Source organism: Myodes glareolus, chromosome 12 (assembly GCF_982192425.1).
Source record: "Myodes glareolus chromosome 12, mMyoGla1.1, whole genome shotgun sequence".
NCBI lineage: Eukaryota > Metazoa > Chordata > Mammalia > Rodentia > Cricetidae > Myodes > Myodes glareolus.
The window spans coordinates 61,611,153-61,755,331 of record NC_142037.1 but is presented as its reverse complement, the minus strand read 5'-3'; positions in this window follow the sequence as shown (position 1 = coordinate 61,755,331).

Here is a 144,179-nt window from a genome sequence, read left to right as displayed (position 1 = left end):
GAATTGCTTTCACGCCCTCCATTCCGTCTTCTCATCCCTTTCCCATGCTCCCTCCTCTCCATACCCCAAATCATCCCCTGTTTATGTTCCTATTATTTTACCTCAGATTCCACGTATGGGAGAAAACCTGACACTTGTCTGTGAGAATATATCATTGCAGTTCACACAATGATTTCCAGGTCTATCCATCTTTGTGAAAATGACGCAATGCTGTTTTTTTTCTTATGGCTGAATATACCTCTCGCTTTCTATATTTACACGATATATACATATGAGTGTATGTGCATGTGTGTGTGTGCGAATATGTGTGTGTGTGTGTGTATTTAGTGAACATCTAGGCTAATTCCATATGTCTATTGTAAGCAGATATTTCTTTACTAAGTTGACTGTTCTTTGGTGTCTTCACCATTTTTCTTTTCATTTGTCCCTTTTCTCTTTAAAAATTTTTCTTTTTATTGTTTTAAATTTCATTTTACATTCCAACTACAGCTCTCTCTCCCATCCCTCCTCCTGTCTTTCTTGCCCTCATGTTACATCTCCCAATCCCCCCTCCCAGCCCACACACCTCCATTCCTCTCATAAGGAGTTAACAAGGCCTGGCACATTCAGTTAAGGCAGGACTAAGCCCCTCCCCCATGCATTAAGTCTGAGCATGGTATCCCACTATAGGGAATGGTCTTCAAAAAGCTTACTCAGGCACCAGGGCTAGATCTTGATCTCACAGCAGAGGCCCCTCAGATAGACCAAGATATACAAGTGTCTCCCACATGCAGAGGGCCTAGTTCTGTCCCATGGAGGCTCCACAGCAGTTGGTCTAGAGTTCATGAGTTCCCACAAGCTCGGTTCCACTGCTTCTGTAGATTTTTCCATCATGATCTTGACTTCCCTTGCTCATATATTCCCTCCTCCCTCTCTTCAACCGATTTCTCAGAGCTTGGCTGGATGCCTGGTTGTGGTTCTCTGCATCTGTTTCCATCAGCTACTGGATGAAGGTTTTATGACAACAGTTGGTTTATTCACCAATCTGATTACAGGGCAAGGCCAGTCCAGGCATCCTCTCCACTATTGCTAGGAGTCTTTGCTGGAGTCATCCTTGTGGATTTCTGGGAATTTCCCTAGCACCAGGTTTCTTCCTAACCCCATAATGGTTCACTCTATCAAGATATCTCTTTCATTGCTCTCCTACTCCGTCCCTCCCTCAACTCATTTATTATGTTCCCTCTTGAAAATCAGTATGGTGGTTTCTCAGAAAATTGGGAATCAATCTACCTCAAGACCTAGTGATGCCTAGTGGGCATATACCCAAAAGATGCTCAATCATACCACAAGGACACTTGCTCAACAGTGTTCATAGCAGCATTATTCATAAAAGCCAGAACCTGGAAGCAACCTAGATGTCCCTCAACCAAAGAATAGATAAAGAAATTGTGGTACATTTACACAATGTAGAAAACAATGAAATCATGAAATTTGCATGCAAATAGATGGAACTAGAAAAATAACATCCTGAATGAGGTAACCCAGACTCACAAAGGTAAACACAGTATGTGCTCACTCATAAGTGGATACGGAAAAGTTTTTGCACCCCACAAACCTCTCAGTTGATGCAATAATCCAAATCAGACCAAATCAAACCAGGGTGCAAGTGTTTGTTCTCTGGAGGGATGCAGTTTAAATACCCGGTGGGAATGGTCTTGAGCATCTCTGAGGAAGGCTCATCATTTGGTGGGCTTTCTCGGGGGTGGAGTCTGGACTGAAGCAATTCCCAGGTGAGGAAGCTTGGAATGGGACTTTCCACACAAATATTCCAGATTTTTGGATATATGAATACCAGAGGCTGAAGTGAAGCTTTAACCCAAACACTCCTGACTCTTCGGGTATAGGGGTGCCAGGGGCTGGGGTGAAGCCTTAACCCAAAGAGATACTAGATGTAAAACAAAGGATAGCATAAGGGAACAGAACAGGATGGTCAACATTTTTATCTTCACTTGAAGGAAATCCATAGCTAAATGTCTTCTGTGCTCGCTTTTTTTTTTTTTTTTTTGATACAAAGTCTCATGTACTTCACGCTGGCCTCAATTTTGCTATGTAGTTTGCGGGAGAATTGTCTGTATTCTGTCAATCATGTTTTAAATAAATGCTAATTGGCCAGGCAGGAGGTGTGGGTGGGAAAACCAGACAGGAAATGGAAATGATGCAAGGAGAGCAGGAGAATTCTGGGGAGGAGGAAGTTGATTCCTCCCACTCCTGCCCAGATCACCGAAGCAGCAGGATGTGAGCTGCCCCACTGAAAAAGGTACTGAGCCACATGGCTAACATAGATCAGAAAAATGGGTTAATCAAGATGTGAGAGTTAGCCAATAAGAAGCCTGACCTAATAGACCAATCAGCATTATAACTTATAAAGATCTCTTGTGTGATTTTACTTTGGGACTAAACAGCTGTGGGAACTGGGCAGGACAGAAAGCCAATAAACAAGCAGGCCCGGCCCACTCATGTTACAATAATTGATGACTATCTGAATTTATTATCCTCCTGCTATTATTTCCTGAGCACTGGGAACACTCAGGTGATCTACCACCCCTGAGTTACATAGTGTTGGGGGTTGAGCCCAGGCACTCATATGTATTAAGGAAACACACTACCTGTAGAGTTGTACACTCATTCTGAATGTACCCCTTTTTGCATATGAATGTTAGTTTGCGTGTTCTTTTTTGTGTGGTCACATGGGTGTGTGGGGGTGGAGGCACATATATGTTTGCATGTATACAGAGGCCCAAGGTTGACAATGTGTGTCTTCCTTGATCAACACTGACTTAATTAATATATTGAGACTAAGTTTCTTTCTAAACTCAGAGCTTGGTATTACAGTGAGTCCAGCTGGCCAGAACTTTCAGGGGTTCTCTGTTTCTGTATGCTGCACAGTGGGACTACAGGTGGGCTACAATGGCCGTTCAGCTTTTACATGGGGTCTAGGGATTTCCATTGTGGTCTTAAAAGCTTTTTTAACAAGTGCATTACCCACTGAGCAGTCTTACCAGCCACCCTAGCCTCCCATTTTTTAAATCTTCACGTGTGTTTTCAAGACTTTTCTCCATTTCTTATAAGTTTTGTTAGTGTAAACTTTCTGGAATTTAATTTCTCCATATATAAGTTGAGTATGACAGCAGGTAAGCAGACTCAGATTTTTGTGCAGATCATATAAAACTTGGTGGAATATACTAGAAAGTATGATGCAGGTATTTGTCTTTAATTTTCTTTTAAGAACTACCTTGGGAAAAGGGAAATAGTTAAGATAGTGTGGGTAAACTGAGATGGGGAGTAGAAAGGAGGTGAAGGGGAGGATGGGAACATAAGGGCTTCAAATGGCCCAGTCAGAGAGGGAGCAATGAAGGAGATATTTTGATAGACAGAGCCATTATGGGGTTAGAGAGAAACCAGGTGCGATGGAAATTCGCCGGAATCCACAAGTATGACCCTAGCTAAGACTTCAAGCAATAGTGGAGAGGGTGCCTGAGCTGGCCTTCTCCTGTAATCAGATTAGTGAATACCCTAATTGTCATCATAGAACCTACACTCAGTAACTGATGGAAGCAGTTGCAATGATCCATAGCCAAGCACTGGGCTGAGCTCCTGGAACCTTGGTGAAGAGAGGGAGGAGGGATCATATGAGCAAAAGGGGTTCAAGATCATAATTGGAAAATCCACAGAGACAGTTGACCTGAACTAGTGAGGACTCATGGACTCTGGACTGACAGCTGGGGATCCTGCATGAGAGAGAACTAAGCTTTTTGAATGTGGTTGAGTTATTTGGCTTGATCTGTTGTAGGGTCCTTTGGCAGTGGGACCAGAACTTATCCTGGGTACATGCACTGGCTTTCTGGAGTCCATTCTGTATGGTGGTATACCTTATTCAGCTTTGATACAGGGGGAGAGGCTTAGTCGTCCCTCAACCTCCTATGTCAGACTTTGTTGACTCCCAAGGGAGGCCTTATCCCCTCTGAGGAGTGAACGGCAGTGGGAAGAGAGGTGGGGGAGGGGGAGGAAGGAGGGAGCAAGGAGGAACTGGGGCTACTAAGTAAAATAAAAAAATTTAAATAAGAAAAGAACTATCCTAAAATATGTTGTGCATAATTTAATGTTTTGTATTCTTTCTTTTGTGGCCAATAAAAAAAGAGGTTTTGTATAAATAAACTGAAAGAAAAAAACCATATGATCATTTCATTGGATGCTGAAAAAGCATTTGACAAAATTCAACACCCATTTATGATAAAGGTGTTGGAGAGACTGGGGATACAAGGATTATACCTAAATATAATAAAAGCAATATACAGCAAGCTGACAGCAAACATCAAATTGAATGGAGAGAAACTCAAAGCCTTTCCACTAAAATCAGGAACACGACAAGGCTGTCCACTCTCTCCATACCTCTTCAATATAGTGCTTGAAGTTCTAGCAATAGCAATAAGACAACATAAGGAGATCAAGGGGATTCAAATTGGAAAGGATGAAGTTAAACTTTCGTTATTTGCTGACGATAGGATAGTGTACATAAGTGACCCCAAAAACTCTACCAAAGAACTCCTATAGCTGATAAACACCGTTAGTAATGTGGCAGGATACAAGATCAACTCCAAAAAATCAGTGGCCCTCCTATACACAAAGGATAAAGAAGCAGAGAGGGAAATCAGAGAAACATCACCTTTCACGATAGCCACAAATAGCATAAAATATCTTGGGGTTACTCTAACCAAGGAAGTGAAAGACCTATTTGACAAGAACTTTAAGTCTTTGAAGAAAGAAATTGAGGAGGATACCAGAAAATGGAAAGACCTCCCCTGCTCTTGGATTGGGAGAATCAACATAGTAAAAATGGCAATTCTACCAAAAGCAATCTATAGATTCAATGCAATCCCCATCAAAATCCCATCAAACTTCTTCACAGACCTTGAGAGAACAATAATCAAGTTTATATGGCAAAACAAAAAACCCAGAATAGCCAAAACAATCTTATACAATAAAGGAACTTCTGGAGGCATTACCATCACTGGCTTCAAACTCTATTACAGAGCTACAGTATTGAAAACAGCTTGGTATTGGCATAACAACAGAGAAGTCGACCTATGGAATCGAATAGAAGACCCGGACACTAACCCACAAACCTATGAACACCTAATTTTCGACAAGGGAGCTAAAGGTATACAATGGAAGAAGGAAAGCATCTTTAATAAATGGTGCTGGCATAACTGGATGTCAACCTGTAGAAGAATGAAAGTAGATCCATATCTATCACCATGCACAAAAATCAAGTCCAAATGGATTAAAGACATCAACATTAATCTGTCCACTTTGAACCTGATAGAAAAGAAAGTGGGAAGTAGTCTACAAGATATAGGCACAGGAGGCCACTTCCTAAGTAGGACCCCAGTAGCACAGACAATAAGAGAAACAATGAATAAATGGGACCTACTGAAAGCTTTTACTGAGAAGCTTCTGTAAAGCAAAGGACACTGTCAGTAAGACAAAAAGGCTGCCTTCTGACTGGGAGAAGATCTTCACCAACCCCTCATCAGACAAAGGTCTGATCTCCAAAATATACAAAGAACTCAAGAAACTAGACACTAAAACTCTAATTAACCCAATTAAAAAATGGGGTACTGAACTGAACAGAGAATTCACAACAGATGAACTTCGAATGGCCAGAAGACACTTAAGGTCATGCTCAACCTCCTTAGTGATCAGGGAAATGCAAATCAAAACCACTTTGAGATACCATCTTACACCTGTCAGAATAGTCAAACTCAAAAACACCAATGGGAGCCTATGCTGGAGAGGATGTGGAGTGAGGGGAACACTCATCCATTGTTGGTGGGAATGCAAACTTGTGCAGCCACTGTGGAAATCAGTGTGGCGATTTCTCAGGAAACTGGGAGTCAACTTCCCTCAGGACCCAACAATTCCACTCTTGGGAATATACCCAAGAGATGCCCTATCATACTACAAAAGCATTTGTTCAACTATGTTCATAGTTGCACTATTTGTAATAGCCAGAACATGGAAACAACCTAGGTGCCCCTCAATAGAAGAATGGTTAAAGAAGGTGTGGAACATATATACATTAGAGTTTTACTCAGCGGTAAAAAACAATGACATCTTGAATTTTGCATACAAATGGATGGAAATAGAAAACGCTTTACTGAGTGAGGTAACCCAGACCCAAAAAGAGGAATATGGTATGTACTCACTCATAAGTGGATTCTAGCCATAGTTAAAGGTCTTTGAGTCTATAATTTGTTATCCTAGAGAAGCTAAATAAGAAGGTGAACCTGAAGAAAATCATATAGTTATCTTCCTGGATAGTGGAACTAGGCAAGATTGCCAGGCAAACTCGGGTGCATGGGGGGTAGGGGGGTGGAAGTAAGGGAAGACGGTCAGGGAGAGGGAAGAGGGGGAGGATTGGGGATGGCTTGGGGGAATGGGAGGGGGAGAGGGAGGAAGGGTGGTTGTGGGAGCAGGGAGGTTTATATCTCAGCTAAGGGAGCCATTTTAGGGTTTGCAAGAGACTTGATTCTGGAGGGGTTCCCCGTAAAAATTAAATAAGAAAATAAAAAAATTAAAAAAAAAGAAAGAAAACGCTTTACTGAGTCAGGTAAGCCAGACCCAAAAAGAGGAATATGGTATGTATTCACTCATAAGTGGATTCTAGCCATAATTAAAGGTCTTTGAGCCTATTATTCGTGATCCTAGAGAAGCTGGATAGAAGGGTGACCCTGAAGTAAATTCAGGTAGTTTTCCTCCTGGAGATTGGAAATAGACAAGAGTCCCAGATCCTTCATCTGGCGATGGATGGAGATGGAGACGGAGACCCACACTGGAACACTGGACTTAACTCCCTACGTCCAAACGAGAAGCAGAAGGAAAGAGAACGTGAGCAAGGAAGGCAAGATCAGAGGGAACCTTCATCCGACGATGGATGGCAATACAGACGGAGACCCACACTGGAGCACCGGACTGAGTCCCCAAAGGTCCAAATGAGGAGCAGAAGGAGGAAGAACATGAAAAAGGAAATCAGGACCACGAGGGGTGCGATCACCCACTGATACAAGGGGACGATCTAATGAGAGTTCACCAAGGGCAGTTGTCTGGGACTGAGCGAACACGTGATCCAGCCAGATTCTCTGAATGAGGCCGGATTCTCTGAATGTGGCTGGCTCGGAGTCTTTCTGAAAAGCCATTGACAATGACACTGGGACTTGTTTCCTCTGCATAAACTGGATTTTTGGGATCCAGTCTGTTTGGATGCTCACCTTCCTGGACCTGGAGGGAGGGGGGAGGAGCTTGAACTGCCCACAGGTTGGGAGACCCTGACTGCTCTTGGGGATGGAGAGGAAGGAGGGGCGGAAATGGAGACTTTTGTATTTTAATAAACTTTGAGAAAAAAAAAGAGGTTTTGACTAGATCATTATAATTCTAGTCACCCATGTGGGTCCTGCATTGGAGATTAAGTTTTTCTATTTGTATTGTTCCCACAGTATTGAAAGCACACCATTAATTGCAAGTACGAACTCTAGTCTCATGCTTGGGAGGCCAGTGTCTTAATCACTGGTCCATCACTGTTGGATCATCACAGTGGGTCCATCACCAGTCCCTCTCCACAACCTCATAAATATATTTTAAAATTAAATCTGACTCTTCAATCTAATTCTTCATAAAGTTGAAATCAATTGGATTTATCAAAATGGCCTATGTTTTCTAATGACAAATTAAGAACAACCCTTTAGAGCTTGCATTTAGGTAAAGGTACCATTTCCACATCACCCCTTAAGTTGACCCAGACTCTAGCTGCTCACCTTCCTTTCTGTTTTTCTGTCTGCCCTTGGGTTTGTTTGAACATCTTTGGCAAAACCTTACAAGACCATACAGACGCTCATTCCCTACTTACAAAACTTTAGCTACTGAAAAATATATGATGTCTTATCACAAATAAATCAGTGTGCAGGGCAGTTCACAAGAGAATTACTTAAATGGTATTTTTCCTTAGATCATTAAAATATCAAGATTTATAAACAATTCAAAAACATATATATTAGTGAAGTGTGAGACCCGAGCTAAAGTTGTCCAGTGTTAAGAAAAAATGCAAAAACATCGTATTTTATTTTTTAACATGCATAAATTGTTTTATGGAACCAAACCATATATATGCAGATATATGACAGAATTGAGTACGACCTGAATTTATATCTGAGTCTCTAACTGATTTATCTGGCTCAGAGTTCCATTATTCTTTGGGGAAGGTATTCCTCTTGCGTGAAGAGTTGACTATTGCTCATCAAGTGGTCCAGATCTTGACCTTGTTTTATCTTTGTCACTCTTAATCCTCCCTTTTGTATGGTGTGTTTTGTAACCTTTAGAGTAAATTCTTAACACACCAGCTACGCCTCTTTCCTTTTCCTAGGCAGAGCGTTGCTGCTCTCGGCCATTTGTCGCCATTATAACCTTCTAATGTCGCTTGCTAGGATCTCTTCCTCCTCCATTTGCACATCAATACTAGGATAGCAGTTTTAATAACTTTACATACAATGCCTTTTTTTTAAATGAAGGTTTTTAGGGGTTCCACATAACCCTCCAGCTATTTCTTTTCACTCTTCTTTCAATCTTCTTCCCTCTGTTTGCGACCTAACTGCTTTGTTCATAATTCGTCACCACAAATTTGCACAAGTCAGGTGCCTTCACTTTCCACTACACTCATGGTCCTTCAGGCTCCAGTTTCAAATTCCTCTGGCATTTTTTGTAGTTCTGTAGTCATCTATGCCTTCACATATACTATAACTCGACTGTTTTCATGGCTCCCTGAATGCCCAAGGATTACATGAGAACATGTAATTACATGAGAACAAGGATCACTTTTAACTTGCAGCCTGCTTAATGGGTCATTGACAACAATATGTGAGTGGGAACACTCTCTCCTCTCACCAGAGTCAGAAGGAGCTGGATTTCAGAACCATTCTCGTCTTGCACTGGCTTGCTGGCCTCTTCATATGTGATGCACAGAGAAGTACTGAGATTTAGTAACATTCCATCCATACATGTGAGGGCTTTGCTTGTCGTCTTAGCAGAAGCAGTCCAGGCTTGCCACTTCTGCCTAGAGCTACCTCTTCTCTTTCATGTTTTTCATGGAAACAATTTCAAGGTTAACTAGACTAGTATCCATGTCCATTGCTGCTTCCTGTCTATTGCTGGGTCAAGTATAATTGATACTGGACACTGGGGTATTAGAGTACAGAAACAATAAAAATGAGATTAAGCCATTTATTTTGAACAATGGGGGAAAAGTTTTAGTGGGTAGGCGGCTTGGTTTGAGAGCTGAGGGGGACTGTGATTGAGGAGGTGATTGGATGGCTCTACCCCATCGAAAGAGTTACAAGCTCATTTGGATCTATTTTGCGAGGTGAGATAAACAAAAGTTTAGTAATTATTCAGTAGTCACTACCGTAGTCAATAAGGAACTATTAGTTACAGATGGCATTATTATCTTGAATAGCTGTCTAACATTGGCTGAAGGACTTTCAGGGTTTAATTTAGGAATGTCGGGTCCCTCCTGTTGCTAGCATCATCAGCTTGTACAGTCACCCCGGTTTTGTGACTTGGCCTGAGCTTTATGAAAAGGCTGAAAGACTGAAGGAGCTGACGTTGGTAAGAAAGCATGAGGAACAGGTGGAGGAAACACAGAAGAGCAAGAGCCCAGCATGACCACATTATAGCCCTAGACAATCTTCTCAAAGAGCAGTGTATCTCCTTATCTACGTCAGAGCGACGTGTCTGCACACAGGATTGAAGAGCATCTGATGAAGGGTTAGGATAGCAAAGGAGAAAGACACAGTCTAAAGCAGAGATGCCAAGCTCTTTATGCTATGCCTAGTCCTCCATTGAGTAGCTGCATGTACTAGGAACGACCAACTTTCAGATCACAGATGTATGCAAGGGGGAACCCAGTGTGTCACTAAGAAGTGTGACCTCAAAATTAGGGATTTTTTTCCCCTTTGGACAGGGCCTTACTGTGTAGCTCTGGCTTCAGGATCCCAAGGGCTGGGATTCTAGTTGTGTTCGTTATTTGCTAGGACAAAATATACTTGCCAAAAACAATGTAAAAAAATGGATTCTGCCTGGCGTGGTGGCACATACCTTTAATTCCAGTACTCGGGGTGGGGGGGGGCAGGGGCAGGTGGACCTCTGTGAGTTTGAGGCCAGCCTAGTTTACATAGGGCATTCCACAGGACAGCTAGGGCTGTTACCCTACAGAAACTTTGTCTTGAAAAATCAAAATACAAAACAGAAAAACAGAACAAAACTCTAGGAAGGATGAGCTTATTTAGGCTTACATTTCCGGATACAGTCCAGTGTGGTGCGGGGAGTCAGGGCACAGAAGATGAAAACAGTTGGTATCATTGTGTCTGCAGGTAGAGTGTAGGGAGTCATAAAAGCTAGTGCCCAGGTGGATGTATTTGGTATTCTTATTTAGTGAGGGACTCTAGCCTGGGGGATGACATTGCTCCCATTTACAGTGGCTCTTTCTACAACAGTTAACGCAATCTAGCTAGCCCATGTGGCCATGCAGGAGTGACGTTTTATGGAGATTCTAACTCCCATCAAATTCGCATGTATGACTAACTGCCACACCGGTTAGTGCACGCCACGGTCTGGTGGAAGTACTGAATTTTAAGCTTACTACGATCTGGCAAAGTTGGATCGTTTTGTTAGGTTTTCCTTTTGCTATCAGTGGCCGCTCTTCTTCCTCAGTTGTGTGGTTATCTCAAACCCTGGTGGTCTTGGCTTGGTTTAGTGGCCTCCTGGTCTGGTGTTTTCTGAGCTGATGAAGCACACTTTTCATGAGATGCAGGTTAAAGGCCTGGTGTTTGATGTGGGTCCCCTGTGGTAGCTCCTACCCGTTCTATTGTTCCTTGCGTCTTGACCAGCTTTCCTGGAGCTCATTATTTTGCTAACTTTTAGCTTAAGTCTTATCAAGTAGTTTAAGTTTTTAAAGCGAAATTATGTCCTTTACAGGAAAATGAATAGAGCTGGCGATCATCATCTTAGGCAGAATAAGTCAGACTCTGATATCGATCACATTTCTTTTCATATATGGAATCCAGATATTAAACAAAGGGAGACCTGGAAGCAGGAGGGAGGCTGTTTGGGAAGAGGAAGGGAGATGGCAGGAGAGGTGGACAAGAAAGGAGACATATGAACATACCAAAGTGTCAGGATGAAACCCATTAAGTTTCATATGAATATATGATAATAAAATTTTAAATATTCGAATTAAATATAAATATTTAATACAATTAAAAATGAACAACTAAAAGTATCTCTGAAGGACTTGGTTCAAAATGTCTCTAGTGGGGTTGGGGAGATGACTTGGTGGTTAAGGACACACGCTGCTCAAACCTAAGGGACTGAGTTAGAATTCCTGCAATTCTCTCTCTCACACACACAAAAAACTGGTTATGAATGACAGTGTCTGTAACCCAGTACTTTGGGGATGCAGACAGAAGGATACCTGGGGCTTGCTAGCTGTGTACCTAGCTCTAAGTTCAGCTTAAGGAAATGAGGAAGGTGACAAAGTAGGACACTTGATGTCCTCGGACTTCCACAATTGTGACTCTACACATATATACATATACCGCATATACACACACCAAAAATGCATTCAGCAGTCTTGAGAAACAATCTCATGTCATTGACCCCATGATGAAAACACAAAAGCAGAAATGGTCACTGTATGATTTTCAGATAAACACAATAGTTCATAAATTAATAGGCAACATCCTTAGAATAAGAAAAAAAAGACAAATTTATTTTGGGGGAGGGTAGAACACATGTATCTATAATTATGCTGGGTAGTATAGTCAATTATTAAATGCTAGAAACTTTGTAGCAGCAGTGGTTTCCCCAAATCAGTGTGGTGAAACCAAGCACTATTAATTATATGCAGCTAGTTCACTGGGAGAAATGTCCAATTTAGACACATTTGGCTTTACTCAGAGAAAGAAAACACAATGAAAGAGAAAACCTGCTTTAATATACTCATAGGCCACGACTGCTTCAGTGAGCAGGTGAGGAGGAGAAGCAATTCTTTATTTCCAAATTATAAAGTACGATCAAATTTGAAGCTGTGAAAATATTGAACTTTTGCTAGGGAAAAAAAATAAATGATTTGAAGCCCTGGTGATCACACAGAGAATCTCGACAATTTGACAGCTATGAATTTATCTCACTTGTGAATGAATAACCTTTGTAAGTCACTGGGGACTTCAATATTCCCAACACATTTCCCTGGAAACACTTCAAACAGCGCAGTTCATTTCTGTCCTTACCAAATAGCCCCTTTTTGTTCGCCTCTACTTCGCTGGCTTTTGTGGTTTGAGAAGGGACATGAAAGTTTGAAAATTAAGATGGTTACAGCTTGCCAGTGGGCTCCACTCCTGCTTGAATGAAGCAAGATTAACTCTTTGATTATTTTAGGGATTAAACAGCTTCTATTTACATCTGAAATAGGAAAACTTCATCAATATTGTTTACAAAACTTCAGCTCTGTCCCTGGGCTAATGTTCAATATAATTTTGTATTTAAGAGGGCACATTTGACCTGGGGTGTGTGTGGCAAATGAGAATCACATCTGCTTAAGTTGAGTTTATGGAGTTCTTAGAGCCTTCCTTAAAGGCAGGTAGTTTCTTTTTTTCTTTTTGGTTCTTCGAGACGGAGTTTCTCTGTAGCTTTGGAGTTTGTCCTGGGACTAGATCTTGTAGACCAGGATGACCTCAGTCTCACAGAGATCCGCCTGCCTCTGCCTCCCAAGTGCTGGGATTAAAGGCGTGCACCACCACCACCCTGCAAACCAGGGAGTTTCTTAAAGCAGGGTCCTGCACATCAAGTCCAATGTCATAGCTTTTCTAGGTGCTGTCCTGCATGTGTTTTGCATGTTCAGCTTTGTGATGAGTTCTGTTTATTAGAATGGCAGAGTCTTGTTTCTTGGCTCTGAGAGTTGATTAGTTTCCTCTTTTCAGGTTGAACCTCACAGACATACTATGAGTCTTGCTGGTGGAGGGTCAGTCTTGCCATTGAGTACAAAGGATGTAACTTAAGATATGCAAGGTTTCCTGTCTTCTGAGATCATATTGAGCTATCCTATCATCACTAAAAATCTGGCAAAGTCCTGAACCATTTCTGCCGCATTTGCTTCTTCTTCCGACCTTCTGCCACCACAGGTGAGAAGATATAGACAACCTCGCTTACCTCCAAAACTAAATCAGTGTACCTGACTCCTGTTGTAGTTCCCACCCTGTTTCAACGACATGTTCGATGCACAAGCATGCTTAATGGCAACCTGCTGTCTACATTATCTACCCTTGAAAGAGGTCATAGAAAAGGACATCAGGTCAAACTAGGTTGAGGAGGCATCTGAGGATGCAGAGTCTGTCAGTGAGCCACAGGTGAGCATCACTGTTGAGTCTTCCTGGGAACCAGGGGCTGGTTGTGATCCAGAACAGGTAGATAGTAAGGCAGTAGCAACCGTGTCTCACTAATGCTGTCTTCTGCTTGTGTGTTAATTTCTCTTTCTCCACCCTTCTCTTCTCTTGTCCCTCCCTTCTTCTCATATTGTTTTTGTTTTCTGTATTTGCACATGTTCCATCAAATCTCTCTCTTAGTATCTTGTTCAATTCACTGTACACGTGTTCAGCAGAGCTATGCTAAACTGTAGCAAACCATGCTAGGGGATCATGCTAGGCTCACAGTGCTGAGCCGATCCGCATCCTTAAGGAAGAGAGCTGTAGTTGAAAACATTTTATGCCATCCTACAAAGAAAGAAGGTTTACCACAACAGCTTATAGGTCTTTGTTTCCAGAGTGAAAGAACGTGTTTTGCAAATTAATTGTTCCAAGTTCTCCAAATGCAAAATGCTGTGTTGGCAACTTTTATTCACATCCATGTTTAAAGTTTGATGTCTCAGATGCTTTTCCTGGTTTTCCAGGTCTTACCAGTTGCCAACATTTGCCAATTCCAGTTCTTTCTTCAAAATGTCACCTGTTGCCTCTTCTGTCCCCAATTCTCCATTCTCTTTGAGCTTCTTACTATCTCCCCTTTTTCTTCTATTACAGAAACCTTTTACTTTTAATTATGCCACCGACGTCCAGCTCCTCTTACAGCCACTACATCATTCATATCCCTGACAAGCTGATCATAAAACACTCTTTCAATCTGTCGTTTGCTACCAGAAGGCCTCAGTGACTACACAGCCTACTGGAAGCCAAATGGCGCAACCTGAAAGTACAGGGTCTTGACTACTGCAGCACTTTTGGCCCCCAGCTCTGACTATGCATTCCATTGGCACTGCATCCCGTGAACCCCTGCCCTAACAGAGACCTTTTCTGATGGCGTGCTTTCCCTTAAGTCCATCTTGCTGGCCTGGTTTGTGCTGCCTGTGTGAGTCATATCCATCATTCAAGTCCTGCTTGCTTTATGGAATCCTCCAGGTTCAGTCTAGCCCAACTGACAGTTTATTTCTATGAATTACGATATTTCTTCATGTTTCATTCATTAAAAAGTCCTCCAATTAGCCTCATTGCCTCAATTAGATTATATATTTCATGAGGCAGAGACCACTTTTCTACACACCCTTGTTCTGACAAGTACCTCCACTTAAATGTTGTAAGGAGGCTGCTAGTTAGTTCCCAGCTGCTTAGCTCTGAAATAATCACACAGAAACGGTATTAATTAAATCACTGCTTGACCCATTAGCTCTAGCTTCTTATTGGCTAGCTCTTACATATTAATTTAACCCATCTCCATTAATCTGTGTATCGCCACATGGCAGTGGCTTACAGGGTAAAGTTCTCAGGCGGGGCTACATGACTTGTCCTTGACTCTGACTCCTTTTTTTTCTCCAAGCATTCAGTTTAGTTTTCCTCGCCTACCTATGTTCTGCCCTATCAAGAGGCTAAGGCAGTTTCTTTATTAACATATGGTATTCACAGCATACAGAGGGGAATCACGCATCACTTTTATATACACACAGTGGTGGTCCTAAAATAACCAAGGATTGGGACAAAAAAAAAATCTCTGATGACTTTTTGCTAGAATGTTGAGCATATATTACCTTGCTAAACCTTTGTTGATGTCCTATTTATTGATTGATTGATTGATTTTGTTTTTTTCAAGACAGGGTTTCTCTGTGTAGCTTTGGAACCTGTCCTGGAACTTGCCTTATGGACCAGGCTGGCCTCCAACTCACAGAGGTTCCCCTGCCTCTGCCTCCTGAGTGCTGGGATTAAAGGAATACGCCACCAACACCGGTTGATGTTCCACTTTAATGAGTACTTCTCATGATAGTTAAGATACTAAAATGTAATTTATAGACCTCTAAAGTAGGAAGGACTTGTTTTGGATTGACGCTAATGTCTCGGTTCTCAGGTTGCAGTTGGCAAGTCAGATGGCAGGTCGACTGTGAGAGAATTTACTAATTCCTAATTTCTTCTCATCTATATTGTAGAGCAGGAGAGCAGAGCAGGATTTCTCAGCAGAGGAAAACATCCTGGGACTTCTGGGGCACGTGAGTTAACTGCTAACACAAAGTAGCCTGTTGCCAAAAGAAATGCAGCCTAGTATCAAGGAGCTACTCCTTGCCTTGAAGAGTGAACTGCTTGCTGTGTAAGTTCCTACTGGCTTGGATTTACTGGTGGTGGTGGTAGCAATGCATTCTTTTCATTTTCGTCAGTATTCTCTAGTAAGTTCTCCAGGAATCTCTCTCTCTCTCTCTCTCTCTCTCTCTCTCTCTCTCTCTCTCTCTCTCCTATAGAAATTTAAAAAAAAATATAGTTGGGGGAAATGAAAACATGACTTTTTTTTCAAAATGCTTACCTAAATTTGCTAGTTTATTCAGTAAGGTGAAGACATGATATCAATGATACAATGCAGTTGTATAGTTCCTTATTCTCATAGAGAAAATAAAACAAAGTACTTTGCAAAGGCTGGAAAACATGAGAAAAAAAGACATGGGAACCAGGAATTCTGGGCTGAGGTGCTGGTATAGTGGAATAAGCATGGCTGCCTTATGGATGTTCTTGGTACACAGTTCAGTAAGGTAGGGCTGTTTTATTTATGTTTGTTGTTACCTTGTTTAAGATGATACACGTGGATACATGGGTGTTTTGGAAAACCTCTCTGCTCACAGCATCATATCAATTCTGTCAGGTTTTTGCTTTCCTTTTGGCTACTTCATGGTTCTCGCTTTCTTTTTGACACAGGCCACTTCGGTGAGATGCTTATTTTAAGGTGTCTTTGGTTTCATCACTTTTACTTGTGTTCGAGTATATTTCCTTGAGGTGTTTGTTTTTACATCTCTTTGATTTCCTGAACTTGAATTGTACTGAAGATTTAAGATTTATCTAAATTTGTGTGTTTTCAAAATTCTGTAGTTGTGAAAATTCCAATCTTAATTAGACAGAGAAAAAAGCTCAGTTATTTAGTAGGTGCCTCAGAAAAGAAAAGAAATGAAAGAGAAAGAGGAAAGAGAAAGAGGCAGCATCTTTTACTCAAGAAAAAACCCCACAGGAACAAAATAAACCATCTTTAAAAATCTACTTAGACCTACATAACTCAGAATCTTTTTTTTTTATTAATTTATAAAAGTTTCCACTTCCGCCCCTCCTCCCAATACCCTCCCATTCCCCCCACTCCCTCTCCTCCTCCCTCTTTAGCCCTAAGAACAGTCAGGGTTTCCTGCCCTGTGGGAAGTTCAAGTTCCTCCCCCCTCCCTCCAGGTCTAGGAAGGTGAGCATCCAAACTGACTAGGGTCCCAAAAATCCAGAACATGCAGAGGAAACAAGTCCCAGTGCCATTGTCAATGGCTTCTCAGACAGTCCCTGTGCCAGCCACATTCAGAGAATCCGGCCACATTCAGAGAATCTGGTTTGATCACCTGCTCGTTCAGACCCAGTCCAACTGGCCTTGGTGAGTTCTCATTAGATCAGTCCCCTTGTATCAGTGGGTGAACGCACTCCTCACAGTCCCGCCTTTCTTGTTCATATTCTCCCTCCTTCTGCTCCTCATTTGGACCTTGGGGACTCAGTCCAGTGCTCCAATGTGGGTCTCCGTCTCATTCTCCATTCATCATCGGGTGTAGGTTCCCTCTGATCCTGCCTTCCTTGCTCACATTCTCCCTCCTTCTGCTTCTCCTTTGGACCTAGGGAGTTAAGTCCAGTGTTCCAATGTGGGTCTCTGTCTCTATCTTCATCCATCGCCAGATGAAGGTTCTATGGTGATATGCAAAATATTTATCAGTATGGTTATGGGCCAAGGCCAGTTCAGGTACCCTCTCCTCTGCTGTCCAGGGAACAATCTGGGGATCTCTCTTTGGACCTGGGAACCCCTCTAGAATCAAGTCTCTTGTAAACCCTAAAATGGCTCCCTTAGTTGAGATATATACTTCCCTGCTCCCATATCCATCCTTCCTCCCTCCTCCCATCCCCACCCTTCCTCACTCCCCCCATCCCAATCCCCCAAGCTTTCCCCAATCCTCCCCTACTCTCTTATCTCTATAGCTTTGTTTTCAAAGCACAAAGTAAAGAAGATTGCAACCATTTGGCATGGACATCACTGCTAAAGTTTCAGAAAAAAATACACAGCATTTGCTACACCACTTTTAATTAATTAATTATTTTTTTTGCACTTGGAAGGTGAACAGTTTTAATGAAAATTCGATGGTAGAGAGAAGATTTGGCATTAATCCAAGATTTAAAGATGCAGGTTCCTATTCTTTTTGCCAAAAGTGTTTAGGACTGATTCCAGCTCCTTCCTTCAGCCAAACACCTATATTTTAAATGTTTCAGTATTTTCAGTGTTTCAGAGGAAGCATGAAATTGTTACCTTGATAGCCCACTGCATTTAACTGAAGTCTTTACAGTCCTCAAACAGGCTCCTGTAATAGGAGAGGGGGGGGGGAGAGGAGAGAAGGGGGGGAGAGAAGAGGGGAAGGGGGGAAGAGCAAGAAGGAGGGAGGGAGGAAGGGAGAGAGTCTTCCCCTTTATAATTTGGGAGGAGATAGAACATCCACATTCACAGCTGTTCGAGTTCATCCTTTGGTCCACAAGCCAGAAATCAATCGACTGGAAGTAATCAACACAATGATGGAGGAACTGGTTCACCAATTCCTAATCTATGAGGAGAATTTCAAGAATGACTCTGTGGTGGCTGGTGGTGGAGCCATCGAGATGGAGCTCTCCAAATATCTGCGGGATTACTCAAGGACCATTCCAGGGAAACAGTAGCTGTTGATTGGGGCATATGCCAAGGCCCTGGAAATTATTCCATGACAGCTATGTGACAACGCTGGCTTTGATGCCACGAACATCCTTAACAAGCTGCGAGCTCGGCATGCACAGGGGGGCATGTGGTATGGAGTAGACGTCAACAATGAGGACATCGCCGACAACTTCCAGGCCTTTGTGTGGGAGCCGGCCATGGTGCGCATCAACGCCCTGACAGCAGCTTCTGAGGCTGCATGCCTTGTTGTATCCGTGGATGAGACTATCAAGAACCCCCGCTCCACTGTGGATGCTCCCCCACCGGCTGGCCGTGGTTGAGGCCAAGGACCAAGGACGCCTCCATTGAGAGGCAGTTTGCATACCTCCCTGGGAGGTGAATTCATAGTGAGGAAATGGTTGATTAGTCCGCTGTATTCTCACTGGAGGTTATTTAAATAAAACTTAAGATTATTTGGTCAAAAAAAAAAGTTTTGGGCCTTTTGTGGGTATTACAAACTTTACCTTAAACAAGATAAAAAGGAAGACTCTTCCAACCTCCTTCCATAGCAATATATTCAATGTTTAGCTAAGGTAAATGAATTAAGTCAAGCATTTTAGTGAAATATGTGAAGCACAAAATAGGCCATAAAAACCAAACATTTTGTGATATAACGTATAAACCTGACAACCTTTTCTCCTAAATTTTCAACTTCTGAATCTTTGGGTGCATCTTACTCTTTCATTAATCTCAGGGAAGTTTAAGTTCCCCAGCTATAAAAGAAACATCTTGGAGAGTGTTAAGAGCATAACGGTTAGCATCCAATTGGTTTTTTAAAAAGAGATGACTTTAAAAAGCTTAAGTCTTGTGCCCTATCACGTGGTCTTGCATTGTGTCAATGATTTCTGCAGTGGTCATTGGAATTGGGTAAGAATATATCAAATTTTATTTTCAGGAATGATTAGTCCCCTTTTGCTTTGAGGACTATGAAGTAATAGTTTTTTGTGATGTTAGCTCATGTTTAATGACTCTTCGATTGTAGGATTGAATGTGAATCTCTGGACTACATAAAATATAAATAAACAGCAAATGCCTCCCATGGATGTCCATGACAGAGGACACCAATGTTGTGAGTCTACACTACAAAATTATTTATATTTTATAAAATCTTATGGGAGAACTGTAAAAATTGTTCATTTTCTTAGATATGTCTTCTATAAATTTACTAACAGCTTTAAGATGCTTATCATACAATTTTATTTCCTTGAAGTGTAAATTTCAAGAGTCACTGATGCACTCATGGAATTGTCCCACCACCATCACTGCCTTTTTTGTAGTCAAAAGAAACCCTACATCCTTAGTGCCTACTCCTATCCTCCCTCCCCTCCCAGCCCCATGGTCGCAGCACAATCCAATTGACACTCTTTCATTGTGGACTCAGGTATTCTGGCTATTTTACATGATGAAATTAGATCATGTAACTTTTGATTGTGACTAACTAATTTACTGTTATATTTTCAAGGTTAATCTATGCTTGTCAAAATTTTATTCCTTTTTATGATGTAAAGATTCTAATTGCTTTATCATTTGGTGGATATTTGGGTTCTTCTTACTTTTTGGTTTGCATAATAGCATGAATTTTTGTGTAAAGGGGTCTTATTAATCTTTATATGCATGGTGTAGGAGGTCCTTCTGTATTTGTGTTGCTTTCATTGGTTAAAGAAAGAAACTGCAGAAACTGCTTTGGCCTTTTGATAGAGCAGAACTTATATAGGTGGAGTAGACAAAACTGGATGCTGGGAAGAAGGGCAGTGTGGCAGACGCCATGGTTCTCCTGCCCAAGATGGACGCTGGTTAGACTCATGCCGGTAAGCCACAGTCAAGTGGTGATACATATTAATGGAGATGGGTTAAACTAATATGTGAGAGTTAGCCAATAAGAGGCTAGAAATAATGGGCCAGGCAATGATTTAATTAATACAATTTCTGTGTGGTTATTTTTGAGGTTAAACTAGCCAGGTGGCAGGATGCATTCTGCTCCTCCTCCATACTACATATGCATAGATTTTAATATGCATAGTTGGACATACAACTAAGAGTCATATTTTTGGGTCATAAGCAACTCCATGTTGGGTAATTTGAGAAGCTGTTAAGTTGCTTTTCTGATTGCCTATGTTGTGTTCAGTCTTGCTGACAACATATCAGAGCTCCAGTTCTTACATATCCTCATCAGGTTTTGTCTCTGTCTGATGTGAGATTCCCTCTGTATGCTGTGAATATGTTTTATTACCATTGGTTAAAAAAGAAGCTGCTTTGGGCCTATGACAGTGCAGAATAGAGCAAGGAGGGAATTCCAAGTAGAGATAGAGGAGAAAAGAAGACAAAGTCACAGAGACACCATGCAGCTGCTGAAGAAGAAAGATGCCTGCCCCAGAACCTTACTGATAAACCACGAGCCTCGTGGTAAAATACAAAATAATAGGAGTGGGCTAATTTAAGATATAAGAGTTAGTTAGTAAGAAGCTTAAGATATTGGCCAAGCAGTGTTGTAATTAGTATAGTATCTGTGTTATTATTTTGGTTTGGATGGCCAGGAAATAAACAAGCAGCCTCAGTTTATATCTGTCTGTACCTAAGTTGTTTGTGTTTGTGGAGAAAACAGTCCCACATTGTATTTGTTAATTGTACATTTAACAAAGAAAGAGTGGCTTTCCATTTCTCTGCTTCTGAGATTACTGAACATTTCTTCACTGTTTTATTCCATATGTATAGTGAGTTTATATGATTTTCTCATCGTATCTTCTTTTTTTAACACATGTCTCACAATGGCCTTTAAAAACATATAAAGGAAGAGTTCTCTTTGGGATGTTTTGGAATCTGTAGAGGTCTGGTGAAAGCAGGATTTTGCAAAAACAAGCATGTCAGGAGGGCTATGATCCAAGGTCATTCTTGCTGGCTATACATGAAGTCACTGGAACCAAAGGGAGAACACATTTATTGTTCTTTTGACAATTTTTGTATACATTTATTTTATTTTATTATTTGTATGAATATTTTGTCTGCATGTATGCAAGTACAGTACATGTATGCTTGGCACCCACAGAGGTCACAAGAAGGGGGCATATCTCCTGGAAGGGAGTTATGGATGTATGCCTGGCACCCACAGAGGTCACAAGAGGGGTCATATCTCCTGGAACTGCAGTTACAGATGGTTTGTGCTGTCAGGTAAGGGCTGAGAGTAGAGCTGGGTCCTCTGAAAGAGCAACAAGTGCTCTTAACTACTGAGTCATCTTTCCATGCTCACATGCTCTTCTTAAAATGAAGATGTTTATGGCACAGATGAACTGAATTCTATTTTGGAAAGATGTACTTAGATTTCTAAAGCAAAAAAAAAATGATAGCAACAGCAGTGACGAACTCAACAAAATCAGTGTAATCTGAGGAAGGTGACTCATGCCTATGGGACATTGGCATGCTTCATCCCAACTTCCAAAGCATCCCTTGGGCCAAGAATCTGTGTGTTGCTGTACCTACCCCTCAAGGACTTAAATGAATGAAAAGCAAATACATTAGAGTATATTTGGGAAAGAATACATTTGTAAACAAGCATGTAGGTATATATGGTGATGATAGTGTTATTTCAAAAAGCCCATGCCCTAGATTTCTTTTGTTTTGTGTATTACCATATCAGCAAAAAGCTATCCTTAAAATTGAAGAGCTTTTCAAACCCCTTGAGTTTATATTTATCTTTCTTTTCAATACAATTATGTGATATCATTTGTGTTTTTTTAGTGGAAACAGTTATACTGAATTTAATTCCTATCTTCAAGACATTTAGACTAGACTAGCCGGGCAAGTCAAGCAGACCTGAGATGATACTAGTAACTGACTTTTATCAAGTGCTTACCATGTTGAAATCACATTAAAAATATTTTCCATCTGTTGCTCATTTATTTCTTATTGAAGTTCATAATGTAGATATTATTGAGCTCCCTTCACCCCTAAGGCAACAATGACACAGAAAAGTAACATAACTGTCCAAGGAAAGATAGTTATTTATTCATAGGGTCAGGAATTCCACTAACGGGTCTACTGCCCACGGGTAGCCACCAAACTATACTATTTGCTTTTTCTTATTACCTTAAATCCATAATAAAACTGAATATTGATAAAATACCAGTAATTATTTTCTTGTGTTCATTGTAGCTTAGGCTAAGTTTAATATGTTTATACTTTTATTAACTTTTAAGTAATATCATTGTATACAACTATAGTCTAGTATATCTTGAAATAGGTGTCCCTAAACACTCATGGGCTTATAAAATTAGCTTTTCCAAATTTAAAAACAGTAGATTGGGAAAAAAGTAGTGGAGTACTTATGGGCTAAGATGAAGAAGGGAGTGGAGAGTTGAGATGACGGGTGAGATGAACCTACGTGGAATGGACGTGAAAAAGACATGGACACCTCCTGTTTTACAGCACAATTAGAGATATTTAATTTAAAAAGGGGAAAGATACCCTGTGTGGCTAGATAATGCTTTTCCTAGAAGCCAAAGGTGAGGTGCCTTTGTGTGAGTTGCTGCTTAGGGAGGCAGCAGGCGACTCCCAAACAGTATGGGCCCTTACTACTCTTGTGACTATCAACCAGAACTCTTGTGACTATCAACCAGAACTCTTGCGACTATCAACAAGAACTCTTGCTGGAGACCTCACACGCCTTGGTTGTAGAACAGAAGCCAAGCCTGAACTGAGCGGGACAGTTTTCATAGTCCCAAAAGGTGCTACCCAGGCTTCTGGAGGTGAAAAGCACTGGGGTGGTCTTAGCCAGATGTAAACCCAACCCACTGCACCACCAACCTGCCTGGCAAGATGAGCTCATTTATGTAACAGTGCACACCTGTTATACAGATAGCCATCTGCTCCTGATTGGACTGGAAGTCTGTTCTATAGGAGGGAGTCTGTGTCTGATATTGTAAACCTGGTCAAAACCACATGGATGGAGAAATCACTAGGCCCTAGGGAGTGCCAACTCCTATTGTTTGCTAAATTGATATAGCACTGAACTCTTTCTAAGTATTTATGCTTGTGTCCCCATATACAAATGCTATTCTCAACCTTAATGAGGAAAACCTCTTTCAGAGAACAATGGTGAAGGCAGAGACTCAGGACTGCTCAAAGAGCTGAGCATAAGCAATGACTGAATGCTCTTCCATAGATGAAACATCTTTACTACCTCTTCGATGACTCGAAGGTCCTTGATGACGAGATGGGAAGAATTAGAGCCAGAAGAGGGGGTAAGGGTGGCAGGCTGCCATTTTCCGGGTATGACTCAGTCATTGCAGTCAGGGACTGCAGCTGGGTTTACTTGCACTGAGCCTACACAGACTCATCTTATTCACAGTTTGTTCTAGATGGGGGGTGGTCTCTGCTGAGCTTTTGGCTGCTGATAGATTGGCAGAAGGGAAGAGTAGTTGTCTTTCAACTGCATATGCGCTGGTGAGCTCACCAGGCTCCAGTCGATAGTTCCAAACCCATGCTAGCACAGGTAGAGCCAGTGGGTGAAACACAAAACAGCAAAAATACCTGAATGTAGGAACAGTATTTGTGGGAAGGGTTGAGGTTTTGGAGGAGGGATTAGAGAAGGTGGGGAATGAAAATAATAAGAATGACTATATATATGACATTCTCAAAAAATAAATTAAATTCATAAAAAGAAAATGAAAAGAAAAACATTCCGTGCATTCTATTGGCATCTGTTATTACGTTGCCTGTCAGTTCATGCACCTCTTCCTCTTCTCCCCGTCTCTCCAAGCCAGCTAATAGAGCATTTTGTGTTTCTGAACACTTAAATTCAATTTGTTAGATGTCACTGAGGAAAAATAAAATGGAGAGGACATCAGTTAATAATGTGCTTTTACATTCCGTCATCCCATGCATGGCTCCATGTCTTGCCATGTTGACCTAATTTGCCATGACAGGAACATGGCCTCGGTTTCAGAGCATTCCAACTGTAGCAATTGCTGAACCTTGGTGGGAATTTCTGTCCCTCGGCAAATTGAAGCAGACTGCATTTCCCAGGACCATTTGAGATGGGTATCTGTGAGGAAGAGGTAGGGTGTGATGGAAGGTTGAGAAGTGGGTCTTTTATATCACAAATATACTGAAACATGATTATGACTGTTCAGATAGTTTTGAAGAGAAAAAAACATAAAAAGCATATTTGATAAACAGTTTCTAACTTTATAACCTTGGACAAATTGTTTTCTTGTTTCTTCAACCATATAATGAAGATGATGATAATAATAACAATAACATCTCTAGGAAATTTCATAGTTTAGTCTGTATAATGCTACCTGTTTGTATATTTCCAGGGCCAGCCATTTGGAATTGAACAACCAATTGGTTAAAAATATATATTTTTACTTGCACAAATATATGTAGATATTATTGCAAACACTCATACAAATAGATTGCATATATACATATACGTACACCTATACATACACACAGGTATACATATGTATATGCAATAAAAACTAGCAAAAAATGAAAGCATAAATTTGAAGGAGAGAGGGAAAGGGTTTACAGGAGAGTTTAGAGGGAGGGAAGAAAGGATGAAATGAAATTGTATTATCCCAAGTGGAAAAAATTAACAAGCAAGAGGACTTATGTCATAACACAGACTATGAAAAATGTGTATTCTTAAACAGTTTTTTAAAAAAAAATATTAGGTACTAAAAGACTTGAACTAAATGAGCATAGTGATAGTAACCTATTTCACAGAACTGATTCATCATGTAGGATATGAGTATAAAGACAATTTTGTTGTTAATAAAAGCTAAAATTAAAAAAACCTTCAGAGTTTGTCAGACATTTGGGTGACTATTCACTTCTAAGTAAGCATTTAGAAAAACACACAGCATTTCAAAATTAGTACTTGCAATTATTGTAATTTTTCACATTTTTAAATAGCTGCTCTTCATATGAGTGAATAATTTATTTTTATCTGCTGCAAAATTAAAACATATGGATCACATTATATCTCTATGATAGCCTATGTCTTGGTTGTGTTAGAGCTGAGGTCTATAATTCATATGTATGGCCTGGCCTTTACCAGCCAATGGTAGTGCGGTTTCATCAGTATTAATAGCATAGGCACCCACCTATTCATGGCAAGACCTGAGTTCATTTCTCCCAGGGTCCGCATCAGAATACATTTTCCTCTTTGAATGTTTGAGCTTCTTCATTATGAGTTCCTGTGGAGGAGGCTGTGTTCCAGGACACGTCAGGATATTGACAGCTACTTCAGCTTTGCTGCCTGGAACTCTGAGTCAAAACTGTACTGGGGAGTAGCAATGTGAGCAAACATCCCTGCTCCAACTCTAGGTTATCTCATTGCTCGGGCCCTGAACCACTGGATCTGGAATCACATCCTTGGTCCTTCTCTCACTAAATTTCCCCGAGGACAGTGTCTCTGGCAAAACCTTGCCATCACTGAGCAGCTGTTTTCTATTTCACTCCCCACTCCTAAATGAAATGACTTTCAGCATTTGACCTTTTTACTTTCCGAAGCTTACTGTTCAGGAGGGTGAATACTGATCCTGTCAAGATGGGAGCATTTGGATCTGTGCTAAGTCTTCATATTTCTGTAGAAGGAATTGGTTGCCCAAATGGACAACACCTGTATGTGTAGTGGTAGTGGTGATGGGACTGTCTATGAATAATATTTTATATTAATTATATAATTAATAATGGGAGAGAAGTGAGCCTAGAAACTTGAGCAGTATATAGTGTATGTAGTAATAATGGTGGGCTGTGTCCCGCTGCCCAGCTAGTGTAGTAGAGAGGAGCAGGCTGTGTCCCGCCTGGCTCTCAGCTGTCCAGCTAGCTTAACCCCCAAAATAACCACACAGAAATTGTATTAATTTATTTACTGTCTGGCCCATTATTTCTACCCTCTTATTGGCTAACTCTCACATATTAGTTTAGCCCATTTCCATTAATGTGTATCACCACTTGACTGTGGCTTACCGACATGAGTTTAGTCAGCGTCCACCTTGGGCAGGAGAATCATGGCGTCTACCACACTTCCTTTCTTCCCAGCATTCTGTTCTGTCTACTCCGCCCACCTAAGGGCTGCCCTATCAAAAGGCCAAGGCACTCTCTTTATTAAACCAATGAAAGCAACAGAAACACAGAAGGACCTCCTACACCAAGTGTAAGTCTTCATGTGTTTGGTTTCAGGGTGTCTTTTCCACTCTTAAAAATTATTAAAGATCCTAGAGAATTTATTATGCTGGTTATTGATATTTTTAAATAGAATTTAAGGTGAAAACATTTCCAAAATGTTTAGTCATGAATTCCTTTAAAATATCAATATAGTTGATTGCAGAGAAATAAAGGATAGATGAATGGTTATCAAAGTCTGTGATGATGGTTAATGGGTATTGGAGTGCAGCTAGATGGTAGGAGGAACTCTTAATATTTTATGGCACAGTTTGACAATCATAGTTTTGAAAATTTAATCATTATATTTCAAATTATGTAACAGAGAAGAGTTTGAATGTTCCCAACATAAAGAAATGGTAAATATTTGAGGCAATGGATAGTCCAGTAACACTGATAAATCACTATATACTGGACACATGAATCAGAGTAATCATGCTTTGCTTTATAAATGTGCACAATTGTTGCATGCCAATTAAAAATAAGAATAAACTCTTTGGACATAATGCATTTCCATATCAAACTCCAATATGTCCTCAGACCAAAGAAAATGATTAGAAATGACATTGCTTAAGCTCCCTACAGCCAGTGTCTTCAGGCATTATGCATCATGTGTGCTTCTAGGAGAATGAGAGCAAGAAATAAAGAACACACTAGCATGATGAGAATGCCTTTGGTCTTGCAGATATCCTGAAAGCTTACTGCCCACCAAGGTTGCATCTTCTTGATGTGGCAAAAACGTTGGCATGAGGAGAGATCTTGGGTTTTATGAGGAAGAAAACCAGCCTTACTGGATGCTAAGGCTCATGTGTTTAAATTCTTGACTTACCTCTGAGGGGTTTGGTTTTGGGAGCTGGCGAAGATTTGGGGACGTGGGTTTTACCAAGAAGAACTTTGAAGGTTAAACCCACGTTTGTTTCCAGCTCGTGCTGCCTGCTTCCTGGTCTTTCACAGTGACCTGTAGCCACGGACCCACTATTGAGAATGGAGCCACTCTGCTCACCAGGCTTGCTCTGCTGCCACGAACCGGCTCAGGGGAGCCACTCAGACCATGGGAGAACAAGGGTGAAGGCTGCAGGAGAAATCAGGAATCGGCGCAGGAATGACAGTCAGACACACTCTGAGTGAATGTGCTGCTGCAATTTTACTTCAGCCAGGCGAAAGCTTTTATACCATTACAATTCAGAAACTTGGCAAAGGCATACATCAGCAAATAAAACAAAAGGAATCAATGTTTCTATTTAACAAGAACAGCAAATTTATGTGTCCATAGTCTATTCTAAATGTCAGTTGTGGTTATTGCTCAAGGACATGTTGAAACTCGTCCCACACCACTGACCTCAACTCTCCTCCCTACCTGATTCTCCATGGTTTCTCCTGATAAGAGCAACACCTTTATTACCAAGGAATTGTCCTAATGATGACCCCCAATTCCCAGAACTGGCTACTTCCTTAAAGGCTATAATAAATGGTGGGGCAGAGCTCAAAAATGTCCTCAGCAGTCTTGTTCATATCAGCAACTTTTTTGGAATAGTCTGATCTGTTGACAAGATGCAAGAATCACACAGAACAGAAAAACAAAGAAAAGACAGCCATATCAGTGCCAAGGGCAGCGAATTCGAGTCAGTGCAAATGGCGACTCAGGTGGCATCATGACCACAACTGATTGCCAAGGGACAGCCTGGGGCGACAGCTCCATGGAGCATAAACCCCAATCCTACAGCAACAGTCTTTCCGGTCAGCATTTCTGCTACACTGGCGTGACAGCCGTGGATGTAGCACTCTGCCATGACTCATGGAAATGTCTCTGAAACCATAAGCAAGGATAAATCATCTTCTCCCTTGAGCTGCTTCTGTCAAGTAGTCTGTCTCTCTTACTGATGAGAATGGTTGCTAAAGACCAACCTTGGTGACTGTAGGAAGAAACAGGGACAATAATCGCTGAGAGGCAGGGGATGAAATCATTCCATTCATTTCTGGACTGCCATGATGGTTTGGAGTTGGCTATATCTTTACATGTCCCTTACACTAAAAGTGCAGCACACTTAGGTGAGGAAGGCTGCTGTTTGGCCACCTAAAGTTGTATCTTCTACCGAGCTTCTTAGCTCTCACAGGGGCTGATGAGATGGGGCCTGGTCAGCAATCCTATCTTAGTTTCCTCTCTTGGTGCTCTGGTAAAATCCTTGATGAAAAACAGGGGGGAAAGGACTGAGTTGGTTTACAGTTGCAGTTTATGGTCCATTATTGGAGGGGAGTCAAGGTGGCAGGAATTTGAAGCACCTTGTTGCATCCACAGTCAAGATGTGAGATAAATGCACACTACTGCTCAGTCAGCCGAGCTTTTCCATTCGGTCTAGGGCAAGCGCAGGAAGCTGGCACTATTCACATTTAGGGATGATCTTCCTACCTCAATAAACCCAGTTCAGAAAATGCTTCCTAAGTGTGTCTGCAGGGCAGTCAAATCCAGGCCTTTCCATGTTAAGACTCCCTCCCCAGGTTATTTTAGATTGTTTGGTGTTGTCCATTAAGAGTAGTCGTTACCAAAGGCAATGGCATCTCTTAAGCAAGTCACCAGAAAAAATGACCTGAGGGGAGAGGAGGCCCAACAGCTCCCGTACAGACCTGGATGCAGCTGGAGGGCAGGAACAAGACCTAAAATAAATGTGGATAAGCAGACTGGCAGAAACTAATAGATCGTATCACTAAATGTAATTCTTTTCCTCATTTGATGCTAACCTTTTGGGACCTTCTGAAATGAGATGAGGTAGTTGTGGGATATAGGCATTTGGGTATGCTGTTATGTTCCCACAATCCCAATACTCTCCTACAAGGCTAAGCAGCATCATGAATGAGAACAGCATGTACTCTACAGTTTGAATTTCCTATGGGCCAGTTACATGGTATGTGTGCCATCTGAATCATATGTAAGATGCTCCTGTAACAACATAGTGAGTCCTCTGTTTCTGCCGAGATCTTGACTGGTAGTGTATGAGGGACTTCATGTTGCCCAGTGTTCCCAAGAGAAACAAAAACTCTATTATGGAACTTTGTGAGAACTCTGAAATTATTTCTGAGCCAATTGTGCTGTTTGATTCTTGGCTCTGTTTATCTATCTATATTTGATTCTAGGTTTGTATGTCAAAGGACATCAAAACAGAGTAGGTAAAATCTGACTAGCTATTGGGAATTTGTCAGTATTGGCTCAATTTTCCTCCCCCCTTCGTCTGTCCCTGCCTCTCTTTATACCTTCCTTTCCAGATAGGACTTTCTACCTCATGAACTATGTACCAACAGTTTTCTGTAGATTGCTAAGGACAGGAAAGGGCTCTCTGAGGGTTAATCTCCTAGATTTCTCCCTCTAAATTTCTACAAGCCAAAGTAGAATCCGCTAGGGTTTTTTCTTGTTTTTAGATGACAATTCAGTGACTATAAGACTCAAAGGTCAGGCCCAATGCACAGTGGAGAGCTGATGAAAACAGCTCTTCAGTTAAGTCTGGAGAAAGTCAGGGGTGTGGAGAAGTAGTTTGTAAGAAGAGGTTTTTGGCTAGGAACTTCTCAATAGCTTACGGTCAGTTAAAGGCAATGGAATCTCCCCAGGAGGATTCTGAGTCTGATTTGGCTCACAGCAGAGAAAGCATCAAATCAAGTTCATCATCCCTTAAATAAAGAGTAAGCATTAGATCTCAAGCTAATATTATAACTGAGACTGTGTAAAAGCTATCTTGAATATTACATGAAGATGGCTGTCAAGATAACTGAGCCTTCAGTAACACGTCAAGGATTTTCTCATTGACAGGATGAAACACTGGGACCCAAGGCAGCTGCTGGTGTGATAATGGTGCTTTGCATGTAGTGTGGAGCGATTTGCTAAATGTATTCTGCCTTGCATTTTATTTCATAAAGGGTTTCTTGTTTCTCACAGGATGTACAGTTTTTAAAAAAAGTCAAAATATAGAACTTTAGCGTCTACAACCTGTGTGTGAAAACACTGGGTACCTAAAATATAGATCTCATCTTTGGAGATGAGTTTACTGAAAATAATTTAGTCACTCACCCCATTCCCTCAGGATTGCTTTACTACAGTTATTGAGAAGCATGCATTAAGCCTTGGGCTTCATTTCACATCTCCAATATCAATCCAAAGCATTTGCTTTCATGAAATTTTGATCTGAGCTCACTGCAGATTTGAGACAAGATTTCCAATCACTGCATTGCAGGCCTCGTACGTCCCTCACTCTTCACATCCTAGTTTCTACAGTTCTACGATTGTTCAGTCCCAACACAAATGGCAGTTTCTCAGAAGCTTGGTCAGGTCCCCCGAGACCCAGCTCATCACTGCTCTGCATCTCTAAGCACAGAACATCCTAAGTTTAGCAACTACCGTTGTTCCCTTCCTTTTGTAATGAAGGGATATCTGATGGAAGCTTCTTTAAATCAATTTTCTTACTTTATAAAAGTAAATTCTTTTACAAGCACTAGTTCTTGGGCTTAGTCAGGATTTTTTGAATAAATAGATTTGGTATGTAATTCTCTGTTTGTGTTTGTTTTTAAGACAGGGTATCAATATAGAGCCCCAGTTGACTTGGAACTTATGATCCTCCTGCCTCAGCATCCTGCTTGAAAGGTAGTTTAAAGCAAACAACAAACAAAGCAAACAACAAACAAATGAACAAACAAAACTTTAAATACTCCTAGATACCTGTTCTGTGATGAGAAGATAATCTAAAACAATTACAGATGGATTCCAAATGTTTAGCATACTACAGATAAAAAGAAAGATATTCACTTTTTTTCACTAAAAAGAAAAAGTCCTTTGCATCATATATATATATGTATATATATATATATACATATATATATAAATATATAATTTCTCCAAACAACTCAGGGTGTTGCCAAGACTCAGGGTTGCTCTCTACAAACTGATTTATTTAAAAAAAATTCCTTTACTCCATGGAAAATGTTCAATGAAAATACAATGGATTTGAAACAAACTGTTCATTCAAAAGGAACTGGTTTTGACTTACACTTACTTCCACTAGGTTGGAGGGACTTGAAACTTGTTAATGATAATAATACAGTTGAAAAAACTCCTACTAGCAACAGCTTCCTTGTTTGGAACCAGTCCTTGGTACAAGGCTTCCATGCACAGCATGCAAATGTGTGTCGTGTTCATAAATCCATTCACCAATGATGGCTTTATGACCAAACTGTATTTCTTCCAAACAAAGTGGCGGTAATATTTTTAAAAATCTGCAAGCCCTTTGAGAGTCTTCAAAAAGAATTTCATCATCTTTTCTCATTGAAGTGAAGGTATTTATAACAAAGAGGATGCCGTGCTGCCACTATGGGAAGGAATTGCATTCCCCACCTAAAAAATATAGCCGCTGATAGTGTACATGTTTTGCATTTAGCATCGAAAATATATGAGGAACGAGATGTAAGTAGATGCAGTAGAATCTAGAAATTAGCCTAAGTCAGCTCTGGAGATCAGATTTAGGGAGGGCCATAAATCATTTCCTAGGAGAACATTACTATTCAGGATACTCTAAAATGTACCAAGGATCACAAACCTATTTGTAGCCTGTATAAACTCTTCTTTCTCTATGTTTTATCAGACTCTGTAGTTCCATAAATGTGTGCAGTTCAGGTCTGAAAGCTATTTTAGGGCTTTTTCTTAAACATTGAATCTCATTGCTGTGAATTCCCAAGGTCTACAGGACTATACCTATGTTTTCATAAATACTAAAGCTAAAGGTTGGAAATGTGCTTCCCAACTACTTCCTCATTTTGTTGTAGAAAAAAGTTATCAGTTTTTTAAGTCCCATGAAAAGGCACATTGTGAACACCTTACCTTATTTCTAGGAACATTTACTCATTGTGATTTCAGTACTTTGGCAAGTAGCACAATGAAATAAGCTTTTGGAAGACATCTTTGTCAACTGATTGACCATTATCAATCTCTGCTCTCTCCACAAGAAAGTCTATGGTTCCCACAAGCTCTGCTGTGGATGCTATAGCACAGTGAAGCCTCCTTTCTGTTTTTTCTAGGGTGACAAACCAATCATGGATTTTACAGAAAAGTGAGCCCAAAGTTCACTTTAATATGAACCCAGGTTCTAGCTGGTGGCTCACATCTTTCTCTTCTGAAGGCTCTGTGGCTTCTTTCTGAATCTGCCTACTCTCTTTCTATCTCTTCCAGTCTGGTTATATTCTGTTAAGCCATTGGCCAAAAGTAGCTTCTTTATTAACCAATAAAACACATATACAGAAGGACTTCCTATACCATTTCCCCTTTTCTGTTTAAATAAAAGGAAGGTTTTAACTTTAACATAGTCTCTCTCTCTCTCTCTCTCTCTCTCTCTCTCTCTCTCTCTCTCTCTTTCTCCATCTAGATAGTAGATAAATGATAGATAGATTGGTAGGTAGATTTATCTGTGCAAATTTTTGCTGGTTCTGAGATTAGAAAGAAGGGGTTGGAATTATACAAAACACAAACCAGAAGGTTATACTATAATCTTTCAGTGAATCACAATTATTAAAATGTATTGCACTCACGATTTTCAACATTCTTCCGCTTTTGTGGAACTTGATGCATCAAGTTAGTAACTTCCCCATACTGCCAGGGGCACAGTGCTGTGATAGATGCTGTGGCCACACAGCAACCTTGTGAGTCTGCCTCTGCCTACTTGCCATTGTGAGTTATGACAAAAGAAGCGCTGGAGTTTCAGATCTGTGCCATGAAGAAGTCTTTTTGGACTTTTGGGAGGCGCGTTTTAACTTTTCAGGCATTAATAAATAAATTCATGAACTCAGAGAGGACACAGCCTGTGAGTGAGTAGTGGAGCACAGATTCAACATTCTGGGTCCAGTCACAGCCTCAATTAAACTGCGGGAGCCTTAGTTGAAGCCGCTTTCTTAAGGCCTCTGTCTACAGCTGTCAATACTTTGGGGCCTGTTGGAATAGTGAAGATTCAGCACATCCCGGACTTGGTGTGTGCTAATTTACTGGAAATGCGTGATCTGTTCTCATCAAGAAGCGTTGGGGTTTGTCACGAGGCTGCCTCGAAGAAGCTAATTCCCTTCCACCAGGCAAACGAGGAAGTCATTTATATAAGCAAAGACTCAGTGTGGACAGACTACTCTGAGAGGAGGCCAAGGGCTTGAAAGCAGCAGTTTCTGCTGAGCACGGTGTGCTGACCCAGGTACTCGGGGAGCAGTTGGGACACATAGTGGGCACGGTGCGAATTCATTTTAAATCCTCTCTGCCACTTTGAAGTGGCCAATCAAATTATGGGAGTTTGGTGAGTTATATTATAGTTTCCTTCAAGGGTTGATTTTGATCCTTCATAGTTTGTGAGGTTGAAAAGTCAAAGTCGAAGAAGATGAGGGTTCAGACGGACAGGTCCTTCGTTAGAAACCCGCATTCCTGATTGGGTGGAACTAGAGGGCCAAATAGTTGTTTTCAGTGTCAGCGGCATTGATTTTTTTTTTTTCAACCCTGGCTTTGTCGATGCCTTTGATAACAGGGAAAAGGCTTTTGTTAAACTCTATTCCATTAATTTTTAAAAACTGTTTGGTGACATTTGTATCTTATGGTAATTTGGGCCATTTTAATTTTCAGGATTTTCACACCAGAGCACAATGTAAGTGCCTGACAGTCTAATGTTGGGGAATTTATCACACTCAACAAGAATTAGTGCTAGGGAAATGCAAAATGATGACAAGACTTTAGACTACAAAGCCACTCTTGAAATATAAGTGCCTACATTTTATAGCTTTAGTTCAAGAAAGAAAATATATTTGAACAACCAAAGGACCCTCTAATAGGTCAATTTGGCACCAGGGAAGAGAATGTAATGTAGTTTCAAGAACACAGCATAATGATTCTTGGAAAATTCTTTGAACGACTTTTGTTACTATTGTTGTTTGTTTTGTTTTAGACAGGGTCTTAGGTATCCCAGCTGGCTTTGAATTGGGTCTGTAGTCAAGGATGATGTTGCTGGCCCTCCTGCTTCTGAGTGCTGGTGTTACAGGGTCCCATTGTGATATTTCGTATGTGAACTGTTGGAGAAAAAAAATTAGGCTTTGTGTATGCTTAGGAAATGACTCCATTAGCTTATCTGGATCACTAACCTGAACAAGTTCTCTTCCCACTACTGATGAAAACTCTGTCACCATCTAAAATGTGAGATGGGAATTAGGAACCATATATATATGGTTATATATATATGGTTCCATATATATATATATATATATATATATATATATATATATATATATATAGAGAGAGAGAGAGAGAGAGAGAGAGAAACAAAACCGCAATTAACAAACCAACATACTTCAAAACCAAAAATATAATAATGAATACATTTCAAATACCTCAAAACAAAACACAACCAAAACAGTTTGTTAAAAGGAGACTTGCATGAAAGAAATGAGCCCTCTTGAAATCAGTTATTTCAGGAACTGGGCAGTCATGCTCAGCCACAGAACAGCAGAGTGTAGCCACATACTCACCATCATGTCCAAGAAAGTATGTGATCTCACAGGGGCTCTGTTGGCTATCAAACCTGCCTGAGAGATTGTTCCCGCATCACTGGCAACTACAGTAGAAGAAGGGTGGGATTGTGGTCTTCCTGCCTGAAGAGAGCATCCTATTCTGAACAACGTTCTGTTCAAATGGAGCTACAAAAATTAAACAAATAGGTGATTATTTGATAAACAGGTAAGTAGGTAATTGGCTGGGTAAAGAAAACAGAAACAATCACCATATGTACAGCAGTTATTAGTTTAATGTTAAATTTGATAAAGGTTTTTTTTTGATGTTGTTCAATAAAAATTTGATCTTTAAGAAATGGTTTTAGTTTGTTTGTTTTTGTTCTTTTTCTGTTTTCCAGGTAGGTTTCAGAAAACACTGTTCAAACAGTTTGTTGATGTGAATGAATAGCCCAGGTTAAAAATGTATATGTACTTGATTTAAAAATAATCCCACATTTTTCACCCTTGCTTACAGAAATACATCGAACACAATTCTAGTGTTATTTACTCTTGGCACATTTCTTTTTTTTTTTAAAGTAAATTTTATTAAATTATAAAAGTTTCCATTTCCGCCCCTCTTCCCAACACCCTCCCACTCCCCCCACTCCCTCTCCTCCTCCCTCTTCGTCCCTTAGGGTAGTCAGGGTTTCCTGCCCTGTGGGAAGTTCCAGTTCCTTCCCCCTCCCTCTTGGCACATTTCTTAAGGAAAAAAAGGAACCAATACATTGGTAGCCCTCCAGAGTACAATTCTTTATTGATGGGGTGTCTATAAATATCTAGAAAAATAATATAATATATATCTTTACATGTGCATATATATGAGAGAGAGAGAGACTTGTCACTTGATTCAATTCCCAACTTATACATCACTAGTAGACCCATGAAAGTATGTGTGCATTTATCTATTTGAGAAAGTAAAGCATTTTTCTCTGTTAAGTACTGTGTTGGTAGGGTTTCCTTTAAACAACAAGATGCCATTTGATTTCTTTTTGAAAATAATTCTAAGCAAATAATGAACACAAAGGAGTGCAAAGTGATCATGTTTCATACAAAAATAAAATTGTGAAATAAACCCAGGAAGGGTAGACTGTCAATCAGGCTCAAGATTCTTTCCTATCCTAGAAAAATCATCCAGATCCTTATTATTTTTTCAGTTTCCCCACGTGACACTGACTATGCACATGTAGGCCTACATTCACAGATGCTCTTTTAAGAGTTTCCTCAGCACACTAATGTTTCCTTTTATTCATCTATTTTCTCTTATAAAATATTATTTACAAATTAAGCTATCACTTTCACCCCTTTGATGTTGAAGAATTATTTTAGTACTTATGTTCCCATCTCTTTATCATGACCTGTTTTAGAGGATGCCGTTATTTTATATTAGGTCCAATTTTAGTTTATCCCTTTTCCCCTGTCGCAAATTGTTAAAGCATATAAATATTTTACATAATTTTAAGTGACCCACATTTCAGGGTTTATAACAGTAATCTAATGGAGCATCCCTTGTTCACGAGAGTAGAACCCTCATGTCTTCTGTTTTAGAAGCAGTTTTCATCAGTGTAAAATTGTAAAGTAAGCACTGTTATCTGCATTCATTTTGAGAAAAATTACTCGGCAAGTACAAAGTAATTAAGCAATAAGACATGACAAGCCTTGCATTTTGGGGGAATTATTATACATCTTAGATGTCTTGAGAGGTTCAGGCCAAAGGCTGAATGGCTTCAACCACCCAAGAAGACTAATAAACCCTCAAGAAATGTACCACCTGTCATATCTTATTGCTATTATGGAATGGAAATCATGAAACCAAAACAAGGGGAAAAGGTTAGATCCGTGCCTTTGCTAAAGATTACTTACAGGACTGTGACATCACTGACAGGTCTATGTGTGTCCAGAGAATTCTAAAGCCATTGCATAATTATTGCACAAACAACACAACTCATTTGAAACTGCTGCTTCAGCACCCTCAATGCCAATTTTGTCATATACCAGTCCCCCAAAGCCCTCTTCTTACAGAAATCATATTGGTGCTCTTAATCCCAAGCTTTCCTCTTGCCCTGATCATACAGCTTCAGGGGCAAGGGTGTGTTTGTGAGAGGAGGTGGAGATTGTTATGTAGAAATAATCTTGCCCCTTAGAGGATTGGAGGCATTTGGTTCCTTGTCTGCCTCCTAACACCCCAAGGTCATTATCTCATGATAATCACATCTCCTGGAGTTGCCTTACTGCTTAAATGTAACACTAAATTTTAATTACAATGAAATAGAGCTCTTCTGGTAGTTTACACAACATCTTGTGTTCTCATTGCCAGATGGAAAAAATGCAGAGCTTTTTACTGTAATCGAGCGTGGTGGTCCTGGGCTCCAATGCAATAAACACATATTGTTGAGCTGTTGAGACAAACACTTTGCTTCATGGAAAGATCTGCTTTCTTTTGAACTATTTCAAGCTGACAGTTTATTAAAGGATTTCTGCTTTGTTTAAAAATATTGAAACATGGCAAGGCTATTTTCTCCAAATTTGACTGTGATGGGTAAAATTAATTGAAAACAATAGCAAGCGTGCTACCCGCTTCTAGAAAAGTCAGATCACAAAAGATTTTATTCTTGTCATTTCACCTTGGTTATTGTACCATTTTGTAATGCAGGGCATTTGTGTGCACACAGTTTAGTGACCTTGTAGTCTTTCCCCAATTACCCACACTTCCCCACATGATTCCTGCATATCTAACTGCATATCTAACATATATAACTCCAGTATTTGGCTTCTCCTTAAGATTCTACATTACTCTGATTTCTTTATCATCAATATTTTACTTGTCAGAAATATGTACAGGCTTCTAAACCATTACTCAAGACTCTAAGATAATGGGATGTCACAGAGATAAGATCTGTGACAAAAACTTGGGCTGGGGTTATAGTTCAAGGACAGGGTCCTTGCTTGGCATGTGTGAGGTCACAGTTGAAACCCTAACACTAATGGATATCTTAAATATAGTCAACTTTAGAATGCTTGCTTATCTTTTGGATCAGTGGTTAAAACTTACAGGAAAACAGCATGCTTGTCAAATTGCAGACTCCTTAACACTTTGTGTTCCTTTCATGTACTGTTTATGAGTGTTCTTTATTAGAATCCCAAACCCCTATATCATGAACTGGGGAGAGTACAAAATGACACTATCCTACTCTTGATACTCAAGTCCCTTGTTCTTCCAAAATCCCGGCTTAACTGTGTTTAAGACTATGAATGAAACATTACTTCCTCAGGTACTTGACACCTGTCTCCTTCAAACCTTTGCTTGCAAGGCACTTTCCCAAGGTGGTGCTTACAGACCATGCTGGTTAACCACTCCCTGGCTCACTTCTATCTACTTCTTTTTCTGTGACATTCATCATCTTCTAAGCTACTATTCAATTCAGTTATGTACTAAAGTTGATAAATATTGTTTGGTAGAATTTCATTGTTTGAGAGAAGAGGACTTTTCCTTGTTTTGATTACTAATGAATTTAGATTCTTCTTCTGCTGTGGGATTCCCTCTGTATGCTGTGAATATCATTCATTAATAAAAAAAACTGTCTTGGGCCTGCTCAGGGAATAGAGGTAGGTGGGGAAAACTAAACTGAATGCTGGGAAAAAAGAAAGGAGGAGTTAGAGAGAAACCATGGAGCTGCCACTGGAGACAGATGTGCTGAAACTTTGCTGGTAGGTCATGACCTCATGGTGACTTCCTTACAACATTCTTCAAAGAACCTCAAGTGTCTCGAGGTATTCTTGACGCACAGTGTTTGAAATAATTGCATTTGTTTGGTCTTGATAAATATTTCAAAGGAAGAGTTATTTATTTTAGTTCACGGTTTCAGAAATGTCAGCTCAGAGTCCTTTGCTCCACTGATTGTGTGCTTGTGGTGAAAGAGAGCACCACTGTGTTAGGAAGTGGTAGGAGCTTCAGGGGAAGGAGTCTGTTTTCACAGTGAACAGTCACCTCAGAGGGAGAAGAAAACCTGTGCCAAGTTTAACCTCAAAAGCCATGTTCTTACAGATTATTGCCTCTTGGTATATCAAAGTTTCCAAAACTTCCCTAAATAGTACCAGTAGCTGAGAAAAAAAAAAGTGTTCAGCACATGAATTATGGAGACAAATATTTAAACCACAGTCCTGTTCAATAGATAATTTTTGAGTGAAAGGATGATTAATAAATATTTTAACAGTATCCAGAACTTCAAAGAAGGAGAAAGGTTGATCTTTTCTCCTACCAAGGTTTGCCATAACAACTGGAAAAGGATTACGTTTAATCCATCGCCTTTCTCCAAACACAAAAAACTCTGGCAAGCAGAAACAGAAGATTGGACTCTTTATTGTAAATATACCTTAGAAAGGGGTCCAATCATCGATGCCTTGATTTTTGCATATTAGAAAGTACTTTAGATCTGTACCCCAATTTTTAATTGGATTATTTAATATTTTACTGTGCAATTTCTTGAGTTCTTTACTTTGGAGAAGAGTCCTCTATCTGATGTGGGGTTCTTGAAGATCTTTTCCCATTCAATAAACTGCCTCTTTGTGTTATTGACTATGTCCTTTGCTTTTCAGAAGCTTCTCAATTTCAGGAGGCTCTATTTATTTATTGTTGATCTCAGTGTTTGTGCTACAGGTATTATATTTAGGAAGTAGTCTCCTGTGCCCAAGCATTGAAGGTTACTTCCCACTTTCTCTTCTATCAGATTCAGTGTGGTCAGATTCATATTGAGGTCCTTAACCCATTTGGACTTGAGTTTTGTTCATGGGGATAGGAATGAATCTATTTGCATTCTTCTGCATACTGACATCCAATCATGCCAACACCATTTGTTGGAGATGCTTTCTTTTTTATTCATTGTATAATTTTAGCTCTTTTCTCAAAAATTAGTTGTTCATAGGTGTCTTCGATTCAATTTCATTGGTTCACCAGTCTGTTTTTATGCCAATACCAAACTGTTTTCATTACTGTAGCTCTATAATAGAGCTTGATGTCAGAAACAGTGATGCCTCCAGAAGTTCCTTTATTGTACAGGATTGTTTTGTTTTTGTTTGGATTTTTTGTTTTTCCATATGAAGTTGAGTATTGATCTTTTGAGATCTGTAAAGAATTGTGTTAGGATTTTGATGAGGATCGCATTGAATCTGTAGATTACTTTTGGTAGGATTTCCATTTTATTATGTTGATTCTACTTATTAAAGAGCATGGGGGATCTTTTCATTTTATGATATCTGAAGTTTGTTTTTAAATTTGTTCTTTTCAAACAGACTAGGTTGAAATCTTTTTGATATTTTTGATATTTACTTTTGATATTTTACCTTTCCAGTGTAACATGGAGGGCCAGCTTGTTGGGGTTTCTGTCCCGCCTGATACCCCACAGCCAGCAAGCCCCAAAGAAAATCACACAGAGATCTTCATAAGCTATAAAACTGATTGGCCCATTAGCTCAGGCTTCTTGCTAACTCTTATAAGTTATATTAACCCATTATTCTTATCTATGTTAGCCACATGGCTCAGTACCTTTCTCAGCAGGGCAGATTACATCTTGCTTCTCAGTGGTCTGGGCAGGAATGGAGGAATGGAGGAATGGGCTTCCTCCTTCCTAGCCTTCTCCTGTTCTCATCACCCTGCCTCTACTTCCTGTCTGGTTGACCCACCTATACTTCCTGCCTGGCCAATCAGCATTTTATTAAAATCCATGATTGACAGAATACAGATAATTCTCCCGCACCACTCTGGTTTTAATCTTATCCTGTCTTTTTTACACTGAGCACAGTTCTTAATAACTTTTAGAATAAAATGCAAGCTATTCCCAAGCTGTTATAGTCTGACTGACTACAAGAGTTGTCAGTGGCATCCTTGTATCCTCAGCACTAGGTTTCTACTATCAAGACCCACTATTCTGAGTTCCTGAACTTTCTGTCCTTCCCTGCTTCCTAAGCAGGGGATAGCATTGTTCTGGACAGCATTGTTCTGGTTGCTCCTTTATCCAGATGTGCCCCCACCATTTTGTTATAACAACACTTTGTTTATTCCATGCACTGCATGCTCCACCCTGCAGTTGTTTAATATTTCTATTTATCTCCCATAATAGAATAAGCTCCTTGAGGTAGAACCTGTAGCTGTCTTTGTTTCTAGTTGTTTCTTCAGGAACTTCTCTGCACCATAAATTCAATGTTTGTTGAATGAATGAGTAACATGGTTAAAATTGGAGAATTTACTGTTATCTCATTAATTGCAACCCCCCTCCCAGTTTATGTTCATAGAATTAAAATCTGGACAGGGGCAGGAATACCTTTGCAATAAATGTCAGTGGATGATAAGGGTCTAAGATTTGGTAAGATGTCTTTCAAATATTGTGTAACTCCTTCTTGATATTGTATTTCTCTTTTCTTCCCTCATCTCACACAGAAGGGCAAAATTTGGTATTTATGGGTGTTCTATAGATATTTCATTTATTATCATGTTTTGACATGCTTTGGTTCGCACAAGGTTTTGCTAATATAGATAAGATCAAGGAAAGATGCTTCAGGGATTTTAAAGAAAGGGTCTCAGCTGCTCCTTTTAAAATTTTACATGTGTGATATCTTTGCTTGCATGTAAGTAGATGTACCTTGTGTGTGCAGTGCCTGAAAAGGCCAGAAGAGTGAAGCCGCAAAACAATCCCACACCAGTTAAGAATTATGGATAATAAAAAGGTTATTTATTTGAGGGGAAAAACTTACAAATCACCATCTCAAACAATAGCCCTCTCATCGCAAACAGGAAACAGAGAGTCTAGGAGCTGGAAAGGGAGCCAAAAGCAAGAGAGAGAGCACAAGGTTTCCACTGCTTTTTAAAGTATAAGAGACCACACCCCAGTGGACTGGTATCTTAAAAGCTATTGGCTGAAGGAGCGGGATGTGCTCCCGCAGCAGAAGATGGCATCGGAACTCCTGGAAACTGGAGTTACAGATGGTTGTGAGCTTTTATGTGGATGTTGGGAACTAAACCCAGATCCTCTGCACAAGTGACGAGTGCTCTTAACTGCCTACTTGGCTATTCTTTAACCAGCATATAGTATGTTTTCACTTTGTATCACTAGACAGTTTGGATTTGCTGAGTGATCATATTGTTGCATGCTTATTTTAAAAGCATGCATAAAATTTTTATTTATTTTTATTTTATTTGTTAATATGTGTGTGTGGAGTTGTGTATCAGGGGTGTGTGTGTGTGTGTGTGTGTGTGTGTGTGTGTGAGGGTGGGAGGTGTGTGTGCTTATGCAATGGCAGACATGTGTGGAAGTCAGAGGGCAACTTTTTGGAATTAGTGCTTTCTTTCTATAAACCTGAGTTGTCAGGCTTGTGTGTGCTTTTACCCACTAAGTCATCCTGCCAACTCTTGGAAATTTTTGACATATTTTTTTAATGTATCTATCATACCTGAAATCCTGAACTGTCAGGCTGTCTGATAAATTTTGAATAGCTTTTTATTTATATTTTAAAGATTATTTTTATTTAAGAGTATCCTTATGCATATGTATAGCATATGTGTGTGTGTGTGTGTGTATGTGGGTGTGTGTTGTAGGAGGCCATTTGTTTTTCCTGGCTGCTCATACCTGAAATAACCATACAGAAACTGTATTGATTAAATCACTGCTAGACCCATTAGCTCTAACTTTTTTAATTGACTAACTCTTACATCTTAATTTAACCCATTTCTAGTAATTCCTGTATCACCATGTGGCTGTGGCTTACTGGGTAAAGTTCCCAGCATCTGTCTTCAGTGGGGCTACATGGCTTCTCTCTAACTCTGCTTCCTTTCTCCCAGCATTCAGTTTAGTTTTCTCTGCCTAGCTCTGCTCTACCCTATCACAGGTCCGAAACAGCTTTTTTATTAACCAGTGGTATTCACAGCATACAGAGGGGAAACCGCACATCATGTGTGTGTGTGTGTGTGTGTGTGTGTGTGTGTGTGTGTCTCTGTGTGTTACTACTTTAGATCCTAGAAGACGATGTTGACTACTCTGATTCTGGAGTTACAGCAAGTTGTAAGATGACTAGTGTGGGTGCTGGAAACTGAATCAGGACCCTTTGCGAGAGCAATGTGTGCTCTTCACCTCAGGGACATCTCTCCAACCCCAACTTATATTTCTTTTCCAATTGGTCATATGAAATAATACAATGCATGGAGGATGCCTTGAATTTATTATTTCATCTTTGCTACTTCAATATGAACTGAACTTGCTGCCCTTGTTTAGCATTACCAAGTGGAAATATAAAGAAAGCCTTCAACATCATTTATTAATTGTCTGGGAACTGAAAGGCAAAGTATTATCTATAGCACAGGGCAATCCCATTGTGGAACCTTCACTCTGCAACCTCTTATCTTGTTCTGCACTTACACACAGGTCATATTATGCACTGCTTTGTGCTAGTTTGACAAGAACTAATGTGGATGCTTAAATATTTTAAAGGCTGAATGCTTCTGAATGATAAAATACAGAGCTGATCAACCCTTCTTGTTGCATTTGTGGTTAATGATAAAGTAATTCAATACTTTTCTCTTTTTCGGTCTATTTGTAGTTTTCCACACCAAATATTAAAGTTTCTTAAAGGGGAAAAAAAATCTTCAAATAAGGCCTCTCGATGACACTTTTTAACTACAGTTGTTTTTTATTCAGCCATAAAATCTATCTTTCATAAAGAAACCCACTTACATGTCTTACTTCAGTGAAGGTTATTTGTAGACTGAAGGTCTTTTCTTGTCAAGAGATGATGAATACCATGTGTGAAGACAGAAGAGCATCAGACCTGTATTAGCTGGAAAACCCACTGATCTGTGAATAACCTAAAAAAGAAAACCTGAAGATTAGCAACGTCGCTTTTAAGAATGATCCATCAAATTCAACAAGCAGATTCATAGAGATGAATCATCCGGTCCCTTTTAGACCCACGGTACAGTAAAGGTTATTTCCTCTCGCTACAAACAGAAGTTCAAAAATAAAGGGGAGGGGAGGCTTCTGCTCAGTGCCCAGCATAAGTCTATATCCTAAAGTACTTCTGATGTTCTGGATGTAAATATTTTAATGTTATATAAAATGGTATACTGAGCTTTTTTCAGTATTAAATTCAATGTTTGGGCAAATCAGTTTCCAGTCTTGTGTACTGGGGCATGGAGGAGAAATTAAATTATCTGTATACTTTCTCCAATTATTTGTATCAAGTTTTAGTTTTATGGTCAGTGAAAATATTTGCTTAAATAATGTATTTGTTGTTGTGTAAATTATTTTAAAGAGTTTCCTGCATAGTTGACATAGCAAAGTAGCAGTTAGATAAACAAAACCAGGCTGTTAATATTCTGGAGCGGAAGTTGGCTGATTAAAAGAACAAAAATGCTTTTTTCTTTGAGATTATTGCGTGCATGTACACTTGCGTTAAGGGTAAACACTTTCACATTTTAAAACAGATTTAAAACCATGGAGCTAAAAACGCTTTTCACAGTGTAACTTTCCTAGGTTTTGCGTGCTTTATTTGAGGTGTTTCCATTCATTTATTTTCAAATTGGACTCAAGTGGATAAGATAATCTGAAAATTGAAGACACCTAACAAGGAGCCTTCTGTGGGATTTCCCTCTGTAGGCTGTGAATATGTTTTATGACCGCTTGTTAACAAAGGAGATGCACTCTCTAGGTACAGGACCCACTGTCAAGAGTTTTCAAATTTTTTCACACCAATAATTTTAGTAGGTAAACACATCTTACCAATAATTTAAATGAGATTTATGTATACATTTCCTTTTGTATTGCGGTGACAGCATAAGACCAAAATAGTACATTATAGCACAGCAATAGCGATTGCATTTTCATGCCTAATGTTTAAGAAATCATTTTGGCAATATATACTTTAATAAATCAAATTGGCTTGGGTTATATTTTTTGGTTTAGCTCTTAGTAATTTAGTTTTGAAATGTACTTTCTCAAAAATATAGATCTCATTTGAGAGATGTCTCATACTGTGTTTTTAACTAAGCAAATTTAAATAATTAGTTCCTAGCTTGCCCAACATAATGAAAAATAATTTTCATGGTGATTGAATGACAAACTTTCTTTGTGTTTAAACAATTAATAATCATTTCTGCTTTGATATGAAGCAGTCAGATAGCGTTATTTATAACCATTCTCATTATGTAAATTAAGCAGGGAAATAGAAACACCATGCCCACAAGAGTGAGTTATAGTTTCTGTGAGAAGTTTGCTGGTAGATAAACTTCATTGGTTGAAACTCCTTAGGCTATCTGAAGCCACCATTTCTCATCAGATTATTGCTCAGGCATAAAAAAGTAAACAAAAGCTAAAACATTTCATTGTGAAGACTTGAGGGCACTTTTGCTTTAAAGGAAATTGAGCATCTAATTCCCAGGATTAGACTCTTTCTATGTCTCAGTTGTTCATTATTTCATAACCGATTAAGTTCTGTACATTAAAGATTTGGCTTTTTTATTTTTATTTATTTTTTATGAGTTCAACCTGAGAATGACATTTTCGGTTTAAAGAAGAAGAAAGGAAAACTCCGCTGGTTATTAGAAGCTTAAACACTGACAGAGGCCTTGAAGCGTTTGTCCACCTGCTAGAACAGCCGTCAATCATGTGTGAGCTCTGGAAAGGACCGTCAGCAATGCTTAGATACGGCGGCGCTGCAGTAGCCGACGCGGACTTTCAGAATTCGGCACCTAAGGCCCAGATAAATGCTATTGATTTTAACGTTTGCTGAAGTTGTCACCGTTCAATTTAACAGTCCTTTCTGTGGATGATAAAACAAATTTTAACCAAATTAAACATGTCTTTAAATAGATGTGGCATTGATGATAGCCAAAGAGGGAAACAATTTAACCACCAGTCTTTGCCGGGCTGGAACAGGCAGGTTATGTGTAGTTATTAAATGTAGAAGGGCATTGAGAGTCGAATCCTGCTTCTGAAAATCCATATCCAAGGATCTTTCCTGCCCTCTTTTCCTGCCATGCATGGCTAGTGGGGGCTGCAGATTGCTCTCACTGTGTTTCGTGGCCACGCCTAGCCCTCTGTACGAATTTGATAGTTTTGGGCTAAACAGGGACACATCATGCCTGTGGGAAATATGTGTTTTATGCATTTATGTTTCCATAAAAGAACCACTGACTATGGTTGGCATGGCCAGTGGCCACTGATGGATTGCTTTATTTAGCCTTGGATGATATTGGGTCTTCCAACTTGTGCCCTTTCTGAAGTAACAACTGCTTTCTGAACAAGAAAAAGAAATAAATCCAAAAAACAAAACAACTTGAATAAATCTGAATTAAGCAGTTTATGATGTTGGTTGTGCATCTAGCCTTTAATGGCTGAGTCATCTTTCCAGCCCTAAGTAGCCAGTTCAGAAACATGTCAGCTACTGATTCCAGTTCCAATGAAAATCAAACTGTGGCCAATTACAGAAGTTCAGAAAAAGAACCATATAGGATTTAGCATAATCATACAGGAATTTGCACTAGCGGTAGATGTTTCTTAATAAAGAGGCTGGTGAAAAGCAATTTTTATTGTTGTATTTTTAATTTTAATCTCAGAAATTTGTAAGCTCTGTGTTGTAAGTGACTTTATGTTTCATGAGTCGAGTTTTGTTTCAAAACTGTCCATGGTTGTACACACATATGATCACAGAAATGTAGAAAAGTGCACTGGGGAGACTGAATGGCTTCATGATATTTTAGTTATTGACAATGATCAGTCTTTATTTCAATTTTAAATAAGGCAAATGACTGAGCTGTACTTAATTTTCATCTGTATGCATGTTACACATCTTTTACAAAAATAACATAAAGAGAGACTTATTTTTTCCATTGACTCCAGCACTTACTTACACTAAACTTGATTATAGTCTCAGAAAATATAGCTCAGTCAAACTTGTAAATAAGAAATTTAAAACATCACATATATCTAAAAATATATTTTCTTACATGTTATTTTAAAAATGGTGGAAGGTGGTGGTGGTGTTCGCCGCAGATCTGTGTAACTTCAAGGCCAGCCTGGTCTACAGAGCGAGTTCCGGGACAGCTAGGACTGTTACACAGAGAAACCCTGTCTCAAAGACCAAAAAAAAAAAGGGTTGACCAAAATTTAAAAAAGAATATAAATTGTTAGTGGATATTAGTTGATCAAAAATCTTTAAACAAGGCTTACTATTAAAAGATTAATTTGAAGTCTTTTGCTGAATCGATAAAAGTCTTAGCATTCAAGCATTCAATAGTAATCTAATAACAAATATAAATGAATGGTTTACAATTTCTTAATATGGTAAGATAGTTTCAGTTGCCATTACCACTGCAAATATTAATTTATGAATTCCTAAACTGATGTGATAAGCAGAGAGTGAGAATGCGGTTAATGGGCTAGACTAGACAATCAGACTATTCCGAATATGAATTGTCTTCGTTCTGAGTCTTTTGCTTCAGGTTCCATCATAACACACGGGCACAGGAACTGGCATGTAAAAAAATAGTTCTATGTCAGTAAGGTCAGGTCCTCATGACAGCGTTGCCTTTGAGCTATTTTAACAGATTTAACTTTGCGTGTGGGTTGGGATACTAGGGTCTCAAACTATGAGGCTCCAGGAGCCTGATTAAAGCAGATGCTGTCTATTGCCTGTGCGCAATCCAGGACCATAATCCTGAACACCTGCTCTGTCCAAGGTACTAAGCTAAGTAAGAGAAAGCAATTCATGATCGCAATTCACGTGATGCTCCTATTGAATAGATTGTTTCACATCTTAGAGATGGTGTGTGCTGAGTGAGTCCTCATATGGACACAGTGTCCAGCAGACAGGAAGGACTGGATGGATAGGACAGTTCCAGGCGAGGATGTCATGCTTTCATTTACTTAAAATGGGCTGTAAAGGATATGTAGTGGGATATACAAAGGCGAGGAGGGTGGCTTTGTGGGAACTGGCAGCAGCTTTTAAGCAGGCATAAAAGGTGGTTCAACACAGAGTACAGGTTTAAGAGTGGGAATTGGGGACCCAGCATACGAGGCTTGGATCTTTGCCTCTTCTTCTGTATGCCGCTAGGAAGCACAGTAGAACTCAGCACTCAGGAGAGGGCGTAATCACTTGCAGTATAAACTTAATTGAAACATTCCTTCTTGTTTAAATAATCCTTACCTAGTTAGAGGCTTGTCAAAGCATAGAATATGGATGGACGTCGATGAAATTAAATATTTAGTGGTCACAAGTCCCTGTCTAATGCCATACTGATTTAAGTATAGGCATTTCCCAGAACAAAAGATGGATTATAAAAGCCAAGTATTTTATTCCTTAATTGCTTAGAGGCTCGTCTCCCATTACAGCGTTGCGCTTTAGCTGAGGTAAGAATGTTTCAGCAAAAGTTAAATTTAATAGAACACATTAATTCTTCCCCATCACAACCAAGACCTAGAACAGAGTTGAGAATGCATTTCCAGCATGTGAAAATGGCAGACATTTATAAGAATATAACAAACTGGCCTGCGATGTTTCATCTAGACTACATCATTATACACTACTGTATGATAAACTAATCGACTTAGCTGTTTTCAAAGAACACAAGGCATGCGCATCCACGAAACAACCAAGTTGAGATTGAAAATGTCAAACAGTGTTGGTTACTACCAAATGAGTCATATGCAGCAAATTTTGTTTTGAGAGTGAAGGAAACAAGAGAAAACCCAGACAGTATAATTTTTTTCTTCTAAGGGAAGTATTAACAGTTGCTTAGGACTATGACATAATAATGGCAGGAAAAAAGGTACAAACCCTTGATCTAAAGTGCCTCAATGAAAAATTAGACAAGTGTAGAAAAGGGTTTGGAATGTTTTTTGCTTGTTGCTTTCATATGGAGATGACATCGACTGCTTTCTTCACGTGATCGTGAAGTACATAGTCAAAAACTTGCTTTAGATTGGCAGCTGGCTTGAGTGTTCACCAGTCGAATGTGGAATATGAATCTGGTGGCAAGTTGCCTCAGAGAGAAATGGAAGATACCAGAAGGAAGCCATTTGGGGCTTGGTGCCAAATTATTCTCACGCTCACAGAAGTAACTTTGTTCAACACTATATCTGTGAGCGAACTTTCAGGTGACATGTGGGAGGAGTCACAAGGTTAATACTGTCGGCTCATCACAAAGAATTTAGCATTTGTGAGGTATCTTGGTAGATTAAATGGATAGAAGAATCTGGCAATAATAAATATTATTACAGGATGCATAATCATACTTTAATAACTTTTGAGCAGTATGTTTTCTTTTAACAATGTCATTCTAAATTGAACTCAACTACACTGTCTCCCTTTTTTCCTGAACATTAATTTTATTGTCATTATTTATCTCCTTGCCACAGCCTTTTGACTATAGTATCTAAAACTTAATCACATTCAGAACCAAGAAATAATAAATGAGGCACACACCCCAGAAAAACAGAAAATTCATTAGAAATTTATCTAATTTCAAGATAAAGCATATTTTTGTTATTTTCATTAAATGACTAATTCATCCTTTAAAAAAAGCACAGATACTGGGACTGTTACGAGAAATATTCTTCATTGTAACTTCTCAAACTTTGTGTCAATAAAAATTCAAAAGCAATTCTGCATGTACACCAGATAAAAATTATTTTAACATATGAGCAAGAAATATACAGCACTGTGAAGCACAATTGTTTTATATTGAATATATATCCTATCAAAATCATATAAAACTAACTTATATAACATGATTAACCAAAACCAAAAAACGACATAAAGAATTAAATGAGTAGTTAAAATCAAAGTACCATTTATAGCCAAGAATTGGGGTATAAATAATTTAACTCTACTTATTAATTTATTGATATAATATCTAATCATGCAACAAAGGGCAAAATGGCATATAACCTGGTTCTTATTGTGCTGTGGTAACTCAAGGCCACTCTAACATGCTTTTATGCACATTCCTGGCTCAAGGCAACCTAATTCAGTTCATTTTAAACCAGCTTCAGAAAGACCAATGGCTAATATCAGGCAGCACTGGATTGAACTACAAATCTGAGAAAGCAAATAAGATCACTGACACTGTCAGGTTAGCACTGGATCCTTAGACCAAAGTATTGTGAGGTCAAGGAATCCGTAGGCATTAGAGATGGTTTAAAAAATGTTGGAACTTTAAGGTGAAGTAGACTAGTATCTGACTCTGTGACAATGCTTCCTGGTTACTCTGTTGTTCTGATAGTAATGCCACCAAACATTTTTACACTGATGGAGAAAATTCCTTAGATTTTGAAAAGTGAGCCTCAAGTTCAAGTTAATGACTTACCAATCCAAACTCCAAGATAAGGAAACAGTGCAATGCCAGTAAATTAGATGGGAAGAAAAGTATGCAGTTTCTGAAGTTTAGTGGAGATAGTATTGATTAAACAATCACTAGGCAATCAAAGGGTCAGATCAAATAGATGCAATCTTATTTGTTTTCTCATGTTAACAACATCTTTTTGTATCATTTATCTAATAAAAAAACAAATTTTGCATGTATAATTTATGTTTATTCATTGTCTAACTATGAAGTCTGAGCTGGCCCTGGACTTGGGATCCTTCTGTCTTCATGTCCTGGGGATGTGCATTACAGATGTGGAATAACCCTTTAGTGATTCACCTGAAAAGGCGAGAGCTCCGGCACTCTCTCTAGCTTTTATTGGAACGTTGGCTCCCTTATGTTAGGGCTGTGGTATGTTGTACAGCTTGCCTTTGTTTTGACCTTAACTTCCTGAACTACAAACTCCAAAAGAGCAAGATAAAGCTTTGCAAACTACCTCCAGAGAAAGGGTGGACCACATTAATTTATGTATAAATTTTGAAATAAACACTATTATTAAATGATGACTATCAGTGATAATATCCTTAAGGTAATATTTAGGTCCATAGTTTATGAAGTATAAAATTCATATAAAGTTCATGTTTTCTAATGAACATAGACAGGCATATTTTATACTATCTTACTGCCTCTTCCTATTGTTTTGCAATTATTTTTAATCAGAAAATTTTCATAATTAATAGAAATTTCTTCTTTAATTTCACTTTTCCTCCTCAATCTTTCCCTCTTTTTGCTTTGGATTTTTTCCCCATACCCCTTTCTCTTTCTCTCTTCTTTCCTCACCCATTTTATTAGAGAAGTCATGCTTACTCTTGTCAACACTCTGAAAACTTTTTTAATATAATAAACTTACTGAATAAATATGTGACTCTAGAAGATGATGTTTGAATGGCTTTTATACTGGAGGCCTTCTGAGATTCTGGAGAAGATGTAATAGGGAAAATGATTCTTTGGAAAGGTTGTCTAAAGTGGTCTGGGTGGTAAAAAAGACCATTCCAAGGTAAATGAGACCATTCCAAGGTGCTCTTAATGTACCAAAGGGGCCTGTGAGTGTTCTTTTTTTCTTTTCAAGGGTAAAAATGCTAGATTTTTTCCAAGACTGAAATTAGTTGAAAGTCTCCTCTTCTTCCATAATTAAGTAATAATATGAGGCAAAGCATGAGTTATTACGTAATAATTCATCCCATGGCTTTACCAAGAATGAAGCTATAGGATGAGTGCTTGTTTAAATGCACAAAGTTTGAGTTATTATATCATAATTCACACCTTGAGCAGTCATATTGTGATTATAAAATGGCCCTGTGCAAATATTATTAATTTTTAAAGTTCAGAAATAAATTATTAAAAAAATAACACATATGTCTTCAAATGATCCTCTCTAATGTGCATTCATTAAAAGTGGAATGAAAAATGAGTTAGTGTCCACTGAACCAGCCTTATCTATCACCTTTCCCAAGGAGCCAATTTCATTGGCGCCCTGTTGGGAGGCACAATCCTTATAATTTGCAGCTGTTGGATAGATGTTTTTGTGCTTTAACGCCCAACAAACAATATATTCTTGCCTAGCTTTATTTCCTCTTAAAATCAACACTTAACAGCATCTGTGAGTCAGATCCTTAGTGTGCAATTAGTGTGGTATAGCTTATTTCATCAACGCTGATGGACAAGCCATGGAGGACAACGCCAGCATCTGCCTACTGTTCACTAGCTTTTGACGTCTGCTCCTTCCCAGGCCTTTGGAACAAAATCTTTGGCTGGTCTCTCCATACCTTCTTTTCCATATCTCTTATGATTTTCTCACCCTTTTTATTATTAGGTATGGATGAGTTTTAATGCTCACACTTTTATTTTCTTCTTTTCAGTACAGCTTCACCAAGATTTTATCTATCGCAGGTGTCAATTATTCAGAGAACTCTTTCTTACATACTGCGCTGCTTCTAAAACGTTATGCATAGCCTACGTTACTAGTGTTTCTTGCTCTTATTTCACTCATGCTCCTCTTACTGTGAGCATCCCTCTAATTTGAAGTGCTCTTGCTTGGTCTCTGGACCAGCCCTTTTTGTTGATTCTCTCTCAGTGCTAACAGTGCTAGCAGACTCTGAGGGTAAACACCCTTCAGCCTTTACACATCTTGTCACCCCACAGTTAACCTCCTGATACTTGAAGAGAAATCATTTTAGGTGGGTGTTCATAGGGGCTTAGGCTGGCATAAAAGAACCAATTAAGTAAATAACTAGGAAGAAGAGGAAGTGCAAGATAGAGCAAGTAGGTATATTCAATTGCCTCCACTTGGTGCTATGGCAGATTTTGAGGGTCTTCAGGGTGTGAGCATAGATAACAACTCCAGAGTAATGAAAAGGAGAAAGGCCTGCTGAGATAGTTCAGAGATTCTCTCTTGTAATTTAATGACAAAACAGTTCCTCTTTCATGAAAACATGACAGTGGTGGGTGGCGCTATATTACTGAAAGTTTGGATTCAGCAAAATAAAGCAGTGAAACAGGAATTTCAGTAAAAACACTTTTTACAGGATAGTAAATTTGAAGCAAGAAAGCAGTGCTGGATTTTCAGAGCCACCAAGCTCTTACCTCATGATTTCTCTCCTCCTTCTTTCCATCCTATCTATCTATCTATCTATCTATCTATCTATCTATCTATCTATCTATCTATCTCTCTCTCTATCCATCCATCCATCCATCTATTATCTATCTATCTATCTATCTATCTATCTATCTATCTATCTATCATCTATCTATCCATCCATCCATTATCTATCTATCTATCTATCTATCTATCTATCTATCTATCTATCTATCTATCTATCTATCTATCCATCCATCCATCCATCCATCCATCCATCCATCCATCCATCCATCCATCCATCTATCTATCTATCTATCTATCTATCTATCTATCTATCTATCTATCTATATTTCTTGTGGAGATTGTGGATTTCACTATGGACACCAGACTGGGCTCTGGACCTTCTTGTTTAGCTCTATGAATTGTGGGCTTACCGGTATATCCTACCACACTGTGTTCAGGTTTCATCTACTTATGTGAAATGCCTTCTGCTTTCATCTCCCAGCTATATGGCTAATTCTACAGTCCTAAAATTTGCTAGTTCTGTCTTAGCACAGCAAGCTTTCAACTGTTCTCATCCAATCCACTGTTTGCTAACTGTTTTATACTCTTTTTTACAGGTTAAAGTTCCTAAAACCTGGATTTCTTGCTGTATGTACTTTGATTATAGGGTTATAGGATTTTTTCACCTTATGCACTGATCATGTTTGCGGGTGAGCATCAGTTGTAGTTTGCTTGTGGAAACCGGAGGATGGGTTATAGGAGTACATCCTCAAGCAGCACTAAGTGTCGTTGCCTGCTGCGCCATCTCGTCATTTTTCTGCCTTTCAATCATTTTCCTCTCCAAAGATCTGTGCATGACTGTCAGGGCTTCTCTAACTCCATGATCACAGCCTGGGACAGGGAAAGGTTATATTTTCTATGATTTTTTTTTAAAATGCAGCATCAAATGGAACTAACTTCTGCATAAATGTTTTCCTGTGTTTTATGCTTTTGAAAAATCCTGTTTGTTATTCCCCAAGTCACCTCTAATGCCTTCTACTCTCTTAAATTTCAGCTGAATTATCACATTCTCTGCAAAATGATTTTCACAACTTCCATCTGTTTCAACTTTCCAGCTTCTATCGACTCAGTATCAGTATAACTTATTATGTTACTCGGTATAAATTATTTTCAAACACTTGCTGAGTTTAAAATACGATTGGCAGCAAGGAAAGGAAGTGAGAAAGAACAAGGAACAAACAACGCTATTAGGATTTCTTATGTATCAGATGCTCTCTGTATTCAAATACTGAAGTCTAGGTTCTTATGAACTTTTGGTTTAGACATGAAGAGTCAGTGTTTAAACCTCTGGTACAAAGGAAGAGTGCAGGTATAAGAATAGTGAAGACATACAGACAGGATAGGTTAATTTTTTCTGGGTGACTGGAGAGGTCTTCAGAAGAAGGTGATATGCATCAGACATTCAGAACACAAGTGACTTGAGATGTGTAGAGCTAAGCACGAAACAATCTAGCCACGGGAATATCTGAACTAATTACTAGGAAGTGAAAACACATGTTATGCATATGGAGAAGAATAAATAAATCCTATATATCTAGAAAAATAGTTTAATTCATTATTGGTTTCTGATTAGATTATGTTCTTTTAGCAATTTTGAAATTTTTTTGAAAACATGGATTCTGACAACATTTATAAAAGAGATAGTTTAATCAGTATAGGATGGGCAAAGGCAATGGTAGTCACTAAAAAACATGTGCTTGATTGTAGGAATCAGAGATTTGCCTAATGTTTTGTATTTTTACACCACCTTAATTCTGTGTGTCTTTAGGAAAAGTCACTTGCTTATTTGATCTTCATAAGAGCCTAGTGAAAATTGGTATCTTGATGGACATATTTTTGCAAATGTATTTTCTAAATTATGAGCTGTGTGGACAGTAGCCAGAATTAGATGCTTTGAATGGAGACAGCTTTCTACTGTATAACTTTCTAATAGTCTCTTTTCAGAACTCAGATCTCTTATGACTCTGAAATGTTTCTCATTTATTTCTTATATCTTTGTTAACAATGATATAGTCTCTATTTTATTTCAAGCTCTGTAATAAAGCTTGAAATATCTAGAAGTAAAATAAATCACAGGTTAGCTAACATTGGGAAGCAATCTTAGGCTGCTGAAATGCAAGAGACCTGGTTAAGAATATGTATCGAGAATTAGCAAGCACTACAAAAATATATTTCTTAGCGAAAAAAATGCTTTCCCAGTGTTTATACCATTCCAGCTCAAGGTATATACACTGATAAGCAACTGGATATTACCCTCCACAACACACGAGGCATAAGCCCTGTCTCAAACAACAGTACTCTCCAGTAAGATACTACTGATCTCGATTTAGACTTGCTATTTCTAGGTTCAGGTCTATACATTGTAAATAAGACCAAAGACAAAGAAGAACAATTTGTCCTCACAATAACTTTTCTAGGATGTAGGCGAAGTTATAAAATTGTTCTAGCTAATGCATGCATGCCCACAGTGCTTCCTAATTCTCCACGTATACTCTTAGCCTAGTGATAAATATTTTCTTACCCTTGTCTTAGTTTAGGTGCATCTAATGTAACAATGTTATTGTTATCAGCTGAATTTCATCACTGTTACCGAACTCCCGTGGTAGCTGCCCACAGCTTCCAGAGTAGATGCAGAATTTTGCATGCGTCTACTAACTGCTACATTATCATTTTTTTGGGCCGGAGAACTGAAGACAAAGTCAGTCAATGATAAGAAAAAAAAAACAAAACTGGCTCTGGGAGCTACATTATGGCTGAGTGAAATGTTATCTAATAGCATTGTCTTTATTTCAGCCACTAACAGTAGATGCTTGCTGAATTACTTTTCTTGCCTCTAAACCCTTTCTCTAGATAAGATGATGGAGGAAGGGCAAGAGAAAATCAAAAAAACAAGCTTAATAACACCATACCTTCGGAGCAGTTTGATTTATAATGAGTTTGTGGGGACACTCTGAACCTATTTCATGTTGAATTACAGTCCACCTTTCCAAGTGGCTGCTAAGCAGGACTTCATGAGCATCTCCCTTGTACTGCTTCAATCCTCTTCCTGCTCAGCCGCTAGCGTTTAAAATGTGATACAAACAAAATGCATCTATAAATTTATGTAGTAACCACGCAAACAAATGCAAGCTCATTCTTAGTAACCATAAAATTACCTTCTGTTACCTATCACTTTGTGAATTATAGTCCCATGGCTTGGGACAGCTACCAGCCCAGAATTACACTGTTCCTCTTACCCCAGTGCCACTGCTCTTTGCCTTGCAGCAATCAATAGTCTTGCGGATAAACAAATGATTAAAGGCGAATGTGAACTCCTGTAAATAAGGATCACATTATCTGTTTTCCACTGAACATAACTTTCAGAATCAGTATCTCTTTTGGGGCACCTGGAATGTAAGCAGCATTCTTTTACCTGCTGATACCATCTTTTTAAATGCTTCAAGAAAGGGCAATTTTTGCAAACATGTGCAAAGTAAACCACGAAAGGCACCTTTGAATTGGTTTCTAATCCTAAATCATTACGTGCATACACAGAGTCGAATCATAGAATATGGTAACTTTAACTTTGAGTCACTATGATCTTAAAGATTCACCATATTGAACATTAGTTCAACTAGTGCCACTGGATAAGTATGGGAGTTTCAAAGTTTATGTATTTAGTAATTGTATGACATTATTGTGCAAATGATAAGTAAAAATGTCAATCATTGTTACTTGCATCTAATTATACTTAAAAAAAGGTTTCTTTAAGGTATAAGCTAAACAATCTTTAATTTTATTTCTTAGATCAGGAAAATAAATCTGAGAATAAAAATGCAGTTCCAGTGTGTATTCTGCTGAAAGATTTTGAATACATGAGTAAGATGACCTTTTCTTTTGATTTTGTTGATATTTGTTAAGTTTAGCAATACCAAATAAAATATGATCAGTATGATTGATCTGTAGAATATGATCAGTATAAATAAGATAAATATATCTTATTTATACTCTATATAAATGGAGAGGTTTCCATGCCATATAAAAATCTTAAAGTGCTTGATTGAACTTCAGCCACAACATCTACTAGATTCACTTTTGAATGTTTGTTATTCAGTCAGACTGACATCTACAAATGCAAAGACCTTGGGATAACCCAGGAAGTGGGTTAAAAAGGCAAAGGGGGGAATGTTCGAAAAGAAAAACGAAAGGATATAGAGAATCAATACAACAGTCCAGATAACAGCATCAAGTGCAGTGAAAGACTGTCAGTAAGCAGGAGAAAATGTGTCCAGCTCGGGAAAACCAAGACAAAGCAAGATATGACACATTTTTGTCAGTGATTTTCCAGAACGCTAAAGATGCTGCAAAAGTTTCTAAAATCAAACAAATAAAAACAAAGCAGCAAACATCAGACCAGCACTGAGGAGGGTCAGGATCTGATGTGCTAAGATAAGATATGTGTTTTACTGAAGATACCTTAGAAGCCTAGAGGAGCGCTTTCCTTAGCTGAGGTCTCCAGGTTATTGCCTGAGATCAGGGTCTTTTTGTCATAGAACACTTCTCCAGTACTCAGTTCTTTAGCTGACTCTTACTAAAGTTCTCAAATTCGACAGTTTCTTCAGATCTTCATTAAGGTTCCCCTGAAATCATAAATTTACATTAACTGAATCTTTATGCTTTTTACTTCCTAACCTATTTTTTTTTTGTGATGGGATTCCTAGACAATGAAAGAAGAAATAATAGAAAATAGAAAGGAAGGAAATAAATAGAAGATATTCTTAAAATAGAAGGAAGGAAAGTGTACACTTTTAACACTGTACATATCAACTATACAATGTATAATAATTAATAGAAGTTAATAGAATAATATTTGTAAAAATTTTTAATAAATAATTGTTTAAATTTGTATCTATGCACTTAGCTAATGACTCAACCAAACCTAAAGGTAGGAGGATCCAGAAAATTTTTGTCTCTCTTTGATGGCCACTACAGGATACAGCACTGGGGCTTAGGCCAGAAAACACAAAGATGTACAACTCAAAGAATTCTAAGGGACTGAGGATGTGGGAATGGATACCAGAGAGCATATGTGGGAATGAGACCCAGAAGAGGGAATTCCGGGGCAACATCTGAGAAAAAAAGGAAGTCCAACAAATTGATAATGTTGTTAAGAACTGAAATGTCTTAAGGGGAAAGTAAAGACAATCAATTTAAAAAAAAACTTAGGTAAAAACACAAGAACAAACTAAACAATAAAAACCTAAAAAATAAAATAATAGTGTATATGTAAATGAAGATGCAATTAGGGTATATTATTAGCTATGTAACACTTTTTACATAGCCACAACAACATAGTCAATGATTATTTCCAAGTACTACAAAATACCACGAGGCATAATTATGTTCTACAGTATTGGTTCACAACCTCTAGGTCATGATTTCTTAGGGGACTCTAATCAGATCTAATACAATTCACAACAGAGGCAAAGCCACAGTTATAAAGTACCGATGAAACAATTGTATGCTTGAGATCACCATAGTGTGAGGAACTTTACTAAAACATTGCAGCATGAGGAAGGTTGAGAACCACTGTTCTATAGAACACAGGGACCATTACTCTTGCTACAAGAAAAGTATGCATGGCTGAATTTGAGAGCTGAAAAGAAGTGACAGCTAAAGAAATTCTCATCTTTCTCCGAATGGGTAAACTGTTCAAACACCAAATATTGTCATTTATGTATTAATTTAAGTTATAAAAGCAACTAGTAGACTAAAATGCAAGTGATACAGAAACAGGCATTTAAGAACAATAACAGCAGGATAACATCCCTCAATTATAAGAACAATAATACTACTTAGAGGTTTAGTCCATTATCATGATGCGAAGCATGGTGGCACATAGGCAGACATGGTAATGGATAGGTAGCTGAGAGTTCTACATCTGAACTGGCAGGCAGCAGGAAGAGAAAGAGACACTGGGCCTGACTTGAGCATTTAAAACCTTAAAGCCCATGCCTAGTGACATTCTTCCAACAAAGCCACACCTACTCTGGAAAGGCCACACCTCCTAATGGTGCCACTCTCTATGAGCCTGTGGTGGCCATTTTCATCAAACAATCACACTCTCTAAATATTGAATGAGTGTTCTATATCAACCATTGCCCCTGTTTCTGGAGCAATATAGATAAGTGACTCAATACAAGCAAGACGAAAGATATGTTTAATATTTATAATCAAAATTACGTGTAATGTCATAGAAGCCTGCATACATTTCTGTGTGCCAACAAACTAAGGAATGAGTAAATCTGTCTTGTGAGAAGGAATCATTTGAGGCTGCTTCTAGGTAGGGATGGTTGAGTAAGATCTTTAAGGCAGTTTATATAAAATAATCATAAAGGTAGTGTATGACTGGAGAGAGTATAAATGAACAAGGATCGTTTGCATATAGGAACATATCATTCAAAGGGGCTACAAACAGTGTACTATGGAAATTAAGATGCTAGAAAAATGATACAGTGTAAGTCTGAAGTATTAGGTCATGTTTTGAATATGCTTACTCTGCATAGCTAAACATTCCCTGCCAGACACAGCAGGTAGATACTGTAAGAGTTAAACAGAGAAATGATACAGCCAGTCTCATTTCTATACTCTGTCAGGGTGACAATTATCTGAAACAGACTTTAAAAGAGGAAAATCTTATTTTGGCTCATGGTTTCGGTGTGCTGTGATTACCATTAATGAATAAAGAAACTGTCTTGGCCTGTTCATAGGGCAGAACTTAGGTTGGTTGGTAAGACAGGACTGAATGCTGGGAAGAAGAAGAGTCAGAGAAATGCCATGGAGCCGCCAGAGGCAGACATGCTGAATCTTTGTCGATAAACCACTGCCACATGGCAATACACAAGTTAATAGAAATGGGTTCAATTAAGATGTAAGAGTTAGCCAATAAGAAGCTAGAGCTAATGGTCCAAGCAGTGATTTAATTAATACAGTTTCTGTGTATTATTAGAGGCCAGGACAAATAAGCAGTTCCTTGCAACATTTCAGATATTTAATTAATTTCGTGTTGTTGAGTTACATATCTCTGAGCTTGCAATAAAATAGGGCATCATAGCAAAAGCATGTGGAGGCCTTGTTGATGTAGCTTTTGACATCGCTAGGAAACAGTCTCACAGAAAACTCCCCAGTCATCTGATTCTCACAATACTTCCACTTCATTGTCTGTAATGGAAAAGAAAAAAGAAAAAAAAAGAAAAAAAGGAGAAGAAAATTGTTTCCCTCATTGAAGCCAATTAACAGAGAGGATGCTTCATCTTGCTTTTCTTCGACACAGGCCCCAATCTGTGGGTGATGCTACCCTCTTTGAAGTCCCTTCCCCCTAATAGGCTCTCTAGAAGCTTCCCTGCAGATAACTCCAGGAATGTTTTTACTGACCTACCTACTCTCCTGAACTGTATCAAGATGACCATAAGGGTTAGCCATCACAAGCTCTGAGCAGTGTGTGGGGAAGACTGACTGCTATGTTACGGTCTGCTATAGGAGATGTTTTAGAAATCATTTAAAGGCACTTTGCTCAAATCCATTCCGGGTCTTGTTTGCATTCCTAGAGAGATAGTTTTGTGAGGATTTGATAGTAAACTTTGGAAACTCAGAGAATGAATGAAAATACGCCTCAAAGATTGAGAAACAAGAACAAATAAACCACTAAAAACATAAAAAATCATCTGGTGGTGGTTGCTCAGTTGGTTCCACCAAGTAAATTAATATAAGTGATTGCAAGTCACATTGTTTCCATTATTAAATCTAATGGAAATAGATCAAAGTTTTCCATAATTTAGTTCCTCAGATACAAAGGACCTAAGAGTAAGGGCCTCATGAGGAGTTTATAGGACTATTCAACATTAGCATGCAGTTAAGGAAATGGCACATTGAAAGGAGGAACATTTTATTTTATTCTAATTGTGTTTTTTTAAGAAGTAAGAATAAGGTTACATATATGTGTATATATATATATCTGTATTTATATATTTCTACATGCATAAATAGAACTTTCTAAGTCTTCATGTGACTATATCTTATGTTTTCTGAGCTTAAAAATTGGTATCAAATAATCAATTGGTATGCTCTTCCCTTCAGAAGATTATTACTTTAGCTTTCAGCATTCCTTAGTTGCCTATGACACCACAACTGGTTAAAAAAGGGGGAGGGGCTATGGATTTGAAAAAGAGCAAATGTGGAGTAAGGAGTTTGAAGAGAGGAAAGAGAAGGGAAAATGATGTATCTATATTTATAATCTCAAAAGAAAAGTTAGTTTTTTATAAAAAATGAATAAGAAAAAAAGACTAAGATTTAGCGTGAGACCTTAGTCTAGATCCTCAGGAACCACATAAAATCAGGACATGGTGTGTGTACCTGTGGCACCAGTATTGAGGTGTTATAAAGCATAACAGGCTCATTGACCAGTCATATGGTTGAATTAGAGATCTCCATGTGTAATGAGTGGTTTTTTTTCTCAAAAAACTAGAGAGCCATCGAGAAAGGCACCTGATATCAAGCTCTGGCCTCTCCCTTCTCACACACAACCATGTGCATGTATGTCCTCACATATACACATAGACAATTGTACCCATACACATAAGAGTATGTACATATGCAGCATACAGACATAAATACGTACATTCACACACAAAGTAAGAATAATTTATACTCAGGCTAAATGATCATCAAGGATTTTTTTCATAACCTCATTGTAAAGGACAAGGTAGAGCATTTCAAACTGTTCAAAAATGCTTTCCACATCCATCCCGTGGACAACGAGCCATTGTTACTCCATCATAAGGATTTGCACAGTAGATCCATTTGCGAATATCACTAATTTTTCTTAGTAACTGAGATTCACAGTCAATAAAAACTCTATTTCAGCAACTCTGCCAAGGAAATTGATATTACTACTTCCAAAATTGATTTTTTTTGACCTCAGGCTTCTTAATTTTCTTTAAAACCAAAGCCAGTTATTAGGCTTTGCTTAAGAGACTACCAGAAAAGGACAGAGATAAGAGGAAATGCATAGCTGTCTCCATTTAGAATATTTTATTTTTATTTTTATTATTGTTATGAAAATGTACTTTCCTCAGGGAATGGAGTTTCAATGAACACTTGTCTCCAGTCCATTTCCTAGGCCAATCAATAATGACCTCATTCATATGAAAAGAAGAGTACCTGTGTATTTCAAGCTAAAATTTATGATCCCCACATAAGTAGAGAGAAAAAAATTTCTAGTACCTAGAGACAGCGAGCACAGATCTGTGTTGGAAGACTTACCCTTTGGAAAGACCTCATATTCTTCTACGAGTGTATTTTCTCTAGATACAAACTTTGATATCCATCAGATATCTTTGTCTCCCATCCATAATATTTGGAAATGATTTGATCCTAAAATTTGCTAGTAAAATTCTTAGTAGGTCAAATAGTTGGTGTCTCATTTCAAAGAGGAGCAGGAACTTGCAGATTAGATAAAAGTGAATAACTCAAACTGACCCATTAGAAAGTCATGTGGTGTTGGATTCCCCTCTATATGCTGTGAATATGTTTTATTACCATTGGTTAATAAAGAATCTGCTTTGAGACTATGGCAGCACATAATAGAAAAAAGGGGGAATTCCAAACAGAGATAGACGAGAAAAGAAAGTGGAGTCAAGGAGATGCCAAGTAGCTACCAAAGGAGACAGACACCCTGGAACTTTACCGGTAGGCCACAGACACAAGACAATACATAGAATAATAGAAATGGGTTAATTTAAGATGTAAGAGTTAATTAATAAGAAGCCTAAGCTAATAGGCCGAGCAGTGTTGTAATTAATATAGTTTTTGTATGATTATTTTGGGTTTGGGCAGACAGGAAATGAATGAATGGCCTTCATCAACAGTAGTATAAATGAATTATCATAACAAAACCCTTAATGGGGTTGTTAGATATTCCTCTCCCCAGAGGAGGAAGTCAGAGCTTGAGTAATGATCTACTGTGTGTGCTTCCTGTTTGAATATTCACATGTATCATCAGAATAACGTTCCTTCTGTCATTCAACAATGGTTAATTTACAGAGAGAATGGAAAACTTCTGAGTGTGGATGTCTATTAGAACTTCAGCAGTGTGAACACTTTGCAGGTCTGCTAGGATGTGTACCCTTATACAGATCTCTGGCTTGGCTGCGAAGCTAACTGAACACTTATTCACATGTATTATTTACGTGATAATGCTTCATTTGCAGTGTCTTATATCTGTGCTACCATTGCCAATACTTCAGATTTAAACTGATATTGGAATTAAATATGATCAGAAGAAAAGAAAATTTAATAGCTGAGATGGAAAAGGGATGCTCTCATGTGGGATTAGACAATGATCGGGGTTTAATGAAGTGGAAAGAAGGAAAACTGCTCAGGATGCTAGTTACCTGCATATGATTTAGCATCTGGGATACTGACTGTGAAAGGAGTCGGCATCAGAAGAGACTCCCTCGGCGAGTTCTCTGGCTTTGCAGAGGAAGCGAGTTAGTGTCCAACAATGGGCTTAAGCCAGAGAGGAAGAGTGCAGCTCTGCCATCTTCTTCTTAAAATTGAGGGGAAAACCTCTACACCTTGCTCGTGGGATTTAAAGATGGCTCCGTGGAAACATTAAAGCAGGAGGCAAAGTGAAAACTGAAATGTATAGGTAATCAGTCTGTTTGCTTTGTGAAACACTGGGAGGTGGTTGCTCCGTGCTGAACTTTTACACAGGGTCAAATGCTACAGCTCTGGGTCACCTAATGGATACTAAGCTGTTGGTCTAAGTTTAGAGGCAACAGCACAAGTTCCCAAACAAGACTGCTTCGATGCCACAATAATAAATTCTTTCTGCTGCAATTCTTCCTCCAAAAGGGGACTTGAAATAACCTGACGTTAACACATAGGTACATAGTTCTATCTTAGTCCTGTTTACACGGCAAAGTCACTTTGAAACCACTAGTTGTCCCATCATTCCCCTGAACTCTTTCCTCAATTCTTTTCCAAATATAAAATCAATCTCTTCGACTTGATTTGTCAGAACCGTTCCTACAACTCAAGTAGATGTAATCAAACCATGGTAATGGAAACTTCTTTTAGTAACTAGAGATAGCCAGTTGGAACTCTGTCTTCCCCATTACTTGGTGATTTCATTTATATTGTCTTTTTATATGTATATATCTTAGGAAATTCCTACTGTGTTAAGTTTTTATCTTATGCCTCAAATGCACCTTAATTTTAGTGGCCTTTCCTGCATTCCCTCTACTAGCCTTCTCTCCTCTCCTCCTCCCTCTCCAGCTCCCCTCATCTACCCACAGCTGTCTCATTACTAACTACTGTATTACTACTAACTACATTACCCATTACTAACTAGGTCTATCTGTTACCTCTAGTCTTTTACTCTATACCATCTGTGGTTTTACGGATTATATCTTGATTATCATTGACTTCACAACTAATATCCACAATAAGAGAACCTATAACAATATTAGTCTTTCTGAGTCTGGGACACCCCACTCAACATGATTTTTTTAAATAGTTCCATCAAATTACCTATGGATTTCATGATGTCATTTTTTTTAAATTGCTGACTAATACTCCATTGTCTAAATATATAACATTTTCTCGATTCATTCCTCAGCTGATGGACATCTAGGTTGTTCTCAATTTCTGGATATTATGAATAGAGCAGCAATGAACACGACTGAGCAAATTTGTCTGTGGCAGGATGAAGCATTCTTTGGGTATGACAAGAGTGGTGTCGCTGGATCTTGAACCCCAGGGAAGTGGAGGTAGAAAGAGTGTAAAAGCCAGAGGGAACGGAAGACATCAAGAAAAAGGGTCTCTCAATCCACACGAGGAACTCACAGAGACTAAAGTAGCATTACAGGACCTGAACAGATCTTCCCCAGTATTCTGTATCTATGTTACATCTTCTTCCAGCTTAGTAGTGCTTTTATGGGATTCCTGAGTGTACAAATAAGTGGGTCTGATTCTTGTGCCTTCTTGCCTTCTTTTTTTTTCTTGTCTTTTCCAACTTTGAAGAAATAGGTTTGCTTTATCTTATATTTTAAAAAATGAATTAATGAGTTAACACCTAGCCACTACAGTAAAGGTTATCAAGTGAACTGTCATTTATATCTGCTGGAGTAGGGAAAGATCGGATTCTTCAATAGAGTATGACAACAATTCTAGAATAGAGCTCATGCTCAGGAGTAGTTCACGAACACAGTTGGACTTCACAGGTTTTGTTTGTTTGTTTGTTTTTGTGTTTTTATTTGGTTACAGTTTGGTGGGATTTTTTGTTTTTTTTCTTGGTTTTGTTATTGTATTGGGTTTGTTTGTATTTTGAGACAAGCTTAAAGTTGGATAGATAAGGAGAAGCAGAGGATCTGGAAGAACTTGGAGGAGGGGAAGGGTATGATTGAAATCTGTTTAAATTTAAAAGTTATTTTAAATAATAAAAATATAATAATAAAAACCAAGAATTCCCACACTGCTTTTTATGTTATTTGTATAATAAGAAATGGTGAAACAATGTTGATATTTGTTCCAACTTTTTCTTTCTCTGCAATCTCATTTTGTAGGGAGAAATGTAGATAAATATAGAGGAAATAAAGGCAAGCCACATCATTCAGCTTTTGAATAAGAATTCTATTATATGACTGATATATATATATATCATATGGTCAGTGACAGACTTCTATACAGAGTAGTATGGGCTTCAAGAATGTTCAACAACCTGTAGTTTATATTAAGAAATCATAGGAAAGGAGGTGCTGTATGGGAGAGACTGACATATTTCTGTCAAGTTCAGTAAGTTGGCAAAAGTAGCAATTATTTTAAATTAAGTTAAAGAGGGGAAATTTTTAAAAAGCGTAATGAAAGAAATAATATCACGAAAGTAAGTAAATTCCTAAATTAATCCTGTATTGCATGGTAGTGTTTCTTCCTTCAGGTGGAAGATTACAGATGGCGTGTTTTCTTGTTGTCATAGCTCTCTTCTTATGCCTGAAAGGATTTAATCACAGCTCCCACTGTAATTGTAATTTAAACTTATCAGACCTTTTTCATTTCTTAGTGCTTTTCATTTTGTATACAGTAAACATCACAGTCGCGATAAGGTTTTCATCCCAAATAGTTAAAAAGCAAATAAAATAAAATCATGTGAAAATTACCCAGAAATTTCCTTCAGAATTCCAAGTATGAAGAGATGGATATGCTGGAGCAAAAGTGAACTGTATGCGCCGAGTGTGCAGTTAGGTGGTAGAGCGCTTGCTCAGCCTGCAGGGGGCACATGCGCAGAGCTCCCTATACCCTGTAAGCAATCCAAACACACATTTTAGGGGGGATAGCTCACAAAACCATTTACTTTTATTTGTAGAAGGCATGAGGACAACTAATTGTAAATGGAGACTGTGCCTTCATTTTTGGGCTGGCCAGACCTGAATAATCATACAGAAACTATATTAATTACAACACCAATGGCTTAAATGTGTTCCTAGCTTACTCTTATTTTTTAAATTAACACATTTCTATTAATATATATATCACTATGAGGCTGTGACTTTTCTATAATGTTTCTCCTTTGGCAGCTACATGGCATCATCTCAACTCCACCTTCTCTCTCTCTCTCTCTTTCTCTCTCTCTCTCTCTCTCTCTCTCTCTCTCTCTGTCTTTGTGTGTGTGTGTGTGTGTGTGTGTGTGCTTGGATTTCCTTCCTGGCTTTATTATGATAAGTCATTGGCCAAAGCAGCTTTATTTATCAAAAAATAAAAGCAACACATTTACATGAGACTATCCCACATGAACTAAATAGTTTACTTCTGTAATAGGTCTTCTGTATTGTTTTCTTACTAAAAGGCTCTTTGCGCACCGAGTCACTGATAAATCTGTTCTTGGCTGGATCAAGCACAACTGATTTCAAAGAACAGTAAAATGAAAAGATACTTCACATCGGAAGAATGGGGGAAAAGCAGAATCAAGAGAAGTGTGGAAGTTTAAAATTTGGAGGCAGGTGAATCTCTGTGTATTTGAGATCAGCATGGTCTACACAGAGAGCTCAAGGACAGCTGGAGCTACACAGTGTTGCCCTGTCTCTAAAAAGAAAAGAAAGAAAAGGAAAAAAGAAGAAGAGAAAAAAGATGGAAAACTTTTCACAATTCTTATTCTGAGGTCAGTTTACCCTGGTACCCAAACCACATAAAGGTCCAAGAAATAAAGAGATAATGAGACTAATTTCCCTTGTGACCTAGATGCAAAAAATTCTCAATAAAATACTTGTAAACAGAATACAAGAACACATCCAAAGATCATCTACCAGAGTCAAGTAGAATCTGATTTATTCCAGAGATGCAGGTATGGTTCAACATATGAAAATTAGTAAATGTAATTAAGCATATAAACAAACTGAAGGACAAAAATACATGATCATCTCATTAGATATAGAAATGGCCTTTGACAAAATCCAGCACCCCTTCATGATAGAAATCTTGGAGAAATCAGGGATACAAGAGACAAACCTCAATATAATAAAGACAGTTTACAGAAAAACCCATAGCAATATCAAATTAAATGGAGAGAAACTTAAAGTAATTCCACTAAAATCAGGAATAATACAGGTTGTTCACTCTCTCCGTACCTATTCAATATAGTACTTGAAGTCTTAGCCAGAGAAATAACACAACTGAAGGAGATCAAGGAGATTCAAATAGGAAAGGAAGAAGTCAAAGTACTGTTATTTGAAGATGATATGATACAATACATTAGTGATCCCAAAAATTCTACCAAGGAACTCCTACAGTTGGCAAATACTTTTAACAGAGTAGCTGAATACAAAGTTACCTCATAAAAACCTGTAGCTCTCCTATATACAAATGACAAAAGGGAGGAACAGGGTAGCCTCAGTATTATAAAATATCTTTGGGTAACTCTAATCAAGCAAGGGAGAGATTTCTATGATAAAAACACTGAAGAAAGAAATTGAAGAAATACCAAGAGATGGAAAGATCTCCCATGTTTGTAGATTGGTAGTATCTACCAAAAGCAATCTACAGCTTCAAAGCGCTCCTCATCAAAACTCTAACACAGTTCTTTATAGAACTTTAGAGAATAACTTTGTCTCACGTAAAAGCAGAGAGAAACCCAGGTTAGCTAAAAAAGAAAAAGTCCTGAAAAATGAAAGAACTGCTGGGGGTGTCACCATCCCTGACCTCAAATATATTACAGAGCTATGATAATAAATAGAGCAAGGTATTGGCACAAAACAGACAGGTTGATCAACTGAATCAAATTTATTAAGTCCCAAGCATAAATCCACACACTTATGGAGACTATATATATTTAAAAGAAACCAGGAATACTCACTGGAAAAAGGATAACACCTTTAATAAATGATGCTGGTCCAGCTGGATGACTACATATAAAAGAATCCAAATAGACCAATACTTAATCATTCTGAATAAAGCTCCATTTCAAATGGATCAAAAAACTCAGCACAAAACAAGATACACTGGACACAATAGAATAAAAAGTAGGAAATAACTTTGAAGCACAGGAGACTTTCTGAAGATAACATTGATAGCACAGATACTAAGGTTAACAATTAATAAATGGGACTTTCTAAAACGGAAAAGCTTCTATATATCAGGTGACATCATTATTTGAATACAGTGGTAGCCTACAGAATGGGAAAAGATTTTTACAAACTATACAATCGATAGCTAATATCCAATATATGTATGTAATATATATATATATATATTTTCAGAAAACTGAAATTATATACATATATATATATATATATGTCTCAGGAAACTGAGTATCAAGAAAACAAATAACCCAATTTTAAAAAATGGGGTACAGATCTCAAAATTCTCAAAAGAAAAACCTCAAATGGCTGAAAAATTAAGAATATTCAACATCCTTGGCCATCAGGGAAATGCAAATCCAAACTACTTTGAGATTTTGTCTTACACCAGTCAGAATGGTTAAGACCAATAAAACAAGCAGAGCTCATGCTGTCAAGGATGTGGAGTAAGGCTAACCCACACATATTTCTGGTGGGAGTGCAAACTTGCAAAGCCACTGTGGAAATCAGTGTGGTGGTTCCTCAGGCAGATGGGAATTGATTTACTTAAGATCCAGTTATACATAGCACTTTTAGGCATATACTCAAGGGATGCTTCATAATACTACACAAAAACTTACTCAATCATGTCCATTGCTGATCTAGTCATAGAAACCAGACACTGTGCAGGCCTTTCTGATATATGGTGGTTTGAACTGTAATGCCACAGTTCACTCCATGAACAATAATATCTATTACACAAACTCATACATACACATACTCTACAGATAAAATATTTTAATCTAAATACATCACTGAGTAGGAGATAAATGTTTTTTAGGAAGCTAGTAATATAGTTGAGTGAGACAGAGGGGTTCTAGTATAATCTACTCATATGATGGAAAATCTGCATTAGTTTAGATGAATTTCAGCCCAATTATAACATTCTACACAGAACAATTTCTTCTGGGGAATCTCATCTGTGTTGTGGTCTGAATAGACACTGATCAGAAATTTGTCTGCAACAGGAACGCAGTTTGAAAGCTCCACTTCCTTGTATAAAAGCCTTCCACATGTGAATGCCTGTGAATGCATCCCTCTGCCCGTCTTTCTTCATGTTAACTATAACTTAGATTTAGTTTTACATCCATTTCCTGCTTTCAGACCTGGAATGCCCTGACACCTCTTATCAAAACGAATAACAAAGGATTTGGGTTTACATCATTCTGAATACTTAAAAACTGCATAAAGCCTTTTAATTAATGCTTTCAGCATCTCCCTCCGTATGGAATGACTGCTAGCTCGGTAACCTTGGGCATCACTTAGTCATTTTTTCACCATCTCTCCTCATCCCTGGGGTTTTCATTGTCTGTCCTATCTACACATTAAGGTCACTTTTTGTTGTCAGTACTGCTTACATGACTTCTTCCTCAGGTTTCGTGGTGAATAGTGATCATCTATTATTTGCTAACTGATTATCTATTGGCTTTTCTGAGAGATGCTGCAATTGTATACAAATGCTTCGAAAATGGTTTCAAATGTAATTTTATAAGCATAAACTGAGTTAATGCACTATTTCTCAATATAGGATCTGACTTAGTCCACTTGGCTACTTATAAAGAATGTGTCTGGACAGTGACTCTAAGAACCTTTTTAAAAAAGCATATGAATCATACTCAATGATTTATTCACATATCTATTTTAAAAATTCCATTGGTCATGCTAAAGAAGGTTGCAAGCCCTTTGACTTAAGTATTTCTATAATGGCTGTTAAAATCAATTCTGGCATTAAAGTCTCCAAGAATGAACAATGCATTGAGTGGAAAATTGATTACATGGTCAAAGAACAGTCCTTTGTGGCCTCGTTTGCTTTTTCGATTAGCACAGCTGTCATGGCTGTTGTAGGTGGTCCTCAAAACTTACAGGGGAAAAAAAAATCCGTCCTTGACAGTGAATGTTTGTCTACGAATTTGGGGGAAAGAATATTTTTTTTTGTTAGCACCCACTGCTACAGGTTTCCAATAGGAAAGACACAAAGGAGACTGCTGTGTGAAGATTCCTTGTCAAAGTAATACAGTAAACATTTGGGGGTGATCTCTACCTTAGTTTATGAGAAATAACTTCTCTTGCCAGGGGAGCTGTTCTAATCGTTAGTATAGTCATACTCTAGTAATTTATGTTTTGTAAAGTTCAAGTTGGTGAATAGTTACAGAATACAGTAGCTAAAGGTGCTCTTCATATGCTACCACCAAAGAGAGGCTAAATGATTTCTGTGGAATGCAAGGGAGGAGCTGTCTCATCAACGCACTGATCTCATGCACTTGACCTTGAGTCTCAGTCCGTCAGTATGTGATAGGTGCTTATTGAAGTGTGTTATTGATTTATCTTAGATTTATTTACTTCCTTATTTTGTATTTTCCTTTCAAATAAGTGGGCTTCTTGAGTTCCGGAACATTGATCTGCTTTGCTTGCTTTGAACACTGCTTAGAAAAAGTTATATACTGTGATGGTTAATCTTCATTGTCGAGTTGATGGGATTTAAAATCACCATGGAAACACACCTGTGGGCCTACCTATGCATATGTTTCCAGGAAGGTTGAAAGGAACAGAAAAGCCCCACCCTGAATGTGAGCATCATCCCATGGTAGAAGGGGTCAGGAATGTTTGAGTTAAAAGGAGAAAGCGCATGGAGGACCTTTGCTCATCTCTCTGTTCCTTACTTCTGATCCTGAATGCGCAACTGTCTCTTGCTCCTTCCATGACTTCCCCACCATCGGATGAACCATACTCTCAAATTTCGAGTCAAACTCAACTTCTCTTGAGTTGCTTTTGTCATAGCAACAAGAAAAGCAACTAATGCACACATGTCAGTCTGCCTTGCTTCTCCGACTAACAGTAAAAGTGTGTTATTTTTACTTCCCTTCCTCATGTATATTGTTTTAGTTTTCTATTTGGAAGAAATAAATGACTGTATTGGCTCCCAACAACTGAAGTTTACCATTATATAGCTCTGAACAGCAGACATTTGATGGGTGTCTCATTGCACCACAGTAATGTCCTGGTGGGGCTTGGTTCTTCTTCCTTCAGGTGCTGTGGAGAATTTGCTTCCCTTCCTTTTCCAGATTCCACAGTCACCTGACTTCAATGACTTGTGATCTTCTTCATTTTCAAAACCAGCAATGGCCTGTCTGGTCTTTCTCATACTGCATCATCCCCACATTGCTTTTCCTGACACCAAGTTTTACTTTTGAAAAATCTGTGATTACATTGGATCTTCTTGTATGATTCAGGACAGATTATGTCTGTGTTTCAATATCAGCCAATTAGAGGACATAATTCCACCTGAAGGCTTACTTCTCCTTTGCAGAGTAAGAACACACACACAGGTTCCAGAGACTGGGGTGTGGAGACCTTTACATGCTACTTGTATGATTAGTGTGTTAGGTGTCCACTCAAAGTAAATTGCAGGCATTTAGAGTTTTATTAACTGTGCAAGCACAATTGTGCCTTTAGGAGAGAAATTACACCTCTGGAGAATTTCTATGCCCCTCCCATGATCCTAGAGGCAACTGATATTTCTAGTCAAAACAGAGATTTCTAATCAGAAGTTTGAGGTTTAAAATCTGTGGGCTTCATACATATGCATCTTTGGATCTTGAAATTCTATATTGAGATACTTGGTAGATATATTTATACTTATCTCTGCAACTCCTTATCATTGTCCTTGAATAATATTTTTTATTTTCCTTCCTCCTAAGGAAACTAGAGCAGTGGTTTTAATCTTATGTTAATATTCATGAGCATATGACTCAAGACCTACCAGCATCTCCTTGGTGTTTCAGAGGTTCCTATATGAATTTGCCAATGTTCTATATGTACTTATTTCTGACTGAATCCTGCTAATGCGTAAATTACCAGTACTTTTCCAACAAGATTTTTTTTTCATTTCTTCAATTTTAAATACCATACAAAGAAGAGCTATCTTGAATAACTTGAGCTGGAATTTTGAGGGATGCTTAGAAACCATTTTATTTCCAGTTCTGTTTCCCCTTTTTTTTGACTCCATTTTTTTCTGGCGCAAAATTTTTTCTAAACTTTCTTAAATATCATTTACTTTTTATGTGAAAAGTATTTTATGATGTCACAGTAAACTAAGAGGGCATAAGCCTGTTGAACAGTTAGTATCTTTTTCTGTCGCCAATGAAATTCCCAGTTCTTTCCTACCTGATGATTGAGTCTGGCTTTTAGAATGTTCCCATGTTAAGAGGAAAGTATGGACAAGAGCCGTTCTATGAGTCCAAGGCTTGTCAAGTTTTCATTCTTCACGTGGTTGGCATTTTTGTGCTCAGAAGCTTATCAGCACTCTTTCCGATTACAGTGGCCTCTGTAGGGGCACAGTGGATGGGCAAATCATCTGTCACAACTTCTCATATGCTTCCATCTCTCCAAGCTGTCGCCCTACATCAGACCTTGGGAGTCAGTGGAAAGGGGAAGATTTGGCACAAGAGCCCTGAAAGATTGCCAAAGTTCCTTATCCCCTACTGCCTTGCTCTCCACCCCCCCCACTCTCCAGCTCATAGCTCATCACTTTAAGTCTTTGCAGATCATTGCCAGACCTTCACTAAAAAGTTAATGTTTTAAAATTACTTTTTTAAAAAACAACATTTTTAAAAGCTTTCATAAGAGTATTTTACAGGATGCAAGACGTGGTATTACGTGCCATGAAGCAATGGGTCATTCATCTTTACTTTATAAATACTCCCGTGAAGCTTACAATGTACAGCAAAAGATAAATAAGAGAGGGGCAGAGCTAGGAGGACTGATAGACAGGCAAGTTACCACCAATCAAAAGAATAGCACAAATGATGCTTTTATTAAATGGTATTGCCAAGAGTGCGATAAAAGATAGATGTATCAGGCTCGGGGAAGTGAGATGGTGGTGTTGGTTGAAGGGTAAAGGGAAGGGGCTCTAATAGGTGGAAAGGTAAGAAGGAGTCTGCAGGTTTAATGGTAAAATGAGCTAGAAAGGGTCCAATGCCTTTCATGACAGTACTCTTCTTAGCACTTTGTATACCGCATAGGAACTCACGACTCATTCTCTTTATGCTCATTTTGGTATAACTCCACCAAGCTGATTTTCAAATCATAGACAATAATGGTTAATTTCATGACTTACAATGTAAAAATATATTTTACTTTATATTTGAATGCACAAATATTCATTCAGTTAGTAAAATCTATAATGAATTCTGTCAACAATAAGCTTTTACAAAAAAACGTGTTGTTGAAAACAGTTTTTATTTCAAAAATGGAATGGGTTTTAGCAAAGTAATTAAAAAATAATTTATAGTATAAACATAGTCGTAAACATTTTGTGGATTCCTGTCCACAGCTTGGTCTTTTTTGTGATGTTTGTGACTGTAGTAACCTATTCATGTGATAACATGGTTCCTTTAGCTAGTTAATAATGGATTTTGGCTTACAAAGAGCAATAGACAAATTTAAATCATTTAAAATATATCTCTTTATGATAGCAACTATGCAACATTGTTCTAATGCCTCCCATGCTTTTAATGAATTTCCTTTTATATAAGATAAAATATTTAGCAAGGGCATTGAGATACCCATTAGGGCATCCCATTCATAAAGAGGCAGGATGTTGCCCTTCCAGGACCTGATGATTCACAGGAATGTTTATGTGTTGGGTAGAATTACCCAGCAAGGGACTTTTCTTTGCAGAAGAAAGATACAAAGCCACAACTACAGAACATGCTTGAAGACACGTTATTAGAATTCGGCACTCTGAAACACTTCTTTTCATGACTCTAACACACGTCTGTAACACATGAAATTTGCCTCTACCTCACACACCTGTAGCAGGCACTTGGCTGCTAGAAGGAATTTTTCAGCTGACTGCAAGTTAGTGACTTTGAAGACGCTGCTAACATCTGTTCAAGGCCAAAATAGATTACTCTGGTGCATGGAAAACCTATCAGCATTTTTTCCTAGTGCTCATTTCTTTATTTTTCTCAGAGTTAATTGCTAAATGTCACCTACTCCTGCTGTTATAGAGAGGCTGGGTTTTCTCAAGATGTTCTGTAACGTTCTCCTTGGAGATTTCAATCTCTGCCACATATTCTAATTTTTCTCAAGCTGTGACTCTAAGGTGGGAGCATCCCGCGTGTCTTTTACAGTAAAGAGGAGTGGAACAGCTATCTTTATTCTTGAATAGAAATTTCAAATATGTTTTTATGTATTTGAAAAAAGCTAGAGTTGGAAATTTAAAATACTGTTTGCCTTTTGACTTCCTTAGTTCTCTTCCTAATCCTATGAGTGATTCATCTGTTTCCATAGTATTTTTCTATGTACAGCGGAAAAAAATAATTTACCAGCAAGCTTGTGGGCCCTGAGATCTCAGCCTTTTCTAAATGGCTATGGATATCACCCTCTTGCACTTTAGGAAGGGTCTCTTGAGTTCTTTCAAAAATGTCTGAGTTGAAGACATTTGTTTATATTCTTTACCTAAAGGGTACCTTCCTCTTTTCACAATGTAACTAGGTCCTTTTGTCAAAATGTCACACAGCGGCCTGTCAACAAATCACGAAACAGTTAGGATTCCTCTGAAGGTCATGCATATGATTGCTCATCAAAGAATCATCCTAAAGGTCTTGCAGTTTGTCGCTCGCATTTGCTCATTGCTCAGTCTCTTTGTCTTTCCTTTCTGTACATCTACTGCCATCCACTCTGAGTCTCTCTACCCTTCTCCAGCATTCTTATTCTTTATCCTCTGAGATGTGCTCATTTAATTTATCTGAAATAAATTCATTGTTTTGACTGAGTGGATTCACAACAGCAACACTTCCTTGTGTGCCAAGGCAGTCACATGGACAAGAACGTAAAGGAAAACTACAGGGTCCTTAAAGAAGGAAGTGGTGTTTGTGTTTGTGTGTGTTTTTGTGTGTGAATTCCTATATACACAAGTACAAACTACTCAGTCTCTTTAATGTAACATATATGCATGTTTTCAGAACCGAACATTCAGAATTGGATAACCTGTTGGTGTGTGCTCTTAATGAAAATAAAAAAGAGGCTATGAATTTGAAAAAGAACAAGGAGAGGGATGTGGGAGGGAGAAAAGAGAAGGGAGAAATGGTGTGATTATAATCTCGAAAAATAGAAGTGATTTAAAAGAAAGGATGAAATAATAGGCCAGGACCATGTTCCTACAGACACACTCAATGGGAAATTACAGCCATGATTTTGTATAATTACTCAGGGTAAGGCATGGGTTCAAAGGGGCCTATTAAGATACAATTGTATAGCATCTTTTAATGTGATTGAATTCAGTGATAACAGTGACGCCTTCTTTTCGCAGGTGTATCACATTGAAGATGGTTTAGTTAATCATGTTGCCTTAAGACCAGCCACTGAGGAGGTGCTCCTTTAGGTGCACCAGTCTCCCCGGAAACCTGTGGTGGAAGGTCCTAGCAGTTTCCCTGGAAAAACAGGATGCTACTTGGCTTCAGCGGTTGAGTTCATTGGGCAACTCTTTCCATATTCTGTGTTCTAAAGAAAGGGGTGCTGAACAGCAGGGAAAGCGATGGGATGAATATGGTGAAGCAATTGGGAGTAGTAAGTTCATACCGACCGAGGAGGTTACGCCAAAGCATCAGTAAGGTAATTAAAATAGGGGATAATAAATTTTCCTTATCAGATTTTTCCAGCTTTGGAAAAAAAATGTGGCCACATCCAAAGTTATGAGCACACATTGTCACACTGTCAGAATTTGCAAGGAAACTAAAGCCAGGTGCTGGGTCACACGCTTGTAGTCTCAGTATTCAGGAGGCTGGAGTAGGAAGATTGCCACGTGATCTAAGCCGTGGACAGCACTGTCTCCTATACATGCGTGCGTGCGCACACATACACATACACACACTATGAGAAAAAGAGAAAAAAGGGAGGGAGGGAGAGAAGAAGGGAGGGAGGGAGGGAGTGACATAGAGAGAGAGAACTTAGAAATGCATAATAAACATGAATCCCATGCATCTTATACTGATCTTCGAGGGACTGATTTGTCTTTAAAGATGATGTAAGAATCAGGGAAAGGGAGGGGAAATGTGTTGAACTTGTTGAATTGTGGTATTTAAAACAGGTTTTAAGAAAAGAATGCTCTATGAATGAAAAAATTTGTTCCTGATAACGACCATTGTCCCCTTTTGTGGGCATTTCTTTCCCTTTCATTGTACCTAATGCTATGCCTGGTCCTTTATTGAGAGACAAGGCCATCTCAGGGTGGTATTTTTCAAACTTGCCCAATGTTTACACTGATTCCCTTGTCTGACTTATGCGCTCATTGAGTGTTCTGTTTTATAATAGAAAAAGTTGGATAAAGTCCATTATTACCTTTCATATTTATTCTGTTGGACAGAAACAGGCAATTTCTTTAATTCTCCCATTAGGTTTTTAAGTAATTATTGATTTCTCTAATATTGCACACATCTGTGTTATAAGTATCCTCATACGTATGTGTTGTGACCAGGTGTTTTATTCGACCATCCCTTCAGAAATGGAGTCGTCAGGTGAAGGAAAATGCATGCTTCAATCTTTTGGATGCATCAAATTACCCATTAGCCCTAAGTGCACAGAGCAGGGAAGTGATCATTTTCTTGCATCTTCATAAATACATTTTTTAAAAGAAAAATTGTCTACCTAATCATTTGCATTTAGCTTGAGTTTCTCATATATTAGTGTCGTGACATTTCTTTTATTTCCTTAGTATGTGAGTTAGCAGTCTACACCTCACAGGTCAAAATCTATCCAAGGATCTATTTTTTGTATGGACACAAGTGAAGAATAGTGTATTTAGATTTTTAATAGGCTGCTAATGTTGATGAATAAAGAAGAATAGGAGAAAGAAATGTGTAGCTGGGGAGTAAGGATATTTACTACCCAGACCCTTGTAGAGCATGTTTAAATCCTTGGCTCGGTCTACAATGATAATAATTAAGAGCTCGCATTATTAAATCTAACCAGAGACCACACACAGTGCTGGGGGCCTTACCCACACTGTTTTATTTAATCTCCTCTTCAATTCTACTAGATAAATATCCTTTTATGAGTATGTTGGAGCTGAATAAACAAACTCAGAGAGGTTAAGTAATTTTCCCGAAGTCTCATCTCCAATACTTGCACAATTTAACTGCTATACTAAATTATATACAGAATCTCCAGTTTATCTGGACAGCTTATAGAATCATTGTAGCATAATTTATTTATGTTCTATTGTGTGTCTCAATAAAGGCTTTTAGTTTTCTTCATGATTATCTATGTGTCATCAGTATGGTAATTCCACCACGGAGTTTTATTTTGGTTTTATGGTTAATGATATCATCTTCCTTTTCCAGGTTCTCCGTGGTTGTTGCGACTGAGAAAGGAAATGGGCCCTTGGTGTAACCGTCCTGTGGCTGCTTAGAATTTTGGGGGGCTTCCTTATGGTGAAATACCATCTGTTTTCTTTTGAAAGGTCCGGACAATCATAATAAAAGCTTGGCTACTGGTGAGTGATATTCATATTTTTGCTATTGTTTAGTAGCTGCACTGTACCTTCTACTTCCAGAAGGGTCACCGGCCACTTTGTAGCACTTTGATCCCAGTAGAGCTGACTTCACCCGCCACCCAGCAGGATCCTGGATAGTAGTTTGCAATGGACTTTTAAGTTATATTATGAAACTGCTGCCCTGTTTTAATCTTGTGTTGTTGTATAATCCTGGATTTTATTAAACCCCTTTTGGGTACTTGTTGACTTCTACCTATTGCTATTGTAATGTGATGGATTCCATTGCTAGACTTTCCTTTGCCCTTTTGAAATAATCCCTACTAGGTACTTCTGAGTTCTGAGTTTGCTGCGACATGCCTTATTTTAAAAAAAGTCCATTTTTTTTCTGTAAAAGATATTTCTCTTTTGTTTAGTAGAAATGAAAGAGTACTCTTGATTCAGAAATGATGTTTGTTTATTTGAGGGCATTCTCCTTGTGTCTTTCTGACAGTTTGCTCATTGATTTCTTTTTCCTAAGTTTTGCTTCATTTGGCAATAATGTCGTCACAGTACAAATTGTGGTGCTTCCTAAGCCTTTTAATGCTTTTCATCTTTTCACACACACACAGGAATGAAGTCTCCCTTAAGGAGGTACGCACAGTGGTTTGTTAGGAAAACGCAAACCTCATGACATCATTTTGAGCTGTTACTTATGACACAGGGTGGAAATTTGACTCAGTTTAGTACCTTATTTTCATAAACATTTTAGATCTTGACATATTATTTATTTTTTATCTTTTCAAATACTTTTATCTGTGATTACATTTCAAAACATACATATTTCTCTTATATGTATATATTAGACATCATTTTTAAAGAGCCTACATTTTCTCCTATTTAAAGCTTTATTATTTTGCATGTCTGTATTAATTGGTTTTGTGCTTTTGTTTAATGAAATTACTTCTCATTTTATTTCTTTGAGACAGGGTTTCTTTATGTAGTCCTGGTTGTCCTGAAACTCACTATGTACACCAGACTAGCCTCAGACTGACAGAGATCCCCCTGCCCCTGACTCTGAAGTGTTGGAATTAAATCTGTGCACTACATCTCAGCGTACTTCAAGTCTTTATTTTGCTTTCATTGTTCTCATTTACTGATTTTATTATATAGTTCACTTATTTTCATTATTCTTTATTTAGTAACAGGAACATTTAAGATATGAATTCTCATGTAATGAATATTTCTTTCTCATCATAATTTGTGTTTATATATATATTCTTATATATACATTCATATATATACATACTCTTTTTGTCAATATTAGAGATTGAACTTAGGCCTTCTGTACCCTAGAACTATGTTCCAGCACTAAACTATCTTTCCACAGATCCATTTTTAATTTTTATATAGAAACATGCTCTCATCAAGTTTCCCAGACTGACCTTTGCACTGAGGACCAGTCAGGCTTTGAGCTTGTAACCCACCTGTCTCAGTCTCCCAAATACCTGAGACTGAAGGTTCGTGCCAGCAGACTCAGATGCAACTGCTTAAATGCCATTTTCTTCCTTTGAAAATTATTATGACACTTTCTTACTCAATATATAACTGAATTATTGCTTATTAGTTTTTATTTGAATATTTCTGTTGGCTTTTCTGTAGTCAGAGAAAGTAATTATTTTTGCTTTTGTTAAAAGGCTCTTTGGGACTGTCTGCCCTAATTTTTACAATCCTCGTAACAATTTTAAATTTTACAAGGGAGCCGAATAGGAAGTAGCATGGGCTTTCTCTGGACAGAACACCAAATTCGCTAGCAATGTGGATTCAATCAGACAACATCTATTATTTTAAAAACATTTTTGTCAGCGTTGTCAGTCTGAATGAAAAAAAATGTGCTAAAACTTTCCCCGGCTGTAGCTTTTTTTGTCACTTCCTCATCGGCTATGTTTGCTTGGTTTATTATCATCGGTAATGCCGCAGCTCCTCTGTGGTGCTTCTGGTCACTCACATCAAGTTCTCGTTCATAAGAGAGGAAGAGAAGAAGTCTCCCTGTGGACACAGCCCACGCTAATCTTTCTATGTCACCTGCACAAAAAAGGATTTAAAATTACTACTACATACGTGACAACAGTCTTAACCTGTACATTTTACTTTCCCATATAAATTTGTTTTGAAAACCTTCTATAAATAAAAACATATGAAAGACTTTGGTATGCAACTGTAGTTACTACTCAGTAGACAGCATTGTCACAGATGTGTTAAACAAAAGCCTGTTTTTTGCAAACAAAGATATGTCTGTTTTATTCACCAGAAATGGAAAGATATTCGTGGTCATCCAAAGGGAAATAAAACTTATATCTGGTAAATTTTACTACAGATTTTCAAAACAACATTTACATGTTCTATTTTGGCAAATTTGAAATATACACACAGATAGACACTGTCATCCTTCCAACATCCATGATCTAACTTCAACAATTGCCTGTACTTTCCTGATTACAGGGTAGACTAGTGAGTTTACCCTCATTTGCGCCCCCGGGGGTATGTTATAGCCAGTGGCTAGCTCATCTTCACTTCAGTGTGTCTGTAACATAAGCGCACGCTGGGTGGTGGCGGCAGGCATGGTGCTATTACTCCGCAAGAAAGGGTAGGAAAACATCGCTAATACCGCTTAGTGTCATTTGTATGGGAATTTTCCCAACTGTTTTCTTTCAAAAAATCTTGCATAGTTTGCTTAAATAAGAAGCCAGACAACTTTTACACAGTGCAGCTTAGTCTAGTAAGACCTCAACAACAGGACATCAGCCTGAGTATTTTTTCCTTTTAATTTTTTCTTTTCCTTTTCATTGAAAGTAGATTTTTTTCATACCTACTATATTCTGAGTACAGTTTCCTATCCCTTTATCTTCCTAGATCCTCTGCACCTCTCCTTCCCTCCAGTTCCATTTGCTTTCTGTCATTAGAAAACAAACAGGCTTCTAAGGCATAATAGCAAAATAGAATAAAATAAAATAAAAGATGCCTTGGAATTGAACAAACAGTAGGAAAAGAGCCCAAGAATCGGTGACACACTTATTCTCACACTCAGGAATCTCAAAACGCTAAACTGGAATGTTTCTGCTGAAGACCTGGTACAGACTAGTGCAAGCCCTGAGGATGCTGGGAGTTCATATGAACTTTGATCGCGTTATATAAGGGGCCATATTTTCTGTGTCCTCCATCACCTCTGGCTTACTTTCTTTCTGCTTCCTCTTCTGAGGGGATCCACGAGCCGGAAGGGGAGGGATTTGATGGAGACATCTGTTTAGAGTTGAATGCTCCGAGCTTTTTCACTCTCTGCATATTGTCTGGCTGTGAGACTCTGTATTTGTTCCCATCTGCTGCAGGAAGTTTTTCTGATGACGGTTAAGCTAGGTGTTGTTCTATCAGTATAGCAGAATGTCATTAGGAGTTACTTTATTTATTGTATGCGTGTGTTGTCTTAGAATAGTGTTTGGTTTGACCCTAGGTCCCTGGGCCATCATGTCTCATGTTGTTAGTTACCCAAACAGTGTCAGGTAGGGGTTCTATCTCATCGAGTGGGCCTTAGGTCAAATCAGGTATGTGTTAACTTCCACACACAGGGAACACAAGCACTGTAGCACAAAGGGTTTGTTAACCTGGAAAGTTAATAAACAACAGAAGTGTAGTTCTCAATTCTGGAGGCTAACAGTTGGAGATCATGGTCCCAACAACTTCCCTGTCCACTGAAGACGCTCTTCCTCATTGACTATGTGTTCTAGTGCTGCCTTTTCCTGATGGGAGGGGAAGATAGCTCCCTGGGTTTGTTCTGAAAAGGAAGGCATCGGTGCTATTCACTGGTACACTATCATAATGATTTGGTCACTAATCCAAGGCCATAGCTCCTAATATTATTATTACTTTGATGGTTAAAGTCTCAGCTTGGATAATTGAGAAGAACACAAACATCTGGACACTCATATAACTAGCTTGTATGTTTATTGCTTAAAATTATTTCATCTTATTTATTATTTTGTTTGTGTGTGTGTGTGTGTGTGTGTGTGTATACATGTATACTAGAGAAAGTGCCATTGTTCATGCATGGATGTAAGAGGATAATTTCGCCACGTGGGTCCTGGAGATGGAGCTTGAATTATCAGGTTCGATGACAAACACCTTTACCCCCTGAGATATCTTGCCATCTCTGAGTATGATACTTAAATATCTTAATTTTCATGTTTAAATATTCTTCTGCTTCCCTTTGATCAATATCCAGAATTCAGAAGCTTTGTAGTTCATATAAATAATTCCCTTGTGTCAGAAGAATTAATATGCTTTTACATTTTCCGAAGGATATTGTGGAGGCGAAGCCAGGTTTTATACCCACTGCTGATGCATGAGTTTCTAAGGTCAACAAGGTGCCACAAACCGGCTGTCCTACAGTCAGAACGTGCTTGCTGCATGCTTCTGCAGGCTGCCTAGAAGTTGGAGCTTAAGCAAAAGTCGGATTGGTTTCCTTTAAGGACTGTGAAAATGTAGTGTGTGACTTGCAGGTAGCAATCTTGAGGTACCTATGGTGTCATCCCTAAACATGCCTCTGTGACCAAATGTCTTCTTTTTATGCAAGGGTCATTAATATTGAATTAGGACCCTCTCTGATGACTTCGTTTTAATTTGATTACTCTCTCAAAAGACTATTTCTAGATGATCACAGATTAAATACTGGGTTCTAGGATTTGGGCATACATTGTCTCAGGGATGCAATCATGCTATTACAGCATGACAGGGCAGACTTTCAAAATGACCGTTTCTGCCTGGTCTTTCTAACCCAGTCACATCCTTCCCACGCACCACCAAACTTTCTTACTATTGTGGTTTTCTTTCTGCTTTATGCCAGCAGGTCCACACTTTCCCATCTTCCTGGGTACGAGTTCTAGGAGGACTTTTCAAATATTCAACCTAAATATTTCTCCTTGAAAGGATTTTTTATCTTAGTGAGAATAATAATAAAAGTTAATATTAATAAATTATTAGTAATAAAAAGCTAGTATCTGGCTTTTAAACTTAAAACACACGAAAATCTAGACTGCTGACCAGCTTAGGGAGCGTGCGGACACTCTGAGTGAGAGAGAAACGGCCGCGAAGACAACAGAGCTAACAGTCAACCAGCTGTGGTGTCAGCCATGCAGCATTCCTTTTTCAGTTCTTCAGGTTTGGGTGAAGTTTCCTAAACGTCGTTCTTTGCAATATTCTTCATGCCCTTCCCTTTTTATAAAAGGTTTCTGTTCTGGCTTCTACAGAACCAGAGTTGGGAGGTTCGCTGTAGTGCGTGAGAACAGTTGAAAGCCAGCAGTTTAGACAGAGGTAGTGAGTGATTCACCTAGAGCCCCCCCCCCTCGGTTGCACACATAAGCCCTTGGAGGAAGTAAGGAAACACTTGAGAGGCCTAATCCAGATATAAAATAATCAAGATGATAAATCACTCTGCAGTGACAGGATATAGTGTTACAAATGACATAGCGTAATCTAACCTCCAAAACATTTTAGAATCTGTGAAGTCAACTTTAAGATGAACATATTTGTCTTTTATATTTGAGTGGTCTAGTTACTGTTTTTTTTCCCTTTCTATGAATTCATGTGAATAGATAATCTAGGAAGAATGGTTGGTTCAGAATTGGGTTATTTGTCTGGTAGGCAAGTTGTTGGCTGCAGATAGTTGTCAACTAGGCAACATTTTAAAAAAAATTGTATAAATAACTCTCAAATTGGATAAATTATATGAAAAAATAGAATTGTCTATAGTTAGAATTAGTAAAATTTATGAAAAAATTAGTAAATTATATGAAAAAAAGAATTGTCTAAAGTTAGAATTAGTAAAATTTGGTGACTTATTAGAGAACTTCTGTATAATTTATTTTGGAAACCCTCGAAGCCCCAGAAATCCAGGCATTTTTGATCTGTTCTTTCCTCCCAGTCAACCGTGCGCACATCAGTAAAGTCCCGGCTAAAACGGCACTCCAGGAACGGAGCTGCTCCATTATCTCCAGCGCCGCCGCCACTGTGCTGCTTGTCAATACTCAGAGCTGAAGCCTTTTTCTAAGCTTGATGGATGCTCTGTATCTCACTGTGCATGTGCCTATAGTTAGATTTTGCTTTTAAAACGGAGCCATTAACTGCATCCACTTTAAGAGTGTTTTCTCTTTTTTATGTACCTCATCTAGCTGATGTTTAACCATTTCATGGTGTGTGTTTCTAAAAAGCCTTGCCACAGTATATCAGAAATCCCTATAACCTGCCTTGTAAGTGGCAAAGTAAGCCCCTCAATCTGTTTGGAAAAATAAATTCTTACAGAGAACAGTTGTTTTCTCTCTGATTCTGTTAAATCCAGGTGTAGAAATCGGGAGTTGGGGCTGGGAACCTGTGCTGTGTCCCTGAGATTGCTGCCCGTGGTCCAGACAGAGGACACTGCCAATGGTACAGTGTCCTCTTCTTGATGAATTTTACTTGTCATGTCAGCTGCAAGTAGGAAAATATTAAAGACAAATAGAAAGACTAAGATGTTAATAGTTCTTTCGGATTAAAGCTAGGTGTTATTAACTGCTTCCGTCACTTCAGTTTGTAATTTTAAGAATCACGCGTCAACATCAGGAATCAACACTCTATTTTCACTTGACCTAAATGTGATATATAGAATTCTTTGATGGTAGAGGCTACATTTCTCATAATTAATAAACAATCACATATAATTTCAGGCCATTTTAGAGTTATTAGATGTTTAAATAACATGATGAGGTGGTAAGTGACTGAGAACCATTGTAGCCCAGTATTCTGGAATGGTCTGCCCTAAGAGGTAATAAGACATTAGAGATTTCAGCTCTAAGGAGCCAGTGATCAAGGTTTGTGGGAAGATCTTCTCAAGGTGAACAACCAAGAGAACACTTGAAATAAACTTAGGTTCTTCAGGGGAGAGAAAAAGGACCAGTGTGTCATTCAATAGTTGTGTCCTTGGGGAAAACTTAAGGCAGAGGTGGGTCTTTTTAGGAGGCTGCTGTCTGCTGACTGATGCTGTCGCCTTGGGTGCCTGACTTTAGGTCTACAAGCTGCAGAACCCTCATCTATAAATGGCAACAATTCATAACCATTATGACAGCTTTTGGGGGGCAATGAAAAAGTATAAAGGGGTGTGCAGGACAGAAAGTAAGTCCTCCATCAATGCCAAGTTTTATTTTTTTATTTTAGGCTTCTTGTTTTCAGGTAGATGTTTTAAAAATAAAAGTTTTTTTTTTATTTTTTAGCAGCAAGTCAACAAAAAAGAATGACAGATTTTTTTGTCTTAATCATAAATTTCTAAAGGGCATAAAATAAATTTCAAGACTTTATGGCACTGAAATATAATAGTGTACAGAGAAGATGTAGGATTGAAGTGAAGACAGCCTTGAAGAGATAAAGTCACATGACAGCCATGCAATTGAACTGGGTTTGAAGACTTAAAAGCTTTTTTAAGGGCCTTTTAGGCAGCAGGGACATGCAAAATAGAACAACGTTATGTAGTGAGACCAAGAAAAACACATTTGGAGGTGTATAAGGAACACTGAACAGATACTTGGCTGTCTCACCCTCTGCATGTTTGAATGAGCGGGCAAAGTGGTTGGATGTGTTTTTAAGGAACTGAGGATCAAAGGATCTAAGAGAGTAAGACCTTGAGAACAGGCAGAGCTGCTTGAACTCGAAGAAGCCGGTGTCAATAGTTCCTTTCACAGTCTACCAGAAGGTGGTAGGCAGAGCAACTGGACAGAGTTACCCAGGCAGAATGAAGAAACAAAGGAGTAGCCATGAAAGAAACCTTGAGCGCTTAAGTTACACCCCGTAGCAGAAGTTTTATTTTGACTGTGTAGCTGCCATGAATTAAGTGCTTCAGGACTAGACTAACTGCCCATCATTTGTCATCTCTATTACTTTAATGACCCAGGGACATTATTCAGTTTTTCCAGATGAGAAACTAAGCTCAAGGAGATTAAGGGAGGTTTAAAAAATAATAGTTGACTCACTTCACCCTTGTTAATGAATATGCAGCTCCAGCTACTAGAAGAGACCAAAACGCCTCTTTGACCCTAGGGATCTTTGGCGATTAAGGTGGGTTTTAAGAGATTAAGGATAGATTGTGGAGGTCATAGTTATACAACAGAATACAGGCTAATTTGTGACTCTCTTGTAATGTATCAGTTCTTCCTTTTGGAGCTCTGTCTTGATTAGTGGCTACAAAGAAAAAAAATACAATACTTAAGAGACAGTGTCAATAGATATGGCTTCTCTAATCACTTCTGTTGTCAAAAACTGAACTTTTACTATTGGCATGTGTGTGTGTGTGTGTGTGTGTATGAATATGTATATAAATATATGCAATATTACTGACTAGTTTGTTTCCTTTATACCTTAATTGATTTATACCTATGACTACTATTTGATAAGATTTACAGATTCTTTTGTTGGCAGATTATAATACCATTACACTCAGGTAGATGAAAGGAAGAACATTTTGCTATCGCCCCAGGGGAGAGAAAGCAATGGGTAGTAATACAGGGACACAAAAGCTTCGTTATGCATGGTAGACAACTACAGCTAAGCTAGATGTCCCTAAACCAGGAAGGGTTGACTTATTTTAATAGTTTCATATATTCTGGAACAAAGCAACTCTGCCTCATTGGTTGGTACTTGGCTCTTGGTCTAATAAAACATCGATGATCCTGTAAAGACCTACCATACGGCTGTGGTAGTATGTGAACTTAATAGAGTGTTCAAGAAACAACAGCCCCTAGCCAGTGACTCAAAACGGGCCCAAAGCCGCATTCGAAACAAGCACCACAAAGTGCAGGTGATGGTAATATAAGTCAAATCACACAGTTAGGCTGAAGATGTGCTTCAGTCTGTAAAGTGTTGGAATACAAACCTGAAACGCTGAGACCAATCCCTGTCATTCCCTATCATTGCTTCGGTAGAATATCTGCCTGCTTGTTTCTGAGAGACAGACAGAAAGAGAGAGGGGGAAAGAGAGAAAAAGAGGGGAGGAGCTGGAACAATGGGGAAGTGGGGACGGACTTGGAGGAGATGAGGAAGGGGAAACTGTGATCACAATATATTGCAGGAAAGGAAATTTATTTTCAATTAAAAGATAGAGTGGTAGGGCATGCTTTTTAACTCCAAAACTGGGAAGGCAAGGGCAAGAAAATCAGAAATTCAGCCTTGGTTAGCCAGCAAGTTTGAGGCTAACCTGGCCTACATGAGATTCTATCTCAAAAGAACTTACAAATTCTAGATAAACATTAATAGAAAATGCACTAGACAATAACTTCATACCATACTGTGCAGTTTTCATGGACACTTATAACCATTTTCATGTTAGACCAAAGAATATGCCCAATTCTATTTTAGAAGAAATTCTTTTTTTGGCTAGTATTTAAAAGGAGTATATGTCTGTGTACACAGATAATCATTTCTAGGATGTTTATTCCTGCTCTTGCCTCCTCGGGTATGATCCATTCAAAGTGGAGCCCCGAAGGTTTGCAGGGTTAATATTAATTTGGTAATATATTGTATAGTATACGATGTATAAGACATTATAGGCACTACAAAAAGTCTCCAATGCCCTGAAGATTGTTATTCCAATTCTGAGAATAACAATTAGCAAGCCACTTGCTTAGCATGTGCCTGAAGCTGAAAGACAGTCTGACATATGTTCAGAATGCTTTCCCTTCTACCGCCACCTCCTCTGTGCATCTCTATCTGGGATCCCCTTTGTCTTCCTTCATCTTTTAGTACTGAATTTTTTATTTCCTCCTCTTACAGATTTCTTCATTCTTACCTCCATTAAAAAGCATGATTCTTACCATTAAGTTTTAAAAGTAAGTCTTCTGTATTGAAGTATTAATTTGAAATGTAATGGAAGTTTTACCCCTTGTATTTCTCAAACAAGAAAAACATTCTGAATTATATTACTTGAGAGACTTTTTTCTGTCCAATGAACTTTGATTAAAAAAAATCCTTCCTTATCTCTGACTAACATTATTTGAGGTTTAATTTCCAGATATTTTATCTTTTCAATTAGTTATGTCTAATAAACTCACCCATAGACACATAAGATATACACATAGAAATCCCGGGAGTGTTAAACTAAATTTTTAATTTTTCTGGGCGTTCAGCCCAGCTTGATTTAACTTTTTGAAAATTCTCATTGTGTCCTAGATCTCATTTTAAAATAGGCAATTTATAATTACTAATTAGCAAGAATATGAAGATAAGGAAGGTGATTAGCTTATGAAAACTCTCCTTTTTTGAGATTGAAATCAGAGCAATAGATATGTGAGATGTAAACACTCTGTATACTGTATAATGAGAGCTCAGCTGCCCCTGACATTCCCTATTCTCTCAAATACTGCAAATGAATTAACCCTGTCAGGAAATTCAAGCGTCGTACCGGTCTACAAAATTTTATCTCCTCTTATCTTCTGCAGATCTCTTTTTCTGATCAGTAAATTAGTTCCAACAGACTTATATCAATCTAGGTAGTTGAATTGTTATATCAGTGTTCCCAATGACGCCAGGCATGCTTCTAGAAGGGAGAATGGCTGTCAGGCAAACACCATGTTGGCGATAAGGGAGGTGTCTTCTGAAAGGTGAGAGGATATACTTCCGTAAATACAGATCTTCACACTTACCGTCTATACAGTGGGGTGCTGGAAAACATAAAACACCAATGAGCTGATCTGTAGAATGTGTCTGTGTTATAAATCCATCATGTGTCATGCCCGATTTCAAGCTGCCCAATGTGTATCAATAGTGCACAATTTGAAAGAGATGCTTTTCTGTCCACTGTCAATTCCATCACACAAATGTACCAGATTAATATTCCACGAGATTTGATCACAGTAAAATCTAGCAGAATTATCCTGAGTGTTTACCGTGGTCTACCTAGTGGTCCTGGTCTGTAATGCCTGCTTCTCTAGAGGCTGTAGTGGGAAACTCTCAAAATGAAGGTCTGCCTGTGCTGCTGAATTAATTCAAGGCCAGCCCAGAAAACTTCATGAAGTCCTGTCTCAAAATAAAACATACTAAAAGGACAAATGCTTATAGATTGGTGCTAGGAATTTTGGTTTAGTAAATTATTAGTTGTAAATTTTTCTTCAATGACTGTGACTTGACTAGTACCGAGTAGTTCGTGTTAGATTTCCACTCCCAGACATGATTTCTCTCATGTTGAGAGTGTCTTAAATCCAACTAGAGAGATTTGGTTACTGCCAAAGTATTCATGCCACAGATGCACCCATAGGGATATTATGATATGCTGGTCATTTATGCCATTTGTAGGCATCATAACTGGGTAGGACTGTTGGTTGCCTTTTTCCTTTGGAAGCTTGCATAACACCTTCTGGTACCACGAATGTTAGTCCTCAGGGAAGGGTTATTCAGTTTAGCTCTGAAAATATGCATTCAAGTAATAGTATATGGACTCAGCATATTATATTGAGAAATATATATGAATACATGAATGCATATATGCATGCAATAACAATTAATGAAAAAAATAGGCCAGAAATTTGAAGGAGATTGGGAAGAAGTATAAGGGAAGGCTTAGAGGAAGGAAAGAGGAAGGAAAATGTTGTAATTACATTGTCAAAAAAGGAAAAGAAAATATTAAAATGCCTGGGCATATAGTACAGTGGTAGAGTACTTAGCTAGTATACATGAGGCCTTAAGAGTAATCCTCAGTAAAGGTGAAAACAACCTGAAAATATATTTAACTTAATTTTGAATAGTAGCCATATTTAACAACTACTTAAAACACTCTTAAAAGAATTAACAACGTGCTCTGTATGCTGAATTGAACTTCAGCACACCATTAAATCAGAGTACTGGGTTAAAAAAAAAGTCAGAATTTTAGATTTGAGTTCCTTATTTGTTCTAGCATCTAGAGGACATTTTGATTAAACTGTAAATAAACTGTAAGATAAATGAAGCAAAAAACAGCCTTTAATTTTTAGATACTAGTAATTGAACCCAGGATATTACTCATGCTAGGAAAGTATTCTGTATTGTGTTGTAATTTTAGCCCCAATGGAAAGATGAGTATAGAGCTGACACATTCAGAAACAGAGAAGCCACTTAAGGAGATTCTAAGAGAATCTAGGCATTTTCTGTGAGTTTATCTCATCTCTAGTTCATACACTTATGTAGTTGGAGACTGCTCGTTCATTTTCCAGCTGCCCAGACCTGAAAAATCACACAGAAACTGTGTTAATTACAACACTGGTTGACCAATAGCTTAGGCATATTTCTAACTAATTTTACATCTTAAACAAACATTTATAAACACTCATTTAGAGAATTTGGATGTTGTTCTCTAGACTACTTCTTGCTGATTGGAGGAGTTGTTAATCAGGTCTTTCATGAAGTATCCTGTGTGGTAGGTCCAACTCAGCCAGTGGTCCTTAAATTGTGTTGGATGTTGGACCATCTGGGCCATTGCTTCAGGGGGTCTTGTTTGATCAAAACCATATTAACCTGTAAGGAACCCACAGTTTTCTATCTTCTGTGGAAACAAAAACAGAGCCTCTTTTCCATAGCAACATATCCTGAGACCTAAGTTTGAAGTCAAGATACCTTTAATATATATATGTTGGTTTAGCTTAGCAGCCCATACAATGAAATGTCTCTCTGTACTTAGTCCATTCACAGTCAAAAAATTCAAAGAAAACTCAATAATATACATAATCCAGACTCTGTATTTTCCATCTTTATGTGGCTTATTTTTCTTTACTCCTTTAATCTATGGCTGTCTGTACTCTGTCTCTTTAAAGACTTTGTTTTATTTTTTAAAACTATTTATTTCTTTTTATAACGGACTATATGCCTTTTTCTTCTCTCTCTCAAGCCTATATACATCTTTTAAACACACTGTGACTATTCAGAGTTTTTTTTTTTTATTCTAATCTGTCTTTTCTGTGTATCTGTAACCATTTTCTGACTCGGAGAGCCTTTGTTTTTTAAATGCTAAGCGGGTATGGCTAGGACAAAGGCTGCTTTGCCTTTTGGCTCTGCCCAGTCCAACATGGCAGAGGTATGTTCACCTCCTCTGTGATCCATGCTCATTTTCCAAGTTCCTGTGGCCCAGAAGGTCTATGTTGCCAGTAGTGGGTTTATGTTGCCATTAAGCAAGTTGTAACATACAGTTCACAAACCCCATTTAAGCACAGGACCTCCAGGAGACAGAGTTCATGCTACTAGCATGAACAAGGAAGTTGCACTTTTTTTTTTAAAGAAGCCACACAGTTTCTACTGCTAATGATGAGTCAGGAAGCCTTCTCTTAGAGGAACTGCACCTCTGCTTGCTGTTAGCAAACAGAGCCTATCTGAAAAGAATGTGGCTACCAAGAAATTGTCTTAATTCTGTTCTTTTGTGTCTAGAATTCCTTCCCAAGCTCTCTCAGTTTTTACTTGGATATAGTTGCACCACATTGACATACCATTTTGTAGGCAGAGACTGCTTATTTGTTTCCTAGCTGCCCAGACCCCCCCAAAAATCACACAGAAGCTATTACATTACAACACTCTTTAGTCAATAACTTAGGCATATTTCTGCTAACTCTTACATCTTAAATTAAACCATATCTATTAATCTGTGTATTACCATGAGGCTGTGACCTACTGGTTATATTCTGGCTGGCAGCTGGTGGCTGTCTCCTTTGGCAGCTACTTGGCGTTTCTCAGACTCCACCTACTTTCTCTATATATCTCTGTTCAGATATTTCACCTGGATTTACTCTGCTAAGTCATTGGCTGAAACAGCTTCTTTAATAACCATTGGTAATAAAACATATTCATAGTATACAGAAAGGAATCCCACATTGGTGTGGGAGAATTATCTGTATTCTGTCAATCATATTTTAATAAAACGCTGATTGGCCAGGCAGGCAGTAGAGGCGGGAAAGCCAGACAGGAAGTAGGAGTGGAGTAAAGAAACTGGGAGTATTCTAGCAAGCAGGAAGCTCCCTCCGCAGTTCTGCCCAGACCACCGGAGAAGAAAGATGTAAACTGCCCAGCTGAGAAAGGTACTGAGCCGTGTGGCTAATGTAGATAAGGATAATGGGGTAACATAAGTTATAAGAACTAATAAGTAGCCTGACCTAATGCGCCAATCAGTTTATAACCTAATGTAGACTCTGTGTAATTCTCTTTGGGACTTGCCGGTTGTGGGGTACCGGGCAGGACAGAAACCCCAACAAGCTGGCCCTTCATGTTACAAATGGCACCCACGTGGATAACTGAATCCACAGAAAGCCTGAGAAAGTTTGGGAAAGAATAGAGTAAAGCATATTTTCTTGGTAGCAGCAATTTCTCAGGTCTGCACTGCTTGCTAGAGGCAAGCAAGCACTCTCATCTAAGAGAGGCTTTCTGACTCAGCTTTAGCTGCAAAACCTTGCAGCTCTTTTAAGAGGTCTTGCCACAAAATACTTAAACGGTGTTGATGAAAAGCTGAAGGCATGCTTTTCGGTTTTTAGCCGTAGCAGGAAAAAAGCTGCGCTGTTTTAAAATGCCATCTTTCTGGGCTGCCCTGCCAGGGCAATCTCTGACTCTTTCAGGCAGGCAGTCCAACTGAGTGTGGTCTGTGAGCAGAATGTTGCAGCTTGCTTGCTGGCAGGGACCTTGAAACGCCACAGAGTTGTGGCAATAAAAATGCCTTCAGCAGTACCTCTGCCATGAGGCTGGAAAGCTAAGGAATGGCCGTTAAAGCCCTGACTTTAATTTTCTCCTTAAAGACTCATGTAGTCAGAAAAAGAGAGATATACAGTAAAGAAAGATTCAAAGAGGAAGAAAACCTCTAAATGGTTTACAGTGTGTTAAAAATATATGCAGGCTAAAGGTTAAACTTCTTAAAGTAAAAAAAAAAAGAAAAAGAAAGAAAGAGAGTAGTTGGGTGTGGTGGTACACACCTTTAATCCCAACACTTGGGAGTCAGAGGTAAATTGACCTCTGAGACTTCAAGGGGTAGGGGTAGATTGACCTCTGTGACTTTAAGGTGTGGTAGTACACGCCTTTAATCCCAATGCCTGGGAGGCAGAGACAGATCTCTGTGAGTTCAAGGTGTGGTAGCAAGTGCCTTTAATCCCAGCACTGGGGAGGCAGAGACAGATGGATCTCTGTGAGTTCAAGGACAGCCTGGTCTACAGTGTTATTCCAGGACAAAGATAAACAGAGAACCTGTCTCAAAAAGTAAAAGTAAAATAAAAAAAATAGAGGTTAAAATAAAGATGGAAAATACACAGAGAATCTTGATACTGTATGCTATTATGCTCTCTTTGAATTGTTTGAATGCTGAGGAAGGAGCAACAGCTGCTAAAAGACTTTTGTTTATAAATGCTGCTGAACTAACCCAAGATAGGTATTTTGAAAATACCTTGGCTTCAAAATTGAAGTCAAAAGGTATGATACTTAGGAGAAGAGATTTTGCTTTTGTTTCCACAGAAAATGAGAGGCTGTGGATTCATTCTGAGTTAAGAAAAATCCAGTTTGAACAAGAAAGACCACCTAAGAAATCTCTGGTAGGAACAGATGGCTTGGATGTCTGAGTTCTACATCCAGAATGGATTCAAGATGCTGCCTGAGATGATCAGGACTCACAGGATACTCCAGTCAGGACTTGATTATAACTCTAAATTTTCTTTAGGTCCCCATATGATTATCAGCACCCCCAACCAGCAGGAAGTAGTCGGAAATACTATGCCCACATTCCCAAAAAATGGACTATAGGTATTTTCCTTTGTTAAAAAAAAAGAGGGGGAAATGGTGTGGGAGAATTATCTGTATTCTGTCAATCATATTTTAATAAAATGCTGATTGGCCAGGCAGGCAGTAGAAGCGGGAAAGCCAGACAGGAAGTAGGGGTGGAGCAAAGGAACTGGGAGTATTCTAGCAAGCAGCAAGCTCCCTCTCCAGTTCTGCCCAGACCATCGGAGAGGAAAGATGTAAGCTGCCACGCTGAGAAAGGTACTGAGCTGTGTGGCTAATGTAGATAAGGATAATGGGGTAACATAAGTTATAAGAACTAATAAGTAGCCTGACCTAATGGGCCAATCAGTTTATAATCTTATGGAGTCTTGTGTGTGATTTTCTTTGGGAATTGCCAGTTGTGGAGTACTGAGCGGGACAGAAACCCCAACAAGCTGGCCCCTCATGTTACACCACATCACACTTATAACTGATAAACTTTGAAAAATAAAGAATGCATTTCTCAGCTAGTGGTCTATTTCTAAAAGACTGCCATATTTGTGTGATTTACAGAACAAAGATAAGTTTCAAACTCATATGACAAATGACATATCCATGGAGAGTTGGCTATAGTTCTGTACACACTGTGGGAAAAATGCCTGGTAGATCAGACTCTACTGGGACTGTACCTATCTCTCAGCAGAGGAGAAAGAGGTAGCTGAACAGGTGTTAATTCATAAAATGACAGACTTTATTAGTAAAGATTTTATTGGTTAGACTTTATTGGTAAAGCAGTCTATATACCCATGCTTGAGCTCAGTAGATTGAGGACATTTAGTTCTCTACCCAGGAAGGTTTCCAAAGGCAGGGAACCATAGCAAATATTTTGATGTAGTATATTTTCCCAAGGAAGACAGACCAAAAAGATGGCTTATTTTCTGGATTTTCCTACATTTATGTGTTTGTCCTCTTTCTGATCATACTTATAGGTTTTATTTAGATTCATTAAAGATAGGACTAGATGAATGAGTGAGTTTTGGTCCATGCCAGAAGTTGAGCTGTCACTTTTATTTATCTATCTTTCAATGTCCAAATCAAATTACATGCTTATGTTTGAATTTAAGAGATTGAGGATAGGGCAATCTTCTAAGAAAAAGTGACAAGGAGAGGGACATCCCATGATGGGGCAATATATATTTTAAACTTTGAAGGATGGGGAAAAGTACACAATAGATGTTGTGGTAGAGAGAGCTGATATCCCCAAAGCCTCATTCATGTGATCTGTTGCTGTATTCTCCAATGTCATCTGATTGAGACAAATGTCAAGGATTAACTAAAAATTAGAATCCAGGGCCCAAAATGTCTATGTTGTTTGACCAAATGAGTATAACAAAGAAGATTTTTAGATAAAATACTTGATTCACCCATAAATTATATATTTTTAACTTAATTTTGTTTAGAATTTCATATGTGAATATTCTTTTTACATTATTTCCTTCTCTTCTTCTTCCCCTCCAACTCCTCCTGTGTTCCTCCTCTCCTTTTTCAACTTATGACCACTTCTGTAATTGTTTTGTGTGCACACACTCACCTTGCTGAGTTTATTTGTTGTTAGTCATATGTATTTGTGTTTAAGGTTGTCCACTTGGGACTGGTATGGCAGTCAAATTAACCCTAAAAAAGAACCATGTGGGCTATTGTTGTGCAAACACAGACTGTAGTGGGAACAGTGAGTAAATTAGAAAACTTCATAAGTCATCCAGAAGAGAGAAGATGCTGACCCAAATCACTAAAGGAACATAAGAGGTATTAATACATATTCATACCCTAAGTGGATTACGAAAGTACCCCTCATAAGTTTTGCTGTTGGATCAAATGTGAAGTATGTGAGACACCAAGTTGAGCATGACTCCATTGAGATCTAGGTGGAATACACTATAGGAAGCTATGAGAGATTTAAATACTGAAAAGTCAAGTTTGAGATTCTGAAAGTTGATGCTATGGAAGAAGCTGGATATCAGAAAGGTTAGGGTACCTCCCTTTGAATTATTGGTCAAGGAAATCAAATAGACTCCAAAAATTTTATGGGTTATGGTTGTTATCTTTGGTTGCCTTCCAGAACGTGAAGGTAAGACTGCATTGCCAAAGATACCACATATTTTCCACTGAAGAGTAGAGCTGGAACTGTCTGAGAAACCTCCTCCCTGACGACTAATTCTCAGAGTATATGAAGATGTTATGCAAGCTGCCAAGGGAGAAACATCAATCTACCCAGCAGTAAAGCCTATGAATCACAATAACTAGCATGGCAAGAAGTCTCTTGGAGTACATTAGTGGCATTTATAACTTAGTCTTGTAGCTATCCAATTGTACATAAGGTCTACTAAATAGAAGGGAATGCACACGTGGTCCTGTGAATGCAGAAAACTACCATGACTGGTTAGGCCAAGGATCCTAGAGCAGGACCTACTGTTGACATTTTTCTAAATCTCTATACTTTCTAGTTGCATTCTAAATAAATATATCTTTTTATATGTTCACAAAATGGTGTAGCTTTAACCTGTCATCAATGAATCTTCTTTCTGAGCAGAAGTTATTCTATAACTTGTCAAAATGTAGTAAACAACTGCTTATGGGGTGTCAACCAGAGTTGATATATCTACAATCAAACCCCTAGAAATCAGGCTCAGGAAACATCAAAGGGTCTAGGAAAATCCAGAAGGCTAAGATATCTCCTGTGAGGTAGTGTGTTCTACATATGACAGAGAATATACATCCATGGAATGAGAGCTGTGCAATGACAACACAGTTGGCATGCCAGCGTGGATGGAGGAACTCAAGCAGCAGAAGATGAAGGCTGGTGCTCACCTGACTTCCTTCTGCTCCAGCTTGGAATGTTAGCCCAAGAGATGGTGCTGCCCATGTTTACAGTCAGTCTTCATATCTCAGCTAACCCAATCCAGAAATTCAAAGGCATGACCTTAAGCTATCTCCATGTGAGTCTAGATTCTGTCAAATTGACAATTAATAGTCATCAGCATAGACAATATTGGAAAAAGACTTTGCTATGTATATATAAAGAAAAAGTATTACACATAGAAAAGGAACATGAATGTGGATAAACAATATCTCACTTAAGCTTTCTCTAGTGCTTTGCTATTTGTCTGTTCCTTCCAACAACGTTTAAGTTTCAACAATTTTAATAGAGGTGTTATAAAATTTCAATATGAATACTCAAGTAAAATTGGTTTAAATGACAATTAAAAGCAGGAACTTAAAATTTACTTAGGTTCTTATGTTTGTATAGCAATCATTTTACCCATTGAGTCATCTCCCCAGCACCATTTGAAATTTTCTATAAATAAAAACAGTTTAAGTCTATAAATAAAAATTGAGACATTGTCAAAGACCTAGTTTTCACTCTGTCTGTTCTCGCTGGAGCTGACTTGAGGATTGACTTTAAGTGAATGAATCATTTAAGAGAACAGCTAGTGTATTCTGTCTGGTGTTACTGTTTTCTACAAATCAATATTTCTACGGCACTTTTTGAGGTTGTGCTTAGTATGTATCACTAGTGGTTTAACACATAGGCACTTGTGGCTACACCCAACTGAACCGAAATTTCATGGGCCTATGAAAAATAGAGACCAAGAAGAAGGATCAGCATACTGAAAACAATGGAGTGCTTTTTATCAGAGACAAAGGGAAGGTCACAAATTACCTGATGGATGCTGTGTCCTTTTATTTTTGAGGATATTTTTGTAGCCCCAACTCACAGTGACTTAATTTCTGATATTCCCGCTTCCACCACCCAATGCTGCCAACGCTGGGAGGGGTGCCACTGTACCTGACTTAACTTTTTTTTAATCATTCGCTAAATTTCACCCAAGAATTACCAGTGTTATTCATCATTACACATTCTTTAGAAAGTGAAACCAGATCGTATCATGTCCTATTCCATTTAGTGAGGAGCAGAAGCATTTCAGGATTAATATGAACCTTGCTTTTAGTGAAAATTACAGAATAAGTGAAATAGTAATAAGGTCAGAATGAGAAAGACAGATATCAAGTAAGAGAGATGAAAGATGAATGGAGGAGAGGTGGTGGGAATGGGAAGGAAATGACATATTTTCCTTTCAAGTCCGTGCCTAGTTCTTATTTGAGTATAGTAATTTGATTCATGCTTATACTCTGTATGTGATTTATTACTGATTTCATCATGAGTGCCCAGCTTCATTGGCTCTTGCCCATTTGTCTCCAAGCTAGTGAAACCACCATCCACACAAATGGCTGCACCAGTTGACCCTGTTAGCACTTTTAACTCTCAACTTAAATGGCTCCTTTTGCTAGTTATTTTTAGATTTATTGTTGTGTGGGATGTGTACGTTGTATAGCAATACGATACCTATGGAATGTTCTGCACTGTGTAAATCAATCATTGTAATAGCATCTCTGGGTGAAACCAGGGGCAGGGAGGACGGGATGAAAAGGGGACAGAGAACAGAATAGAGAATGCAGGAATCAAGGAATGACAGAAAAAGGTGAAGATATGATGAGAAAAACACCAGGAATTTGGAGCATACAGCGATGGGGAGACGAGAGAACAAAGCAATAACTTTCTTATAAGTAAGCATGAAGGTTTAAGCAGAAACTTATAGTCAAGGGAAAATTGTTTTGAAAACTATTAAAACAGAAAACAATTTCTGAGAGTGAATTTGTTTGTCACTGTGCCTAAACATTAAGAGCACTAGAGAATTAAGCCATACATACACCTGTTACGGGTTCCAAATGCAGAAGTGAAGGATTCTTTTCATTATATCCTAAAGTTCTTAGAGCCTGGTGAAAAGTCATTGAGATTAAAAAGGGAAAAATATAAAAGTGATCACATATTTTTGTGAAGGATACAAAAATGAACAATTTTGAGACTAATATCAGAATAAATAAAATGAAAAACTAGTTTTCAAACTGATGTCTGACATAAAACAGCATAATTCTGAATTTTTACTAGGAAATTATTAAACATTAGGGCACATCGCTTCCTCTCATTGTCTATGAATAAATTAGGATAAAATTCCTTTTAGGCACTTGGTACCTATTATGTATTTTAATACTTCTTGTTTCTGTTATGTCTTCCATTATATTAATAAAAAGAATTTGACCCATACCAGTGTCTCATGGTTAGTGCTGACTGCTGGGATGCATGCCCAAGACCCTTCTGTAAATTATTTTATCTTTTCAGAGGAAGTTGCTGTAAAAAGAGCAGTAATTAAATGTTAGTCTTAATTATAAAATGATCTTTGCTTTGTCAGTTTCTTCTCAAGACTTTCAACAACTCTGTTTTCAACAATCTAACTTTCATGCTTGGGTTTAAGCAGAATTGCGGTAATTGTTTTGGAATTTTTAATTAGATGAATAATAATTGAGGTGAAGGCTCTTTTGCGAGTTTCTCTTAAGACTTGACTTGCTACTAAATAAGCATGAAAGATACTTTCTATTTCCATCATTTTTTTACATTAATAATTGTACCACTTAACATTTAAACAAGCTTCAAGAGCGAAACACAATGCCTTAACATAAAAATAAAATAAGACTTTAGCCTTGTTCTTTTTCATTAGTTTTCTATATTTAAAATGAATACTTTACTAATTTCCTGATAAATGACTTGCTTTAAACTCACATTTGAAAAATTAAGCAAGATTAGAAATACAGTGTTTAAAGATAGGAAGTCATCACAGACATCTGAGATAAAGTAACTGTGGATAATCTACATTGATCTGGAAGTTAGGTAACAGATCATCTGTCGATCTAACAATGCTTAGATTGATTAGTAATTATGTCTATTGTTTCAGAAACTGTCTCCCTTTCAACAATACACTCTCCTGCAGAAAACAAATGAGATAAAATTGGAAATATATTCGGATTGCTTGTAGTATTTTTTTAACCGGAAATTATAATCCTAAATTCAACATAAATATAGTTGCTTCCATGCTTAAAATGTCTAAAAATCTGTTCATAGCTTATTGGTTTTACAGTAAAGCAAAATTGCTGTGGAATGATTATTGGTTAAAACATAAATGACAACAATGGGGCTTGACTTTTCCCAAACTTTAGTTGTATTAAACAACTTCCTGTAAGACAAGTTTCAGCAGATCAGCACAAAATTTTCTTAATTTCATTACAGTCTGTAAATTAAAATTAATGAGTCTGACACCCACAATTAACAATGAAAAATGCAGATTGTTATAATTACTTAAGCAATAACATTGCTTTACATAGAAGACTTAAGGTGCTCCACAAATTATTTACAAGTGTTACATAAAACACAAAAAATGACAATTTCAATTTATTTTGTCAATGCAAAAAACCAAAATCCTTACTAAAACCTTTCTCGTTTGGGAATCTCTCGCCATGCATAATTAAGCAAATTTGATTGCAATTAAGCCTGGCTTCTACAGTAGAGTTTTAATTAATGCAAATCTGGCATCTACATCTATAAGATTAATTTTAGTGAATTAAAAGAAAACAACAAAGCATATTTGAAAGTGCAGTAGCATTGTCGGGAGGACAGGGTTTAAAAGCTTATTTTTCAGCCTTCCTTGTGGCTAGCCTTTGACTCAGAATTTAAAAGGTTTGCTATTTTATGCAAATTTGTTTTGTTTTTAAATGCTATGCAAACAGGATCATCAAAATTACATAAAAATTTTGGAAAATTATCTTAAAATTCAGCGTACGTCTTCCTCAAGTTTTGCTGTCATATACATTTGTGCAAAAACACACACCTTGATTGCTTTGCAGGGTCAGATGTTAACCTCATTCTCAAACACATATAGGCTTTAATATGTATGTTTAAAACACTGTATCTCTAAAATTGTGTGATACTGATAGACCATTGTGGACAGCATGCATTTTCTCCTAAACAGCAGTTCTTAGGTAGACTACCAGAAGAAATACAGACATAACTTGTTTCTATTATGTATGTATTTATGTATTCATTGATACTGCTTGACATAATTTTTTAAATTATAATTGAAATATTTTCAAGCAGGCTCTGTTTGATGTAGAGATTTCTTTTTCACTTGGGAGCTTTTTTCAGCTAAGAATTCTTTACATGAGCTGAGGTAAATTGATATGTATTTGTACAGAGTGAGTACACAGATAATGATCACTTATCATAAATCATCAGGAAATTTATTTGAAAATAATATCTTATATATAATGCTACCATTTATTAAAGACACAAGTGAATTAATATGCTAATGAGATGGATATACATGTTTATTTCTTCATAAAGAATTGCACCTTAGCTGAATATTTGATTCTGTGGTACATACAGCATTTTCAATGCTTTTCAGAGTTCACTGATATTTTAATTTTCAATGTTTAGAATGCTGCTTCAAACAAATACACAAGTATTTTGGAGTACTTTGGCCGAAGGACATGTAAGGCCATTTCAAAATGACTGCTTTGTATTAATTGCAAAGCAAAATTCACTCAACAGTAATTTCAAAAATAAAACATTGTAGTACAGGGCAATCTGAAAGTCCAACTATTTTGATGCTTACATTCTGAGAAGAATGGAGGAAAATATTGAGCTTTGCTTTCTGCAATTAAACTACTTTGTTTCTGCAAGAACAAAATTATTTGTATGTATAGTCAAAACACTGATGTTCTTTATGTCTCTAGAATCAAGCCTGGGTTGAGGTCTTTCAGAACCATTTGTTGGCATTGCATGGTATGTGACACGTGCATTGCAAAGTGTGCTGTTGTATGTTTAGAACCAATACATTGTTCAGAAATTAGTGAAATCATATGATGCACCCTGGGCAGGCCGCTGTGCATATACCTTAGACCTATCACAGGCTCAATTTTGAATTAGTTTCTGGTTTTGTATGTTCAGAAACCTTTCATTGTTGCTAAATTTCTACCTCCCACTTTTCTCACTTTTAATTTTGGGACACCCCACTCCCTATCATGTTGTGACCCACAGATTAAAAGCACATGACTACATGAAAACAACATATGACATGACTTGAAAACAAAATGAAAAACTTAGATATTTATGCAGGAGTTTGAATTTATGACAAGGCCAGGCTCTTGAACTTCCTGCAATGTGTGGGGTCCCACACCAAGAGAAACTGTGGTCTTGTACCACACCTTGATGTGGGATGTCCTTCTATATATGTATTGTTGTTATTGGTCAATGAATAGAGCTGTTTTGGCCTATTGCAGGACAGAATATAGCCAATCTGGAAGAGATATATAGAGTTGCCATGTAGCTGCCAATGAGAAAGACGTGCAGAACTTCTTCCTGTAAGTCACAGCCTCATGGCAATACACAGATGAATAGAAATGGGTTAATTTAAGATGTAAGAGAAAGCTAGGAATACAACTAAGTCATTGACCTAACAGGGTTGTAATTAATATAGTTTTTCTGTGATTATTTGGGTTTGGGGAGTTGGGAAACAAATTAGCAGTCTCTGTGTACAAAATGGACCCACCATCTGGGGCATCGATCCACATAAGACCTAAAAAAAAGCTTGAGATAAAAAAGAGGACTTATAGGCACACAGAAATGGAAACCAAGTTCAGTTTATTGATAGCCACATTTTTTTCCCCAGATAGGCTCTGTTTGCTGGTGGTGAGCAGAGGCACGACTCCTCTAAGGGAAGGCTTTCTGACTCAGCATTGGCAGCAAAAACTGGGGCTTCTTTGAGAGACTGGCTTCTTGGTTCATGCTGGCAGCAAGAACATTTCTGACTCTTTCAGGAGGCCAAGCGCTTGAGTGGAGCCTGTGAGCATCGTGTTATAAATTGCTTAATGGTGACATAGACCCACTGCATCCCTGGAGCTGGGGCAGTGAGCATGGCTTCCAGAGGCAGTGAACATGCCTCTGCCATGTTGGACTGGGCAGAGTAAACAGGTAGAGTTGCAGAGTTAATGCAATAGGTGCTCCTAGTCAGAGAATGATTACAGATACACAATAAGACAGATTCATATGAAAAACATCTCTGAACGGGTCATAATGTGTTTTAAAAAATGTATGTAGGATTGTAAGAGAAAAAAGAATATAGACAGTTATAAAAAGAAATAAATAATTTTAAAAAATAAGATAAGGTACTTAAAGAGACAGTAAAAGTATTATAAAAGAGTACAGACAGTCATAGATTAAAGGACTAAAGAAAAATAAGACACATGAAGATGGAATATATACAGTCTGGATTATGTATATTATTGTGTTTTCTTTGAATTTCTTGACAACAGAGAGACATTTCATTCTGGGAGCTGCTAAACTAAAACAACATAAATGTTTAAAAGGTATCTTGACTTCAAAATTTCAGTCTAAGGCTATGTTACTTTGGAAAAGAGGCTCTGCTTTTGTTTCCACAAAAGATGAGAACCTGTGGATTTCTTTCAGGCTAATGAGGTTTGATGGAACAAGTCACTTCAAGAGGTCTCTGTGAACCCTAAAATTATTTCACCCAACAAACACAGGAAACAGTTTGGAGAAAATTAAGCCCAAGTTCTCAAAATAATTATTTATAAACGTTTATTTTCATTTAAAGGGGAATATGCTATAGAAATGAATATTTTATGTTGGTATGGACTTTGGCTTATTGATACAAATTTTAAGTCAATTTTGTCATATGTATATTTCTACTCTTATTTAAGCTATTATGGTTATAGAGCTCATCTACAAATGTAGTGCATACATAAAAATTATAGATTACTAGAGAATCACTTGTAATAATCAAACTTGCAGTCATATTAGTTAGATTTTCTAGATATACAGAGATATACTTCAGTTAGATAGATAATCTCAATACTTCAAAGACCTACAGAATATGGTATTTTAAATGTTTTAAGAACTTAGATTTTTCTCAATAGTGAGATATGACAGCACAAATAACTTAAGAGGGGTTAATGGGCATTAGAAAAAAATTATTATAGAATTTACCTTCAATGTGACAAGCCTAGCCAATTGGGAAAGAAACTGCTCTTGCCTAGACTGCTTTGTGGTATGCTGTATAAACTGGACATGCAAGACCCACATATGTGACGTCTGAACTTTCCAAAAGGTAGGACGGTCGTTCAAGGGTTCCTGTTTCATAGAAGAAACTTCCAGACATTCTGCAGGACACAGAAGAAAGCAACTGATGTTTTAAATTTCCTGATTCATGAAAAAGTTTGCCAGAAAATATGGGCCTGTGGGCTGAAGATCGATATCATAATGTTATATAAGAACTTTGGATGACTGTCAATGCAGTGAGATGTCTCTATCATTTCTAGAGTTTTGGAAGTTGCTTACAATGCATTTCCTATTTAATTAGGTAATATATCCTTCTGGGGTCTTTGAAGAGTTGAAGACACATAGTTATAGTTATAGTTTTTCTTAGTTATGGTAAAAGATATATTAGATAAGAAAATTTCCAAATACAAATAGCCTAAATATTGTAAGTGTAATTCTTGCTTGATACTTAAATGTAATTTTTCTCTGCTAAAGTTAAAACCTTACTTTTTATTAAACATAAAGGGGAGATGATGTGGGATATCCTTTCGTATATGTGTTGCTCTTATTGGCTAATGAATAAAGCTCTTTTTGTCCATGGCATGTCAGAATATGACATGTCAGAATATAGCCAATCTGGAAGATATAGATAGATAGATAGATAGATAGATAGAGAGAGAGAGAGAATAGGTTGAGTCAAAGAGATGTCATGTATCTGCTGAAGGAAGAAGACTCCAGAACATTTAGCCATAAGCCAGAGCCTCATGGTGATACACAGATGAATAGAAATGGGTTGATTTAAGATGTAAGAGTTAGCTAGGAATATGTCTAAGTCATTGGTGTGTTATAATTAATATAGTGTTATGATTAATAAAGTTTTGTGTGATTATTTGGGTGTGAGGTACCGAGAAATGAATGAGCTGCATCCATTTACTGTGCCTGGGTTCTTCTTGTGTAAGTTGATGGCATTAGGGTACCTTATGGAGTGAAAGAAAAAAACAGTGACTTTTTAAATTAGGTTTTGTTTTTGGCAATTAGTTCCCTAGAAAATATGCTGTTTAGAAAAAGACATTTGTTCTTATCCAAAGATTCTTTTCTTTCCTTTTTCTCAAAATAAGTTGGTAAAGTGACTAGAAACAGGGCATTCCTCTCAGTTGCCTGAGACCTTCATGCAAAGGCAGAGAAAGTGTCAGACTTTCAAGGATCTGGCATTCCACACACTTCAGCAACATAAAAGTGTTTAAAATGGACAGTAGAGATGTTAATAAACACTGCTTGGTTAGTGTGTAGCATTTCTTCCATTTCTCCTGTGCTGTAGTGTCCCCTTTCCATAGTCATGTGACAGGTGAGTCTTTGAGAAGATTATTCAGGGGAATTGGGAATGATTCTGCTAAGTCGGGCTGCTGGTGACCTAGCTGAGGACAGCGGAGCATCACAGCAGAGGAATGTTGTGCTGTCTGCAGGTACACATAGCAGCAGCTGACATTTGGCTGAGATAGCAACCAAGAGGCTCTCATTCCTGAAAAGCACACGAAAGTACCCATGATCTTGGCATGACTGTACATAGCTATAATCGCAGAATTTGTGGTCAGGAGTTTGAGACCAGATTGGGCTACCTAGCATAAACGTTTTAATGGGAAGTCATTACACAGATTATGGTAAATTCTGTATTAATCTAAACACTTAATTCAGTCAAAAGCAATTTTTAAAATGAGATGCAGTGTAATCCAGAAGACATACTAGCTTTATACTTACATGCCAAGATTTGCCTTTGCTTGTTCGTGAACTTCACTAACACTTGTTGTGAAAATTTTAGTCCCCAACACATCTGTTGCCTGCTTCCAGGCAAGTGAAGACTATGCCCACTTGTTACTCCTCTTGCTTCTATAGCAGTCTAGCATATATAGACACATGTTGGAGGAAGAGAAGACAAGTCATAGAAATAAAAAGTAATCAGAAGTCTCTGATCTTTCTTCCTGTGATCCACTCAACTAACAGATGAAGCTTTAACATTAAAGCTTCAATTGAGAATCTGTTAATTGAGATTTCAATTAAGTGCTACAAAGATCAGGATCACTGTAATGAGGTCAGTTTTTTATTTATTAAAAATATATTGTTATCTTTTGTTTTGGGCATTCAGAGCCACAGTGAAGACACTAGGGGATTTGAAGAGGCATCCTGTGACATCTGTAAATTCAGTACATGAACAAGGTAACTTTGGTCTGTCAAGGGAATGCCATTAACAAATAAAATTTCTATAAATAGATGTGCAACATTTATATGGTATTCTGATTCCAGTCCACAATGGTGTCAAGGCTATAGTGTCTTTCAAAATTTAATTTGTTGCTAGCATAAAGCTTTAGGATTGATGTTATTTTTTATAGTTTTATATAATTAAGGATTTATATTTTAAGATGATTTGGAACTAGGATGCCTTAGTGGATAAAGTGCCTTAGAGTATAGCAAGGGAGCTTGCTGAAAGGGTAGTTAAGACAAACAATAAGCATCAGGTTCAGTGGGAGATCCTATTTGTAAAAACAAAGTGAAAGCAACAGAGAAAGATACCTGATACCAAACTTGGTCCTCCAGGCATATAAGCAGGTGAGTGTACCCCCACATACAAAGATCTCTCTCTCTCTCTCTCTCTCTCTCTCTCTCTCTCTCTCTCTCTCTTTCTCTCTCTCTAACACACACACACACACACACACACACACAGAGAGAGAGAGAGAACTTGAACTGAACTCACATAAAATTGCAAAACAGAGCACAAAGAAATCCCATGTATTGTTAATCATATTTTTTTCGTAGTAGCATCATTTATAAATACGGTACAATAGTACAAACAGGAAACTGACACGATTACAAATTAAAGTGCTTTTTGAGACTTTGCCAATGAAAATTATATTACATTTCAATATTTGTCTGCTCTTCCTGCTTTAGTGCATCTATCAGGCTCTCAATTGACATTTTAATGTAATCTGTATACATTCAATAATACACAAATTATCCACAAATAAGAGCAATACAAGATTCACTGTCTAGTAGGAAATTCAGACACATAATAAGGAATTGTATTATTTCATCTAGTCTAAGATGGCACTAATTGTATGATGTGCCATTATGTTAATGTGACATTAAGAAATAAATTATGGAAAATAACATTTTCCTACTGTAAGACATATCCTGACTTCAGAGGTGTCAAAATGGAAAAAGAAAGTGTAGTTTAAAACACACTGTAACAGAGTTTTAATAGTACATACTATGTATAACAGAGATAGGTATATGGTAGCATGCAATGCAGTTTAGTTATCAATTCATTTCTAGGGGCAAGTAATGGTTAAAAAAGAAAGCACAGAGAAAACATAGTGTCCTTGGTAATAAGATAGTAGGAACTTGGTTTATGGGAAATGGTGAGTAGGATACTCTAGACTAGGGAATATACCCCAACAAGCAGCACAGTATTCGTTCACATGTGCTGATTAGCATAGAATCTGCCTGGGATGAATGACCATGATGTGTAAAGGATGCTAGAAAAAAGACTGGGATGAGTCAGGCAGTGCTGGTACACATCTTTAATTCTAGGACTGGGGAGGCAGAAGCAGGCGGATTTCGGAGTTTGAGGCCAGACTGGTCTACAGAGCTAGTTCCGGGACAACCCGTGCTGTTTCAGAGAGACCCTATGAATAAATTAAAAAATAAAGATTGGAATGAGCAGCTGAAAAATTGTGTGTTCTACTTAAGAGGGTTGATCATTTTATAGGTAGTATCTCCCCAGGAGGATGGTACGGTCTATTTTCTGGAAAGAGAAATCTATGAGGATGGAAGAATGTATCCTAGGAGAAAGAGTGGTGAAAGGTGATACACTGAGGAAGACTGGTATCAAAATTGAAAAATTTATCACCAATAGGACAAATGGATCATGTATTTTTTTCTTAAATGAACTGCTTCCATTGCTTGAAAGGCGTATACTACAAACTAGAACAACAGTATCACATGAAAGGAGCATACTTCAATCTAGAACAATAGCATCACCTGAAAGGAGTATACTGCAATCTAGAACAATAGATTACTTGCCCTCACCATGACATTACCTCTCTGAATGAGAATTTCTTCCTTTTAGGTGCTTCAGTGTGTATTTAACTATGCATTTAGCTCTCATCTCAGGGCACCTCACTTTATGGTTATGAGTTTTTCCTTATTCCTTGTAAAATGTAAACACTTTGGCTCTGGAGGATTACTGATTACTATCAGGGGGAGAGCAGGGGAGTGGGTAAAAGGGCTCCAGAAATGCAGAAGAGTAGGTGTGCTGGGCAGTTATTGCTGCAGGGGGATCAAGAGAAGAGAGTTGGTGAAAATGGGGATAAAGAGCATTTGAAGAGTAAATGTTTAGAGAGAGATAAAAGCTAAGATTCAGATGCTCTGCAGACTGATGTCCAGCAGGGTACAGGTGGGTTCAAGTTCAAGGAGGACTGGCATTGGGTCTTTGGAAATGGCATCGGCGGGAAGAAGTGCTCTTGACCAGAGTTGGCATCATTGGAAGAAGGTTGGGAGAATGTTGAATAAGGCATGCCACAGTGAGCATCACTTTGTGAGCAGGACTACCTAGCAAACTTGTGGGTCATTGCATACATCTGAAAGCAAAGTAGGAGACCACGAAAGTCAACCTGAGCCCCTTGCACGTTGCTGTCTGTGAAGTGGCTTACTGTCAGAACGTCAATGACCCAGAAGCACCTGGACACAGGTGGGATAATTGCTGACGCTCCTACCCATCAGTTATTTAACAGTGACATAGGATAGGAAATCTAGCAATAAAGCATTTGGCTTATGCAATTATGGGTAATATACTATGGAAATTGAAATTTGAATAGTGGTTTTAGAGGACTGGTGTTATTTAGCTAAATCATGGTAATAAAATGTTATACATATTGAAACTGTGTAACATGAGACTTTCTCTCTGTCCTTCTGCCAGAAGATTACATTCTAAATTTACAAAATTAAATTGCAGATGGATTATTTTTGAGATAGAAAGTCTATAAAGATAGAGACATTATTTTCTGTACATGATAACCCCATCCAAACTTCTGTACTCAAATATTATCAACTCCGAGTGTGGCTTCCAGCAGCATAAGGCTGTGTCTTTACGGTGATCCCAGAACCTGCTTGCCTTAAAACGCTTGTAAGAAAGGCTGAACATCACCAACAGAACTTATTTCTCCTTTCTCAAACCTGATAAGGATCAGGTAAGATTCCATGATGATTAATGTAATATGGCCAATTGCTTAGGACATGGGGTACCTAGATATTTCATCAGACATCATTCTGAGGATAACTTTGAGGGTATTTTAGGATGAAGTTAAAATTTTCATTGGTAGACTTCTACTCTAGATTATCATCCATGATGGAGTTGTTTGTTGGTCAGTCTGTCTAAGGACTAAATGAATCTAAAGACTTTGGCTAGCTTTCTGTTATTATAACATAATACTGGAGATAATAAACTAAAGAGGAAAGGCTTATTTGGACTCAGAGTTTTGGAGGCTTCAATACATAGTCAATTAGCACTGAAGCTTTCGGGTCTATGGTGAGGCAAAGCATCATGAAGGGAGTGCAGGTAAAAGAAGCCAATTCAACTAATGGCCGGAAGTGAGAAGAAAAAGGAGGAGCTAGATCCCATAATCCCCTTTAAGTAAAACTCCCCCAAGACCAAGAAACCTGCAGTTTGATTCTACTTCTTAAAGATGTCTACAGTTGTACAGATCATCATAAATGAAACCCAGAGAAGGAACACATGAGGGAAACTGAGGCAGACAGCATGAGGAGGACTGCTTGATGGTTCGTGCCCTGGTTTGCTCAAACTCCTCCCTAGTCAGATTTCTATTTTCATATAGAGCCTAGGAACATGAGACCATGGAATGTGCTGTCCACATTAATATTGGCTACCCTACATCAATTAACAATCAAGGCAGTCCCCCATGACATTTCTACAAGTTGGTTTTTATCTGGAAAATATCTGAGTTAAGACTGCCTTCCCAGATGACTCTATGTTGTGTCCCAGTGACCATTGACACTAAGATACTATGGCAATTTGAAGAAAATAAAAATTAGCTGTTATTTCCTCTCTCTTTCTCTCTGTCTCTCTCTCTCTCTGTCTCTTTCTCTTTGTGTGTGTGTATGTGTGTGTTTGCAAGTATGTTCACCTTTGCACATGTAGATGCCATAGGTGTTTTCTTTTTAAATAATCCCCTCCACTGTATTGTTGAGACAGTAACTCTCATTGCATCTGAAACTCACTGACTGACTAGATTAGCTGACCAGTAAGTTTCTAGGAAGTTGTGTCTACTCCCCAATCTCCAGGATGACAGATGTGTGAACCTTCATAAGTTCTGGGGATGAAACTCAGATCTCTATGTTTCCATAACAAGTACATTACTACCCAGTCGGTCATCTCCCCAATCCTAGATCATTTTTCAAAATTAGAATGTGATAGGGTGAAACAAGAAAAGGTTTTAAAGAAGAAACAAAAACTATAGTAAACTAGCAGATCTATCAGATAATGGTAACAGCAAAACTATGATGTTGACTGTGTCAAGGGATCCTGTGTAAATTACCCACCTTTGGAACAGTTCTGTGTTCAGTGAGAGAGGTAGGGCTTGCGAATCAGAGATTGATTCGTAACACGGAGCTGGGTTAGAAGGGCAAAAGTGCACATCATTTGGCTGGAGTCTCAGAAGTCAGAGTATCAAAGGAAAGAAGGCTGACACGGCTAAAATTGTGGACTTCCAAGATCCTAATAGGTTCAAGTGGAAGTCCTGCATTTTTTTTTTGGTCTAAATATCTCACAACTGGTGTTTCTCTGTCTTCACACCATCCCCAAGCTAAACTGCCATTTCGTTTATCTATCTATCTATCTATCATTGATTTTTATTGAGCTCTACATTTTTCTCTGCTCCCCTCCCTGCCTCTCTCCTCCTCTTCAACCTCCCCCCAATGCAGTTCCTTAAAAGTTGGTACTTTATGGGAAGATTGTGAAGCTTGTAACCTGAATTCCAACAAAAGAATTCTTTTGTGAAATGGGTTGTATTGTAAAAGGTACTGGCAAGATTTGTGTAAGCAAAGCGGCCTTGGCTTTTCTCAAATTGTCACTACAGACAGAAGGATAAAACTTCATTTGTAGTGGGAGATGAAAATCCATTCTGTTCATCCAGAGAAGAAAGACGTAAATTACCATCTTGGGCATTTAGAGAAAGCGAGGCAATAGCTGTTACTCTAAGAGATATGAATTTGTGCCCTACCTGCCTAGATATGACACTATGATCTGGAAACAAGAACACATGAAAATGTTACCGATTCTTAATGTCAAAGAGGTCCAGAAGGCAGGATGTGAGAATTGAGAATGTAGGACATTTGGGGCCTTTAGGGAGAGGGTAAATTGCTTTTGATGCAGCCTGCTTCTACCCTAGGGAAATTCTACCACATATTTGATTTTTAGCTGCAATGTGTTACTACATATTTATGCCCTTGAACATGTATTTATTACAGTTTTATGCAGCCCATTTTCATGACGTGAATTGTCTTTCTCTCTTAAGGGATATCTGTGCTTTTTCCCCAGATCACGTCAAATGAGAAGAATATGGAAAATAACTCCATTTGAAGCGGAGGAAATCCTTTTCGCAAATCAAACCCAAACAATTAAACTTGACTGAGGGGGGAAAATGAGAATATTTGTACCTGTGACTTGTGATTAATTTTTGTTACAATTGTTTTCATTTCCATCTCTTTTCTGATAGCTTTTTACAAACATCTCTTTTGTGCTATGAAATAAACCCAAGCTTAAACATGCTTTATTTTATATATTCATGAGTGCAAGTATTGGAAAATCTGAGCACTGCAGGAAAACTTTGGTATAAGATTGATAAAGCTTATATTACAGTTTCTTCTCCTGTCTCCAGAAAATGGGAATTGATCAACACCCAGCCTCATCACATGTATTTTGGTTGCATTGAGGCAAATCTAAAATGCAAGAGGGTTTTCCTGAACAATATCATAGGAGGAATTAACTATAATCTGTGGGATAGTTCTTGCATCCCATCACAAGTCCACCATTTTCTCAGATGAGCAATGAGATTCCACCCATAAATCCAACAAAATGGCTACAAAAATGAAAACAGAAGTAGGAATTATGGCTGTAGCATCCTATCCCAATCTACTTCCTCATTTTAATAGCTATATCTAATAATCAGCATTAGCAATTCAGAAATTGTTTCTTGGCTCCTATTCCTTAATATAAAGTGTACAAAACTATGTTTGGGACAACTAATATGGAGTCCAGCATTTCAGGTACTTGAACTCACACAGCCCAGGGCAGGCAGCAATCGCAGTGAGAAAGTCCTGAGGCATTTGCCTCCACAGGCAAGAGAGATGCTTGTTTCTCTCTGAGTGATGAGGGAAATGATGCGCTCGCTTGCTTTAATCTTTTTCTCTTGACTGTGATCCTGGAAAATTGAGGAGAAGGATCATTTTGGATCTGCTCAGGTAACAATATAAAGTACAGGGAGCTCTCAATTAGCAGACTTTTAGAGGCTGAGGGTACGGTGTGGAGAACTGTAATGACTCTAGACTGTAGAAGGCTCAGTCCATGGAAGGTTACACCACAACCAGGCCTTGTTTTTGTATGAACTCCAAGCAATGTCTGTCTCCTTTCGCACTTGGAAGAAATAAATGACAGACAAGTTCTTTTAATATTTCTGCTGTGGTGTGAGTCCCTTGTTTGGTGCAATAGCTAATACCTCTGTGGCCCACCTTTTCTAGGGTAAAGAAGTTAAGTCTCCTATGATGGGTTTCTTTCAGGAACCCCTGGTCTGCATCACATGGATAGCTACCAGGCTACTTTTTTCACCAGAGATTTGGGGAATTTTCTTTTATCCCATGCAGATTCAACATATATTTCTGTTCTTCATCTTGTATCTGTTTCATTTTCTGTACTAAAGAGTCTGGGTGATCGTCTCACACTGGTGATTTCCAAATTCGACTCATTGTCATTAGGCTTAGTAAAACTAGAGATCATAGGCTATTCAAGCTAATAAAGTATTCAAAAATGAATCCTGGGTTATAGCACTTGGTTGATATTTAGATATAAAGTAGCACGTTCAAGTCTAAGAGGAGAGACAAAGTAGGGCTGGGTTTGGGGCATTTCTCTCTTCTCAACCTTCTGTACCTTATCTATCTTAGATGATGGCAAGATACAGAGGTGCCAGACTCAGTGAAAATGATACAGTGCTCATCACCACCCTGATGGTTTGTGCAGCTTCTGGTGAAGAACTGTTTGCCACCCACTTTTCCTGCCACAACACCATCTCTCATTTAATTTTTCAATTTCCCTACTGATATCTTCAATTCATACATTAAAATCGTCATTCTCTAATCTAGAAGTAAGCCTAGTGACTGTGTGAAGATTCTCTATAGAGATAAGTGTACTAAAAAATAAAAAATTCTTTATGGCAAGAACCACAGTCATGGGGATGAATTGATATAGCAAGAACGTCTTTAGTTGCCAATAGATGCATATATAGAGCATTTTCCTAATCACAACACCACTCATATCTTATGGTCTTTTACAATTTGATTTCATAACTTGCCTAGATAGTATGTAAAAATTTAACCAGGTGTTTCTCTTTCTTTTCTTCCTTTCTTCCTTCTTTCCTTCCTTTCTTTTTCTTTCTTTGGGTAAAGAGAAACATACAACAACTTACTTTTTACTGGCATGGTGTTTATTCGAAGTGGAAAGACAAAAGGTATGATATGCCCATGTGCCCTCAGCCAAGATATAGACACTTTCAGCACGGTAGAGAGCATTCTGGGGCCGTTTCTTACTCATTGCTAAGCTGCTCCTACAAAGGAATCAGAATGCTGCTCTCATCTCGAGTTTCATTTGTTGTCCCTGCCCTGCTTCTCTGTATTTCTAGTATAAGTGTGAGTGCTGTATGTATTGAACTTGCTCAGTACAGCACACATATATGCCTAGGAGAATGCACATGGAAGCTAGAGGAGAATATAATGTTCCATATAGTCCTCTATCACTCTTTAGCTTATTTTTATTTTCCAGTGAGACAAGTTACTAACTGAACCTGAAATTTAGGCTCGGTTCTCTGCCAGTGAGTGCCTGTGATCCCCCCGTCCTGCTCTCCAATGTTGTAGTTACAGAAACACATAGCCTAGGTTTTCTGAGACGTTGGGAATTTGAACTTAGATCTTCTTGCTTTGCAAGTGCTTTGACCAACTAAGTCATCTCTCCAAGTCAACATTTGCCTTTTCTAGAACCTCATAAAGTTGACATCTAATATCTGCTCCTCCATAACTGGTTTTCATTGCTCAGTATAAGCTTTTGAGATTTGCTTGCTGAGGTATATGTTAGTTGGCTTTTCATCAATATAACAAAATACCTAGGAAAACAACTGTAGTCAAGGTTTATTTTCTTTATACTTACAAAAGTTTCAGCCCATGTTTTCTTGGTCTGATCACTTTGAGCTTGTGGTAAGACAACTGTCATGGCAACAAGTAGTTAGTGGAGCAAAACTGACCATATCAGGGGACTGGGTATCTTGGCTAAGGTTTTATTGCTGTGACGAGACACCATAACCATAGCAACTCTTAATAATAAAGAAAACATTTAATTGGGTGGCTCGCTTATAGTTTTCAGAGATTCCATCCAATTTCATTACGATGGGGAGCATGGCAGAATGCAGGAAGATGTGGTGTTAGAGTAGCTGAGAATCCTACATCTTGCAGGCATTAGGAATTCAGCTGAGGCATTAGGTGGTATTCTGAGTATAGGTATCCTCAAAGTCTACCCCCTACAGTGACACACTTCCTTCAACAAGGCCATATTTACTCCAACAAAGCCAGACATTCTAGTAATGGCATTCCCTATGAGATTATGGAGGCTAATTCCATTCAAATGACCACATTCCATTCCCAGGCCCCCATAAGCCTGTAATAATACCATACTGCAAAATGCATTTAGTTCAACTTCAGAAGTCTCCATATAGTCAATAACAGTCCCAAACCTTTTTCAAAGTCCAAAGTTTGTTTCTGAGACTCATGCAATCTCTTAATTATAATCCCCTGTAAAGTTAAAATAAAAAGCAAATTATATACTTCCAACATATAATGATATGCATTACCATTCCAACACATACAGAAGGGAGGATAGTGAGAAAATATTGGACCAAAACAAGACAGGAAACCAACTGACCAAGATCCAAACATTGCATCTCCATGTCTGATGTCAAAATCTCTTTAGATCTCCAACTCCATCCAGGATTGAATACAACATTTCTTTCTCTTGGGTTGGTTTCACTCCCTATTAGCAGCTTTACCTGCCAGGCATCCTAAAACTCTGACATCTCAAACATCTTGGGATCTCCAATGCAATCAACTTCACAGCTTCATGCAAAGCCCTTTCTACTAGAATTCCATTCAGGGGCACCCATGTCACATTCTTGACCTCAGCATCTTTCCTTAGTCTTGGGGTCAAATTCAAATATTCCATTTCTTCTATCCTTATTTCTAAAGCCAGAACCATGTGACTGAAGCTGCCAAGTTCTTCTGCTTGCTGGGCCTGGAACATGGCTACCTTGTTCAATTACATCTTCATTAGATTTCTGTCTTTTACTGACTAAGTTCGGCTGTTCTGAAACTTATTCTGTAGACCAGGTTGGCCTCAAACTCAAAGATTCACCAGCCTCTGCCTTCTAAGTGCTGGGATTAAAGGTGTGATCCACCACACCTGTCTCAAAACTTTTCTTCGGTTTCTTTCCACAAGTTGGAAAGTTAGCTGGGTAAGGTCTTGCCCTGAAGTCCACCACTTCTTTTATTTCATTTCTTAATCTTTTTATCTCCATGAATACAGCATTTAGCTACATTCCTGGTACCTTTCTTTTCACCTCAAAATTTAGATTTTTGTAATTTACCCTGCTCTGCTTACTCCTTTCATTATTAATCTTCTTTAGAGTTACCACTAATATTGACACAACGGAGTCTATACTAGGCCGTTTGAGATTTCTTCTGCCAACAGAATTAATCTGAATTTGCTTCACTTTAACCCCAGGCAGACTTCAGACAAAGGCAAAAGGCAACCACTTTCTTTACCAAAATATCACAAGACCAGTCTCTCGGCCACATTCTAGCATTGCTCTCCTTTGTAACTTTCTGAACAAAACCTCCACAGTCCATCAAACCATTCTCAACACCACTGTCTTTCACTATCCCACTAGTGTGGAACGCTTAAAGCATTCCACTGCTTTCACAAACCAAAGTTTCAAAGTCCAAATTTCTCTAAACAAATACATGATAAAACTTATCGCAGTAGTACCCCAGTCACTGGTACCAACTTCTGTCTTAGAGGTTTTATTACTGTGAAGAGACAGCTGTACCATGGTAATTCTTTGAAAGAAAACATTTAATTGGAGTGGCTCACTTATAGTTTCAGAGGTTCAGTCCATTATAATCACTATGGGGAGCTTGGCAGTGTGCAGGGATGTGTGGTGTTATAGTAGCTGAGAGTCCACACGACAATAATTAAACAGAAAAACATACAGTTTCAAGTCTTCACTACTCTTTACTTATATTCCTAATCCCCACACCTCTACTCTGTCAAGTGGTACTTTTGGCAAGGCTGGTCCCTGACAACTACCACACTGGGTAACAGAGAAAGAGGAAGGGATTGAGGAAAAGGACCCACTCCCTCTCTTTGCAATGGTTCATTTTGCTAACTTTATGGGGTCTAGCACCACCTAGGATATAAGCATCTGGGCATACTTAGGAGGAATCATCTGTATGAGGTTAGCTGAAGTGGGAACACCTGCCCAATGTGAGTGACATCATGCCATGGGTTGGAGACTTGAACCAACCAATGAAGAGAAAGCAAATATTCTCTATCTCCTGACCAGCCTTTTTCATGTTCTCATTACCATGACTTCCCCTACAACTATGGACTGGAATCATCTGGAAAAGTGAGTCAGAATAAACCATTTTCTCCTTAATTTGCCATTCTTAAGGTATTTTATCATTGTAATAGAATAGTAAACAGTATACTCATTAACTTGGTACTACTTCCTAAGATTCCATAATCTCTCAGCAACTCAGCACATTATGAATCATTAATGGATTAATACATTGATGAAGTCAGAGTTCCCATGATAAAAGTACTTCTCAAAATCAGTTAAAATGCAAGTTGTGTAGTTTCAGTGACCGAGCTATAATTTTATATTGACATTGGAAACTGTCCTTCTATTATATAAGGAAAAATTGTAAAATCCATGTTAATAAAGTAAACTAAATTTTATTCACTTAGAATATCATTAAACTACAAGTAAAAATCATGGGAAATTAAAAGACTATGGAAGAAGCATAAAGAACTATACACTGCAATGCTTTTAATGACATTTTCATTTTTTTAAAATAAATGCTGATTGTGACTGTTTTTTACTGAGCCATACAGTTTGTAAATTAGCCTTGCCCTGATGCGGGAGAATTGTCTGTATTCTGTCAATCATATTTTAATAAAACGCTGATTGGCCAGGCAGGCAGTATAGGTGGGAAAACCAGACAGGAAGTAGAGGTGATGCAATGAGAACAGAAGAATTCTGGGAAGCAGGGAGGTTCCTCTGCCACTCCTGTGCAGACCACCGAAGAGGCAACATGTAAGCTGACAACTGAAAAAGGTACCAAGCCATGTGGCTAACATAGATAATGATAATTGATTAATATAAGTTGCAAGGACTAATAAGTAGCCTGACCTAATGGGCCAATCAGTTTATAATCTTATGGAGTCTTGTGTGTGATTTCTCTTTGGGATTTGCCAGTTGTGGGGTACCGGGTGGGACAGAAACCCCAATAAGCCGGCCCCCGTCATACTACATTGCCCAGGAAATTCACCATATAATAGAGAATTTTTAAAAAGATTATTATATTTTTGTATCACAAATTTTAGTAGATGGCATACAAAATATTCAGAAGTTGGGGGAGTCCCATGATGGCTATCTGGAAACTGGACAGCCAGGGAAGAAGCCAGTATCAGCTTGGTCCAGGGAGCTGGATACCTCAGAGTCAGAGAGATAAGTGAAAAAGAACTGGTCTAAGGTAGGAGATCTAAAGTTCCCAAGAGATTCCCTGGTGTAAATCTATGTTCAAAGGCTAGTGATGTCCTAGGTGACAGTAGCAGCCAAAATGCACCTGTTTAGGAAGAATCCAGCACTGGCCCATGTGGGAGCATGCATGTATTTTCTTCCACTTCTTTTATTGCAGCCAGCACCCAGAAACCTAGATGGTGCCCCCTACATTTAGGATCATCTTTCCCACTCAGCTTGCTGACTCAAGTGCCAATCAACTCAGCGAGCAGTCTCAGAGGCACAGCCAGAAACATGCTTCATATATATATATATATATCTATTCTGGTTGGCCCTAAATCTGGTCAACTTGAGAAATCAAGGTTATCTGTTACAGCATCTTCCTCAGACATTCCTGAAAGCTCTTGGGTCCTCTCTAGGAAGTAGACTGAATCATGTCACTTGCTGCCATGCTAAGTGACTATGTCCCCACTGGAGATCATAGAGCTTCACCACGACTGACAATGAGGTGTTAAGTCATTATTGTTCATCGATTTGCCCCTGGACCATTTGTGCAGGACAATTTCCCTGATTCTAACTTGACCAAATGTAATTTGATTAAAATTCAGCAAGCTTCTCGGTCCAACAATTTGTTTCAAACAATGATTTGGCTGTTAGGAATAATCTATAGTTTCTGTAATTTTGAGTTCATTTCCAGTGAAAAAGTCATGAGAGTAAATTGGCAGAAAATAAATGAGAAATTGCAACCCCCCCCCCAAATAGAGAAATACTTTTCAATACTGGACAAAAAGAAGTGATGAAGAGAAATAAAATATGACAAAAAATGTCTTATACATGAACATTTGGTAATGAGTGACTCTCTTTCCCCACAAATAAATGAGCAAACAGATAACCCATTTACTATTGAGAGTTCATTCACCTTATCTTCAGTTCGATGAGTTCATGAACGTTGTTCACTTTGGTACTTTTGGTAAGCAGCGAACCTGATGGGAAAGCAGCTTCTTCTCTCCTATTCAGCGGTCTGTTAAGCTTCAGAGAAGTTCTTTAAGTCTCTCAAGCATGTCATCGTGGGGGAATCGTGCTTCACTTAGTGACTGTTCTTAACTCCTTTGTCTGCCAGGGGAAACAGTACTTGCTAAATGAGCAGAGAGATTCAGGTGGCATTTCGTGGACCAGTTTTCTCCTCTGTGCTGTTTTGGAAGGCACAGACATATACACACATATCAAAGGAAAAGACAATAGCAAAAGCAAGAACTCCCATTCTTAGGTCAAACCCTCAGTTCATAACAAATAAAGACGATGCTACACAATCTTTTTGCTGTGCCTGCTAGGTCCATAAAATAGGCTCAAAAAACAAACTGCTTTCAGTTAGGAGTAAGGATAATCTATAACTAATGTAAATTTCCTACCAAGCCCTTTATTGAATTCCTTAAATACAGGCCAGTAATCTTCTTGCATCTCCCTCCCAGCTTATCTGCTTTATATACTAAAACACCTACTTATCCACACCCTGGGATTTGTTTTGGTCATTTTGTTTCTTTGATGATGCATTTTCCACAGTTACATTTATTTGTCTTGGAGTTGTCGCTACACCTTGAGTTCTTCTTCTTTTTTAATCAATGAATGTCATCTAAATTGATAAACAAATAAGTTGAAAATCTCACATCCCAGGGGTTGGCATGATGGCTCAGTTGATAAAGAAATTGCCATGGAAGCTCGAAGACCTAAGTTTGGCTCCTATATACCCAAGTACAAAGGGAGGCAGAAACAGGGGATTCCTGGGGCTTACTGGCTAGCCAATATAGCCAAATTGGTGAGCCTCAGTTCAGTGAGAAACTCTGTCTCAAAATAAAGGTGGATTGCTACTGGGAAGAAATCACTGGTTTACACACACACACACACACACACACACACACACACACACACACACACTCACATACACACTGGTTTACACATGCACGCACACACACACATGCACACACACAATGTAACAGACACATAAGCTTCATTCAGTCACAGGCAGTGATGTTGAAGGAGTAAATTGAACACCAGTAATAGCAATAGAAAAGAAGATAACACATTGGTTAGATTAGTCTATACAGCTAATTGCATGTTGGCAGAAGAGTGGGAAGAACCATCTGTTGAAGGTGAACAAGAAAAGGTGAGTATCATTGAGGGAGAAGACTTCATGGAAAACAGGACACTCTCACTGTTGGACATTCTCAGTATTTAAAGCTAGGCTTATAAGATACAAAAAACTTAGAGCAAATCTCAACCTTCTATGCATATAACTCTGGGGAGATTTAGCCACTACCAAAATTGGTCTATTACCCCAAGCTTGTCACTTTTCAGTGAACAATTTCTTATTACCTCCTCAGACTCTGGATGCCACTAATTAATTTTTATAGTTTTTTGTGTTTTAGAATGTATGAAAAGGAACCATGCAGAATAAGATTCTAAGCTTTGGCTTTTGCATATGATAACATCACCTGGCTTCTTAGTAGAATTATTTTGAGATTAATTATAGTTGTTCTATCTGTGCTTTATTAGTTTTATCTATGAATTGTAGTCCGTTCTGTAAGCACATCAGAAATTGTTAAGCAGTTAAAGGACATGGATATTTTAAGATTTGGGAGACTATTAGTATTTAAATATAGGTATTATGAAAATCTAAATCAGTTTTCATTTTTCCTGAATAGATACATACGTATGGAATTTTGTTTTGTTGTTTTTTGAGAAAGGGGCTTACTGGGTGGCCCAGGTTGTACTCGACTATGTTATGGTGCCTAACTTGTTCCTGAACCTACACAATGTTGTTGCTCCAGGATCCCTAGGGTGGGGATCAGTACTTTTGACACCATACTTGACACCTGAGTGGAAATCTGGAGTTGTGAGAGTGTGTTCAACTTAATATTGCCCAATAGCTCTCTAGAATGTGAGCATCGTCACTGAAAAGCTAAAAAGGCCATTTAACGTTTGTTGTGAGACGTCTTGGTGATTTTATTTGAATATCACTAAAGACTAATTTCATTGGCAGATGAATCAAATACTTTGCCCATTTACTTTGTATCAAATTGTTTGCTTTCTTGTTAGTGCATTTGTGCATTTTCAAGTACGTTTAGTATACAAGTCCTTGGCTAGATATGTGTTTTACAATTATTTATCCTTTTTGGTTGCTTCTTTTTTCTTTCCTTGATATTTATCTTCTGAAGAATTGGAGTTCTAAATTGTAGATGAAGTATACTTTATCATTGTTTTATTGATCGGGATTTTGGTATTGTACTTAAAGTGTTTTTTCCTACCGTAAAAGACTTTTTCCCTCTTTTTCTTTTCAGAAATTTTGTAATTTTAGGTGTTATAATTATGTTTATAAAAACCTTTAATTATTTTTGTATACATTATGAGCTACATGTTGAAGTTCATTGTTGGATGAGTGTGTAGATGCTTGTGCACACATGTGCATAAACAAGTGTGTGTGTATGGAGAGTAGAGGTCAATCTGGTGTGTTGTTTCACAGGAATTATTTCATGTGTGTGTGCATGTGTATCTGTAAGTATATACACACATATGTATATACATGCTTGTATGTTTATGTGCATACATATAGAGGTCAGATGAGAACATCAGGTGTTGTTTCTTTAGTACCCTCCATCTTTTGTTTGAGGCAGGGTTTCTTATTGGCTTGGAAGTCACCAAGCAGGTTAGATTATCTAGTCATTGAGCTCCATGAGTCAACTTTTCTCTGACTCCCTTCCTGCTGCCACTGTTAGAATAGGAGTCCACCACCACACCTAGCTTTTAATGGGTCTCTGGTGTCTGAATTCAGGTCCTTTTGCTTGCAAGACAAGCACTTTACTGACTTATTTTTCCTTCTAGTTCTACTTCAATTAATTCTTGCAAATGGATATTTAATTGTTCTATAGTCATTTATTGAAAATTTAAACTCTTATCTATTGAATTGCCTTTAGAGCTTTGCCAAAAAGTAGTTGATCATCTGGGTTTGTAACTGTTCTTGTATCTTTCTCACTTATTAAAGAATCTTCGGAGTCTGAAATCTTTTTCACTTTGATTTTTTTTTCAGTTTCAATTTTGTGAATGAGAGAGAGTCTATAAATGCTGGAGGAAGCAGGATATATGTGTAAGAACATCAGAAACTAAAATAGACCCTTTTTCCCTTTTGTTCACTAGTGTCGCATTATCAGATGTATTTCTATAAACAAGTGTTCACAGATTTATTGCTACAAAAATTCTACTGAATGTCGGGAGTATTATATGAATACAGGAAACGAGATAGTATGTGGTGGCAAGATTCTAATCGTGTACTAGGTACTCTAAACAAATTGTTATTTACTTATTATTCATTATTTTTATTTATTAGATACTTAAATTATTTATTATTTGAGAAGGATTAAAACGAAAAAAGTATATATTAAACTATGTAGTCTCAGTTAACGGATTCTTCCCAAAGAATATTAGGATTTTTATTCTTGTATGAAATAGCAGCAACTTTTAAATAACAGCTAATTTAAATCAACCAACTTCAACTCGGGCTGTATTAAGACAGAAAATGGTCCAATAGATGCAGAAGTAGACAATTTTATTCTGCATTGAAAGTACCAGTCAATATACCACTTAGGGAGTTAGTGAGTGGCAACATATTTCATGTTTCTTTAAAAAAAACCAGCTTTCTGCCCCCAAATGTGTCAGTGACATCACATGGCTGTGTTGAAAGCTATGAGCTTGACAGGAAGCTTTCCCATACCCCTACTAGAATATTCTGACTTTCCACTGCCATTGACATCCACTGACAACTCGAAAGAGTTTCTGTTCTGCCCTTCCCTTTAACATACATCTGTAAGACCTGGTCTAAAAATACCTGCCATCTAAGCAAAAGGTTTTGATTTGATAACAGAATGGGCAGCAATAATACTTTGGCCATTTTTTTTGAAGGTTCACTTTTTTCCTTGGTCAGGTTCAGTCAGCAGACTGAGCACCAGATAAGGGTGCCGTCCCTGACACAACTCACAATGTAGCACCCTGGGTGTTTTGGAATACTGATGCTATGATTCTTAGATATCCATTACCATTTTATGAGTCTTGTTTTTATGGTGCTGATAAAAGAAAGTTTTTCTTGTATAAAACATGAAATGAAAATTTAAATTTAAGTTTAGATACAAAATCTCTTAATATATCTATTGAAGCTGGACAGTTTAATTTGGATAGAAATCTAAGATAAGAGTTTTCTCTAACAAGGCATGTGGACTTGTTGAACCAACTTGAACGTTGGCTAATTTTATTAGCTGCTAAGATTCAGAATTCTTGAAGAAGACCCAAGAACGATGTAAAGTCAGGCACTTTGTATGGCTGTGAAAAATATCTGAGGAAATCAACCTAAAAGAAGAAAAATTGATTTGAGTTCATGGTTTCAGAGGTATTAACTTGTGGTCATTTGTCTTCAGAGTTTCTGTGTTATAATGAAGTCTCTATATAGTTGAGAGCATGAAAGTAAATAATTTACCCAGAGAGAGAGAGAGAGAGAGAGAGAGAGAGAGAGAGAGAGAGAGAGAAAGTCGGGGGTAATGAAAAAGAAAAAAAGAGAGAGATAAAAGAATATAATCTTCATCTTTTTCAAGACTTCTGAAATGAAAGCATATGTGTCTATGTATATGAATATGATTATATCTGAAATCATGAGTGATTGAGACACACAATTTTTTTTATTAAGAACTTATCTCCTGAGCCATCTCTCAAGTTGCCAATATTCTTCAAGGGCCACAACAATCTATTTCCTGTAACTGAACACTTCTTTTGGAATATTTCAGATCTTAACAAGTGTATCAAAATCAGTGTTAGAGCCATGCCATGTATATACTCACACCTCTCAGGGGTGGGAATGACCCTAATGTTTGTGATTCTCTTGTGGTAGAGTTAGGTTGGCCTTTAAAAAAAATGCCTTTGAGAGGCATACTTCAATTTTATGCAGTACCAAATGGTCAGTCCTGAAAACATACATATGCATAACAATATATAGGCTGAGCAGTTTGTACTTAGGAATATATGTGTATATACATATATTCATAAAATAACAATATAAAGAAAAACTTTGGAAGTGAACAAAGTGGAGTATATGAGAGGATTTTAAGGGAGGGAAAGTAAGGGAGAAATGTAATTATATTATAGGCTCAAAAATAAAATAAAGTAAAAGCATTGTCTTTGATTCATATTCTATCTTTCTATCTCAAAGATTAGAAATCAGATCCCAGATCTTTAAAGACAGATGTGTGTACAGCAAAAAAACATTAATTTTTGTAAAGATGCAGAAAATTATGCCTAACCTTCACAGCATCTTAGCAATTCAGTTAGGTTAGCATGAATTCCGATAGTTTGATTGTGGTTATAGCATTTATTAGCTGATACACACTTATTCACTCACAGAAAAAACACCAAGGAATTACAGTTTTAGGGATTGTTTTCCTGGCCCAATTATTATCAATGAGTGTCTTTTTATGATGCTTAGAACAGGCTGACCGCACAGGTGAGCGACCATTGATCTACAAGGAGGAGGCAGAGATAAAATACTGGGAATTCCACAGTCTTTCCAAACCTCAGAGCACACGTCCAGGTATACCTACTCCTCCAGAAAGTCCACATCTTCTAACCCTTAACAAACAGTTCCACTAAGTTAAGTATGCTGTTATTCAAGCATACAAGTCTGGGGGGGCATCATTATTTAAACCACCATAGCACATACCTGAGAGAGTTTCTGGATTAAGTTAATAGAAATGGAAAGACCCACTGTAAATGTGGCTACCACCACAAATCTTAGTAATTTCTAAACTCTCTTCTGTTGGTTATTTCTTGGTATTGTCACAGAGTACTCAATACTAATTTTATCATATTTTTTACAGTTCTAGAAATTAAACCCAAGGCCTCATTTATATTGAGAAAACCCTTTGCTACCAAATTAGAGCCACAACCCTCTACACGTCTTTTGATACCCACCTATAGCTCTGGATCAACTATTTTATTTTATTTGTGGCCAATAATCCCCTGTGACTATAATATCAACTTACCCAACATCTCTTGGGCTTCCAGCACCTAAGCATTTCTGTTCAATTTGTTTAAAGCTAAAATTCTTATTTTATTACCATAATTCAAATAGGCATAATTAATTTATACTAGTACTTGAAACTATAATGAGATATTTGTGTTGGTATATTTCTCCCAAATATAATGATTTTGATGCCCAGCGCTGCAGAAACTGAAGATCTTTTTTTCGAATTATGAACTTAAGGAGGCAAAGGGGCTACAGTTAATTTTCATATTGCTCTAGGATCTTTATCCAGATGAAATATATTTGTTTGGATGACCTCACTAAGTATTTTGATTTTTGCAGAATATTTTTCTATATGCATACTGTAGTGTGTTACACTGTGGAATTTTTCAGTTTCATTTTCCATTGTCTACGGTCTTGTTGAGTCTTTGAGAAAGTCCATTTAATTTGCACATTATTAAGAAATTCACGCACTCCTAGGGTCATAGAAGAGCAAGGCAGGTTGAATAAACTTTACATAAGTCAAGGAGCGGTGCCACCCTGCTTTCATTGCACCACATTTCAGGACCATATTAATTTTACTGGGGCCCTGCCTTAAGACTCTACCTTGTCACTTTTCTGAAAAGTACATGAAAAAGGGAAGGCAGATGAAGGGGGATGCAGAGGACACTGAGGAAGGATGAAATGCACCAAAGTCGACACAGTGTCCTGGTTTCCCTCTCCCTTTCTCTCACCTTGTCCTTTGTAGCTCTGGAAACATGAGATGTGGGATGGGGAAAAAGGTGCTGGGGTCTTAGTTCATCACATGCTAACAAGCCTTCTAAATTTTTAACCATACTTTTATTAAGAATAAGTTTACTCTGTAAAGTGTTTGACTCAAATTGTCGAATCATTTAAAATGCAATCTTGCTATTATTTCCAAAATTAAATATTTTAGGAAACAGTTTTCAGTAATAATCAGAGTCAACTTCAATGCTTCGGGTGGGAAGAGGTTTTGCTTTCACAGTAGATATTTTAATCTATTCACAGATGTTCATTTACAAATTTCACCAATGAATACTTCAGACTTAATGTACCATTTTGAAAATTAAGTCATTTAATGTCTTACAGGAAGTTGATTAATATACAAAGAGCTGAACAGAATATGAAGTAGAAATACAGGCTTGCTGTTGTAGTGGTAACTAACTAGAACATTCCAAACAAATAAGACAAAACAAAAAACCCTTAAGCATATAAAACAAAGATTTAAAATTTCTTACACAATGCTGCAATGATAAGGAATGAGAAAGAAAGACAGAAGGTATCCAATTACTTGTGTAGCTTTAAATAGCACACATGTCTTAGAAATATGTTAAGATTTGAATCTTGGAGCCCATGTGACTTTAGAATTCTGTTTTGTGTCTTTGTAATTGTTTGCCTCTAGAAATAAGGCAAAATAAGATTAGACACTAAGAACAGAAACGATAAAATTAAATTACTACCATATATGAGTATATAATTAACTATTTTACTCAGGTTTATATATTTTTTTTTTCAGAATTACATTGCAAAGTGGAAACCAATGAAGATTCTAGAAAAACAGGCTCTATGTGGATTTTGGTGGGTTCATTTTGTTCCTGTTGTTGTTCATTTGGGTCTCACAATTCTGCATGTTTATGCTTTGCAGGACTAACAGGCTATGAAATGCTGATGTATTTTATAATTATTTTTCTTAAGAACTGTTTTCTTTCTCACTTTTTATTAAAATTATCACTGAAATTTCATTTAACTTTAACCGCGAAAGTAATTTTTGAAAATTAATAATTACATAAACTTTCCTTGAGAGTTCTTAGTTCTATGTTGTTTCCCCAAACCATATTTCTTTGCCTAATTTAAAGATACATAGGTCCTTGCTGGGCCGATGGCACATAACTTCAATTCCAGCACTTGGGATGCAGAGGCAGGCAGATTTCTGATTTGGAGGCCAGCCTGGTCAACAGAGTGAGTTCCAGGACAGCCAGAGATACACAGAGAAATTCTTTCTCAAAAACAAAGACAAACAACAACAAAAAAAAGCGGTACATACATACTCACACACATGCATACATACACAGCGCCACTGAACACCAGTGTTTCTGGCATTATGTTCTTATTTTAATTTTACTTTTGATACTTGTGGACATTAATAATATGCTAATATTAGTTACTTTTCTCACCACTACAGCTAAACAAAGCAATTTAAAGAATGAAGGATTTATTTTGACTTATCGTTTAAGAGTTTACTATGGTAGGAAAACATGATGGTAGGCAGCTGAGGCTTCTAGTTGACTTCATCAACAGGCAAGAAGTAGAAACAATAAGTGCCAGTGGTTAGCTTCTCTTTTTCTTTTGAATTCAGTATGTCATGCAGGTCCATGGGATGGCGCATACTCAAAGTAGTTCTTCCTACCTCAATTAAACCAGTGGACATAGCTCTTGTAGACAGAGATAGCGATGTGTTTCCATGGTGATTATAAATCATGTTGGGAGATGAAAATAGTGATTAACCATTACACGCAATTGCATCTAAATTTACTGACTCACTTGAGATTTACTCTGAAATGCTACTCTATTGGTTATTATTCTGTTATGGTAAAATACTATGACAAAGCAAGTTACAGAAGAAAGCTTATGTACAAGTACATGGGAAATTAACTACTGAGGACTTCTCATACCTCATCACATCAGCCTCAAGATCACTTATTCCTCCTGAGTCAATATTGCAGTAATTAATGCATTATCAATTTCCCCTTCACCACTGAACTAGGTGAGAACATTTTGTAAAACTGTGAAGACCAAGTTTAAGTCGCAAAGGAGACCCCAGGATGCTGAAGGTGCCAGAACTATGAGACAGTCTGCCAAAGAAGGCTGGTGGCATCAAAGTGGAATCAGCCTAAGAGACAGTATATATGTGTTATATGTGGTGGAGTTGGAGGTGCTAATATTCCTGAGCCTTTTGGAACTGACATGATTCCATTGCGAGTCCCCGAGACTGGACATTGATCTGGATAATTTTTATGTTTTCCTTGCCTGGTTAGGTTTGGTTTTTGCTCTGCCATGGTCTTTCCTTGATATGCCTCCATTTCTCTTTTCAGGAAGGGGAATGTTTACTCTATGGGATGCTGAATGACCATAATCTATTTTTATTTTATTTTTTATTTTAAACATTGGTCATAGTTAAGAGATTGCCTTGAGCCTCAAAGAGACTTTGGGGACTTGTTAAAAGTTGTTAGCAGTGTTAAAGATTATGGGTAATTTTGAAGTTGTAGAAATCAAGAGAAGGCCACGAAGACTACCCTGGGTCCCGGGGGTAGGAGAAATGTGATGGAAATGTGAAATTCCCCCCAGAAGTAGTGTTTGAGATTTTTCCCCAAATGTGACACAGTTTGGGAAGTTGTGGAAACTTTAGCAGGTAGCCCCCTGCTGGAGAAGGTAGGTGACCAGAAGCTTGGCATTAGGCTTTATGGTCAGACTCCACTGTATGCCCATGCCCTGCTCTCTAAATTCTGGTGCAATTTGACCAGCCAGTTTCCTTCTGTTCCTGCTGCCATGCTTTATCTCTCATGATGGATTATATTCTTCTAGAAACAAAACAGAATAAACCCTATCTCCCTTAAGTTGCTTTTGTTCAGGTATTTTATTATAATAAGAAAGAAACAAAGAAAGAAAGGTTTATATCTAATTTTTTTAGTAATTTTATTAAATTATAAAAAGTTTCCATTTACGCCCCTCCTCCCAACGCCCTCCCACTCCCCCCCCTCCCTCTCCTCCTCCCTCTTTGTCCCCAAGGGAAGTCAGGGTCTCCTGCCCTGTGGGAAGTCCAAGTTCCTCCCCCCTCACTCCAGGTCCAGGAAGGTGAGCATCCAAACAGACTGGATCCCAAAAATCCAGTATATGCAGAGGAAACCAGTCCCAGTGTCATTGTCAATGGCCCAGATCCCTCATCTGGCGTTGGATGACGATACAGATGGAGGCCCGCGTTGGAGCACCGAACTGAGCCCCCCAAGATCCAAACGAGGAGCAAAAGGAGGAAGAAAAAGACGAAGGACTGCGAGGGATACTATCACCCACTGATACAAGGGGTCGGATCTAATGAGAGTTTACCAAGGCCAGATGGACCGTGACTGAACGAGCATGTGATCCAACCAGATTCTCTGAATGTGGCCGGATTTTCTGAAGGTTTATATCTTTTGATGTCAACAATTTATCTTGAGTACAATAATGATAAAACAGAATGAAGAAAAGGATAATATGGACACGCACAATGCTGTATTACACTGTGCCTAGGTGGTACAAGCCTGTAACTCCAGTTACTTGGGAGGCTGATGTGAGAAAAACACAGGTTCAAGGCTAGCCTGGGCTATATGTAAGTTTAAAGCCTGTCTGAATAGCTTAGTGACACACTTTGTGTTAAAATCAATGGAAAAAAGAAGGCTGAGGATGTGTTTCATTGGTAGAATAATTACCTGGCATTTATGGGTCCCAACACTGAATCCTCAGTTTATAAAGTGTTGGAAGTAACTAACTATACAATTAAGGAATAGTTTCAAAGTGCAGTTGAAATAGGCTCTGCAGACATGCAAATTTATAGAGTGGAAGGTTATTTAAAGAAAGATAATGATATTTATGTCAGCACTAATTGAAAAAAACAAGTTGTAAAATTGTGCACATAGCATGACGTTCTTATTATAGAGTAAGTCTAGAGGAACATTTATCAGTGTCTATTATCAGTAGAGTAGTTGAATAAATTGCAGTACAATCCATAATAAGATGTTATAATGCAATGACCACTGACTATATAGTGATATTGAATGTTTTTAAAATGTGACATTGAGTAAAACAAATAAAGAAAGCTACTCTATTGGGCTGGGTAAGATTTTTCATTGGTAAAAGTGGCCAAGTCTGGTCGTACCACCAGAGTTTGATTCCCAGAATCCCCAAGGCAGAAGCAGAGATCTGACTTCTACAGGCTGTCCTCTGAACTCCACACTACACTGAACAACCTTGAACGAATAAATAGAAGAACCTTTCTAAATCTACCTTTTTGGAGAAAAATGGAAAAGAAAAATGTCTCAGTTTCAGGGAGGTAGTTCTTGGATCTTGGTTTCTTCTTGCTTTTCAACGTTGAAAGCATAATATTTTTCTTCGGTTCCCATCCTACCTTTTTCACCTCAAACCCTGCCCTGCTTTCACTTGGAATTATAGTTGGTTCCCACCCTGATAATCCAGGACAATGTTTCCTATCTCAAAATACTCTAGAATTGCTGTACAATTCTTTTATATGGGGAAACCATTCAAACTCTTGTTTTGTAAGCTGGGCTCTCCCGGGGGCTGTTGTTCACCCCATCACACATAAAATGCTCTCAGTTTGATCCAGGAGCATGGGTGAGCCTATTAATTATACACAGCAAGAGAGTACAGTTTTGTACAGCAGGTACATATGGGAACTAATTGTTAGGAAAAAGAAACAAACACTGTTTTTAGAGGATATTTCCAAGGTACCTCTAGAAATGAAAAGAACAGCAGAAAGATAATGAAATAATCCATGAGGAAGTCTTTAGGCCCCTTTATTCGCTGGGAAGATTTCAGTAAAATAGTAATTGAATCTTTGCAGGACTCAGTAACTATACTATAACAAAACAACATAGCTGGATTAGTCACTTCCAAATTTTTCTCCTGCACAGTTTTGCCTATCTTTTCAACAAAATGGTCATCACTACAGCAATATTGGAAAGTGTTCCACCTTTAAGAGGTGGAGCCTAGAGATGCTCTTAGGTTCCTGGAAGCACAGCTTTAGAGGAGAGTACGGTTTGCTTTCTATTCCTACACAAACTATGACCTTGCCCCAACATGTACTTGTCACTGCTGTCTGCTGCTCTTTCCAGGATGGAGCTGATGAAGATGTTGTGGACTTCCAAATTCATGAAGTAAATAAACCCTTTCTTTCTTCTTCCTTCCTTCCTTCCTTCCTTCCTTCCTTCCTTCCTTCCTTCCTTCCTTCTTTCCTTCCTTTCTTTTTGCTATTGAGATTCAGGAATGTCATGCTGAAATATTGCATCATGACACTTGAGGAAAGAGCAGAGGCATCATTGTCAATCTTCCTCCTTAACACAGGTCATATGTTGTGTGCATGTGTGTGATGCATTCGTATTTTGTATGTGTGAGTGTGAACTCCTGTAAGGGTCAGAGAACAATGCTGGGTGTCAGTCTTTGCCCTTTACCTTGTTTTAGGCAGATTTTCTGTTTCTCAGAGCTGTGTATGCCAGACTGGCTAGTGTATGAGTTTATTATACTGTTTCTAGGTCTGCCTGCCCCCCATCTCTCTTTATGCTCCCTCGGGGTTTATGAATGCTTGCTCTGTTGTGTGTGGCTTTTTGGTGTTGGTTCTGAAGACTCAAACTCAGTTTGTCTGGTTCTGCAAGTGCCTTGCCTACAGACACATCTCCTCGGTTACAGACTACACATGCGAGAAGGATTTTTCTAAATCATCTTCTAAAGCTTTTCCTGAAAATAACCAGAAGAAAGAGACAGCTGCGTCTGAAGATACAGGAACCCAAACAGGAATCTGAACAAACAGGTTTTGCTAAACCCCACATCCACTTCTGCTTTATTAGATCTCATTCTCTTTGTCTGGGATTTCTGTAATTTGTAGTACCTGGTAAAGAATGGAAAGAGACTGCTGTTGTCCTTTCATTTATGAATTAAGATTAGCAAGAGAAACCTGAAACCAATTTCTTTAGATTGTTACTCCGGTTCAACCTTATTTTTTTCTCTAATCAAAACTAAATAAAAGTTTTGGCTTGAAAATAATCATAATTACAAAATTGCAAACAAATAATTTTATACACATATGTATATTTATTTTACCTCTTTATTTGAATAAAAAAAGAGAGATATTCAAATTTAAGAGACTTTTAGTTCTGTATTGATTATCTGAGGGAACGGAGCTTGAATTCTCAGTAGTTACCATGTAAGGTGTTTTATGTAAAGGTACATAAAAGGTCATCAAAGTTAATGTATAAAACCTATCTTGGCCTACATGCTGCTTTTGTTTTTCTTTATGGGGTCCTACAGCCAATTTTACAGTAGAAAAAAAAAAACCAATGTTGTATCCAATGTTAAAAGTTTCAGATTATTTTACTCAACAAAAAAATTAGTGTGTATCTCGAACTCTTGCAAGATCCTTGGGAACAATCTCCCTTGTTTCTGGGTCCTTTGCCAATGTTGCCTGAAAGGGATCTCTTAGAGGTATACCCAGGAGTCTAATTCAGATTTAGGAGCCTAAAAATTCAATTTAGGAAGAAAGTGAACCAAATTGTGAAAAAATTCTAGGTTCAAGAATTATGTAATGTCTTGAAGCAATAATTCATTTTGGTTTCCTCAGCATTTTCTTAACTGACCCATTCTCTCTTGGAAACATTTATTGCTTTCTCCTTTCTGTCTTGTGATCTTGGCTTGATCATCCTTCTGCCAGGGAAGAGAGGGGGTCAATTGTGCATTGCAATGAAAAACTGGGAGACTCTTAATATGGCCAGGTAGGAATGTGGGTTGCACCCCATCATTTTGGCTTAAGATGCTGACTCCTCCCAGCTTTGACGAGGCTTTTTTTTTGTTTTTGTTTTTTTTTTGTTTTTGTTTTGTTTTTGTTTTTCAGCTTTCTGTGGGATTGTGGAAGAGCAGCATTTTTTGAAAAAATATAGTTTTGGAGGACATTGTTTCAATTTGTAGTTAAATAATAAATGATATATAGGACTTGATGTGAGGTCAATGGATAGATATTTGTGTATTTGAAAGTATTTCTTTTAAAAGAACTCTATGAGTACATACCATATTCCTCTTTTTGGGTCTGGGTTACTTCACTCAGTAAAGCGTTTTCTATTTTTATTCATTTGCAAGCAAAATTCAAGATGTCATTGTTTTTTACCGCTGAGTAAAACTCTAATGTGTATATGTTCCACACCTTCTTTAACCATTCTTCTATTGAGGGGCACCTAGGTTGTTTCCAGGTTCTGGCTATTACAAATAGTGCTGCTATGAACATAGTTGAACAAATGCTTTTGTAGTATGATAGGGCATCTCTAGGGTATATTCCCAATAGTGGAATTTCTGGGTCCTGAGGTAGGTTGACTCCCAGTTTCCTGAGAAACTGCCACACTGATTTCCACAGTGGCTGCACAAGTTTGCATTCCCACCAAAAATGGATGAGTGTTCCCCTCCCTCCACATCCTCTCCAGCATAGGCTCCCATTGGTGTTTTTGAGTTTAGCATTTCTGACAGGTGTAAGATGGTATCTCAAAGTTGTTTTGATTTGCATTTCCCTGATCGCTAAGGAGGTTGAGCATGACCTTAAGTGTCTTTTGGCCATTCGAAGTTCTTCTGTTGAGAATTCTCTGTTCAGTTCAGTACCCCATTTTTTAATTGGGTTAATTAGAGTTTTAGTGTCTAGTTTCTTGAGGTCTTTGTATATTTTGGAGATCAGACCTTTGTCTGATGAGGGGTTGGTGAAGATCTTCTCCCAGTCGGTAGGTAGCCTTTTTGTCTTACTGATGTACTCACTCATAAGTGGATTCTAGCCATAGTTAAAGGTCTTTGAGCCTATAATGCGCGATCCTAGAGAAGCTAAATAAGAAGGTGCACCTGAAGAAAATCATATAGTTATCCTCCTGGATATTGAAAGTAGACAAGATTGCCAGGCAACCTTGGGTGCACGGGGGAGGGGTGTGGTGGAAGGAAGGGAAGATGGTTAGAGAGAAGGGAGTAATGGAGGATTGGGGAAAGCTTGGGTGAATGGGATGTGGGGAGGGAGGAAAGATGGATATGGGATCAGGGAAGTATATATCTCAACTAAGGGAGTCATTTTAGGGTTTGCAAGGGACTTGATTCTAGAGGGGTTCCCAGGTCCAAGGAGAGGTCCCCAGATTGTTCCCTGGACAGCAGAGCGGAGGATGCCTGAACTGGCCTTGGCCTATAACCATACTGATGAATATTTTGTATATCACCATAGAACCTTCATCTGGCAATGGATGGAGATAGAGACAGAGACACACATTGGAACACTGGACTTTACTCCCTAGGTCCAAATGAGAAGTAGAAGGAGGGAGAACGTGAGCAAGGAAGTCAGGATCAGAGGGAACCTTCATCCGACGGTGGATGGAGATAGAGACAGAGACCCACATTGGAGCAGTGGACTGAGCTCCCAAGGTCCAAATGAGGAGCAGAAGGAGGGAGAACATGAACAAGGAAGTCAGGACCGCGTTCACCCACTGATACAAGGGGACTGATCTAATGAGAGCTCACCGAGGCCAGCTGGACTGGGACTGAACGAGCATGTGATCAAATCGGATTCTCTGAATGTGGCTGGCATGGGGGCTGACTGAGAAGCCATTGACAATGGCACTGGGTCTTGTTTCGTCTGCATGTACTGGCTTTTTGGGATCCTAGTCTGTTTGGATGCTCACCTTCCTGGACCTGGCGGGAGAGGGGAGGAACTTGAACTTCCCACAGGGCGGGAAACCCTGACTGCTCTTAGGACTGGAGAGGGAGGAGGAGAGCGAGTGGGGGGAGTGGGCGGGTATTGGGAGGAGGGGCGGAAGTGGAAATTTTTATAAATTAATAAAAAAAATAATAATTAAAGAACTTCATGAAGGCCAAGGTTTGTGAATCTGAGAACAGGCTGGGATACATAGGGTGACATTTTCTCAAAACAATTGGTTGTTATGCTTTTCTTGTTATAGCAGCCTTAGTTATGGGAAAATAAAATAGTTTTGATTCTTGATACTCCCTAAAATGTACTTTTGGTGTTTTTCTAGGAAAAAGATTTGCTGACTACTCTTTGAAGATAGCTTGATTTTGGATAAGTTGAAAATAACTTTTTAAAAAGTTATTAGGAAACAACTAGCAAGGAACATAACTGGATGTCAACCTGTAGAATAATGAAAGTAGATCCATTTCTATCACCATACACAAAACTCAAGTCCAGATTGATTAAATACCTCAATATTAATCTGACCATACTGAATCTGATAGAAGAGAAAGTGGGAAGTAGTCTACAACACATTTCACTAGTTTTTTTTTAAAATTTCTTCTCTACTTATATAAGAGAGCAAGGTTTTGTCCTGAATAATGACAAAACTATACTCCTAGATATGAGGATTGTGCATTAAAAGGTAAACATATATGTAAAGTTTTACAAAAGGCAGTTTAGAAACATATATGTAAAGTTTTCAGGAGGCAGTTTAAAAATCATCACATGGATTTGTTTTTAGCAGGCTTAAAAGTACATTTGCCTCCCAGATAATTTCTGAAAATAATTAAGAACAAGACTCTAAATAGACTATCTCCTACATTGCTTTTCATCCTGTAAAACACCATCATTTCAAATGAGATACAGAGTGCTCCCAATACACATTCTGTCTGTAAATTCACTCCAAGTAAAATCTAAAGAGCAAAAAATTTACAGACAAAGCGAATTGCACAATTGTTGACTATTCTCCTACTGACATCAGTTATGATGATTTTTTTTTGCCTGACTTTACAATATGGATGGCAGGAAACTGAGAGTTATGCATGTGTTGAACCTGTGACCTTGCAGAAAACCTTGGAGAGTTCTCAGACCTCTCTTTTCCAGTTTTCAAGCCAAGAGGTTGAATGGCTTGAACTCGAGTGAAAAGACTGGGATGTGCTTAAGAAGTAGAGAATAATCTGGTGAAATTCACAGTGAAGATAAACTGTAAAATAAGGCATTTCCAAAGAGGCAAAACTATTCAATCCAATAGTGAAGGTCACTCTTCAATCTAAATATTCCTTCTGCCTGTGAGTTCTGGCCAGAATTGATCTCATTAGTTGTGAAATTCAGGACAGGATCTCAAGAGCTGGACTGACATTTTCCATGGTAGCCTTCAGGATCCACATCCTCTGTGCCAGTTCACAGAACTCATACCTGAAAACCAAGAGAAAGTTGTTTCTTAAAAGCCACTGGAGATACATTTGGCTGAGGATTTTGATGGCATTTGTGAGGGAGTATTGCTTAATTCTTTTCCTACTCATGGAGCATGAGGTTGATCCTGTTTCTGTTTTAATTGAAACTTTCAGGAGACAGGAGACATGTATTTTGGCCTCAGACTCTTGCTCTGGACACCTGGAAATATATTGATTTTATTGATTTGTAACATTTAAAGATCTTAGGAACTATAAACCTGTTCTATTTAAGAGTCTTACTTTTTAAAATGACCTGTTGTTTTGTTTTACTCTGGTTGAGTAAAAGTCAGTGGAAGAAAGAATATACCGGGATGGAAAACCCATTGCAGTATGCCCACAGCCAGTGAAAGGCAGATATATTCGGCATCTTACTTTTCATACTATATTAATTTTATGCCTTGCATTTAAGTTTTATTTTTCCTTGCTTTCTGAAATGATCACATTATTTCCAACAATCCCCTCTCTCTGCCCCCTGGAAAAGGAAAAATTCCTCAATACATTAGGGAAAAAATAGATCAAAGAAATTTCATTGCAAATGAGGCCGTGAACGCTGGTGATTTAGGTGGGATGGCATGCTCTGGGCTTCAGCAATAAGACAACAGCTCCCTGGGCTGCTGCTCTTGGGGAGATCTGGCGTGATTTAAGGCAGCAGTTCTGGCATGATGCTCATGCTAACACAGAGACCAGAGCAGTGTCGGAACCAACAAACAACTTGCTTGCCATGGATCATGTATGGAACAGTTACAGATAAGTTCAAAGAACAATTTAAATCTGCGGACACCCTTTGAAATCTTCTTATTTTTAGGACTGGATGTGAGAGAACTGGTACTACACTGAGGTAAACATTGAAGGCAGCTCATAGATAAATGATGGTCTCGTTAGCTGGTGAGTGTGGAAGATGCTGCCGCTGTGTTCCGGAGATGTAAAGGAAGTGCCTCTAATGTAGGATGTCACTAGATGTCACTCTGCATTCCGTTATTTGGGAGTCTGAAGATTCCGGCAGCCTTGCCATTTTGCCACCAATACCTCTTGCAGAACCTGAAGAGACAGAGCCACATGTGTGTAAGACACAGCCAACGGCTGAAGGAATGTCAATGCGTGTGGCTTCCATTGATCTCGCATTATTGACAGAAATGTCTCTAATGTTTTGCTTTTCACCTTAAACTCTTTTCCCAGCTAAAATTTCCAGGCATCTGAATATCAAAGCCTTGAAAAGGGGGCTGAATTGGGTCTCATGGGGTGTTTTACAAACTACTTTGACCTCTGGAAGATATCACAGATTTTTTTTTTTATAAAAACTCAACAATTGTTTTTAATAAAAATTGAAATATCCAGACAGAAAAGCAAGTATGTTCTTTTCACATTTAAGAGAGTTCATTCCCACCTATCTGAAGTTAGAAACAGATAGGAAGACAGTAGATGAGAAAAAGTCCTTGCCTTTTCTTTGTGATGGTTTATAAATCCATACGCCTTCTTTGGTGGTGCAGCTAAGGAAAATCACCGTGTCTCCTTACCCAAGGGCGGCACATGCCATGCTCTACAGTAGCCTGTGATGGTAGACCCGCGGCTTTATTTCTTTTAGCTTTGTATACATTAATTAGGGATACACAATCAGAGCCGAGTGCAGAGGCAGCTAAATAAACAAATGACACCGTGGAAAGGTCTTTCTGCATACTAATCATATCCCACATCTGCAAGCAACAGCTCTATAAATCGATTTGCTCTTTCACATCAAAAGACAAACAGTGATGCGAGTCAGCAGTTCTTTTGTCAAAGTCACAGAGATGGCTGTTCTTCACAAACACATCTTCACAAAGCAGGGTCCCGCCATCTGACGATTAGCATTATTGGCGACTCTTCAAAGAAGGCTCACCAAGTGATTTGCTTTCGGACTGGTCATCATTTTTATGATGTTTCTCCATGAAGTCTAAAGTGACTGGCATTTGAATTCTTGCTTTGAGGATGAGGAGCCTAGAATAATGAAAGAAGTCTCCAGTTTCCATGGGCTGTGCCGTGTGTGCATGCATGTGTGTGTGTGTGTGTGTGTGTGTGTGTGTGTGTGTATGTGTTGGGGGTGGATAGTGTGTCAGCCACAGGGAATAATTGGAGAAGTGCTGGGTGATGGGAATCCCTAAGCCAAGGGGGGGGGAGGGTATATGCTTGTCTTATTTGTGCTACAAGCAGAAATGCCAAGTTTTAGTGAGTTTTGGACATCCTATTTTTACCACTGCTTGGGAACAAAATGAATTTTGCATGGAAGAAAACCAAGGTGTTCCACTTGAGATGATGTTTTACGTTAGTTGACGTCAAATCAGAATTGAAGACAGAAAGTAAAGTGCACATTATAATAAAATATATCCCAAGACAGTGCAAGACAGTGAAAGATAGTGCAAGAGTACATGGCCTATAGTGAAATGAGCGGCTAGGATCTCAGCCACAACACCAGGTTAGTGGAATTTAGGCACCATTACTTTTTTGTTTCTTTTATTACTTATTTTATTTAATTTCATGTATATGAGTGTTTTGACAGCACGCACGTCTGTGTACTGTGTGCATGCCTGGCACCTGAGAAGGTCAAATTCCCTGAAACTGGAGTTAAAGATGGTTGTGAGCTACCACGTGGGTTCTGGGAATTGAACACAGGTCCTCTGGAAGAGAAACCAGTGCTGTTAACCACTGAGCCATCCCTTTATCCCCATCATGGGCATTTCTAACACAAGAAACTAAAAATATCACTAACTAAAAATTTATAAATTCCTTATTTCCTATTTAAAATAGTTATCAAATATCATGTATTTTCTAGTTGAAGATGTAAAAAAAGAAAATGCCATGATCATTCTAGATTAAACAATACATTTCAGGCACACAATTCAATGACAGTCTTCATTTGTCCCCCTATGTATCCATGTGTGTTTATTTGAGCATGCATGTGGTGTGCATGTGCATGCATACATGTGTTGTGTGCTTACGCCTAGAAAACCTTCAGATGTCAACCTAAGGACACTGATCATCTCCTTTGAGAAAGGGTCTCTCACGAATCTGGAGCGTGCTGATTAGGTGAGTGGTTGTACTGTGAATTCCAGGGGTCTTCCCACGTCCACCTCTTCAGTGCCGGCCTCACAGGCACATTGTCTCCATGCCCAGCTTCTCACATGTCTGCTGAGAATCCAAATCCAGGTCCTCATGAGTAAGGCAAATGCTTTACCCTTGAGCAACCTCCTTCGTCTTCTTTACCATTATTTTCAAGGGTCTGGTATCAAACACAGAATGTTAAGAATTCCTTATGACCCAACTGTGAATTTTAATTTACACATCTATTTTACACTATTAATTGAAAGAATACTCACTTTGGGGAAGTCTTCAAAATGTGTTACACAAAATCAGAGAGAGAACAGAGGCTGGGATCCGAGCATGGTACTTTCAGTAATGAGTTCTCAACTTGGGCCAGAAACTCAGCAAGTAGTGCCTCAATTTCCTATCTGTTAAATGGAGGCCGGAATATTGACTTATGACTGAAGAGCATTCTGAAGATTAGCTAATAAAGGACAGAGGGAAAGCGGTGTGCGAATGTAAAGTGCTATATAAATGATAGATTGTCATCACCATCGCCACTAATAATTATAGCCGTCATAAAAAGTGAATGATTCTGCTGCGGAGAGCTCCAGTCTCCCAGGAAAGTTATTTTTTCTTACTCTGTTTTCATGTTTTAACCGGTCCTTAAAGCAGCTTAATTGAATGAAAGTAAGAGTTTCCACGCTCTCAGCGTTTGTGGCTACCCTGTAGGATCTTCCCTCTGAAAATTGCCTAGAATTGCCATTTGGGCACGCCTTACTCTAAGAAACCATGCCTGTCATCAGTGTTTTAAGAGAAAAATCAGTATAAACAATTATTTCTCTACTTTTGTTAAAAACAACGTGTAGACGGTACAGTTGAAATATTCAGGAACCAAAATCACACATCTCTTTTTCAGAAAACACTCTAGGCTGTTTTCAAATATCTTTACCCACTTCACACAAAGGTCAACATGCATTCCAATCTAGTCTATTAGAAAGAGCAAAATTAGAATGAAGAGGACTATAGACATAGTTTTGGTTATTATTGGCTGCAAAACAAGTTTAATTTGCTCTTGGGTGTAAAATGTAAGCAGAGCTCAATGGAGATGAGCCATGTTCCCACCCTGTGGCCTGGGGCGGGGGACAGCTCCAAGGCTCAGAATTGGAGCATGTCTAGCACTGTGCATGATAACATGTTGGCCCACTTATGTTGAGATGCACTTTTGCAACTTGTTTGGGATCAAAAAGACAGAACACTGTTATATTTAGAACACTGGTGTATTTAGAACACTGGTATATTTTACATGAAGTGGGCTTATGAACTATAGGTGGGCAGCACGGGATCCAGATGGCTAGGATTCAGTCAGTCAGTCCCTTGGGACTTAAGAAGGCTGCTTGTCTTTACATGTCTCCCTGGCATTGCAGCTGAGGGGCTTTGGGGAACAGATGATCTTTGATTTTGTACCATGGGGCCAACATGACACAGTGAGTTAATTATCAAAGATACCTTATTTCTGGAAGGTACTAGAATAGAACTTGTGCTCTTTTAGCCACTCCTTCCTTCTCTGCTGGTCCTTCATTCCAGCTCATTTTGCAGTTGCTCTTGAGAAGTACAAGAGAGATGTGGGAAAATAACCAACTCAGTACAAGACAATCATGTAGAAACCATCCCACAGAATCTTCTGAGGGCTGAATTACCCACAAGTTTGGAACTTGGGCAGGAAAGTCTCAAACATCTGGAGGCTCAAATGGCTGGAGCACATACCAGGCATTGTTCTGTGTTGATGGGTTCCCTGGTTATGCTCTCTTTAGCATGTGAGTCTCAAAATAGCCAGGCTTCTTTCATATTTGCTGTAAGATATTAGGAAACAAATTCTGAAAGAAAGACCTAGTGGTCAGGATCAAATTGGAAGGGACTAAAAGTCATACAGCTTCATTGTCCTGCTCATCTTGGGTACTGTAACAAATACCGCTGATGGAATGGCTGAGGCGGCAGTCATTGCTTCTCACAATTCTGGAGGATCAACACCTGAGATCAGTTGAAAGCATGGCTGAGTAAAGGCTTTCTTTCTGCTTTGCAGATAGCTACATCTTTCTGCCCCTTTTTGTGAATGAGTTGGAAAGCACTGATATTTCCGTCTCTGCTTCTAAAGACACCAGTTCCATTTGGAAACTTCTGTTGTTGTAGCTCATCCAAATTATCTCTCTCCCAATGACCTACCTTCTGGGGCCATGATATTTCAGAGTAGGACTTCCTTGTGTTTAGTGAGATCCAATTTAGAATCTTTTAGAAAATGAGCCTCTTGAGGATTCCTTCTGCATATTTGTTGCTTTTATTGGTTAATGAATAAAGCTGTTTTGGCCGGTGGCTTAGAAAAATATGGCAAGGCATGAATTCCAAGCAGACGTATGTAGACAGAGTAGGTGGAGTCAAGGGACGCCATGTAGTTGCTGCAGGAGACAGATGCCTAGGCCACAACCACATGTGATACACAGATTCCTAGAAATGGGTTAATTTAAGATTTAAGAGCTAGCTAGACTGACACTTAAGCTATTGGTCAAACAGTATTGCAAATAATATAGTTTCTGTGTAACTATTTTGGGTCTAGGTGGTCAGGAACAAACAAGCAGTCTCCGCCAACACCTGTGGGGGATTATCTTAACTTTAATAAATGCAATGGAAAGACCTATCCTGACTATGAGAAGAATTTTGGGCTCTATGAAATGGGGAAAGATATCTGAGCACTGAGAAGCATTAATAACTCCCTGCTTCTTACATACGGATGGAATATAACCAGCTGCAACATGTTCTTGCTACCTTGATGTTTCTGTAATGGTAGAATATGACTTGAACTATGAGCCAAAGTAAACTTTTTCTCAACCTGCTTTCATCAGGGTATTCTTTTCTGCTGCAACAGTATAATTTTTAATAGTCTGTTTTCAGTATTTAAGGTTCATTATGTTTACCATCTATACAAGGATACTATATAGTCATTTTTGCATCCCTATTTAATTTGGACATTGTTGTAAAAAACAAGCCCCAAACTGAAGGCCTGAACAGTCAAAGTTTTGATGATTATTCCACAGCACTTCAAAAACAAATAAACAGATGGTGATCCTCCTATCTCTGGCTCTTAAGTATTTGGGATTTGGAATGATAGTCCTATACCACCAGGTTTGGCTCTTTTTCAAATTCTGAAGGGAAGTAGATAATTATTTTTGTTTAATCTTTAATATTTAATCCTTAATGTAGTGTATTGGGTACTTTTATGTTGCTGTGACCATTATATTTAGCTTAGGGAAAATGATCTATTTTGGTTCACAGTCTGAGAGGCTTCAAGTTCACTGCTGCAGAGAAAGAATGGGGAAGCTGTCAGTTCATGTCGGTGGGAGGGTGTACAAGAGGCTGTTCGTGTTATGCCAGACCAGGACTCAGCGGGACTGGTAAGAATTAGGGATGCAATAACCTTTAAAGACTAGCCTCTGAACTACTTCTGTCACTGACATCGTACCTCCCAGAGATTCCACAACCTTCCAAAACAGCATCAGGTGCTCAGAACAAACCTTCAAGGTCGGAGCCCGTGGGGTACATTTCAGACTCAACTCACAATGTAGGGAAAATATTCTCAAGTGAGGTTTGTGAATGGGGTAGCAAGTTTGAACCTTTTGTGTCTATTCCTCATAATGAATGCAAAATACATAGATACTTCTCACATGAAACTCTGTGTTCATTTTACAAAGCATTGATAAGGAAGTCACATGTGCTATAATAGAGAACTCAAGCCACATGGCCTCTAAGATTTGCTGATTAAATTGTCTGCCACCCCACGAGCTATGGTGTAATGCTGGAATAAACATTTGATTTTATATAGTGCTATATATTTTTCTCAATGGGTCAAACGTTTCTTATTTTAAACTTTTAAAATTCATTTTACATGACAACCACAGTTCCCTCTCCTTCCCTTCCTCTCCCAAACTCCATCCACTCCTCAGAAAAAGTAAGGCCTTCCATGAGGAATCAACAAAGTTTGGCATATGAAATTGAGGCAGGACCAAGCCCCTCCCCATTCCCTTATCAAAATTGGGCATTGTATCCCACCACAGGGGATGGGCTCCAAAAAACCATTTCATGCACCAAGGATAAATCCTGGTCCCACTGCCAAGGATTCCATAAAAAGACCAAGCCACATGATTTTCGCCCACGTTCAGAGGAGTCAAGCTTTTCCAATGCAGTTCCCTGTAGACTCTTTTCTACATCCAGCTATGGCTTTTATGATAGAGCTATTATTTAAAGACTGTATGAATGTTGTACTTATATGTAAGTGTGTGTTTGTGGCATCATGTGGATTCTGAGTGCAGGAAACTTATTCACATTACCCAAAGAACCCTCACGAGTTCCACTGAGAATGGCATCTTTGTATCCAACACAATGTGTCAGTTTCATGTTTCATTTGGTATTGAATCCCCTAGTCAAGTATAGTACTTCTGGCTTTTATATTTTTCTTTGAAAAATAAGCTTTCTGAGTTCTAAGAAATGTCTGTCTTCTTATGAACACAAAAGACAATTTAAATATGTCTGCATTGTTCATTTTGCAATATTGGTTCTGAGACTTGGTGCGAAAAATAGTACAGAAGTCTTCACAAGCACACATTAAATAACAGAGATTTATCCCATCTCAGGTACAGATGTTAAGTCAAGCTGTTGGTAGGTCTCATTTTCCTCGAGCCTTTCTCCTCATCTTGTAGCTGGTAGGTTTCTCTGTGTCCTTCAAACATTCTTCTTCAGGGTAGGTGGCTCCTGTTGTATCTTGTGTGCCTAAACTTCCCTTTCATACAGGATACCCAGCAGGTTCGGTTAAGACTAATCTTCAGGATGCATTTAGCATTGTTACTAGCAAAGGAAGTAAGACTTTCTCTGCACACAGATTTCTATGCAGAGATACTTCAGGTTAGAATATCAAT